This window comes from Pantherophis guttatus, chromosome 13, assembly GCF_059756535.1.
Source record: "Pantherophis guttatus breed Tessera chromosome 13, ASM5975653v1, whole genome shotgun sequence".
Lineage (NCBI taxonomy): Eukaryota > Metazoa > Chordata > Lepidosauria > Squamata > Colubridae > Pantherophis > Pantherophis guttatus.
Window position 1 is genome coordinate 6,289,665 of NC_142075.1, and position 144,179 is coordinate 6,433,843.

Sequence of the window (144,179 nt, forward strand, 5' to 3'; positions counted from 1 at the left end):
AAGGACCATTGTTAAGTTAAATGGAGTTTTGCTCCATTTTACGACCTTTCTTGCCTCAGTTGTTAAGTGAATCACTGCAGTTGATGAGTTAGTGACACGGTTGTTAAGTGAATCAGGCTTCCCCCATGGACTTTGCTTGTCAGAAAGGTCGCGAAAGGGGATCATGTGACCTTGGGACACAGCAACGGTCATAAGTATGAACCAGATTCCAAGCGTCTGAATTTTGATCCCACGTTCATGGGGACGCTGCAAAAGTTGTAACTGTGAAGAACAGTCATAAGTCACTTTTTTCTGTGCCTTTGAACGGTCACTAAACAAACTGTTGTAAGTCAAGGAGTATCTTTATTGGCTAAAAGAAGACAATTTTCCCCCCTGAAGGACCATTGCTTTGGAGAGCTGAAAGGTTTATTTGGGAATCTGAGTTAAATTGGATTGGATACCAAGTTGGGTTTCCCATAATTTTACTGTCATGACCGAGGCCCAAGTAGTGATTACCAAACACAATTTGGTCCTCCACGAACTTATTTTATTAAAACAGCTGAGAATGAATTCATTCTCAGCTTAGTCCAAAACAAAATTCTTAATAATCAGTCCCTCGGCCTTATCACCAACCTTTGATGTCTTTGGCAACCTGCCAAAGGCTTTTCTTGGCAAAACCCCCACAAAGATCAAGAGACGCTGACAAGAAGCACTGGAATCAACGTCACTTTTCTACAAAGAACCCAACAGGCTTGTTGCTGCTCTTTTAAGCCTTATGGGAGGGGCCAATCATCTTCTGGCCTTACTCCTGAGTCGTCCTTTTTGCTTCAGCTGCTCTTGCCTTCTGGCAGCTCTTCGCATGCATGCAGTAGGAACAGGCTCCTCCTGTTCCTCTGCCTCTCTACTGTCTGACTCTGGAAGCTCTGGAGTCCGTGCATCACTCCCAGATGGCCCTGCCCCATCTCTGTCTCCGATGTAGAGCCCTCATCCGTGCCTTCCCCAGCCTCCAGGACTGGCCCATGTTCCTCCCCAGCCTCCTCACTGTCCGACTCCGCTGCCAGCTCCGCAGGCTGCTGGCAGACCACAACATTCACCACCGGTTCACCGTGCACTGAAAATGTGAGCGTACATATGGTTTGCTCGCTGGTGTGGCTTGCACACATGCCTGCAACTTAGAAAACGTGGCTAAATAGGACGGCATAGTGCCAGTGCGGATGGATGAGCCCGCCCGCAGGTCACCACTGAACTAACTGAATACCACCGACTGGATATGAACATCGTGGTTGTTATAGCTGCGATGGCGCAGTGGTTAAGAGTGCATTACTGCAGGCTACTTCAGCTGATCACCGGCTGTCAGCAGTTTGGCAGATCAAATCTCACCAGGCTCAAGGTTCACTCAGCCTTCCGAGGTGGGTAAAATGAGGACCCAGATTGTCGGGGGCAAGAGGCTGACTCTGTAAACCATTTTGAGAGGGTTGTAAAAGCACTGTGAAGCGCTATATAAGTTTAAGTGCTATTGCTATTGCCCTTCCTTCCTTCCTTCCTTCCTTCCTTCCTTCCTTCCTTCCTTCCTTCCTTCCTTCCTTCCTTCCTTCCTTCCTTCCTTCCATGATACACAGTGGTTAGAATGCAGTATTGCAGGCAAACTCTGCCCACTGCCAGCAGTTCGATCCTGACTGGCTCAAGACTCACTCAGGCTACATTTGCTGATCACCGGCTGCCAGCAGTTTGGCAGATCGAATCTCAGCAGGCTCAAGGTTGACTCAGCCTTCCATCCTTCCGAGGTGGGTAAAATGAGGACCCAGATTGTCGGGGGCAAGAGGCTGACTCTGTAAACCATTTTGAGAGGGTTGTAAAAGCACTGTGAAGCGCTATATAAGTTTAAGTGCTATTGCTATTGCCCTTCCTTCCTTCCTTCCTTCCTTCCTTCCTTCCTTCCTTCCTTCCTTCCTTCCTTCCTTCCTTCCTTCCTTCCTTCCTTCCTTCCTTCCATGATACACAGTGGTTAGAATGCAGTATTGCAGGCAAACTCTGCCCACTGCCAGCAGTTCGATCCTGACTGGCTCAAGACTCACTCAGGCTACATTTGCTGATCACCGGCTGCCAGCAGTTTGGCAGATCGAATCTCAGCAGGCTCAAGGTTGACTCAGCCTTCCATCCTTCCGAGGTGGGTAAAATGAGGACCCAGATTGTCGGGGGCAAGAGGCTGACTCTGTAAACCATTTTGAGAGGGTTGTAAAAGCACTGTGAAGCGCTTTAAGTGCTATTGCTATTGCCCTTCCTTCCTTCCTTCCTTCCTTCCTTCCTTCCTTCCTTCCTTCCTTCCTTCCTTCCATGATACACAGTGGTTAGAATGCAGTATTGCAGGCAAACTCTGCCCACTGCCAGCAGTTCGATCCTGACTGGCTCAAGACTCACTCAGGCTACATTTGCTGATCACCGGCTGCCAGCAGTTTGGCAGATCGAATCTCAGCAGGCTCAAGGTTGACTCAGCCTTCCATCCTTCCGAGGTGGGTAAAATGAGGACCCAGATTGTCGGGGGCAAGAGGCTGACTCTGTAAACCATTTTGAGAGGGTTGTAAAAGCACTGTGAAGCGCTATATAAGTTTAAGTGCTATTGCTATTGCCCTTCCTTCCTTCCTTCCTTCCTTCCTTCCTTCCTTCCTTCCTTCCTTCCTTCCTTCCTTCCTTCCTTCCTTCCTTCCTTCCATGATACACAGTGGTTAGAATGCAGTATTGCAGGCAAACTCTGCCCACTGCCAGCAGTTCGATCCTGACTGGCTCAAGACTCACTCAGGCTACATTTGCTGATCACCGGCTGCCAGCAGTTTGGCAGATCGAATCTCAGCAGGCTCAAGGTTGACTCAGCCTTCCATCCTTCCGAGGTGGGTAAAATGAGGACCCAGATTGTCAGGGGCAAGAGGCTGACTCTGTAAACTGCTTTGAGAGGGCTGTAAAGCACTGTGAAGCGGTATATAAGCCTAAGGGCTATTGCTATTGCTATAGGTAAACCTTCAGGGGGAAAAAATTGTCTTCTTTTAGCCAATAAAGAAAGTCCTCGACTTACAACAGTTTGTTTAGTGACCGTCCAAAGGCACAGAAAAAAGTGACTTATGACCGTTCTTCACAGTTACGACTTTTGCAGCCTCCCCATGAACGTGGGATCAAAATTCAGATTTTTGACATCTGGTTCATACTTATGACCGTTGCTGTGTCCCAAGGTCACGTGATCCCCTTTTGCGACCTTCTGACAAGCAAAGTCCATGGGGGAAGCCTGATTCGCTTAACAACCGGGTTACTAACTTAACCACTGCAGTGCTTCACTTAACAACTGTGGCAAGAAAGGTCGTAAAATGGAGCAAAACTCACTTAACAAAGGTCTCAATGAACCACAGAAATGTTGGGCCCAATTGCAGTCGTAAGTCGAGGCCTACCTGTACGGACTTATCTGCTCTTTCACCCAAACCTTGTGCTGAAAATAGCATATAGCATACAGACTATTTCCAAATGGAAAATAACTCCCTACAGTATTGCAACCTGCTGGGAAAATCAGATTCTATCTCCGTGGGATTTTAAAACAAGAGCCTGTGCAGTCTCCCTTTTATCTCTACGCTCAGCCTCTTCTGAAAGTGTCTGTTGACATCGGGGCTTTTCGCCCTTAAGTCTATTGCCCCAAGGTTGAAGGACTCGTTATCATTAAAAAAAACACTGCCTAGGAATCCTGCCTTCCAGCTCAGGCTCCAAGAGGGTAGCAATTTCATGTCAAATTTCAACTTTTAAGTTTTACAAGCATAAGATTTTAAAAAAACCGATGAAGCAAGAGAGAGGGTGCTATCACACTGATACTTGAACGAATGAATATGCTTCTCTCTCTCTCTCCTCCCTATCTGTCTGTCTGCCTGTCTATCTAATCTCTAGTCATCCATCTATCTATCTATCTATCTATCTGTCTGTCTGTCTGTCTGTCTGTCTATCTATCATCTATCTATCTATCTATATAATCTATTTTATCTATCTATCTATCATCCATCCATCCATCCATCCATCCATCTCTATTATCTATCTTATCTATCTATCATCTATCCATCTATCCATCATCCATCCATCGCTATCATCCATCCATCCATCCATCCATCCATCCATCCATCCATCCATCCATCCATCCCTCTATCATCTATCCTATCTATCTGTCTGTCTGTCTCTGTTTCTTTTCTCTCTCTCTCATCTATCAATCTATCCATCCATCCATCCCTCTCTGTGGGGGCACCCACTATCTGGAACGAGCTCCCCCCAGAGATACGGAGGATCCCGGATCTGCACACTTTCTGCCGTGCTCTTAAGACCCTCCTATTCCAGCAAGCCGGCCTGGCCTAATTTTCTCCCCTTTCTTTTAAATTTTTAAACTGAAATTTTAATTTGTTTTAAATTATTGGAATTTTTAATTGTCTTGGGCTAAATTATTTAATTTGGTTTTAAATTGTTTCTAACTTTTGTATTTATATATTTTATTCTGTGCCTGTTCACCGCCCTGAGTCCTTCGGGAGTAGGGCAGTATATAAATTTAATAAAACATAAAACATAAAACATATCATCTATCCTATCTATCTGTCTGTCTGTCTGTCTCTGTTTCTTTTCTCTCTCTCTCTCTCTCATCTATCAATCTATCCATCCATCCATCTCTATCATCTATCCTATCTATTATCTATCTATCTATCTATCTATCTATCTATCTATCTATCTATCTATCTATCTATCTATCTATCTATCTATCTATCATCTACCTACCTACCTATCTTTGTAGCACCAGCAAGCGATAGCTTCTTCCTATAATGCTAAATATTCTTGCCACTCCTGCTGTTAGAAATAAAGGGATCTGTGCAGCCCACAGTGTTTCCAAACAGGATTACCTCTCCCCCATGGAGCTCCCGATGCAAAAAAAAAAAAATGAGCCGGATAGGAAAGAGAGCCAGTGAAAGAAAAGTAACTTTGCCGACATCAAAGTATCTGGAGACAAAAAGACAATTGATTTTCTGGGATGATGTGATTAATACACATTTTACCTGCTGCGACTGGAAGATTACAAGCTGTACCTTTTCCCTTTAATTGCTGTTTTACAACTTCCCACTAAATGTGGTTCTCTGCAAGGTGACGTGGTTTTTATAGTGCATATTTGCCAGCTGAGATAACGCCGGGGACGCTGGTTGGTAACTTCAAGGGGCAGATCAAGGGAGTCTGGGAGGAGGTAAACAAGTATATAAGTAAAGAGCTGTTTTTTTCCCCTTCAACTACTACATCATTACGGTAATGATCAGTTACTTGATCTCAGTGAGAAACGAAAGGAGTAGGAAGTAAGAGGCAAAAATAAGGTCCTGCATAAGAATAAACACAGATCTAGGTTGTTTTAAAGGAAAAGGTTGCCCTCACACATGTGTGCAAGTCGTTCCCGACTCTAGGGGGCGGTGCTCATCTCCGTTTCAAAGCCGAAGAGCCAGCGCTGTCCGAAGACGTCTCCGTGGTCATGTGGCCGGCATGACTCAACGCCAAAGGCGCACGGAACGGTGTTCCCTTCCCACCAAAGGTGGCCCCTATTTTTCTACTTGCATTTTTTACCTGCTTTCGAACTGCTAGGTTGGCAGAAACTAGGACAAGGAACAGGAGCTCACCCAATTATGCGGCACCAGGGATTCGAACCACTGAACTGCCGACCTTTCGATCGACAAGCTCAGTGTCTTAGCCAATGAGCCACCACGTCCCTTGTTTTAGGTTGTTTTAGCTTTTATCAAATGCAGATGGCTCCCCCCCCCCACCTTCTGGGTCTTCAGCTTCTATGATGAACAATACTGATTAAGATTTTAACAGCCTTCGGTCTTATCGATATACAGGTAGCCCTTGAGTTACAATCATCTGTTTAGTGACTATTCGAAGTTATAAGGGCACTGAAAAAGAGCGACTCGTGGCTGTTTCTCACACTGATAACTGTTGCAGCATCCCCATGATCATGTGATCAAAATTCAGACAATCAATCAATCAATCCATCTGATTCAATTCCAAGTCAGGAGAAAAACACTGGAAACATGGAGGCTGATTGGAAAGATGGTTTAATGATGAACAGAACCACCGAGCACGTGTGATTCTGGGTAGCTGACCACATGGAGCTGAGAGTGAGGGGTTTTTATACCTTCTCTTGGGCTTTGAACTTGAGCTTCCTGTTCCTGGGCAAGAACATGTATTTTATTGGCTGTTGTCAGACGCCCTTGCCGCCATGTAGGGGTTATGCAGGGGTCACAGCTGACTCTACGGGCAAAGTACAAATCCTGGGTGTTTGTCTGAGCTAAATTTAGTTGAAGTTTCTGAGGGTGATGCAATGAAGGCGTGTTGGGCAATTCCTATGTGGCTGAGGGCTAATCCTACCTTTGTTGGATTTTGGGTGAGGGTATTTGCTTATGAATAGAGCTATCTGTCTCTTTATCTCTTAAGTGCTTACATCTGCTGTGGGCTATTCAGGAAGGTGGGGGCTGCTTTCCAAGAGCAGGTTTCTCCCTTTAGGGAAATATAATATTCTGCCTTATTAATATTTCCTAAAACATTTCATTCTTCTAGGAGAGGGGTGGGTGCTAACTTTCTACAGCTAGAAAGGACCTTGGAGGTCTTCTAATAGTCCAACTCCCTGCTCAAGCAGGAGATCCTACACCATGTCAGATAGGTGTCTGTCCAGTCTTTTTTTGAAAGCGTCTGGTGATGGAGCATCCACAACTTCTGGTTGGACTAGAAGACCTCCGAGGTCCGTTTCAACTCTGTTATTCTGTTACTCTGCTTGGAGAATGATTATTTGCTTTATATTGTCAGGCCTGCATCTTAATATCTCCAGGGAAGGTTTAGATTACAGATTAACAGAGTTGGAAGGCACCTTGTAGATCATCTAGTCCAACCCCCCTTTGCCCAAGCAGGAGACCCTACACCATTTTTGATAGATGGCAGTCCAATCTCTTCTTGAAAGCTTTCAGTGTTGAAGCTCCCACAACTTCCAAAGGCAACTTCTGTTCCATGGGTTGATTGTCCTGTCAGGAAATTCCTCCTTATTTCTAGGTTGAATCTAGGGTGAAATGTTCCCGGTTCGGAGGGTGGTTTGGAGAACCGGTAGCAAAAATCCCTGTGCCACTCCTCCCATGTCCAGCTGAGCCTCATGATCATCAGAGGCTTTTTTTTTTTTACTTTTAAAAGCATTTTTTCTACAACCTCTTCCGACAAAAAAATGCTTTTAAAAGTAAAAAAAAAAAAAAGCCTCTGATGATCGCGCGGCTCAGCTGGGATCATCAGAAGCTTTTCAAAGCATTTTTTTCTGCAACCTCTTGGCCGAAGAGGTGGTAAAAAAAAATGCTTTGAAAAGTCTCTGACGATCTGAGCTGAGTTGCCTGATTGGCAGAGGCTTTTCAAAGCATTAGAAAAAAATGCTTTGAAAAGTTAAAAAAAAAAAAAAAGTTGGCCACGCCCACCCAGTCACATTAACCCCCCAGGCCATGCCCACAGAACCGGTAGTAACAAATTTTACATTTCACCCCTGGTTGAATCTCTCCTTGATTAGTTTCCATCCATTATTCTTTGTGTGGCCCTCAGGTGCTTTGGAAAATAGGTTGACCCCCTTCATCCTCTCTGTGGCAGCCCCTCAAATATTGGAAGGCTGCTATCCTGTCTCTCCTGGTCCTTCTCTTCACTAGACTGGCCATGCCCAGTTCCTGCAACCGTTCATCGTATGCTGCCATTGCTTGCCACAGGAAAATACTGCCTTAATTTTAGGGTTTTATAACTATGTAAAAAATGTGTTCTGTTTTTTATGTGGTTCGATATTTTGTTCTCTGAAGCGGTCATTGACTTCAATAAAGTTACACTGCCACCAGCAAATCATCATATTCCTCAAGTCCACAGAACGGGACATCACTTTCATGAGTCACAAAGCAGCAAAGAAGTCTATATAGGTAGTCCTTGACTTACAACCATTTGCTTTGTGACCGTCTGAAGTTACAGCAGCATTGATATAAAAGTGACGTAGGTACCACTCATTTTTGCACTTACAATCATGTCACCCCTGAAGCTGAGCTGACCGAAGCCATTTTGGAACTTCAGTGTTGCCACACTAGAGCTGGAGGGATAGGGAGCGGGGAATAGAAATAGCTGGAGTTTTGTAGCCAAAACATAATACTTTCTCCTGGGAACCAAGGACATTCTCACACCCGGTTGGAGAGAGAGGAGGAGTGATGTTACCAGGCAACCAGCCGGCACCTTGATTGGACCATGTGACTGATTGTTTCAGGAAAGGGAAAAACTTTTACTTTTAATTAGGTGAACACCGCGGGAACCTTCAGAGTTGGTTTTCACCAGAATTGTGCCAATATGGTATATATAAATAAAACTATTATTTGAGCAATCTACCTGCCTCGGAGTTTTGTTTGCTACGGGTGTATTACTTGGAACCCTGACATTAAACCGACTCTCTTTAAAATTTTCCGCTCCAGTCAGAGTGGCTCTCCGGTGGTCCTGAGCCCCGGCTACTACCCTTCCTACTACCCACTCTATTCCATTCTCTCTCATTCTATTGTATTCCATTCCATTCCATTCCATTCCATTCCATTCTCTTATTCTATTCTATTCTATTCTATTCTATTCTATTCCATTCTCTCTCATTCTATTCTATTCTATTCTATTCTATTCCATTCTCTCATTCTATTCTATTCTATTCTATTCTATTCTATTCTATTCTATTCTATTCTATTCTATTCCCATTTCATTCCCTTATTCTATTCTATTCTATTCTATTCTATTCTATTCTATTCTATTCCATTCTCTCATTCTATTCTATTCTATTCTATTCCATTCTCTCATTCTATTCTATTCTATTCTATTCTATTCTATTCTATTCTATTCCATTCTCTCTTTTTCTATTCTATTCTATTCTATTCTATTCTATTCTATTCTATTCCATTCTCTCATTCTATTCTATTCTATTCTATTCTATTCTATTCTATTCTATTCTATTCCATTCTCTCATTCTATTCTATTCTATTCTATTCCATTCTCTCATTCTATTCTATTCTATTCTATTCTATTCTATTCTATTCTATTCTATTCTATTCTATTCTATTCTATTCCCATTTCATTCCATTTCATTCTCTTATTCTATTCTATTCTATTCTATTCTATTCTATTCTATTCTATTCTATTCTATTCTATTCTCTTTTTCTATTCCATTCCATTCTCTCTCATTCTATTCCATTCCATTCCATTCCATTCCTTATTCCTTATTCCTAATTCTAATTCTCTGAATTCAGCCCCGCTTGGATTGCCAACGGCTGTCCACGGCTTTAAAGAAAGTTACGCAACTGTGGTTTCCAAACCATTGTTTACAGCTTCGCAAGCGGGCGGAGAACCGGTTGCAACTCGCAATCCCGGGGCTGAGTGACTGCAGCTGCTCGCTCCGCTTCCGCGTCCACCAGCGCTGGAGCTCAGCCAGAGACGGCGCGCAAACGGCGATTGGTCCCGCGGGGTGCACGGCCCTCCTTCGCACACCGGCAATTCCCGGGCCGGGTGCAGGAAAGTGGGGCGGCTCAGCCCCCGGGACGGGCCGAGGGCGGTTCCCGAGCAAGCCCGGAGGGCGGGCAGGCAGGCAGGCAGGCAGGAAGGGCGATGGCCTCTCGGTTGCGCACGGGGAGAGGCGGTGCCGGTAAGGAACCGGAACGGGCGCAAGGCGAAGAGGAGGCCTCTCTGGCCATGGGCAGAGTGCAGCCGTCCCTTCTTGCGATGCAATCCCTGCGGGGTTCAGGGAAGCGGGTGGAAATCATGCAAGGCGGCCCCGGGCTGGGATAGTCGAAAGGAAGCAGCGCAGCAAAAATAGCCATCGCTTTGCGCCTTGCCCAAACGCGCGCTCCTGGAGTCAGCTGGAGATGTCGGGGCGCAGAAGGATGGCGCGCTCTGCAACCCTGCCGAGGAGGAGGAGGAGGAGGAGGAGGAGAAGCTCAGGGGCAACCGGGGGTCTCCGCCTCTGCTTTTGGGAGGAAAGGGCCAAAGGCTGGGGGGAAATCTCGGGGCTCCTCCTGCGCGCGCGGAGATACAGCCGGTTCTTGAGCGCAAAAGCTGGAAGTGTGTTAGTACCGCTTTATCATGCCTTGGGAAGGAAGACCACACTTTTTTTTATTTATTATTATTATTAGATTTATATGCCGCCCTTCTCCGGAGACTCAGGGCGGCTTACAATGTGTTAAGCAATAGCCTTCATCCTTTTGTATATTTATACAAAGTCATTTTATTGCTCCCACAAACTGGGTCCTCAATTTACCTACCTTAGAAAGGATGGAAGGCTGAGTCAACCTTGAGCCTGGGGAGATTTGAACTTGCAGTAATTGCAGGCAGCTGAATGTTAATAACAGGCTTTTAGTCTGTTGAGCTATCCAGGCTCCTGGATAAACGCTGCATCCAGTTTTTGCTCACCATATTATAAAAAAAACAAGATGTGGAGACTCTAGGAAAAGTGCAGAGAAGAGCAGGAAAGATGATTAAGGGACTGGAGACTAAAACATATGAAGCCACCCTGAGTCTTCGGAGAGGGGCGGCATATAAATTGAATTAATTCAATTAAATTAATTAAAGAACAGTTGCTGGAACTGGGTATGTCTAGTATGAAAAGAAGGACTAGGGATGACATGATAGCAGTGTTACGATATCTCAGGGGTTGCCCCAAAGAAGAGGGAGTCAAGCTATTCTTCAAAGCACCTGAAGCAATGGAGAGAAACTAACTAAGGAGAGAAGCAACCTAGAATTAATCAATCAGAATAGAGCTGGAACGTACCTTGGAGGTCTTCTAGTCCAGCCCCCTGCTCAATCAGGAGACCCTATACCATTTAAGAAGAAACTTCTTAACATTGAGAACAATGAACCAATGGAACAACCTCCCTCCAGAAGTTGTGGATGCTCCATCACTGGAGGCATTTAAGAAGAGACTGGACAGCCACTTATCTGAAATAGTATAGGTTCTCCTGTTTGAGCAGGGGACTGGACTAGAAGACCTCCAAGGTCCCTTCCAACTTTGTTACTCTATTATTCTGAACACCTCTGCCCACCTTGCATGGCCAAAGCTATGATGAGCAACCCCCGGTTAAATCAAAATCACCGAAACTAGGTTGCATTATGAGGCGTGAATAGGCCATCACACTAAGTCACAGAATGATGGTTTGGACTTAGAGGGTTGTACATGCACTTCCCTTTTTCTGGCTTCAAGTATATATTCATGTATCTTTTATTTTATGTACACTGAGAGCCTATGCACCAAGACAAATTCCTTGTGTGTCCAATCACACTTAGCCAATAAAAATTCTATTCTATTCTATTCTATTCTATTCTATTCTATTCTATTCTATTCTATTCTATTCTATTCTATTCTATTCTATTCCATTCCATTCCATTCCATTCCATTCCATTCCATTCCACTCCACTCCACTCCACTCCATTCCATTCCATTCCATTCCATTCCATTCCATTCCATTCCACTCCACTCTATATATTGTTATACATTGCTGTTGAGCTTTCTTTAAGGGGAAGGATATACAAAGGCTTTTAAGAAGTTTATAAAATCAATGTTTATACACTAGGCTAGGGGTGTCCAACCTTGGCAACTTTTAAGACTTGTGGCTTCAACTCCCAGAATTCCACAGCCAGCTATGCTGATTTTGTCAAGTTTTTAAAATTGCCAAGGTTGGCCTAATCTCTGCACTTGGGTATAATAGGTTGCCTAGTGACTCCAGTTCCTGATTTTCTAATTTGTGAGGTAGCAGGTCAGATTTGAATCCAGGCCACTGTGGTTTGATGCATTTAAATTGGCTAAATCAAATCCTAGCCTGATTTATAATCCTGCCAAATGTGGTTTGCCATCTTGGATTAATGACTTAGTGAAATCCTCCAATGAAGGCTTATTCAGCAAAGCTTCAAACAAACCTGGTTTATGGACACAAGCAAATCTTGCCGCAAATCTTGCCGCAATCTCTGTTTATTGATGGGCCCCTTTGAAAATGTTGCTTTTGTAATTTACGAAACTAGTTGAGGGGCCAATTTTCGCAAGAGACTATTGCCAGCAAGAGATGGCAAGTAGCTATGACATTCTTTTCTTTTTTTTTTTTCCATGAAGAATTTTCATAGAATTTGCTGAAAATAAGTCCCTATTTTTTTGGTGACGAGGGTGGTAGGGAGGTTGTCGAAATAAAACCCTAAACAAGGTTGAATTCCTTGGATCCTGGTGGTTTTTTGGTAGAGATGACCTTGTCACATTTTCTGAATAAATACACATTTGGTAACAATTAAAGGCCTGTGTCCTTTTAATTAATGTTTATTATGTTGTAAGGGATGTTATTTAGCAATGTAAAGTTTTCTGAGGGACTGTGTTTTGCGGCTGATTGTTGTTTTCCCTGCCTTTGGTCCATCTGAAGTCTAAAGATAGGGCATTGTTTATGCAAACTTGAAACAATTTTTACTCTGAAAGCAAACTTTTATCTGGTTTGTTTTTATTTTCTTTAGAACAGGCTGGTAATAATTCCTTTCCCCTCTTTTGCCATTTCCTACTTAATCGTATTTTGAAGATCTGTCCGTCTTGCGCAAATCAAAGCCTTTTCCTTCCTTCATTAACAGTGAATTTATTTATTCTTGTTAGAAAAACAGGGTATTAAAGCAACCTATAATTAACTGAGGGGCATAGAAGTTACATACTGCTATTCCTCGACTTACGTCTAAAACTCAGCCCAAAATTTATGTTGCTAAACGAGATATATAAGTCAGCTTCGCCGCATTTTATGACCTTTCTTGCCACAGTTGTTAAGTGAGTCGCGGCGGTTGTTAGTAACATCGTTGTAAAATGAATCTGGCTTCCACATTGACTTTGCTTGTCAGAAGGTCGCAAAAGGTGATCCGATGAGCTTGCGACACTGCAACTGTCATAAATACGAGTCAGTTGCCAAGCATCTTGAATTTTGATCTGCGACCATGGGGAAGCTACAACAGTCGCAAGTGTGAGAAATGGTCATAAATCACTTACCAAGAGCCTTGGTAGTACAGTGATCTAAGGCACCCAGTTATTAAGCTGGTTATTAAGACCAGCTGCCTGCAATTACTGCAGGGTTCGAATCTCGCCAAGGCTCAAGGTTGACTCAGCCTTCCATCCTTTCTAAGGTAGGTAAATTGAGGACTCAGTTGTGGGGGCAATAAGCTGACTTTGTATAAATATACAAAAGGATGAAGGCTATTGCTGAGCGCATTGTAAGCCTCCCTGAGTCTCCGGAGAAGGGCGGCATATAAATCAAATTAAAAAAAAAAAAACTTTCTTCAGTGCCGTTGTAACTTCAAACGTCACTAAATGAACGGTTGTAAGTCAAGGACTACTTGTATTTTAAATTCTTAATTCTGTCTACAACTGTGTTTTTTTTTGACCTTGGCAACTTTAAGAGGCATGGATTTCAACTCCCAGAATTCCCCACTCAGCATCCTGGGAGTTGAAGTCCTCCAGTCTTTAAAGGTTGGGGGAAAAAAATTTGATCTGCAATATATAGGACTGGATGGATGGCAGTGTTTTTTTTTTTCTCCTCTGGTTCTTTTGTGTTCTAATTCTTTGCCAAAAGAATATCAAGAAATATTTTAAAGTGATTTGAACCCTGGACTTCTGATCTGGAACTTAAAACATGCTTCCTATTTCCGGTTGAATGACTTACGTTCTTTATTTTATACTTACTTTATTAAACCGTGGTTTATTGGTTCACTGCCGAAATCACAATTGGCTGGTACACAATGTATAGTGAGCCGTAAGTTATGTTTTCATACCACAGTGATTGGTTTCTGGCTTTAGCAAGCTGTAAAAAGAACTAAATGATGGGTAGTAAAATCATGAGTTCAGCCTGTGCTCCTTGTACTGATTCACTGTATGTATTTTTTATTCTTAGCCACATGCTGAAAAGTAAAAATACCAGTTGATTTTTTTTTCAAATTTCCATGACATTTTTTCTAAGATATATCTGACCATTAATAGTGTATTAAAATTGTACTTTTGATTTCCAACCCCCCCCACACACATTTTCAGTCTGATCAGATTTATAATCTGTTTTTATTACTTTTTTTTTTTAATTTGATTTATATGCCGCCCTTCTCCGGAGACTCAGGGCGGCTTACAACGTGCTCAGCAATAGCCTTCATCCTTTTGTATATTTATACAAAGTCAGCTTATTGCCCCCACAACTGGGTCCTCAATTTACCTACCTTAGAAAGGATGGAAGGCTGAGTCAACCTTGAGCCTTGGCGAGATTCGAACCCTGCAGTAATTGCAGGCAGCTGGTCTTAATAACCAGCTTAATAACAGGGTGCCTTAAACCCCTGTACTACCAAGGCTCTTTATAATTTTTTGTTTATACGGGGTGATAACAGCATTTCTTTTCCTCAACTGGTTTTATTTTAAAAAATGAATCCCAACATGTAGCCTTTGATTTCTAAAAATACAGGTAGTCCTCGACTCAACGGCCAAAATTGACCCCAAAATTTCTGTTGCTGAGTGAGAATCGCTGCCGTCGTTAAGTTAGTGATACGGTTGTTAAGTGAATCTGATTTCCCCATTGACTTTCTTATAAAATGACATTGACAGTCTTCCTCCCCCCCCTCCTTTACAGGCTGAGAAACAAGGGGGGGTCTCTTCTGACCTCCTCCTCCCATTATGTAGCTGTGGGCTCTGCTGTCTCTTCTCTGAAGAGAACTACCGGTTCTGTGGGCGTGGCTTGGAGGGGGGATAATGTGACTGGGTAGGCGTGGCCATTTTTTTTTTTTACTTTTCTGCGAAGAGAGTGTAAAAAAGTGCTTTCAAAAGGCTCTGACGATCCCAGCTGAGTTGCCTGATTGGCAGAGACTTTTTTTTCTTTTAAATGCCTCTGACGATCAGGCAAATAAGCTTGGATCGTCAGAGGCATTTAAAAGAAAAAAAGGTGTTTTTTCTTTTAAAAGCCTTTAATGATCCCAGCTGAGCCACACGATCATCAGAGGCTTTTTTTTTTTTTTTTTTACTTTTAAAAGCATTTTTTCGGCCGAAGAGGTTGTAGAAAATATGCTTTTAAAAGGGGGGGGGGAAAGCCTCTGATGATTGTGTGGCTCAGATGGGCATGGGGGGGCAGGGATTTTTGCTACCGGTTCTCCAAACCACCCTCCTCCATTGCTACTGGATCGGGTGATCCGGTCCGAACCGGGAGCATTTCACCCCTGACCTGTATACTGCACGAGTCAAAAAGAGGGCTGTGAAAATATCTACAAACCCCTCACATCCTGGACATAAACTGTTTCAACTCCTATCCTCAAAACGACGCTATAGAGCACTGCACACCAGAACAACTAGACACAAGGACAGTTTTCCCCGAATGCCATGACTCTGCTAAACAAATAATTCCCTCAACACTGTCAAACGATTCACTACGTCTGCACTACTATTAATCTTCTCATCATTCCCACCACCCATCTCATTCCACCTATGACTGTACCCTTGTTGCTGGTATCCTTATGATTTATATTGATTGTTTCCTAGTATGATTTGATTGCTTATTTGTTCCCTATGACTATCATTGAGTGTTGTACCTTATGATTCTTGACGAAGGTATCTTTTCTTTTATGTACACTGAGAGCGTATGCACCAAAGACAAATTCCTTGTGTGTCCAATCACACTTGGACAATAAAGAATTCTATTCTAAAAATAAAACTAAAAATTGGAGTTTATAATAACCTACGGTCAGTTCTTAAAAGAAATCTACCTTACAGGGGGGAGACCATAGAAAGGCCTAAGTGATAATTTACAGCCACTTTTGTTTTTCCCTGTGGGACGTCACTTCAAAGCCACTTGGCTTTGATTTGCTTGTTTTTGTGGCATTTGGGGGGGGAGAAATACATTCTTTGGGCTGTAGAATATTTCAGTCTTTCCCTTCATTCAGCCTGTGCTCTCTCTGTGACGATGAAATCCAAACCTGTGGTTTTTGACCCAGTCAACATTTCATTTCGGGACAATGAAGGACAAGCTATAGCAGTTGCTTGGTGTGGTTGCTTTTTATGTCGCCATGACTCGAATTAAATCATTTCTGGGATGATACGACCACACTGGCTGGCTTTGAACAATGTGGTTAGCTAAAACGTAGTTGGTTGGTTTGTGTGTCAAGGATATTGTATTTGATCATTTGGCCTGTCTCCATTTGACGGCTGTATCCCCAACACCAGGGCCCTGAGGATGACATCTCCCATCTTCCACAGCCATTGGGTGTTGAGTTGGGGAAGGTGATTATTGATCTTTTTCCTTGGCTTTTTCCATTGAAATGGTTGGAAATGTCAATATTAACAAGGCGACATGTCGGTGTGTGTCTCTCTCTGTGTGTGTATTTCTAGAACATTCTAGAGATTGACCGGAAGCGCCTTACAGGTAATCCTCTACTTACAACTTTTTTTTTAGTGGCCCTTCGAAGTTACAATGGCTCTGAAAAAGTGTCTTATTCCCTTTTTTTCACACTACCAATCCTTGTAGCCCCCCCCTCCCCCCCCCGGTCATGGGATCAAAATTTGGCTGTTTGGCAAGTGTGATTTATATTTGTAATGGTCCTGTCTGTGCAGAATGGGGCAGCTGGTTATGAAAAGGTAACAGAGTTTCACACAACGTAGTACATAGAACATAGAATAAATAGGGTTGGAAGGGACCTCAGAGATCTTCTAGTCCAACCCTGCCAATAGCTATCCGGTCTTTTCTTGAAAACCTCCATCGATAGAGCAGTCACTTCTCTGGGAGGCAGGCAAGCTGTTCCACTGATTAATTGTTCTCCCTGTCAGGAATTGTCTTATTTCTAGTTGGATCTCTCCTTAACAAGCTCCCAGCCAATGCTTCCTGTCCTGCTCCCAGGTGCTGTGGAGAATATAACAATAGCAATAGCACTTAAGACTTATATACCTCTTCATGGTGCTTTACAACCTTCTCTAAGCGGTTTACAGAGTCAGCCTCTTGTCCCCAACAATCTGGGTCTTCGTTTTACCTACCTTGGAAGGAGGGAAGGCTGAGTCAATCTTGAGCCGGTCAGGATCGAACTCCTGGCAGTTGGCAGAGTCAGCCTGCAATACTGCATTCTAACCACTGCGCCACCCCAGCTCATAGTATGTCAATCTCATCTTCTCTGTGACAGCCCCTCAAACATTGGAAGACTGCTATCATGCCACGGGTAATCCCTTCTCTTCATTAAGCTAGATATACCTAGTTCCCTCAATCCTTCATTGTACGTTTTTAGCCTCCAATCCCCTAATCATCTTGGTTGCTCTTCTCTGTCCACTTTCTAAGGTCTCAACATCTTTTTTTTTGTTTTGTTTTGGTATTGTAGTGACCAGAAGTGGACGCAGTATTCCAAGTGTGGTCTTACCAGGGCAGTATAAAGTTGTATTATCACTTGACGTCATTTTGAAATGATCCTTCTGTTGATGCAACCCGAGACTGGATTTTGAGAGTGGGAGGGGTGGAAAATGATTCATTTCAGATCATTTCTGCAGCCAGGGGCCAAAAATGGCTTCCTTTTCCTGTCCCTTTAAACCAGTGGTGGAATTCAGTTTTTTTTACTACCGGTTCTATGGGCGTGGTGTGGCGTGCGTGGTGTGTCTTGGTGGGCATGGCAGGGGAAGGATACTGCAAAATTCCCACCCCACTCCAGGGGAAGGATACTGCAAAATCCCCATTCCCTCCACTCCAGGGGAAGGATACTGCAAAATCTCCATTCCCACCCCACTCCAGGGGAAGGATACTACAAAATCTCCATTCCCTCCCCACTCCTGGGGGGAAGGATATTGCAAAATCCCCATTCCCTCCCCACTCCAGGGGAAGGATACTGCAAAATCCCCATTCCTTCCCCACTCCAGGGGAAGAATACTGCAAAATCTCCATTCCCACCCCACTCCAGAGGGAAGGATACTGCAAAATCCCCATTCCCTCCCCACTCTTGGGGGAAGAATACTGCAAAATCTCCATTCCCACCCCACTCCAGAGGGAACGATACTGCAAAATCCCCACTCCCTCCCCACTCCAAGGGGAAGGATATTGCAAAATCCCCATTCCCTCCCCACTCTTGGGGGAAGGATACTGCAAAATCTCTATTCCCACCCCACTCTGGGGCCATCCAGAGGTGGCATTTGCCGGTTTTCCGAACTGCTCAAAATTTTCGCTACCGGTTCTCCAGAACCTGCTGGATTTCACCCCCTGCTCTTCCTCAAGCATCAGACTCTTCTTCTGCTCCATTGAAAACCAGCGAACCCTTTGCGAGGGTCAGCCTTTTAAACTTAAAAAAACCGAGGAAGCCTTTAATCGAGGCTTCCAGGGTGGATTTGATTTAAATCGAGTTGATTTAAAACACAATTTAAATCATGATTTAAATCACTAGTAAAAAGCCTTGATTGAAATCAACTCGATTTAAATCATAATTTTTAAAGAGCAACTGTCATCTCTGCTACTCCTTTGACCCACCGTTGACTCACCGATAGTCCCAGTGTTGCAGAATATACAGCCTCATGCTACATCACTCAGCTCCATTCCATGCTGAATAAACTAAATTGTTTATGTATCTTAAATAGAAAACTATCTTACGATAGATTTTTACCCCAAAAGTTTTTTATTAAAATAAATTCGATAAAAATCAAAAAAATCCGATTTAAATAAAAAAAATCTGATTTTTTAAAAAAAATCATTGATTTTTATCCACCCTGGAAGCTTCCCATCCGCTTCGTATTTAGGAGCATTTTTGGAGACAACCCCCCTCTTCTCCCCCTCCACCCCCGGCCTGGGGATTTCTCCCTTGCCGTAAAGAAGGCAGGTCGTTTCCTTTGCATTAAACAGAATCCATCCTTCCAGCCTGAACGAAGGCCAAGGCTCCTGCTATCTGCTGGCGAAGCTCACTGTTGACATTGTGGCTGGAGCACCAGCCCATGTGATGTCCTGTCCTTGTTTACCAGGCTCGGGTTATTTCAGATGGCAGAGTCTCTTTTCAGCTCTGTGGAGAAATGCTGGGGATTTCTGGAATCTGGCAAACGCAAGGCAGGCTCCTTCTAAATTTACTCTCCGGATGGTTTTCTGGTACCTATACTCTGGGGAAAGGGGGGGGGGTGAAGGACCACTCCTCTCATTGCATGTTTTATAAACTCTAGTAGTTCCTCTCCCACCCCCTTTTTAATAACCCTTGCAGATTGTTTTTCAAACCACTCCGCGGTGGGTTTATTGCAACTTTCCAAACAGAATATCCTCTTTTTTTTTTTTTTTTTTAAATGCAATTCAAGCATGTAAATTCAGGAAGGTTTTATGCTCTCCAGCTCCTGTGTTATGTATGTATGCGGGCAGAGAAGGGGAAGCCTTTGTGGAAAGGAGAAACGAGAAAAAGTAAGGCTGGCAGTTTTTAAAGAAAGGGACTTTTATTTTGTAATGGCTGGAATTCCCTTCATCTTTTGGTCACCTCCTGGCTGGCTGGCTGGCATATTAAGTGTTTAGACCAGAGGTTTTCAAACTTGGCATAGCTGGCTGGAGAATTCTGTGAGTTGAAGTCCACAAGTCTTAAAAGCGACCAAGTTTGGGGACCCCCTGGTTTAGACAGATTAGCAGAGTTGGAAGGGACCTTGGAGGTCTTCTAGTCCAACCCCTCGCCCAAGCAGGAGACCCTACACCATTTCTGACAGATGGCAGTTCAGTCTCTTCTTGAAAGCCTCCAGTGATGAAGCTCCCACAACTTCCAAAGGCAACTTCTGTTCCACTGGTTGATGGTTCTCACTCAAAAAATTCCTCCTTATTTCTAGATTGAATCTCTCCTTGATCAGTTTCCATCCATTATTCCTTGTCTGGCCTCCAGGAAAATAGCTTGACCCCCTCCTCTCTGTGGCAGCCCCTCAAATATTGGAGCACTGCTCTCATGTCTCCCCTAGTCCTTCTCTTCACTAGACTAGCCAGGCCCAGTTCCTGCAACCGTTCATCGTATTGTATTGTTCTGCCTCAACAAAATACTGCACAGGTAGTCCTCGCCTTACAACCAAAATTGATCCCAACATTTCTGCTGCTAAGCGAGACAGTTGTTAAGTGAGATTTGCATCATTTTGCGACCATTCTTGTCACCGTTGTGAAGTGAATCCCTGCGGTTGTTAAATTAGTAACACGGTTGTTAAGTGAATCTGGCTTCCCCGTCAACTTTGCTTGTCAGAAGGTCACAAAAGGGGGGAAAATCACATGACCCCGGGATATGGCAACCGTCATAAAGAGATGCCAATTTTCAACTGTCTGAATTTTGATCATGTGACCATGGGGATGCTGCAATAGCAATAGCACTCAGACTTATATACCACTTCACAGTGCTTTATAGCCCTCTCTAAGCGGTTTACAAAGTCAGCCTCTTGTCCCCAACAATCTGGGTCTTCATTTTACTGACTTCGGAAGGATGGAAGGCTGAGTCAACCTTGAGCCGGTCAGGATCAAACTGCGGGCAGTCAGCAGAATTAGCCTGCAGTACTGCATTCTAACCACTGTGCCACTATGGCAATAGAATAGAATAGGAATAGAATAAGCACTTAAAACTTATATACTGCTTCACAGTACTTTCCAGCCCTCTCTAAGCGGTTTACAGAGTCAGCATAATTGCCCCCAACAATTTGGGTCCTCATTTTACCCACCTTGGAAAGACGGAAGGCTGAGTCAACCTTGAGCCTGGTGAGATTCGAACTGCCAAATTGCAAGCAATCGGCAGAAGTAGCCTGCGGTACTGCACTCTAACCACAGCTCTTGGTGCATTGGTCATAAGTGTGAAAAACTATCATAAGTCACTTTTTTCAGTGCCGTTGCAACTTTGAACCCTCACTAAACGAATTGTTGTACGTTGAGGACTACTTATCCATCAGTTTATAAAGAGAATGGAAATATGAAAATAGCACGGGTATTCTAGGTTTTATGTCTACTTCCAAATATTTTGAAAAGTAGCGTGATAGATAGGTAAATGTCCTTAGTACGATACATTTAAGAAAAGGGTGATAAAATTGAAGGGCTAAACGATTCTTAGGACTAGATTTACAAGTAAATAAATTTAGCATCATTCTACAGATAACAAGATTTTTTTCTCCCCCCTGACAACCAGCACGGCTGAAATGTTTGATGAATGCAATTCTTGGATTTTTTTTTTATTTTTTTTTTAAATTTGATTTATATGCCGCCCTTCTCCGGAGACTCAGGGCGGCTTACAATGCGTTAAGCAATAGCCTTCATACTTTTGTATATTTAGATTTTGGGGTGCAGCTACGTATATTGATGATATTTGCTGGCAAGAAGTAAAAAAATAAAATGGTTTCAGTTAAGATTCAGCCCTGTGTTGCTTTCTGTCTTTCGAGGTAGATAACTCACTGCCTTAGCTCAAAGGAATGGCTGTAAAGAAGGCTCGTCTGTTGGACGTCTCTGGAATTTTAAGGCGAATTTTGAGTTCTTGGAAGTGTTTTTATGAGAATGAGAAATACTCCGTCTATGATTCAAGCGTTACTGGGAAAGAAGACCGTGTACTCTGTGGAATGCCTTGTCTCTCGCTGGGGATGGAAGCAAAAAACCATGTGATTTGTCAACTTCCATCAGCACATAAGGATGTTAAAAATAAGATTGCTGTTAATCCTAGAGGGCATTCTTCCACTCAGAAATATGTCAGCGTGTTTAGTAATAACGATATCTCCTTTGTAGAGTGGGAACCCTTGACCTTATTTGGTCGCACGAAGGATGTTTGCAGGAATTGGGGATGAAAAGAAGGGTTAGGGGAAACGTGATAGAAGTCTTCCAATATTTGAGGGGCTCCTACAAAGAGGAGGGGCTCAAGCTGTTTTCCAAAGCACCAAAAGGCAAGAGACGAAGCAATACTGCAACGCTCTCTACATGGGGCTCCCCCTGGGGTGCACCCGGAGGCTCCAGCTGGTCCAGAACATGGCCGCGCGGGGGATTATGGGGGCGACGAGGCGCTCCCATGTGACACCTCTCCTGCGCGAGCTGCACTGGCTCCCGGTGGTCTTCCGGGTGCGCTTCAAGGTGTTGGTGACCACCTTTAAAGCGCTCCATGGCTTAAGGCCGGGGTACTTACGAGACCGCCTTCTGCCACCAATAGCCTCCCACCGGCCAGTACGCTCACACAGAGTGGGCCTCCTCAGGGTGCCATCCGCCAGACAATGTCGGCTGGCGACCCCCAGGGGGAGAGCCTTCTCTGTGGCGGCACCCACCCTCTGGAACAATCTCCCCCTAGAGATACGTTCAATACCAGACCTCCGGATTTTTCGTTGGGCCCTGAAAACCTATTTATTTCAACTAGCTGGGCTGGCTTGAGTTAAATTTTAAGTTGATTTTAAATTGGGTTGTTTTAATTTACGGCCAAAATATTTAATTATTTTAAACTGTTTTTAAATTTTGTATGTTCTGTTTTTTACTTTGGCTGTTCACCGCCCTGAGTCCTGTTTGGAGAAGGGCGGTATAGAAATGGAAACAAATAAATAAAATAAATAAATGGATGGAAACCAATCAAGGAGAGAAGCAACCTAGAACTACGGAAAATATTCCTAACAGTGAGAACAGTTAATCAATGGAACGGCTTCCTTCAGAAATTGTGGTTGCTCCATCACTGGAGGCTTTTAAGAGGAGACTGGACAGCTACTTGTGTGAAATGTATAGAGCCGTGATGGTGAACCTATGGCACATGGAGCCATATCTGTGGGCACGCGAGCGTTGCCCTAGCTCAGCTCCAGTGCACATGGGCATGCCAGCCAGCTGATTTTTGGGCCTTCTGGAAGTCGGGAAACGGGCCGTTTCCGGACTCCGGAGGGCCTTTGGGGAGGATGGGGAAGGCAGTTTTCACCCTCCCCAGGCTCCAAGAAAGCCTCTGGAGCCTGGGGAGGGTGAAAAATGGGCCTACCGGGCCCACCGTGTGCCAAAATTGGGGGGAGCGTGTGGGGGGGGCGTGTGTGCATGCGTGGGGTGCATTGAATTATGGGTGGACATGTGCGCACACGACTCCCCGCGCTCCTCCCACTTTTGGCATGCGACAGCAAAAAGGTTAGCCATCACTGGTATAGGGTCTCCTGCTTGAACAGGGGGCTGGACTAGATGACCTCCAAGGTCCCTTCCAACTCCGTTATTCTATGTTCTACGTTCAGATCTGATTAGTACCTATGTAGAAATGTTAGAGCGGTGGAGAAAACTGAGAGGTTAAATAAAGGAGGTACAAATAAACCTCCCAATTTAATGGAGCTCATTGTGTGGATTTTGAATGCAAATCTGAACATACACAATATCCTTTCACACGTCTGCAAAATCCCATTTGCCGTTCTATGCTCGGATAGAATAGATAAAATGTGCATGTGTAAAATCTCATTCCTGCTTTTACACATGCATGAACTGTATGCAAAATAAGCATGCATAAAATCCCATTGGAGGAATGCCTATTATAATAACATCAGTGCATGCAAAATCCCATTTGAATTTAATAGACTTTGTGCTTTTTAATGGACATCCCTTCCCCCATTGGGGCATCACCTTCCAAGTTGACAATCTTGCATTTCGAGGGGTGAAGGCTAGCAGGATTTTTGCCCTTGACTGGAAGGTTGGTGACTTTGAAAATCCATGAGAAATTTTGCAATGTGTGGGCTGCATTGGAAGGCAGTGGCTTTTAGATTTATTTAGTCACTTCAAGCACTACGCACTTTCCATGCTTTGTTTATGTGGAAGCTTAAGAAGAAATCTGAGAGACAGTTTGGTGTAGTGTCTAGACCAAACTGTTGAGTATAGAGAGGGGTAAAAATACCGCATCTCAGATTTTAAGTTTTAGCAGGTTGTGCTTTAGAATAGAACAGAACTGAAGGGGCCTTGGAGGTCTTCTAGTCCAGCCCCCATCTTAAGCAGCAGAATCTATGCCATTTCAGACAAGTGACTATCCAGTCTCCTTAAATACCTCCAGTGATGAAACACCCACAACAGCTTGCCTTCAGAAGTTGTGGGTGCTCCATCACTGGAGGCTTTCAAGAGGAGACTGGACAGCCATTTGTTCAGAATGGTATAGGGCCGTGATGGCGAACCTATGGCACGCGTGCCACAGGTGGCACCTGGAGCCATATCTGCAAGCACGCGAGCCATTGCCTTAGCTGAGCTCCAGTCAGTTGATTTTTGGCTGCCCCTCCCCTCTCAGGAATTTCCACGCAGCCCTTTTGGATGCCAGGTAAGTACAGGGCTCACACGAAGGCTCTGGGAGGGCGTTTTCGGCCTCGGGGGGGATTTTTGCCCTCCCCAGGTTCCAAGAAAGCCTCTGGAGCCTGGGGAGGGTGAAAAATGAGCCTGCCGGGTCCACCGGAAGTTGGGAAATGGGTCATTTCCAGTCTCCGGAGGGCCTCGGGGGGGGGGGGGGGCTCCAGGCTCCAGAGTTGGCAAGGCCTCCCTCTCCAGGACCCTCCTCTCTGGCAATGCCTTCGGTGTTCGCCGAAGAGCAAGAGATAGGGCTGGGGCCAAGCACGTCCACGCAGCCACAGATGGACAGTGATGAGGGTAATGAGTCTTGGCTGGATCCATGCCAGCGTCGCAGAGATAAGCGCGCGCAAGAGAAGAAAAGGCGTGCCCGAGATTAGGCTGAGTCACTGGACCACACCCCACAGGATATAAAAGGGAGCGTGGTGGCCAGTCAAACCTTGTGACGAGCAAAGCTGAAAGCTTTCACGCCATTCTGCATTGCCGGACTTTTGCTATAGACTTTGCTCGATTATCTCTGGACTTGATTGTAATTATTAAGCTGTTTCTTTTGATGTACCAGAAGTGGGGAGAAGTTATCTCTCCTCTTTGCAAATAATAAACTCTTGGCAGGCAGCCACTAGGTTGTTGCCAAGTTCCGTTATCATAAGGAAAAGGATTTTGCTGGCTGGTTTGGTCTTTAACTCCTGAACGTCTGTTGGTGTGTGTGCGTGTGGTTGGGGACAGAACAATAGGGTCTCCTGCCTTGAGGAGGAGGTTGGACTAGAAGACGTCCAAGGTCCCTACCAGACTTACGATTCTATGATCTGTACTTTTGTACTGTTTTGTAGGCATGTAGCACATATAACTCAAATTACTGAATTGCCTCCATTTTGGATTCACACAATGCATTCAGCCATAAGATGCACTAGGTTTGAACAGCGTGCTAGGTTACAAATCATGGTGAAAAAAAAATGTGGGGTTTTTGGTCATCTTGGCATTTTTTTGCTCACGTTGTAGGTCCTTTTGGGGGCCAGAATTTAAGCAACCTGTCTCAAAGGTTGACCCTTGATATTCTTCCTTCTCCCAGGTAGTCTTTTTCTGGTGGACATTAAAGATGAAAACCTGGGGAATCTGGAAACGGGGCTTTGCAACAACCAGGCGAAACTTATGGAGGAAGCCTTAGCCGCTGCTGAAGATCTCTCTGTTCCAGGCCAAAAGAACGTAAGTATACTTCATTCTTGATAGATCAAAGCTTCCGTACTGTTCCCTCTTGCGGTGTTCCTGCACCACAGGAACTGTGCGAGATAGAATGAGCTGAGACTGTCCCGAGGTCAACTGTTGACTTTTGGGCTCCTCCCACTCTACATCTTATCTCGAGCCATGCTGAGGGGAACAGATCATAGAACCGAGACGGCGAACCTGTGGCACGCGTGTCAGAGGTGGCACACAGCACCCTCTCTGATGGCATGTGAGCTGTCTCCCAGTTCAGCTGTGCTGTGCATGCGTGTATGCCTCCTGCCGGCCAGCTGGTCTTCAGGTCTCTGCCGTGCATGTCCAGAGGCGGGGCGCGTGGAGGGGGCACCTGCGGCCCTCCCGAGCTCCATTTTCGCTGGCAGAGGGTTGCAGGAGGCCATCGCAGCCAAAAACGGAGCTTGGGAGCCTGTTTTCTCTGGTAAAGCTGTTGGGCCCCCACAGGCACCTTCCCCCGTCACGAGTGATGTCGAGCTGGCCAAGCCGCACCCACCCAGGCCCCCCGAGGTCAAACGCAACCCTGCTGCGGCCCTCGATGAAATCAAATTTGACACCCCTGGTAGAGGGTGCCCTGCTCCAGCAGGGGGATGGATTAGATGACCTCCAAGGTCCCTTCCAACTCTGTTATTGTTCTATGGGGTGTTTTCCAAAGCACGTGGATTTGTCAAGTGGAAATACGTATCCATTCGTGAAAAACCTGAGCCAGAATGTTACCCAGAATGCGCACAAGCCCATCATCGATAAGATCGAAGTCCTTCTTTGGTTTGGACGGACGCTGATCTGGGAGAAGAATTTGCATTGTAAATAGAAAGTTCTTACTGCATGTTCTTTGACTGCTTGGATGCAGTTGATTTCCTTTCCGTATACCAGAGGTTTTTTTTTTTTTTTTTTTTTTTGATTCCAGCAAATTGAGTATTTTAGGACGTATCATGTTGTCATGGAAAATGTGAACCCACAGGCTCGATGGAGAAGAGATTAAAAAATGCTGGCAGTTGGTTCCTGCCCTGCAAGCTGTTCCCAGCTGGAGAGAGAGAGAGAGAGAGAGAGAGAGAGAGGTTGTGTCTATGTCCCTCTCGATTTTTCATCCTTTTGGTCTCTTTCTTTTGGAGGGGAGGGTGCATTTCTGCTTTGCCTGTTTCCCTGATGTGCCAAGCAAGCAAAGGCTTCAAAGGGCCCAGATGCTGCTGAACAGAAGCCACAGAAGAGCAGCAAGTAGAAATGGGGGCTTTGAGCAGATACAGATTAACAGAGCTGGCAGGGACCTTGGAGGTCATCTAGTCCAATCCCCCACTCAAACAGGAGACCCTACACCATTTCTGACAGACGGCAGTCCAGTCTCTTCTTGAAAGTCTCCAGTGATGAAGCTCCCACAACTTCTGAAGGCAATTTCTGTTCCATGGGTTGATTGTTCTCACTGTCAGAAAATTCCTCCTTATTTCCAGGTTGAATCTCTCCTAGTTTCCATCCATTGCTTCTTATCTGGCCTTCAGGTGCTTTGGAAAATAGCTTGACCCCCTCCTCTCTATGGCAGCCTCTCAAATATTGGAAGACTGCTATCATGTCTCCCCTGGTCCTTCTTCTTCACTAGACTAGCCATGCCCAGTTCCTGCAACCGTTCATTGTATGTTTTAGCCTCCAGTCCCCTCATCATCCTGGTTGCTCTTCTCTGCACTCTTTCTAGAGTCTCAACCAGGGGTGAAATCCAGCAGGTTCTGACCAGTTCTGGAGAACCGGTAGCAGAAATTTTGAATAGTTTGGAGAACCGGCAAATGTTACCTCTGGCTGGCCCCAGAGTGGGGTGGGAATGGAGATTTTGCAGTATCCTTCCCCTGCCATCCCCACCAAGCCACACCCACCAAGCCACACCACGCCCAAGCCACGCCCACAGAACCGGTAGTAAAAAAAATTTGGATTTCACCACTGGTCTCAACATCTGTTTTATAGTGTGGTGACCAAAACTGGATGCAACAGGAGCAACAGAACAGCAAGTAGAAATTGGGGTTTTGAGCAATTTGAGTTTCCATCAAAACCCTTCTCTAGCTACGCAAAAACCATGTTGAAGAAACCACGTTGGGTTTTTGCATAAGTGAGCGAAGAGTCAGCTTCGCATAAAATACACTTTGATTGCCCCCTGGTGCCCAAGAAGCACAGTTGCTTCCCCGGGCTAAATCAAAAACAGGAAACAAGGTTTGGAAACCAAAGAAGATGGGGGGAGAAAAGGGTAGCTCTACCTGTTGAACTTCCATGCAGAGTTGAGGAGAGCCAAGAGCTTGGCCTGCTTGAGTGTCACTGCAAACTTTACAACAGTGGAGGTAGTCCTTGGCGTACGACCACAGTTTTGGGACCATCCTTTGTGTTGTTGCGCAAAAGTGATTGTTCAACAAGTCGCGCTGGTGTTACGACCTTCTTTGTCACCGTTGCTAAGCGCAACTCTACACTTGTTAGGTGGATCTTGTAATGGTTAAGCAAATCTGACTTCCCCCGTTGACTTGCTTGCTAGGGAGCCGGCTGTTCTGACCCAGCTCTCCAAACACGACAAACTCTCTGAAGTGAACTCAAAAGATTCCTTTATTAGGAGTGCCGGCAGCCCCGGCAAAAAAGTTTATCTCACAGGCTGACAAGTCCATCCAGCCAGAAGATGAATAACTGTCTGCCACGTCTGTCTATCTATCTATCTATCTATCTATCTATCTATCTATCTATCTATCTATCTATCTATCTATCTATCTATCTATCTATCTATCTATCTATCATCTATCTATTTTATATACCGCCCTACTCCCAAAGGACTCAGGGGGGTGAACAGCCAAACAGTAAAAATACATAGATACAAAATTTAAAAACAAAGTAAAATCGAATTAAACAAATTTGGCCCAAACGTATTAAAACCCCAATCCTTTAAAAACCAATTTAAAATTTACATAATTAAAAAGAGGGAAAAGATTAGGCCAGGCACGCCTGGTGGAATAAAAAGGTTTTAAGAGCGCGACGGAAGGTGCGCAGATCCGGGATCCTCCGTATCTCCGGGGGGAGCTCGTTCCAGATCGTAGGTGCCCCCACAGAGAAGGCTCTCCCCCTAGGGGCCGCAGTCAACATTGTTTGGCCGACGGCACCCGGAGGAGCCCCTCTCTATGGGAGCGTACTGGCCGGTGGGAGGCTATTGGTGGTAGTAGGCGGTCCCGCAAATAACCAGGTCCTAAGCCATGGAGCGCTCTAAAGGTGGTAACCAAAACCTTGAAGTGCACCCGGAAGACCACCGGGAGATCATCTCTGCTCTCTGCCTTTTATCTCCAGACCTAGGGTGGGGCTTTACTAGCAGCGGTGGCTGTTCCTTCCCCAAGACTGACCCATAGATTTCCACTGCTCTCCTCTCCTCTGCCTTCTGCGCAGCCACGCGTCAGGCACTGGACCCAGCTGTTCCTCCTCTTCCTCATCGGCCATCTCCAGACCTGGGAGCTGTTGACTCTCCATCTGAGGGTGAAGGACAGCCCAGACTACGCCTCTGTCTCTCTCTCTCTGCCAGCTCCATTCCCTCTTCCCTCTCGGAGCTCTCAGGCTGCCTCGATGCTGACCCTGTTCCCATGCCGCCTCCTCCTCCTCTGATTCGGCTGTTGGAGGGGCCAGCGGCTGACAGGCGACTACGCTGTCTGGGAAGTTCACAAATGACTATCTTGTGACTTTGGTACGCTGCAGCAATCCTAAATACATGCCAGTACAAACCCTGGAGATGCAGTGATAGTCACAAGTGTGAGAGCCAGTCATAAATCAGTTTTTGCACGGTCACTAAGTGAATGGCTGTAAATCAATCTGTAGTCACAGGGTGGAATTTGGAGATAAATGGAGAAATTCTCCACAGTTTTCCAGCTTCACAGGCTGCACCTGGCTTTGGACTGATCTGGGTTAGGCACACTTACTGGAGCTACCCCGATCAGCAAACAGAAGTGTCAAAAAAATCAATTATTGGCATGAAGGATTTTTTTCCTGCCTCTTGGTCTAGGTGCTTGAAGTCTGTATGAATTTGAATTAAATTAGAATGAAAATAGAAAGGCTGGAATCTCAAAAAGGCAGAGAAAATTGGGTGCCTGGATGGTTTGAGAAATCTTGCGTTGAAAAGCCGTGTTACTTTTGTGAATTTTGTTTGTTTGCAATATGATTTCAGCAGAAGAATCTTGTTTTATCATTTTCATCCATTGTCTACAAGAAGTAAAACTCACAAATAAACATTTTCAAGATGTATCATTGTTCAGGTTCATTGTTGAGGTTGAGTAAAAGCACGATTGCTTAATCCAATTTTTTATTAACTTAATTATCCAGAGTAACTTTTGTAGGCAGCCACCCTCAGGTGACTTGGCTATATCTAATAGATAGAGAGATGGAGAGATGGAGAGAGAGAGAGAGAGAGAGAGAGAGAGAAAGAGAGAGAGAGAGAGAGAGAAATTTTAGATACATTGATGATAGAGAGATGGATAGATGGATAGAGAGATAGAGAAATAGATAGAGAGATGCTAATAGATAAAAGCTAATCCCAACACCCTCACCCGCACCAAGTGAAAGAAGTGGTTTATGGACTTTGGTTCTCCTAATCCAGCAATCTTTTCCTTTCCTTTCCTTTCCTTTCCTTTCCTTTCCTTTCCTTTCCTTTCCTTTCCTTTCCTTTCCTTTCCTTTCCTTTCCTTTCCTTCCCCTTCCCCTTCCCCTTCCCCCTTTCCTCTCCTCTCCTCTCCTCTCCTCCCCTCTCCTCCTCTCCTCTCCTCTTCTTTCCTCCCCTCCCCTCCCCTCTTCTTTCCTCTCCTCTCTCCCTCTCTCCCCCCCTTCCTCTCTCCCGACACATTGCTTCCCATAACATACAAATATTGGAAACTGTAATTTGTTTAGAAAAGGGACATGCTGCTCATTCCTTTAGCAGCTCTAGAGAGTTCCAAACCAACAAAACCGTCCTTTTCTAAAATCCTGTATCGATGTAATAGCAATACACTTTTCCCCATATTTGGAAAATTGATGCCCTTTGCAAAATCGAATTCCAAATTGAGTGGTTCATAGGGTGGCCCAAAATATTGTACAGAAGCAAAGAAAAAGAAAAGGAAAAGGAAAAGGAAGAGAAAAGAAAAGAAAAAAAAAGGCAGTATTAATGTCCACTTAAAAATGTGGTTGATAGTAAAGACCCAATTTAAATAGCATTGCTGTTAAGAATAGAATAACAGAGTTGGAAGGGACCTTGGAGGTCTTCTAGTCCAACCCCCTGCTTAGGCAGGAAACCCTACACCATTTCAGACAAATGGTTGTCCAATTTCTTCTTAAAAACTTCCAGTGTTGGAGCATTCACAACTTCTGGAGGCAAGTTGTTCCACTGATTAATTGTTCTCACTGTCAGGAAATTTCTCCTTAGTTCTAAATTGCTTCTCTCCTTGATGAGTTCCCACCCATTGCTTCTTGTCCTGCCCTCAGGTGCTTTGGAGAAGAGCTTGACTCCCTCTTTGGGGCAACCCCTGAGATATTGGAACCCTGCTATCATGTCTCCCCTGGTCTTTCTTTTCATTAAACTAGACTTTCATTAAAAGCTTCCTGTGTTTTAATTCTTGTTTTTGTTTTGGTAACTGGTACAACTTTGAGAACACGAAAATAAATATTCTCTTTGATTACAGATTAAAGTGGAGGCTTCGTCAATGAGCTTCCTTCCTCTGTACCGAGATGACAGTGAATGCTGCCTCCTGGTACTCACTGATCCCCAAGATAAGAACACAGGTTAGTAAATAGATTGTGGTTTGGTTTTTTAAAAACTCCTCTCTTTTATTTCAGCACGGCTGTGAATGATCGGATGCACGAAACATAACTTGGCACCTGGGATGTGGGCATATGGAAAACCATTTGGGAATTCTATGCAAGTACTCTGGGCACTGAGGAAGGGTGGGAGATAAATAGAACTTGGCTTCTAAATGCAAAACACTTTTCGAGGAGCGACTTCCCTGAAACCTGTCTGCTCTTCTCATCAAAATGACATTTTGAGTACTCCAGGATTTTCTGCGACCAAATAGCGAAGAGGTCTTGCCATAAAATGCTGTGGCATCAGCATTCTAAATTCAGAATTCAGAGACGAAAACAAATGAAGAACGTGTGGCAGGAACTGGGTATGGTTAGTCTAGAGTAGGGATGGCGAAACTTTTTCTTACCAAGTGCTGAACAGGAACATGCTTCAAGCCCTGCACGCACTTGCGTGCCATCTGCAGTAATGTGTGGCTCCTCCCCATGTGCTCCATGTGCAACTGCACCATATGTGTATGCACACAGCTTTTGCACGCACAATGCACGTGCACAAATGCTGTCTGCACATGCATGCACAATCTTGCACACATGCGCAAATGTGCGCATGTGCAGGAGAGCTCCGAAGACCAGCTGGGTCCCCTGAACTGCATGCATGCACACCAGAGGTGCATGCATGTGCAGTTTCAGGTGAGCTTGGCGACAGCTCGCGTGCCCGGAAAAAAGGCTCTGCGTGCCACTTCCGGCATGTGTGCCATAGGTTCGCCAACACGGGTCTAGAGAGAAGAAGAACTAGGAGCAGGGGTAGTATTTAGCTGGTTTGGACCAGTTTGGGCAAACCGGATGCTAGTTTTACATCTGGTTCGCTGAACCAGTAGTTGCAAGGACTGGCTGGCCCCGCCCACCCCACCCTTGCCAGGAGTCTCCACGGGGCCCGTTTTGGATGCCAGGTAAGTGCAGGGCCTGCATGGAGGCTCTGAGAGGGCAAAAAATGGGCCTCCCAGAATTTCCAGAAGTCTGGAAACAGGCCCGTTTCCAGCCTTCGGAGGGCCTCGAGCCTGGGGGAAGCTGTTTTAGCCCTCCCAGAGGGTCAAGGAAAGCCTCCAGAGCCTGGAGAGGGCGAAAAACGGGCCTTTCGGAAGTCCGGAAATAGGTTTGTTTCCAGCCTCCAGAGGGCCTCTGGAGCCCAGGGGAGGCTATTTTCGCCATTCCGGAGACTCGAGGAAAGCCTCTGGAGCTGGGGAGGGTGAAAACGCCCCCCCTCCACCTTGGTGCAGGAGGCCGAGTAGGCCACACCCATCATGGCCACGCCCACACAGCAACCGGGCAGAGAACCAGTTGCTAACATTTTTGAATCCCACTCCTGACTAGGGGTGACATGATAGCAGTATTCCAGTATTTGAGGGACTGCCAGAAGGAAGAGGGGGTCGACCTATTCTCCAAAGCATCTGAGGGCAGGAGAAGAAGCAACGGGTGGAAACTAATCAAAGAGAGAAGCAACCTAGAACTAAGGAGAAATTTCCTGACAGTTAGATCAGGAATTTGATCAATGGGCTTGCCTTCAGAAGTTGTGGGTGCTCCATGACTGGAGGCTTTTAAGAAGAGATTGGACAGCCATTTGTCTAAAATGGTTATAGAGTCTCCTGCTTTTGCCAGGGGGTTGGGCTAGAAGACCTCTTAAGTTCCCTTACAGCTCTCTTCTGATTGGCTCCATACATCCCCTCTAATATTAAGAATACTATTTGTGAGGATGTAGTTTCGTATCTTCCTTGCCGTCATTGCGAACAAGGCAACTTCATCAGACCACAAAAACTAAGATATTTTTTCTTCTAGGCTAGATAATAGTGCCCACATTACTGCGTTTCAAGAGAAATGGCTTTTTTTTTTTCCTGCCTGAGAATTTGTAAGTAGCGGAAGGAAGCCAAGAGAACATTACGGCTTTGGTATTTTATCTTATAGGTTTGCGTGTACTTTTGAATTTTAATGTGTAACCCAGTATATGATGTACCCTTCATCACTGAGTCTCGAACTGTTCTCAGTCATGAATTGCCAGTTTTAATTTTGGGAACAGAGGGAGCCTTTCTTCATTGATTTTATGATCTCCCTGAGTCGAAATTTTAAGATTAGCCATTTTCCTTTAGCCTAATTGTGATTGTAATATGATAATGGCTTAGGAGAGGGAAGAAAGGAACAGCTGTATCTTGAGATCAATCTGATATAAATAAGGAAAAAAAAAACCCCAAGTTTTTAATATAGTGGTTACAAAAAGTTTTTATAGTTGTTTTCTGGAACACTGTGTATTATAGTAATTTCCTCCTGAATTATGAAAAGTGTAGAATTTTGCAGCCCATGTAACTGGCAATAAAAAGTATTTTTTTCTATGCTGGTTTTCTTGATCTAATGGAGAGTAAAGGCTAGATAGATTCATCCCTTTTAAGATCGGTGAGAAAACAGATTCAGGTTACAGGAAGGGTGTGGCTTAGATGTTGCTAAGCAAGTCCTGGTTACCTACACAGACCATGGAATCATAGGCCTGGAAGGGGCCTTGGAGATCTTCTAGTCCAACCCCTGTCCAGGGCAGGAGATTTATACCATCTCAGACAAACGGTTGTCCAAGCTATTTTTGAAAACCACCAGTGGTGGAGCAACCACAATTTCGGGAGGCAAGCTATTCCATTGATGATTAAATGAATGGTGTGGCTGACTTGGATTTAAAAAGGGGAAGCTGGTGGTTTAAAAGGGGAATCCGGTGGTTTAAAAGGGGAAGCTGGTGGTTTAAAAGGGGAAGCTGGTGGTTTAAAAGGGGAATCTGGTGGTTTAAAAAGGGAATCTGGTGCTTTAAAAGGGGAATCTGGTGCTTTAAAAGGGGAATCTGGTGGTTTAAAAGGGGAAGCTGGTGGTTTAAAAGGGGAATCCGGTGGTTTAAAAGGGGAATCTGGTGGTTTAAAAAGGGAATCTGGTGCTTTAAAAGGGGAATCTGGTGGTTTAAAAGGGGAATCTGGTGGTTTAAAAGGGAAATCCGGTGGTTTAAAAGGGGAAGCTGGTGGTTTAAAAGGGAATATTGTGGTTTAAAAGGGGAATCTGGTGGTTTAAAACAACTTCTGCCAAAGACAATTTCCATGGTCATGTAGCCAGCAAAGGCACACGGAACACTGTTACCTTCCCACCAAAGTGGTACCAGAGGTGAGTTTCTGCAGGCTCTGACCAGTTCTGGAGAACCGGTAGTGGAAATTTTGAGTAGTTCGGAGAACTGGTAGTAAAAATTCTGACTGGTCCTGCCCCCATCTATTCTCTGCCTCCCAAGTTCCAGCTGATCGGGAGGAAATAGGGATTTTGCAGTAACCCTCTCCTGGATTGGGGAGGGAATGGAGATTTTACAGTATCCTTCCACTGGAGTGAGGTGGGAATGGAGATTTTACAGTATCCTTCCCCTGCCACGCCCACTGAGCCATGCGACGCCCACCAAGCCATGCCAACCCCAGCAAGCCACACCCACAGAACCGGTAGTAAATTTTTTTGAAACCCACCACTGAGTGGTACCTATTAATCTATTCGCATTTGCATGCCTTTGAACTGCTAGAGGGGCAGGGAGCTGGAGCAAGTAGCAGGAGCTCACCCCATCACACGGTGCTCGGGTCCCCGACTTGAGCTGTCGGCTTTCCAGCTGACGAGCTCAGCATCTTTTAACAGCTGAGCCACCGCACTCCCAATTCACAAATATAGAGTTCCTTTTATCCCAGTAAAACCTCGCTCCCTTTTTGTGCCTGTAACATGAATTGGCGCCGAAGTGTGGGTTTGGTTGTGTTTGCAAAAGCTGTCTGTGAGTACCACTTGTGAAGAGTACCGTTTGAAATTCTATGCATCCCACTCTCCACAATGCAAGGAACAAGGACAAGCTGTGCAAAAGTACTCTTACAACTTTGCTTCGGTGTGTTTTGCACCCACCATGTGCACAGAACACGTTTTAGCACAAATCTTTGTAATTTACTTAAAATATAGATTAATAGAGCCATGGCTATTCCCTTAGGACAGAGGTCTTCAAACTTGGCAGCTTTAAGACTTGTGGACTTCAACTCCCAGAATTCTCCAGCCAGCTGGCTGGAGAATTCTGGGAGTTGAAGTCCACAAGTCTTAAAGCTGCCAAGTTTGAAGACCTCTGCCTTAGGACCTCGTTTAAATCATAGAATCTTTTCTTTTATGTACACCGAGAGCGTATGCACCAAGACAAATTCCTTGTGTGTCCAAGGAATGTGGAAGGGACCTTAGAGGTCTTCTAGTCCAACCTCCAGCCCAAGGCAGGAGACCTTATTCTATTCTGGACAAATGGTTGTCCAATCTATTCTCTCTTTTTTTTTGAATTTTTTTTTATTTTTTAAACAAATATAAAAAAAAGAACAAATAAAAAACCATCTTCAATGACAAACACAAACAGTGTTTTATGTACAAGTCTTTTATGTGTCTTCACCTTATTCATGTATATCCATACATTTATTTTCCTAATTAACCATATGTTTAACTATGGCTATTTCTTCCCTCGTTTCATATCAGATATTCTAAAATGGAGTTAATTTATATTTATACCATTCATTTCATCCTCTTAAATCGCTCCAATAATAGTACATCTTTGTATTATATTTTATATAATTCTATATTACTTGTATTAGAAAGATCATATTTCATTTCCATATTTTTTTATCTAACCATTGGTAGAATAAGTCCCATATCTTATAATATTGTTTATCTTCTTGTTCTTTAATTTCAAATGTCAATTTACTCATTTCAGCACATTTCATTATTTTCTTCATAACTTCTTGTGTTGGGATTTTCTCATTTTTCCAATTTTTAGCAAACACAATTCTAGCCGCTGTTAATAAGTTCACGATCAAATATCTCAATTCTCTATTGTATATTTCAGGTACCATCCCCAATAAAAAGATCTCTGGTTCTATATGCTTTTGTGTCATTTTTTCCATCCATGTGTGGATTTTAGTCCAGTATCTTTTAGCTTCTACACATGTCCACCACATATGGTAATATGAGCCCTGTATCTGATGACATTTCCAACATTTTTCAGATTTATTCTTGAACATTCTGGCTATTCTCGGCCTCCAATCTATTCTTGAAAACCTCCAAGAAAGTTACATGTAGCCCTCAACTTACCACCACAATTGAGCTCCAAAATTTCTGTTGCTAAGTGAGACAGTTGTTAAGTGAATTCCGTCCCGTTTTTACGACCTTTCTTGCCACAGTTGTTAAGTGTACCACTGCAGCTGTTAAGTTAATAACACAGTTATGAATTGAATCTAGCTTTCCCATTTGGGAGCTATTGAAGAGAAGCTGATCTAGGCAGATTAGAATTATCTCTGGAAACATAAAAGTCTTTTTTTTTTTTAAAAAAAAAGGCAAAATAGTTGTTAATGGACTTTTATTAGATGAAGCGTACTCTTTTCCCCACGTGTGTACTATTGTATAATTCTGCCCCATAATAAATAAATGTAACAGCCGATCCCTTTTGTTGGTGTTCCTTGGCAGCTTTGCTCCTCCTTTGATGTATTGTGTTTGCATTTCCCTGTTCTCTTTTGAATTAGTATCAACGTCTAGTAATTTATTACGCTAAATCCAAAAAACAATCCGAGGCCTGGGAACACAAACGGTATGCCCCTTTCCAAAACTCTGCTGTGTCTTCCAGAGCATTTCAAAAACTTGGCTGGTCAATTGTGATTTGTTTTTTTGTTTTTTTAAAACACACTTTTTTTTTTAGTAGGAGCCAAAAAAGAAGTTACTGAATATAAAAAAAACAAAGACATTAATAATGACTCTTCAGTCGATTTTCGTTTAATTCAGTCAAAATATGTTTTTATTCAGAGGCAGTTCTTTTTTTATTTTTGGTTGGGTCCAGGCCTTATCCCTTCATATTAAGTATATGATCCATTCTCAAGAGATATTGTCAAGACAATATCTGGACTATCTGGTTTTTCTTTGAAGATGTTTTCCCTGCTCAAGCAGGAGGAGATCCTATACCAGTGATGGCTAACCTTTTTGCCGTCGCATGCCAAAAGCGTGGGGAGCATGGGGGGGCCGCGGGTACGGGTGCCCACATCCATAATTCAATGCGCCCCGCCCTCCCGCGTATGCGCACGTGACCTCCCCACACTTTCCCCTGCTTTTGGCACACGATGGCACGGTAGGCCTGTTTTTTCCCCTCCCCAGGCTCTAGAGGCTTTCTAGGAGCCTGGGGAGGGCAAAAACAGCCTTCCTCGTCCCCCCGGAAGCCTTCCGGAGGCCAAAAACAGCCAGTTTCCCGACTTCTGGTGGGACCGGAAGGCCTGAAAATCAGTTGGCCGGTGCGCGCATGCGCTCTGGAGCTGAGCTAGGGCAACACTCGCGTGCCCACCAATATGGCTCCGCGTGGCACCCGTGCCATAGGTTCGCCATCACAATCCTATACTATTTCAGATAAGTGACTGTCCAGTCTCTTCTTAAAAACCTCCAGTGATGGAGCGGCCAAGATTTCTGGTGGCAAGCTGTTCCACTGGTTAATTGTCCTTGCTGTTAGGAAGTTTCTCCTTAATTCCAGGTTGCTTCTCTCCTTGATTAGTTTCCAGCGATTGTTTCTTGTCCTGCCCTCGGGTGCTTTGGAGAATAATTTGACCCCCCTCTTCTTTGTGGCAGCCCCTCAAATATTAGAATACTGCTATCATGTCAGCCCTAATTCTTTTCTTTAGATTAGTCAAACCCAAATTCTGCAGCCGTTCTTCATATGTTTTAGTCTCCAGCAGTGGTGAAATGTAAAATTTGTTACTACCGGTTCTGTGGGAGTGGCTTGGTGGGGGAGGGGGGTAATATGACTGAGTGGGCGTGGCCAATTTTTTTTTTTAACTTTTAAAACCATTTTTTCTATAACCTCTTTGGCCGAAGAGGTTGTAGAAAAAATGCTTTTAAAAGCCACTGATGATCCCAGCTGAGCTGCGCGATCATCAGAGGCTTTTTTTTTTTTAATTTTTAAAAGCATTTTTTCGGATGAAGAGATTGTAGAAAAAATGCTTTTAAAAATTAAAAAAAGCCTCTGATGATTGCACGGCTCAGCTGGGCAATGGAGGGGAGGGGCAGGGATTTCTGCTACCGGTTCTCTGAACTACCCGCCTGCATTGCTACCGGATCGGGCGATCCGGTCCGAACCGGGAGCATTTCACCCCTGGTCTCCAGGCCTTTGATCATCTTAGTTGCTCTTCTCTGAACTTTTTCCAAGGTCTCCACATCTTTTTTGTAGTATGGGGACCAAAATCATTTGCAGTATTCCAAGTATGGTCTTACTAGGGTTTTATAAAGCGGCACTTATACTTCACGTGATCTTGATTCTATGCCTCTTATTTATACAGGATTGTATTAGCCGTTTTGGCTGCTGCCGCACACTTCCACCATTCTCACAAACTTAAAAGTATTGGATGTTCTAGTTTTTCTTCCAGCTGTTTTTCTGAGGAACCAAACTTAGTAGGGGGAGATATGGTTAAATAATGCAAACATCATTCAACCACCGTCCTAAGGATTAGAAGTGGGTTTAAACCAGGGGTGAAATGTAAAATTTGTTACTACTGGTTCTGTGGGTGTGGCTTGGTGGTGGCGGGGGTAATGTGACTGGGTGGGTGTGGCCAATTTTTTTTTTTAACTTTTAATACCATTTTTTCTAATGCTTTGAAAAGCCTCTGCCATCAGGCAACTCAGCTGGGATCGTCAGAGACTTTTCAAAGCGTTTTTTTTACCACCTCTTTGGCCAAGAGGTTGCAGAAAAAAATGCTTTGAAAAGCCTCTGATGATCCCAGCTGAGCCGCGCGATCATCAGAGGCTTTTTTTTTTTTACTTTTAAAAGCATTGTTTCATCGGAAGAGGTTGTAGAAAAAATGCTTTTAAAAGTAAAAAAAAAAAAAAGCCTCTGATGATCGTGCGGCTCAGCTGGGCATGGTGGGGGGGGGCAGGGATTTTTGCTACCAGTTCTCCGAACCACCCGCCGCCATCGCTACTGGATCGGGTGATCCGGTCCGAACTGGGAGCATTAAATTTTCACCCCTGGTTTAAACAGAGAGAGAGAGGGAGACTGAGACAGAGATGGGAGACAGAGAGAGATATGGAGATGCCTCTTTATCACTCTGTTGTACAGATAGTCTGACGTACGACCAGTCATTTAGTGTCTGTTCAAATTTATGATCTACACAGTAAAAAGGGGACTTTGGACCCACTTGTGAAGTTCTGAGGGTCCGGCACCTCATGTGGTCAATGTGACTGCACTTTTGATGCTTGGCGACATGACTTCAGGGACACTTTGCAGTGTCCTGCAGCCACATAACTTTTATTTTATGATGGTTTTGCCAACAACTGACATCTATTTCTATTTGGAACAAAAACTGTGCCATAGCAAACAATGGGTTTGCCTAATGACCACAGCGTTCGTTTAAGGACAGCAGCATGTGCAGTTACGACCTCCGTGTGTGTTTAACGACTGCTGCAAAAACGTCATAAAAATCGGTCACATCGCCGACCTATTTTATAGCCTTCCTGATTTAGGACTATAATACAGGTAGGTTCCCGTATGGTTGTAACTTGAGGACTACCTGTATATAGAATGAAAATGAAAAAAAAAAAATGGAAAAATAAGGAAACTCCTCTAGAAGAGGAAGTGATAATTTTGACATGTGCGGAAATGGATAGATTAACCTTGGAACTGAAAAATAAAGGCGAGTCAGAATACCACGAGAGATGGAGTAAATTTTATCAATGGTTGGAAGAGAAAAGAGGGTCGAAAAACAAGAACTGACTAGAATTCATAAAATGGAGAATTAAGGTTATGTATGTGACTACAATAGAATGACAGTGGATAAATGTATAAGTAATATGGATAGAAGAAGGATGACTTTATCTATGTAAATACTGAACAGACTAATTGTATATAAGTAATAAGGTATATATCAGTGATGGCTAACCTTTTTGCCGACATGTGCCAAAAGCGAGGGGAGCGCGAGGGGTCACATGCACGCGTGCCCACACCCATAATTCAATGCGCTCTGCCCCCCATGCATGCACGCGCGACCCCCCCTGCATGACCCCTGCTTATGGCACGGTGGGCCCAGTAGGCCCATTTTTTGTCCTCCCCAGGCTCCAGAGGATTTCTTGGAGCCTGGGGAGGGTGAAAACACCCTCCCCCCCCACCCAGAGGCCAGAAACGGCCCATTTCCAGACTTCTGGTGGGACCGGTAGGCCTGTTTTTCACCCTCCCCAGGCTCCAGAGCCTTTCTAGGAGCCTGGGGAGGGCAAAAACGGCCTCCCTCTCCCCCCGAGGCCCTCTGGAGGCTGGAAATGGCCCATTTCCCGACTTCCAGTGGGCCCGGAAGGCCCAAAAATAAGTTGGCTGGCGCGCGCATGCACACTGCAACTGAGCTAGGGCAATATTCGCGTGCCCACAGATATGGCTCCACGTGCCACCTGTGGCACGCATGCCATAGGTTTGCCATCACGGGTATATATGATACTTATCTTTCATTTTAGCATGTATGGCAAAGAGAATGCCAGGACGGTTACACCGTGTCCAATGTTTTAATATATATGTAATAAAACTTACTAAGAAAAAGAAAAAAAGAGGAAGTTTTCAAGAATCTTTCCTGATGTTCAGAATCTTTCCTGAACTACCTACAGTAGTTGTGGAAAAGCCAAAGTTTTAGATTCTTTAGTGCAGACTGCAGTAGGATTACATGTGTTAATACTTTTCTCTCACATTCTCCCAAGACGTCTTAAATTCCACCGCTGCTGAAAACTTGTGGAAGAACAATGTTTTATTGCCGACAGAAATGTGAAAATAATGCAGAGCAAGAAATACAGACAAGCTTCCAAAAATTTATGAGAACTGAAGGCACTCTGGGGAGAGTCTTATTTAAACAGAAGTTCTTTGCTTCATTCATTCTTTCCTTTATTCCCTTTCTTTTTAACAGTATTAGCAATTTATTTGAACAACTCCTGGCGGCTTCCTGAGGATGTAATCAAGACGTCTGACCCTTTGCGGGAAGGCCTGAAACAGGTGAAAACATCATTTAAGCCAGGGATCTCCAAACTTGGCAACTTTAAGACTGTTTAACCCAGTGGTGAAATCCAATTTTTTTTACTACCGGTTCTGTAGGCGTTGCTTGGTTGGCATGGTTTGGTAGGCGTGGCAGGGGAAGGATACTGCAAAATCTCCATTCCCTCCCCACTCCTGGGAGAAGGATATTGCAAAATCCCCATTCCCTCCCCACTCCAGGGGAAGGATACTGCAAAATCCCCATTCCCTCCCCACTCCTGGGGGAAGGATATTGCAAAATCTCCACTCCCACCCCACTCTGGGGCTAGCCAGAGGTGGTATTTGCCAGTTCTCTGAACTGCTCAAAATTTCCGCTACCAGTTCTACAGAACCTGTCAGAACCTGCTGGATTTCACCCCTGGTTTAACCTCACTTAAACCTCACTAAAAGGGATGTAGTGGCTAAGATGCTGAGCTTGTCAATCGAAACATCGGCAGTTCAGCGGTTTGAATCCCTGGTGCCGCATAACGGGGTGAGCTCCCGTTACTTGTCCCAGCTTCTGCTAACCTAGCAGTTTGAAAGGACGTAAAAAATGCAAATAGAAAAATAGGGACCACCTTTGGTGGGAAGGGAACAGCGTTCCGTGTGCCTTTGGCATTGAGTCATGCTGGCCACATGACCACGGAGACGTCTTTGGGTAGCGCTGGCTCTTCGGCTTTGAAACGGAGATGAGCACCGCCCCCTAGAGTCGGGAACGATTAGCACATATGTGCAAGGGGAACCTTTACCTTAATCTCACTTCAGATATTTTTTGAGCCAGACCAGTTATTCTTCTTAAAAAAATAATGCTGAATTACTGGGTGTCTTCAACTTACGATAGCAATTGAGCTCAAATTTTCTGTTGCTAAGCGAGACAGGGAATTTTGCCCCATTTTATGACCTCTCTTGCAACGGTTGTTATGTGAGTCCCTGCAGATGTTAAAGTTAGTAACACGGTTCTTAAGTGAATCTGGCTTCCCCGTTGACTTGGTTTGTCAGAAGGTCGCAAAAAGGGATCACATGACCCCTGGGCACTGCGGCCATCATAAATACGAGCCAGTGTCTGAATTTTGATCACATGACGGTGAGGACGCTGCAACAGTCGTAAGAGTGAAAAATGGTCATATGTCCGTCTTTTCAATACTGTTGTAACTTCAAATGGTCACTCTATGAACTGTTGTAAGTCAAGATACTGCTTGCATTCTTTGCGCTGTCTTATATCTCCTCATCTTACTTGTCTTTCAAGGTTCAAACCTGTCAAGAGAGAATCGTTCTCTTCGTCCTTAACTGCATCATTTTTGGCACGTTGGAGAGGAGCCTGACTGACGATACAGTCTTTGTTCCTCATCCTAAGAAGGAAGATGCCAGAATATTCTGGAAGAGTGGAGAAGCAGCGGCTTTTTATACTGTCAAAAGAAAAGGTATGTCTTTGCTGAAGGCCTCTTCCCAACTCTTAAGCGTGTTTAAAAGGTAAAGGTTCCCCTCGCACATACGTGCTAGTCGTTCCCGACTCTAGGGAGCAGTGCTCGTCTCCGTTTCAAAGCTGGAGAGCCAGCGCTGTCCGAAGACGTCTCTGTGGTCATGTGGCCGGCATGACTCAATGCCAAAGGCGCATGGAACACTGTTACCTTCCCACCAAAGGTGGTCCCTATTTTTCTACTTGCATTTTTTACGTGCTTTTGAACTGCTAGGTTGGCAGAAGTTGGGACAAGTAACGGGAGCTCACTCCGTTACGTGCCACTAGGGATTAGAACCGCTGAACTGCCGACCTTTTGATCGACAAGCTCAACGTCTTAGCCACTGAGCCATCACGTCTCTCTCTTAAGTGTGTTTATAGGGGTCAAAAAGAACCAGACTAACAGATGAAGAGAGTTGGAAGGGACCTTGTAGGTCATCTAGTCGAACTCCTTTGTATGATCCTATCTTGGCGGAGTTAAATAAATAAAAATTTAAAAACTATTTAAAAATTTAAGAAGATGAAAACCATCTGGGTGAGCTTGGGCCAGTCATTTTCCCTCAGTCCAATCCATCTCACAGGGTAGGGTGGTTGTTGTCAGGAAAATAGGAGGAGGAAGGAGTATTAGATACGTTTGCTGCCTTGTGTTGTTTATAAAAATACTAAAGGTGGGATATGAAACAAACAAACAGAAACCGAATAATTCCCCTATGCTTAACTAATACAGCAGCTCAGGGATCTCCAGCTCCACTACCAAGCCTTGAGCCTTTAGGAACTGGGCTGCAAAGGGGGCATATCCCCATTCCAGTGGTGAAATGTAAAATTTGTTACTACCGGTTCTGTAGGCGTGGGTGGGTGGGTGTAATGTGACTGGGTGAGTGTGGCCAACTTTTTAAAAAAAACTTTTTAAAGCATTTTTTTACAACTTATTTGGCTGAATAGGTTGTAAAAAATGCTTTTAAAATTTTTTTTAAAAAAGGCTCTGACGATCACAGCTGTGCCTCATGACAGCCAGAGCCTTTTTAAAAAATTTTTAAAAGCATATTTTTACAACCTATTCGGCCAAATAGGTTGTTAAAAATGATTTTAAAAGGTGAAAAAAAAGGCTCTGACGATCACAGCTGTGGCGCGCGATCGTCGGAGCCTTTTTTCCCCCACCTTTTAAAAGCAGGAAATAACGACACCCGGGCAGATGGGCGGAGCCTCGCACCGCCATCACTACCGGTTCTCCGAACCATCTGCTACAATTGCTCCCGGATCACTTGATCTGGTCCGAACTGGGAGCATTTCACCCCTCCCCCATTCACATGAACAGTGTGTGTGCGTGTGTTCATTTGCACGTGCATTCGTGCTTGCTCGCCGCTCACATGAAAACATCCCCTCTCCGCCCCTCCCCCCCCTGCAGCCAATCCGCAAAGCCAAAAAAGCTTGGGGAACTCTGCTGCAGCTGTTTAAAGATTATTTTTCTTTCCTCTAAACCAGGGGTCTCCAACCTTGGCAACTTTAAGACTTGTGGACTTCAACTCCCAGAATTCCCAGAAACAAAGCTGGCTGAGGAATTCTGGGAGTTGAAGTCCACAACTCTTAAAGTTGCCAAGGTTGGAGACCCCTGCTCTAAACTATCGACCATAGCGGTACTGCAATATCTAAAGGGCTGCCACAAAGAAGAGGGGGTCATGCTTCAAAGGCAAGACAAGAAGCAACGGATGGAAACTAATCGAGGAGAGAAGCAACCTAGAACTAAGGAGAAACTGCCTGACAGTTAGACCAATTAACCTGTGGAACAGCTTGCCTCCAGAAGTTGTGGGTGCTCCATCACTGAAGGAGAGATTGGATAGGCCAGTGGTCTGAAATGGTATAGGTTCTCCTGCTTGAGCAGAGGGCTGGACTAGAAGACCTCCAAGGTCCCTTCCCACTCTGTTATTCTTTCCTGCTTCGAATTTCCCACAAGCTTCCTGTAGCAGGAATAATTTCTGGGTTCCAATCCCATGGCAGACCCAACTTTATCTTTCTATCATTTTCTTTTGTCCAATATGTAATGTTTTTTTTAAAAATACCATTGTGCAAAATTCGGTATACAGCATAATATAATAAAAGAGCCTTCGTAGTACAGTGGTTTAATGCACCCTGTTATTAACACAGCTGCCTGCAATTTCTGCAGGTTCGAATCTTACCAGGCTCAAGGTCGACTCAGCCTTCCATCCTTTCTAAGGTAGGTGAAATGAGGACCCAGTTTGTGGGGGCAATAAGCTGACTTTGTATAAAATATACAAAAAGTATGAAGGCTATTGCTTAACGCATTGTAAGCCGCCCTGAGTCTCCGGAGAAGGGCGGCATATAAATCAAATTTAAAAAAAAAAAAAAAGGAATGCCTACAGCTGACCAAGCCATGCCTTTCTTTAGTTAATTTGAAGCCACCAGGGATGCTGCATTCTTCCAAAGTGTCAGCAGGCATACACAGAACCCCATAATCGGTTGACTTTGGGCTCCTGTCAGCAGCGTCCTGGTCTCTTGACCAAGATACTCACTCCTTGCAAAAGGTCTCTCCAGGCCAACATCTCCCAGCCAGCTTGTTAATTAGGGGCCGAGCTGGAATGTACAATTTGGTTTGGTTTGCGTCCTTTAGATGTGGGGCAGGTTGTGGTAGAACTTTCGCTGGGCTGCTGGATGTTTCAAGAGCATTCATGGCCGTCTGCCTTTCTCTGCCTTTGCAATTGCTGTTTCCCACTCTGCTGGCTTGTAGGTTAGTCATTTAGCCTAACCAAACAGATTAAAGGTCTCCCGGGGAGCAGGCTACATGAGGGCATCTTTCTTTAACTTCTCTTAAAACGTAGAATTGTAAGGTTGGAAGGGACTTTGGAGCAGGGGTGGTATATTCACTTACCTTCCCTACCGGTTCGCAAATGTTCTGCGTGTTGTGGATTGCCAGTAGTCTGCAGAGCTGGCAGCGGAGTCGGACAGTGATGAGGCTGAGGAAGAAGATGGGCCAGTCCTGGAGGCTGGGGAAGGCCCGGATGAGGGCTCTGCGTCGGAGGCAGAGATGGGTCCAGGGCCATCGGGGAGTGATGTGCAGACTCCGGAGCCTCCAGAGACTGACAGTAGAGAGGCAGAGGAACAGGAGGAGCCTGTTCCTAGTGCATGTATGAGAAGCGCTGCCTTCCCTTCCCCCCCTCACTCTTCTGTCCTTTGGAATGCTCACCCTGGTGCTGGGATAATTGTAATAGTCCCACATTTTACTTTCCATGAGTTTTTTTTTCTTCTTCTTCTTTTTGCCAGATGCATTCCCTGCCTATTTTTCGTTGCATTTCTATTTTCATTTGGTTGATGTGGCAGCCTAAGATATCCCAAAGAAAATCTCTTCTGTGCGAGTCCATTTAGTTTTGTTAGACCTTTGTGTGTATCGGTTGTTTGTGATAAATTGTCACTCTTCCAGGACCCCATATTTCAGCGTCTGTAGTGTCCTTTTCACTTACCAACCGCCTGGGAATTCGGTGGTGGTTCTTGCTTTGTTGGGGCAAGGCCATCCCTGGAGGATTTCAAAAAGAAATTGGCCAGCCACTTGTCTGCAATGGTATAGGGCAGTGATGGCTAACCTTTTTGCCATCATGTGCCAAAAGCGTGGGGAGCGTGGGGGGGTTTCACGTGCACGCGTGCCAACACCCATAATTCTATGTGCCCTACCCCCCACGCATGCGTGTGCAACCTCCCCATGCTCACCCCGCTTTTAGAATGTGATGGTACAGTGGGCCCGGTAGACCCATTTTTCAATTTCTCCAGGCTCCAGAGCCTTTCTAGGAGCCTGGGGAGGGCGAAAACGGCCTTCCTCACCCCCCCACTCCCCCCAAGGCCCTCCGGAAGCTGGAAATGGCCTGTTTGCCGACTGGTAGGCCCAGAAGGCCTGAAAATCAGTGTGCCACAGCTCGCATGCCCACAGATATGGCTCCATGTACCACTTGTGGCACGCGTGCCATAGGTTTGCCATCATAGGTTATAGGGTCTTCTGCTTGAGCATGGGGTTGGACTAGAAGACCTCCAAGGTCCCTTCCAACTCTGTTATTGTCTTAAGTCAGTGACGGCGAACCTTTTCGTCACCGAGTGCCCAAACCAGAACATGCATGCATGCATGTGTGTGCATGTGCGTGGGCCGGAGCACCGGGAACCCAAAGACCACCTGGCCAGTGTGCACATGCCTGTTTTTTGCTGTTTTGGGGTTTGTTTTCAGGCCCTTTTTCGGGCCGTTTTCAGGCCATTTGGGGGGCCATTTTTCAGGCTGTTTTTTGGCTGTTTTTGGCCCGAAAAATGGCCTGAAAATAGCCCAGAAAACGGCCCCAAAAAGGGTCTATTTTTTGGCTGTTTTTTGGCCATTTTTCTGGAGCTCCGACACCTGCAAAAACCAGTTGGCTGGCATGCATGTACGCGCCGGAAACCAGAAAAGCAGCCGGCGACGGCACGCGTGCCCAAAGAGGGGGTTCTGTGTGCCACCTCTGGCACGTGTGCCATAGATTCGCCATCACGGTCTTAAGTGAATGATTGAGATGCTAAAAGGCTGGTTATATTGACCATGACGGGGTCAATGTGGAATGGGGCTACAGAAACGACACAATCCCCTTTTAAGGCCATGGTGGACCTCATGCGCAGACACTGCCAACTTCCCCACATGCACGGTATCTCATGGCCGGAGTGTGACATTTCTCTTGGACTGCCAGACAGTCCAACTTGCGTTGGGTTTCTTGACTCATGGGAGACCTTATGCTTTTCTTAGCCCCGTCCATATGTTCCGGCCGTATGAGTAACGGGGCAGCAATGAGACCCACCCAAAGTGGTGCCTTATGCTGCAAAATTCCTGCACAGTTGAAGAACCGGGCTGCCTTGTAAACGTAATCGCAAACACATACTTTTCATGGTTGGGCAGTGAACGAGGCAGTGAGTAAGCCCGGTAATCTGTTGATGAGATCAGGGGAAGGAAATGAGAGCTTGCTTCTACTGGACCTCAGGACGCCACTAAAAGAAGAGGCCTCTTTTAGCCAGTTGTGCAGACGTTGTAATTCAAGGAGTTCAGTTAGAACAGAGATCCCCAACCTTTCTGGGTTGGTGGCCCGGAGCGGGGGGGGGGAATGATTTTGTGGGAGGAGCAAGCACATGTGCAAAGTGCCCCTAAAGTCCATGGTGATGCTGGTGGGAGAGGGGCCACGAGCACCCACAACATTGCTCTCACGAGGGGCTGTACAGTAGTGGCCAAAATTGTGGAAACCATTTAGGAAAAGTTGTATTTTCTAAACCTAGCTAATAACACCACTTTTTTGGGGAGTAGTACCATAAAGTTACATATCAACGGAAAGATCATTGAATCAAGAATGTAATGCAATAATTTTTATGAAGGATTTGCTATTAGAATAGCAGTATAAAGAAGAAAATTGAAACATGTAGAAAAAAAACGAGATATACAAAAATGATCACCATGTCAGTTAATCCTTAGTTGGGTAACCTTTAGCATGAATTAAGGCCTTAAAACATCTTCCCATGGAGTGAACCAAGTCTTTTACTTCTGCAGCTGTTATAATGTGAAACCAAGATTGAAGGATTGCTTCTATTCACTGGGTTTTATTGCTGGGTCGCTTCTGACTAAGAAGTTTCTTTAGTTGACTCTATAGATTTTCAATTGGGTGAAGGTCTGGGCTATTCCCAGGCCATTCCACCAGTGGAATAGGATTATCTTGAAACTCACCCCCCTCCCCAAAAGTGGTGCTATTAGCCATCAAACCTCAAAAATACACTTTTCCCAAAAGGTTTCCACAATTTTGGCTACTATTGTATATCTGCGTACCGGCTAACCACTCACGCGGCCCAGTGGTGATTAGCCCGCAGCCCCAGTAGTAGGCTGCGGCCCACAGGTTGGGGACCCCCATGTTGGAAAATAGAATAATAGGATTAGAAAGGACCTTGGAGGCCTTCTAGATCAACCCCCTGCTCAAGCAGAAGACGATATACCCAGTGGTGGGATTCAGCTGGTTTGCACGAGTTCAGTAGAAACAGTAGCTAACTTTTTATGCAATTCGGCAAACCGGCTGAATAGTGTGCCTTGCCACGCCTCACCACACCTCACCCATCCCCTCCCAGCCACTCCTCGCCTCACCGCCCACCTGCTCACCCAGCCACCTGGCCACTCAGCTGGCTGGGTGGGAGGGCAAGTAGCTGGGCATGACAAGGAGTGGCTGGGAGGGGAGGGGCGAGGCGGGGCCGGGCATGGCGAGGAGAGGCTGGGCAAAGTGAGGTGCCCCTCGATGTGAGTAATGTTGAGTTGGCCACGCCCACCTAGTCACATGACCACCTAGCCACGCCTACCCAGCCGGTCATTAGGGCAGAGAACCGGTTGTTAAATTATCTGAATCCCACCACTGCCTATACCATTGCAGACAAATGGCTGTCCAATCTCATCTTGAAAACCTCCAGTGATGGAGCACCCACGATTTCTGAAGGCAACCCATTCCACCGGTTAATTGTCCTCACTGTCAGGAAATTTCTGCAGCGTTTACCTTATCCGCTAATTTAGTCACTTTGCCAAAGAAGGCAATAAGCTTTGTCTGGCATGATCTATTTTTGACAAACCCATGCTGGCATCTATTCATTGTCGTGTAGGTTTCCAGATGCTCACAAATGCACCGCTTGCTTATCTTTTCCAGGATCTTCCCAGATATTGATGTCAGGGTGATTCAGGGGTGGGATTCAGCTGGTTCTGGCAAACTGGATGTTAATTTTAATCTGGTTCGCTGAACCGGTAGTTGCAAGGACTGACTGACCCCGCCCACCTCGCCCCTCCCCTCCCAGGAGTCTCCACGCGGCTCTGGGAGGGCGAAAAACGGGCCTACCGGAAGTAACGGAAGTCTGGAAACGGGCCCGTTTCCGGCTTCCGGAGGGCCTGCGGAGCCCAGGGGAGGCCGTTTTTGCCCTCTCGGAGGCTCGAGGAAAGCCTCTGGAGCCTGGGGAGGGCAAAAATGCTCCCCCCTGCGATGGTGCAGGAAGCCGACTAGGCCACACCTCCATGGCCACGCCCACCCAGCAACCAGGCAGAGCACCGGTTGCTAAAATTTTTCAATCCCACCCCTGGGCTGATTGGTCTGTAGTTTCCTGGATCCACTCCCCCTAAGTTTCTTTAGTCGGCTCCAGAGATTTTCAATTGGGTTAAGGTCTGGGCTATTTGGCTCATTGCTAAACAAGATGATACCTGATTGGCTCTCTAAACACTCATGCTCATTGGCTACAATCAGATGAAGGAAAGCTACCTGATACCAACCTAAGCAAGTTGTGCTTCCTTTTTCTGGTTATTTGGTTATGACATTTCATAGAATACAGATAGTTGAATAAACTTCATTGCATTACATTCTTGATTAAATTATCTTTCCATTGATACATACTTTTATGGTACTATTCCCCCCCCAAAAAAGTGGTGTTATTAGCCATCAAACCTCAAAAATACTGTACACTTTTCCCAATTTCCACAATTTTGGCCACTACTGTAATTTATGGCTCCTTATTTCACATTTGGAATTTCCCTCTGCCAAGCTTCTGTTCTTGTTTGGTTCTTGTTCTCCAGGGAGAGGAAATCCTTTTTAAGTTCTCCAGAACTTTTAATCCGGCAATGACCCAAAATATCTCTTGAAGAAAGTCCCCAAAGGAGGCCATGTATTTCAGCTCTGAGAAGGAGATTTGTTGAGTAAGACATTGCTCATAAGTTCCCTTTCTGTGTTGTCCTCTGCCTGCAGGAAATTTGTGTGATGGACACACCAGCCAATGTTATATGCTCCCTGTTCTGGACACCATGTTCGTACGAAAAAAGTTTAGAAGATGTGGACTTGGGATAAAGATGCTTCAGGATTTTTGTCAGTCGTTCCCCTCGGAGGATGCCTTGGGACTCAGCAGTCCTCTTTCGGCTGAAATGGAGAAAGGTAAAAATTGAGGGTTCAATAAAAGGAGAAGATTTTAAAAGATTATGAATCCACGCAAGGCAAGGATCATAGCAAACAGCCCCAGGATAAATATTTGGCATTTTGAGGAAGAGCTGGGAAAGAAATCAACAGAGATAGATAGCTTTTTGCCAGAGTAAGCCTCTGTGGGCAGTGTACAGGCCTCTTATGCCATTCCCAAATCCCGTTTGCTGTCCGTGAAGATCCATCAAAATTTAGGGGCAAAAACAGTGGTGGGTTGCTCCCGGTTCACACCGGTTCGCAAGAACCGGTAGTAAAAATTTGTAGTAGTTCGGAGAACCAGTAATAACATTGGCTGGCCATGCCCCCGAACTGGTCCCTGGCCCGGTCGCCACTTGCTTACCCCACCCACCTCATCAGAGGCTTTTTTTTTTTACTTTTAAAAGCATTTTTTCTACAACCTCTTTGGCTGAAAAAATGCTTTTAAAAGTAAAAAAAAAAAGTTGGCCACACCCATCCAGTCACATTACCCCCACCAAGCCACGCCCACAAAATAAGCCATGCCCACAGAACCGGTAGTAAAAAAATTTAGAACCCACCCCTGCTCTGTGGGCAGCGTACAGGCTTCTTATGCCATTCCCAAATCCCGTTTGCTGTCCGTGAAGATCCACCAAAATTTAGAGGCAAAATGACTGTGTTTTGGTGCAAACAAGCTAACATTGCTGGTTTGCATACACCTTAAAGAGGAGTATCCCACAATGCAATATTTAACTTCAAGTCCCACTTTCAAACTTAACTGGTTTTTTTTTTCCTGACATACTTTTACAGCATAGAGCCAGTGGTGGTATTTAGCTGGTTTTGACTGGTTCGGGTGAACTGGTAGTGGTGACCTACGGGTGGGGCCGTCTGTTGTCAGCTAGGCTCACTTAGTCATTACAAGACACAGTTTAGTCTTAAACAAACCTATTTTATTATAACAGCTGGGAATTACTTCATTCCCAGCTTAGTCCAAATTAATTCCAAAACAAGTCCCTGTCAGCTCCAGTGTGCTGTCGGCATGGAGCTGCCATTCTTGGGGGGGGAGGAACGCACAAATCTCATTTCAGCCCGGCATCTGCTTCGTCGAACCTCCCAGGAACTGATAGGATTGATGGGAGGGAATAGCTGGGGGATGACATCATCATGGCCAGCCGGAAATAACAAGTGGATTAACTGTTTAGATGCTGGTTGTAAATACTCAAGTGAATTAACTGTTTAGATGCTGGTTGTAAATACTCAAGTGAATTAACTTGAGCCTGGATAGCTCAACAGACTAAGCACTGTAGTTTAACACCAGCTGTCTGCACTTAAAGTAAGATCGAATCTCGCCAGGCTCAAGGTTGACTCAGCCTTCCATCCTTTCTAAGGTGGGTAAATTGAGGACCCAGTTTGTGGGGGCAATAAGCTGACTTTGTATAAAATATACAAAAGTATGAAGGCTATTGCTTAACGCACTGTAAGCCGCCCTGAGTCTCCGGAGAAGGGCGGCATATAAAACAAATTTAAAAAAAAAACCTGTTTAGATGCTGGTTGTAAATACTCAAGAATTAAACATAAGCCAACTTCCGGGTCACATGGGAGGGAGCAGCGCGCGTGATTGGTTGGGTGGTGATAACTATTGGATAAATGGTGGTGGGAAGCACAGGGCAGTAGCCCTAACAAGATTTTCATCTGTGATTGTCAGTAATAAGATTGCCCATTGTTCGTTGGCTATAGAGTGTTTTTGCAGAAAACCAGAAGTAAAAAACAAAAACACAGCTTTTGGCAAAAACAACGCAAATAGCAGTAGCACCTACACCTATATACCGCTTCACAGTACTTTACAGTCCTCTCTAAACCGTTTATAGAGTCAACCTATTGTCCTCAACAATCTGGGTCCTCATTTTACCAACCTCGGAAGGATGGAAGGCTGAGTCAACCTTGAGCCTGTCAGGATCGAACTGCTGCCAGTCAGCAGAATTAGCCTGCAACCCTGCATTCTAACCACCGCGCCACGATGGCATCAATGCGGGATGTTGCAAAACAGCTGTACATTTTGGCTGGTTTGCTGAGGGTCTGAAATGTGCTCACTTGACCACTGAGGGGGGGGGAAGAGGGGGGGGTCGCTGGCATCCAAAAGTTCAGAATTAGATTGTAAGGGCATCGTAACTTTAAATGGTTGCTAAGTGACTGGTTGTAAGTCGAGGTCTACATTTTGAGTTGCAGCAGATAGATAATGAAGATGGCGTTCATTCCTAAAACAGGAAATTTCCAGTGCTGTCTTCAGTTAAGCCAATGCAATCTTTCTTAACTTATTTTTGTTGGAATAATCTCTGACATTAGTCATACTGTTGGAAGCTCTTCTCCTTATAAACAGCTGTGCAGTGTCTACTCCGATAAAGGCCTTTTTCTTTTCTTTTTTTTTAAGAAAAGGGGAGGCCCAGATGCTGTGTGAAGAAAAACTGAAGGGTTGACCGGAAGCCATAAATCAAACCTTCCAGACAGGAGTTTTCACTGCTTCCAAATGTTGTTAGTAAATGTTATGCAGGAATCCTTAGAAGTCCCAGGCTGACATTCATCAGATCACATTCTTAAGGCTGCTTCACAGGCTCAGATATTAAATGAAGTGAAATAAAACATGCAAGTTGTGGTGTTAAAAGGGTCAGTTCTGCACAGAAAATGATCATTTCTCCCTGCTGTTTTCTCCTAAACCAGCGATGGCTAACCTTTTTGCCATCGCGTGCCAAAAGTGGGGGGAGCGGAGGTTGCACGTGTCCGTGCGTGCCCATACCTATAATTCTATGTGCCCCGCCCCCAACACATGCGTGTGCGACCCCCCCTGCGCTTCCCCCACTTTTGCCATGTGATGGCAAGGTAGGCCCGTTTTTCGCTCTCCCCAGGCTCCAGAACATTTCTAGGAGACTGGGGAGGGCGAAAATGGCCTTCCCCACTCTCCCAGAGGCTGGAAAAAGCCTTTTTCGTGACTTCCGGTGGGCCCAAAAGGCCCAAAAATCAGCTGGCCGGCACACGCATGCATGCCGGAGCTGAGCTCGCGTGCCCACTGATATGGCTAAACATGCCACTTGTGGCACGCGTGCCATAGGTTCGCCATCCTGGTCCTAAACGGTTGTTGGAACATACCGAGTTCACACAGCAAGAAGAATAACAGAACAACAGAGTTGGAAGGGACCCTGGAGGTCTTCTAGTCCAACCCCTGCTCAAGCTGGAAACCCCAAAGAGCACTGAAAAAAAAGTAACTTATGACCATTTCTCGCGCTTATGACTGTTTGCAGCATCCTCATGGCCACGTGAATTAAATTCGGACGCTCGGCAACAAGCTTGTTGGGGGGAGCTCATGTGACTGGGTGGACGTGGCCAACTCGACATCACACACATCGAGGGGCTCCTCACTGGCCCCTCCCCTCCCAGCCACTCCTTGTCGCGAATGGCAGGAAAATGGAGAGGGGAATATTCCTGCCTACCATCCTTCCGTCAGTCTGTGCTGAGATTGAGGAATGGATGACAGGCAGGAAAATCTTCCCCATTTTCCTGCCTTTCACAAAAACTGGACTGAGTTCACCTAGCAACTGGATTGTCAGCCAATCCTACAGCATCCTGACCTGAATTAGTCCTTCATGTACTACATGAACTACATTGTTGTGGCTCTGTTGCCTGAGCCTGGGCTATCGACAGATGCAGACTCTGAGAGTGAGGGAGAGGAGTTGGCAAGGCCTCCCTCTCCAGGACCCTCCTCTCTGGCAATGCCTCCGGAGGACACCGAAGGCCAAGAGATAGGCCCAGAGCCAAGCACGTCCCCGCAGCCACAGGTGGACAGTGACGAAGGAGATAAGTGCTGGCTGGATCCTTGGCAGCGGCGCAGGGAGAAGCGTGCGCAGCAGAGGGGAAGACGTGCCAGAGATTAGCTGAGTCACTGGACCACATCCCACAGGGTGGGGGTGGGGGTGGTGGCCGGTTCAGTTTGTGACAAGCAAAAACTAGAAATAATCCATGATCTCTGTGTTACTGGACTTCTGCCTGCCTTGTCGGACTGCATTTGGACTAATCGTTGTATTGCTGAAACTTTGCCTGCTTTATCGGAATGCTTGCAGTCTAATCTTTGTTTTGTGTGAGTAAAGTCTGAATTGGCAGCTAGCCACTGGGTTGCTGCCAGCTTTATCTTCAAAGACTTTGTCGTGTGGCTTATTAACTCCGGGCCATCTGTAGGGGTGCGTGTGTGGGACAGGGACAGAACATACATGTTGATTGGACCATGTGACTGGAGACTGGGGGGGAAGTGACAAAGTTTTACTTTTAATTGGGTGTAAAACCAGCGGGAACTTAGAGCCGGTTTTCCACCAGGAACATGCCAATTTGATATGTTCCAATAAAATGTTCTGTGAGGACTTTGCCTGCCTCAGAGTTCTCATTGAAGGGGATGTATTACTTGGAACCTTGACACAAGCTATGTTCTTCCTTGCATGTCAACTACTAGGAGAAAGACGAGTGCCAAGACAAGATTTCTGCTTCAAAATGTGTCAAATACCGAATTTGACCAGTTTTGAAGCAGTTGAATACCAAGGTATGACTGTAAATCATGACTTCTCGCGTTCTTCTGTCTTCCCTATTTAGTTTGTCAAAAGTTCTTGGAGACTTACCCAAAACAGCAGCCTCGGCTGTGGGAAGTGGAAGCACCCGGAGACTGGACTCAGCGTGTTAACATCTGGCTAAAAATCCAGCTGGAACAAAGTGAGTTGAAGAAACCATGATATTTGACACACCTGTTCATTTATATCCTTCACAATTGAATGTAAATGTCACTGCGTTTTTGTATTTACCAGATGAGCTCTTATTTTTGAACTTTCAGACTTACCGTAGCTTGCCAAGTTCTTATCTCTAAGCTAACTGCGCATGTCCACATTCTTTTCTTCTTCTCTAAAAAACTTCCTTTGTTCTCCGGCCAGGAGAGGTGGCCGGGAAAGCTTTGCCAAGATGGAATTAATTAGCTAGTAAGATGTTTTATTTTCTTTATAACAAATAAATGAGTTTTTCTTAGAAAATATATCTTCGGATTTATTTTCTTAAAGTATACTTCAAGGAAAGGTCACGATCCATTCTCTAATCAAGATGCAATTACCCAAAAGTAGAATGGGATTAATTGCCACCCTGACAGTAAAAATGGCAGAGGGCCTCTGGATGGTATTTGAGCAATAAATCACGTTTTAGGAAATTTTGGCAGATGTGTTTTGCACTACAGTAGCTGCCTATCTGTTTCTCTTAGATTCTGGTCTTTTTTGCAAGGAGAAAGAGAATCTAGGAGTCCTCGCTTAGCGACTGCCTTGTTTAGTGATTGCTCGGAGCGACAACGGTGATGAAAAAGTAACTTTAGCGACCAATCCTTGCATTTACTACCTTCCCAAGTCTGTAAAAGCATCTATGTAAGAATCAGTTTCAATGTAGTTCCTGCTGAGTGATCTCAATTGGGAATGGCCATTTGGTTATTAAGCGAAGCGGTTGCTATGTGAAACCACACCTGTGCTTTTGATCAGACTTCAGCTTTCCTTTGGTTTACAGACCCATGAAGCTCCCAAATGTGAAGATTTGGTTGCAAAGTAACTTTTTTCGTCACTGTCATAACTGTGACAACTACCCTGTTTTTCCCAAAATAAGACATCACCTGATAATAAGCCCAATCGGGCTTTTGAGCGCATGGCAATAAGGCCAAGCGCTTATTTCAGGGTTCAGAAAAATATAAGACAGGGTCTTATTTTCGGGGAAACACGGTATTTATCTATCTATCTATCATCTATCTATCTATTATTTACCCTGTTTTCTCCAAAATAAGACATGCCCTGATAATAAGCCAAATCGGGCTTTTGAGCGCATGGCAATAAGGCCAAGCACTTATTTCAGGGCTCAGAAAAATATAAGACAGGGTCTTATTTTCGGGGAAACACGGTATTTATCTATCTATCTATCATCTATCTATCTATCATTTACCCTGTTGTCTCCAAAATAAGACATGCCCTGATAATAAGCCCAATCGGGCTTTTGAGCGCATGGCAATAAGGCCAAATGCTTATTTAAGGGCTCAGAAAAATATAAGACAGGGTCTTATTTTCGGGGAAATACGGCACTTGCCCTTGCAAACTTCACAAATGCTCTTGTTACTGGATGAAAGTATTGCCCGTTTTTAGAGACAGTCTTGGCAAATATAACTCCTGCTTTTAATCACAGTATCAATCCTGCCCTCTCTGTGATTAATTTATTTATCACAGGTTGTCTTGAATCTGATATCTTTCTGAGATATTCAGATAATTCTGTTATTTTTAACCTATCACAAATAACCAGTAGATTTCCCAGAATGATTTCCTGTGGGATTTCTTTAGATCAGAGGTGAGCAGCTATGAACACCTTTTATGACCTCTGGACTTCAAATCCCAGAATTGCTGAGCCAGCATTCAACTCCCAGAATTCCTAAACATGAGTCGCTCAGGAATTCTGGGAGTTGAAGTCCACAGGTTACAAAGGGGGCCTTCGTGGCCCACCCCTGCCTTAGATCCTTCCCATTTTGGACTGCATTTATTTTATTGTAAGTCTTTTACCGTTTCCCTTTTTGCCTTCTGACAAAATCATTTGCTGTTGAAACAAGAAACCCATTAAAAAATGGGTTAAAATAATAATACAAGGGAACAGATTAAAAGACATCCACGCACAAAATCCATATCTTGCTGCCATTGCTGAAGCTTAATACTTTTTTTCAAGAGAAACCAAAAAGAGAACTGCTTTGTGTCTCGGAGGAGATCAGAGCAACCACATCTCCATGCCCAAGCCATTCTGATTGCATATTATGGGATGAAAACAATATTCCTTAATGCTGTCTCAAAACCTTCCCCTTCCCCGCCCTTAACGTAAATGCACAGTTGTATGTTGCACCACTAGTGTCATCTAGTGGCAGATGTGTACAGCTGGCCAGGAGAAATATTTGCAGCTTGCAATCCTAAACAGGGTGGATTTGATTTAAAGCAAGTCGATTTAAATCCCGATTTAAATCCCCTAGTGAAAAGGCTTGATTTAAATCAACTCGATTTTAATCATCATTTTTAAAGAGCAGCTGTCATCTCCGTCCCGCAGCAGCTCCTCCTCTGACCCGCTGGTGACTCGCCAGACAGTCCCAATATTGCAGCATATATAGCCTCCTCATGCTACATAACTAAGCTACATTTCATGCTGAATAAATTAAATTATGAACGTATCTTAAATAGAAAACTATCTTTAGATAGATTTTTTGCTCCAAAAGCATTTTATTAAAATAAATTTGATAAAAATAAAAAAAAGGTCCGATTTAAATTTTTAAAAAATCCAGTTTTTTTAAAAAAAATATTTATTTATTTATTGGTTCGATTTATATGCCGCCCTTCTCCGGAGACTCAGGGCGGCTTACAATGCGTTAAGCAATAGCCTTCATACTTTTGTATATACCTGCTTAGTAGGGCTTTCGGTCCCCCCTAAGTGGTGTTCTTTTTTATACAAAGTCAGCTTATTGCCCCCACAATCCGGGTCCTCATTTTACCTACCTCGGAAGGATGGAAGGCTGAGTCAACCTTGAGCCTGGTGAGATTTGAACTCGCAGTAATTGCAGGCAGCTGGCAGCTAAATACTACTTTAACAGCACTTTAGTCCGCTGCACCACCAAGGCTCTTAAATTTTTTTTAAAAAAAAAGTCATTGATTTTTATCCACCCTGATCCTAAATGACTTGATTTAGAATCCGGATTTCTTGTTGCAGCGAGTGTTGCAGTTTGGCAGGGATTGAAGCCTTTAGCAGTGCCCAAAGTGCGTGCATGCACGCACACCCATAATGCAATGCGTGCGCGACCCCCCCTGCCCAATGCGCATGCATGTGCAAACCCCCTCACATGCGGCCCGGCCCCGCGCATGCGCCCATGCGCCCTGCCCATGCGCCCCGCCCATGCGCCCCGCCCATGCGTGTATGGCCCCCTGTTTGCACCCCACATATGCGTGTGCATCTCCCACATGCGCCCCACACATGCGTGACAGAGACTCGAACACCGGCTGGCTGGCAGGAGGCGTGCATGCATGCGCAGCAGAGTTGAGCTGGGGTGACAGTTCACGTGCCTGCAGAGAGGGCTCTGTGTGCCACCTGTGGCACACGTGGCATTGGTTCGCCATCACGGAGGTAGGAGAACAGCAGTAATTCTGAACAGTTCTTAGCAAGTGTTCAAAGTTACGAGGCACCTTCCCAGAGCTACTGACCAGGAATGTCTCTTCCAGATGTGGACCGAAGTTCTCCCATGCCAAAGTGTCAAGATGGTGAAGCCGAGGAAGGACGGATAAATACGGTGAGCTGATAAAATTGGTGCCTGTGTAATCTGTGCTTCAGAGTATTGGATCAGAGTTGGAAGGACGATGAACAGATGCCTCCTGGGTGCTTAGATTTGTAAGCTTAATTAATCAAGATTGGGTGAAAATTTTCTATTGCAGTTAAAACGGCTCTTTTTATTAAGGCCAAGGAACATTAGATGGATTTTAGGCCTGGTTCTCTAAACTCCATCCAATGCAGGGGTGAAATCCAGCAGGTGCTGACAGGTTCCGGAGAACCGGTAGTGGAAATTTTGAGCAGTTTGGAGAACCGGCAGCAGAAATTTTGAGTAGTTCGGAGAACCAGCAAATACCACCTCTGGCTGGCCCCAGAGTGGGCTGGGAATGGAGATTTTGTAATATCCTTCCCCCAGGAGTAGGGAGGGAATGGGGATTTTGCAGTATCCTTCCCGCAGAAGTGGGGAGGGAATGGGGATTTTGCAGTATCCTTCCCGCAGGAGTGGGGTGGGAATAGGGATTTTGCAGTATCCTTCCCCTGCCACGTCCTCCAAGCCACGCCCACAGAACCGGTAGTAAAAAAAATTTGGATTTCACCCCTGACCCAATGCCATGATATATATTCGCTTTCTGCTCTTCACTAAATGCTAGACTTTGTCAATTGCAAAGTATCTTTGGTGACACTTTCATTGCAGAGTTTCTTATGCTATTTCCACTTCATAGCCTTGGTTTTTTAAAAATAGTTTTTAATGTTTTTAAATAATAATAATAATACTTATTATTATTTTTGGAATTTATTAACTTTTTTTTTTTAGCTTTGCTGTCTGCCACTTGTTTAATGAGATGAGTGGCTGTATACATTTGATATATCAATAAGTAAAGTAAAAATACTTCCATGAACTCCATGCAAGCATAAAATATCTGGTCAGCTAGAATCCTCTTCTTAACAAGACGGACAGGATCAATCTCTGTTTCCATTCACACCTATACAAACATTGGCATGGAAATGTACATTTTTTTTAAAAAAAATATTTGGATGTTTTACTGAGGTGAGGCATGCACATGAAGTTGGGAATAGAACTGAAAAATTCTTCAGAGATTGCCTTTCCTCAAACTCAACTTGAATACAGAAAAAAAAGAGTTGGAAGGGACCTTGGAGGTCTTCTAGTCCAATCTTCCGTTCGAGCAGGAGATCTTATACCATATCAGATATATAAAAGAGCTGTGGTGGCGCAGTGGTTAGAGTGCAGTACTGCAGGCTACTTCTGCTGACTGCCGGCTGCCTGCAATTTGGCAGTTCAAATCTCACCAGGCTCAAGGTTGGCTCAGTCTTCCATCCTTCTGAGATAGGTAAAATGAGGACCCAGGTTGTTGGGGGCCATAGGCTGACTCTGTAAACTGCTTAGAGAAGGCTGTCAAAGCATTATGAAGTGATATATAAGTCTAAGTGCTATTGCCCTTCCTTCCTTCCTTCCTTCCTTCCTTCCTTCCTTCCTTCCTTCCTTCCTTCCTTCCTTCCTTCCTTCCTTCCTTCCTTCTTTCCTTCCTTCCTTCCTTCCTTCCTTCCCTCCCTCCCTCCCTCCCTCCCTCCCTCCTTCCTTCCTTGTGGTTGGAATGTAGTATTGCAGGATAATTCTGCTCATTGTCAGCAGTTCGATCCTGACCGGCTCAAGGTTAGCTCAAAAAATGTTGTGGTGTGCAGAATGTGATAGATTAACATATACTCTTAAAGGTAGACAAGAATCAACTTTCAATCAAAGCTGGGATAAATGGTACAAATGGATAGAAGTAAAAATGCCATGAGGTAGATGTTAGGAAAGCATATAGCATAGATTTGTTGATACTAAGCTAAATATGTATAAGGTAATACTAGATGTAAGAAGATTAACAAGTGTAAGATGCAATGTGGAAAATTTAATCGAAGATGTAGTATGATGGTATGTAATGTTACTTAGGAACTGTATGTATATGGGGGCTGAATCAACCCTAGTTGTATGTATCTGATTTTGTTTTGTTATCGTCTTCTTTTTGTTTTGTTTTTTTGTCTTCAGTTTATAATAATTTTTTTAAAAAAAAGGTTAGCTCAGCCTTCCATCTTTCCAAGGTGGGTAAAATGAGGACCCAGATTGTTGGGGGCAAGAGGCTGACTCTGTAAACCGCTTAGAGAGGTCTGTAAAAGCACTATGAAGCGGTATATAAGTCTAAGTGCTATTGCTATCCTGGACAAAATGGCTGTCCAATCTCGTCTTGAAAAACCTCCAGTGACAGAGCAACTTTGAAGAAAAGCTGTTCCACTGGTTGATTATTCTCACTGTCAGGAAATTTCTCCATAGTTCTAGGTTGCTTCTCTCTTTCATATTCTTCCACCTGTGACTTCTTGTCCCGCTCTCAGGTGCTTTGGAGAATAGGTTGACCCTATCTTCTCTGTGATGGCCTATCTTCAAATAGCTATGATGTCACCCAGTGATGGGTTTCAAATTTTTTTACTACCTGTTCTGTGGGCGTGGCTTGGTGGGCGTGGCAGGGAAAGGTTACTGCAAAATCCCTATTTCCTCCCGATCAGCTAGGACTTGGGAGGCAGAGAATAGATGGGGGTGGGGCCAGTCAGAATTTTTACTACCAGTTCTCCGAACTACTCAAAATTTCCGCTGCCGGTTCTCCACCTATGCCTTCTCTTTGTTAGACTGACATGCCTAGTTCCTTTAACCGTCGCTCATATGATTTAGCTTCCAACCCTCTAATCTTCTTTGTTGATTTTCTCTGCACTCTTCCCAGAGTCTCAACATCTTTCTTTTGTATCGCAGTGACCAGAATTGGACACAATATTCCAAGTATGGTTGTCAGCTCTGGAAGCCATATTAGCACTGGAAGCTTCCACGCTGCCACCTTCTTGTGTGTGGGAAAATAGGAGGAGGGGATTTAGTAGAGGGAATGTAGTTAGACAAAATAGCATTCTTTTTTTTGGTCAAGGTTAGGACAGTCCTGCATAATCCTGGAGTTGGATTTTTCTGGAACACTGACAATGGTCTTACCAAGGCCTTATAAACTTGTGCTAATACTTCAGGTGATCTTGAAAATATCCTTCTGTTGCCTTGGAGAGGGGGCGGAACTGATGTCGCGACGGCTCCAGGATCACCGTTGATATCCCCGCCGCTGGACGGTTCTTTTTGGACCTCACCGTCCCGTTGAGACGGTGATAGTGGAGGGCACATTCTGTCAATCCCAGGGACATCGCAAAGTCCCTGGTTGATCAAAGAGAAGCCCTTTTTCCAGCGGTGGAGTGGCAGCCATTGTAGCTGCTGAAGTTGGGACAGCTCCGGAACGGAAGAAGATTGGAAGGAAGTGTGTCAACTTGGTGAGAGACTTTCAATTATAATTTATATGAGAGAGCACCCTGAGATTGAAAGAAAGATCAAATTGAAGACAGAAGAAAATCAAGCGGCGGAATTAAACTTGAGTCTAAGGTAGTTTTTTTTACTTTCAACTTACTTGCATTTGTGGATGTCTATACGCTTTTTGCCTTTTAACCTGGACTGGATTGGATTGGACTGCGGATTTCCGAATTGCTTATTTAATTTTTAAACTTTTAGTACCTTTTTACTATACATTCTCTTTGATTCTATTTTTTTTTCTCTCCTCTTTGGCTATTTTTATTTTATTGCGCATTGAATATAGCAGGGGAAAGGGAAGAGAATAAGTAACACTGCCATCTAGTGGATTGGAAATTTTGATTCTTTTTCTTTGGTTTAAGAAGTAACAATTGTGTTACAGTTCAAGGACTCTGAGCCTATTCATAGATAAGATAGTGGGGAGAACATCAAAAGGACATTGAAACTGTTTGCAGGTGTTTATTCAGGTGTTCTTCTGGGAACTATCAGAGGGAGGAGCCTGAGACTGAATAAGAAGAAACTTGCAGTGACTCTGAAAGAGAACTGTAAATACTATTTGGGACCTAATAAAATAATTCCTTGATCTTATACAGAAGTGATTTTTATTTGGACATTTTTTCTCTTTTTTTTTTGTATATGGTAATTTCTTCACCTTTCCCCTGTTTAAAGTATTTTTAAACAGTCCAATTAAAGTATTTTTAATTGGACTGTGAGTTGATGGAGGATCTTTAATTTTTCTTTTTTAATTCTTAATTTTTTTATACATATATAGAACTTTCTAGTGCTTCTCTTTTTTCTCTTTTCTCTTTGGCTTTTTTTTTTTTTTTTTTTTGCTTTTTTCCTCTTTTTTTTTGGAGTGGAGATTGCCAAGGTGGTTAATATTTTTTATTGAACTGAATTGGATTAAGGCATAAAAGAGCCTGAATATTGTTTATTTGCTTTTTGTTGTTGTTGTTTTTTCTCCCTCTCTTTTTTGCTTTTTTCTTACTTTATTGATATTGGAGGTAATACTTGCTCCATCCATAAACAGAATAAGGTATAGAAGAACCTGAAGAATTTTTTATCTGTTTAAACCTTTAGCAACTACTTCACAGAATGAGTAGAAAAGCAACGGCTATTGGCTCTTCCACATTGACACCTTCTTCATCACCATCTGGAGGACGGCGATCAATATAGACGATGCTACAACAGGAAAAGGAGAAGGATTGAGAAAAAGAAAAGGAGGCGACACTACAGATGATTTGGCAAGGAATCCAAAATATACAAACAAGAGTAGAAAATATTGAACAAAGAACAGAGAAAACAGATGAGAAAGTGGAGAGTATACAGCAAATGATGATGAAATATGAAGATAGACTACAAAAAATTGAGGAAAAGAAAGAGCAAAGAGATAAAAAAATCAGAAATATTGATACTAGACTGGATGAGGTCGAACGAGATAAGAGTGGATTAGTGGGATGGGAGATGGACAGATCAGAATTTTATATCAAATTTCAAAATATAGAAGAAGAAAAGGGAGAAAATCTGTCAGAAAATAATGATAGAAATTTTAGCAGAAGCATTAGAAATTACCAAAGAAAAGATGATGGATGGCATAGACAAGATATTTCGAGTCTATACAAGGTATGCAATGCGAAACAAGTTACCATGAGAAGTCCATATAAGATTCACCAAGAAATCGATTAAAACATAAATACTGCAGAATGCAAGAGAAAAAACACTGAAATACAAGGAGAAAGAAATCGTGGTGCTGAAGCAAATATCAAGAAGAATGAGGGAGATGAGGACGGAATATCAATTCCTGACTAAAATACTACTTCAAAAAGGTGTGAATTACAGATGGCTGATACCAGAAAGATTAGTGCTTACATGGCAACAGCAAAAATACAGATTAGATTCAATGGATAATGAATTAGATTCAATGGATTTTATCAGAATTTCTTAGAGAGAAAGAAATGGAAACAAGAAAGGCTGAACCACTGATTAAACTCCAAGAAGAAGACTTAGCAATGAATGAAAAAGCAGAAGGAGCAGTAGGGGGTATGGTGGAATACAAAGAACAACATGAACCGAGATCCACTAGAGTAAACCCTTCATATAAAATATGAATATGGAAGAGAAAAAATTGATTACAATAAATATAAATGGACTTAACTTAGCCATTAAAAGAAGAAAAGAAGAATTTATGGTATTCCATAAATTAGAGAAATTAAAGTTTGATATAATTTGCTTGCAAGAAGTGCATATTAAAAAGCAACATGAACAATTATCGGTACAGCCAAAATTAGGGAAAATTTTTACTTCATTGCCACAATGTAAGAAAAGGGGAGTTGTCTTATACATTAGAAACACAATTCCAGCGGAGCAAATATATGCAGATGATGAGGGAAGAACTTTGATGGTGGAAATAATAGACAATATGAAAATACTTTCAATAGCAATATACGCTCCAAATAACAATCAAGAAGACTTCTACAGAAAACTACATATGAAACTAATTGAATTGGACTATGATAATATTTGCATGATGGGAGATTTTAATGGCATAGTGGACGAGAAATTAGACTACAATACACACAAGGCAGTAAAGCACAGTAGAAAGACACTACCGAAATCCTTTTTCAAAATGATAGAGGAAACAAATTTAAAAGATGCATGGAGAGAAAGAAATGGAAAAAATAGACAATATACTTTTTATTCCGACAGACGTTTATCATGGTCTAGACTAGACATGATATGGACGACAATGGAATTGACTTCTAATATAGAAGAAATTGAAATAGAAGCAAATACCTGGGCAGATCACAACCCAGTGACAGTGAAATGAAACTATCCCTCTGTTGATGCAGCCTAGGATTGCATTAACCTTTTTTTTTTTGATAACTTCACGAAGACAACTATCTCTTGTGCCCTGCCCCATCCAGACCATGCTCTGCATGGATTAAAATGATCGTCAGTTGGACTTTTTCCTATTATTTGTGTCCATGACTTCTAATATACAGATTTCCTGTTTAAGCAGGGGGTTGGACTAGAACAGGGGTGTCAAACTCGATTTCACTGAGGGCCACACAGGGGTGAAATGCTACCGGTTCGGGCTGGTTCGCCGAACCGGTAGTAAAAAATGTAAAAAAAAAGTTCTGCCGATCAGCTGAGCAACATGTGATCATCGGAACGTTTTTTTTTTTTTTTTTTACTTTTTAAGCATTTTTTTACTACTAGTTCTCCTGAACTGGTAGTTAAAAATGCTTTAAAAAGTAAAAAAAAAAAAAGTTCTGACGATCGCATGTCACTCAGCTGATCATTGGAAGTTTTTTTTTACTTTTTAGGCATTTTTTTACTACCAGTTTGGGCAAATAGGTAGTAAAAAATGCTTTTAAAAAGAAAATAAAAGGCTCCGACGATGACAGCTATGCTGCACGATCATCTGAACCTTTTTTTTTACTTTTTTAAAGCATTTTTTGCTACCTATTTGCCAAAACCAGTAGTAAAAATGCTTTTAAAAGGTAAAAAAAAAGAGGCTCCGACGATCGCGTGGCACAGCTGTGCATGCACGGCTGGTGAACCGGTAGTAAACCGGTTCAGATTTCACCACTGGGGCCACATCAGGGTTGTTTTTGACCTCGGGGGGCCAGGGTGGGCGCGGCCAGGGTGGGCGTGGCCAGCTCGACGTCGCACATGTCAGGAGCACCTGTGATGGCCCAAGTACTCTGCCAGGGAAAACGGGCTCCCGAGCTCCGTTTTCGGCTGCGACAGCCTCCTGCAACCCTCTGGACAGCGAAAATGGAACTCAGGAGGGTTGCACGCGGCCCTCACGAGCTCTGTTTTTGGCTCCAATCACCTCCCACAACTCTGCCAGCAAAAATGGAGCTCCTTCCCGAGCTCCATTTTTGCTCGCAGAAGCAACGCAGGCCAGTCCTTTGCTGTTTCCAGGGCAGCCCCGCGGGCCAGATCTAAGCATCCTGCAGGCCATATCCAGCCCCCCAGGCCTTGAGTTTGACACCCCTAGACTAGAAGATCTCCAAGGTCACTTCCAACTATGTTATTTTGTTGGTTATTCTGTTAGTTGTTCTGCTCGTTATTCTGATAGTTGTTCTATTATTCTGTTTCTATTTTAAGAGTCTTGGCTGTATCCCACATCTCGGAGCACTGCCAGACAAGCCCATTGCCCATCTTGGTGACCCTAGAGGGGCCCCAGGGCTTCCTTCTCAGAGCAACGAACTTCAAGTTCAGTTGAAAGCTGAAGAACCAAAAAAATTGAAGAAAAGAACGAGCAGAGAAGAACCAGCTGAAGAGAGCGTTACGAAGCACTTGAGGACAATGTCCTAATTTTTGTAAACAGCAGAAGTAAGAGAAAACACACAAAATCTGAGGATCGGATAGCAAGTCAGGAAATATCTAGTGAATATTTCTTCATCAATTGACATATTTAGGTGACTCTGTCCAGTGTTTTTTCTCCACCTTGGCAATTTGAAGAGATATGGACTTCAACTCCCAGAATTCCCCAGTGATTGAGTGTCACAACAGCAAGGTGTAGAAAAATGTAGAGCAGTGATTCTCAAGAATCACTCAAGATATGTGGACTTCAACTCCCAGAATTCTCCAGCCAGTCTAGGTGAGGAATTCTGGGAGTCGAAGTCCACATATCTTGAGTGATTCTTGAAAATCAATGCTCTACATTTTTCTACGCTTTGCTGTTTTGTTTTGTTTTTTGTTGTTGTTTTTTAATTTGATTTATATGCCACCCTTCTCTGGAGACTCAGGGCGGTTTACAATGTGCTTAGCAATAGCCTTCATTCTTTTGTATATTTTATACAAAGTCAGCTTATTGCCCCCACAAACTGGGTCCTCATTTCACCTACCTTAGAAAGGATGGAAGGCTGAGTCAACCTTGAGCCTTGGCGAGATTCGAACCTGCAGTAATTGCAGGCAGCTGATCTTAATAACCAGCTTAATAACAGGGTGCCTTAGACCACTATACTACCAAGGCTGTTGTGACACAGGTTCCATTAAAATGACCTGTTTAACAGAACCATTATAAAGTATGAATGAGACAATGTTCATATTTGGAAATATTGCACATGCATTGCATTTTTCTTATGATGACCATAAGATCATGTATGTCCTAGTCACCTCCCGTCTTGACTATTGCAACACGCTCGACATGGGGTTGCCCTTGAAAAGCATCCAGAAGCTCCACTTGGTTCAAAATCCATCAGCCTGCTTCCAGGTGCAATTCAAGGTGCTGGTTGTCACTTTTTGTCATGACCCTGTCAGAGCCTGAAGGATGAGCCGGAGCTGGAGCCGTTGGAGATAAAGGAGGCAACTTCGTTGGCTTTGGAGGAATGTGGGGAGGAGCAGGCTGAGGCAGGCCCAGGACCCCTCAGAATTGGGGTGGCTTGTTAGCAGGGAGGGTCAGGGCCAGGACAACCAACAGAGGACAGGCAGTGGAAACAAGGAGCAATGGAGCTCAGGCAATGAGCAAGGACCGCCCCTTCCTGATCCCCAAGCACAGAGAGTGGAGAGAAGGCGGAAACAGCACAGACTGACTCAATGACTGGGGAGGAGAGTGCCCCACCCCTCTTCACAAGGCACACCTGGGGACTGAGATTTAAGGAGATGCTGTGGGGAGGGGGAATTTGTTGGGAACAAATACTGAATTTGTAGAGTTTTGTGTGCTGTTGAAGATATTTGGAATTTGCAGGACTGCTTGCTTCTTCCTTGCTTCGTGGACTCAGAGCGTTGTTACTTACTTTGTGGACTCATTGCTTCTTCCTTGCCTCGTGGACTCATTGTTTGCTCCAGGGGTGGGATCCTACCGGTTTAACAACTGGTTTGCTAAGCGCGCGCTTAGCAAGAAAGAAACTGGAAACATGGAGGCTGATTGGAAAGATGTTTTAACGGAGCAGAACCATCAAGCACATGGTCCTGGTGCAGTTGACCACATGGAGTGGAGAGTGAGGGTTATTTATACCTTCTCTTGGGCCTTGCCCTTGAGCTTCCTGTTCCTGTGCAAGAAATGTATCCTATTGGCTGTAGTCAGACACCCATGCTAGGAGTTTGTCTGAGATAAGTTTGTTTGAAGCCTGGAGGGTGACACAATGTCCCCAGGTGATTTTGCAACGCAGTGAGCCCTGCTGCTAGATAATCCTATTATGTCCTGGAGGGTCCTATCTTAATCCCCTCATCCTGGAGCTGAAGGTCTTCTGTTTTGTAGATAGGATGGCTCAGTCTTTCTCGATGGGAACCAAATATCTCCTGGGGGCAGGGAGCTGAAGCTCTGAGTTTCTGTCTCCCTTAAGATTTCTATTTCTCTTTTAGGGGAAATATAATATTTTGCCTTTTAAATATTTCCTAAAATATTTCATTCTTCTAGGAGAGGGGTGGGTGCTAACTTTCTACAGTACTTTGTAGGAAGAATTAATACTTCTGATCTGGGGAACAGAGGATAGTAGATTAGTGAGCTTTTGTGAATCTCAACAAAAGGAAAAAAATAATACAAATGTATCTAGAATTCAACGTAGTGAAACCTTCGTAATTCATGGTCTTCTAAACTGAGCTAGCATGGTTTGTAAAGTTCATTAGGTCTCCTAATCAGCCAAACAACACAAGTACAAACATTGTCAGTGCCATTCAGTCTATTAATTTAAAGTAAAATAAGCCACTAGATGGATAATTAATCTAAAGCGTATTAGGTAAAGGTAAAGGTTCCCCTCGAATATGCGTGCTAGTTGTTCCCGACTCTAGGGGGCGGTGCTCATCTCCGTTTCAAAACGGAAGAACCAGCGCTGCCTGAAGACGTCTCCGTGGTCATGTGGCCGGCATGACTAAACGCCAAAGGCGCACAGAACGCTGTTCCCTTCCCACCAAATGTGGTCCCTATTTTTCTATTTGCATTTTTTTATGTGCTTTCAAATTGCTAGGTTGGCAGAAGCTGGGACAAGTAACGGGAGCTCACCCCATTACGCGGCACTAGGGATTCGAACCGCTGAACTGCCGACCTTTTGATCGACAAGCTCAGTGTCTTAGCCACTGAGCCACTGTGTCATAGGAGGGAACTATAAAAAATGGCAGGGTTTGCTCAGCATAGATTAGGAGGAGAACCATCTCGCTCTGAAGTTATTTTGAAAATCCAAACTAAAAGATTTTGGGAACCTCAATCCTTGGTGGCAAATCATTAATTGCATTCTGGAGAAAAGCTTTGGAGATGCTATTAATTTCAGGTGATCTAAATCAGGCAAAACTCCCCATTCATTAGCTTGAAAAGATTCCTTGTTCTGAAAACATTCCTTAGCTCCTGCTTTTTAAAGGAGGAAAAGGATGAACTTTTTAATCTTGGTCACAGGGTGGTGCTATTGCACTTTATTTGAATTTATTTAATTTCCTCCCTGCCCCCCCCCCCCAAATAGAGGCTGTGAACTTTTTCTCTCTTTGCTCTGGAGAATGTTTTCTTTTTTCATCCTCGCGAAGTATATTAAACACGTCTTAAGCATATTAAATAAAGCAATGTTTTGCCCTCTGCACTGTCTTTATTTTTGTAGCTTCTGCGTAGCACCTGGCGATCAAAGGCAGACATGGCACCAAAGTATGGTTGGTGAGGCCTCAGCACTTGAAAACAATCTTGAAGGTTTATAACAGTAATTAAATTCAAGGTGCGGAAGATACTTGTGGTCTTTCTTGAATAAGGGAGTTCATTGCAGCCAGATATCTAGGTTACCTCGGCTAATCTCAGAAAACGAAGCAATTCGGGAGTTAATAGAATGTAGAATAAATAACATTGGAAGGGACCTTGCTCTTGCTCAAGCAAGAGACCTATAACAGTGATGGCTAACCTTTTTGCCGTTGCGTGCCAAAAGTGGGGGTCATGCGGGGAGTCGCACCCTCGTGTGCCCACACCCATAATTCAATGCCCCACCCTGCCCCACCCCTGTGCACCCCCCACTTTTGGCACGTGATGGCACGATGGGCCCGGTAGGCCCGTTTTTTACCATCCCCAGGCTCCAGAGCCTTTCTAGGAGCCTGGGGAGGGCAAAAACGGCTTTTTCCTGATTTCTGGTGGGCCTGGAAGGAGCCTGAGTGGCATAGGAGGCTAACGCCTCCTACTAAGGCAGCATTTAACATCCAGCTGCCTGCAATTACTGCGAGTTCAATTCTCACCAGGCTCTAGGTCGACTCAGCCTTCCATCCTTTCTAAGGTGGGTAAAATGAGGACCCGGTTTGTGGGGGCAATAAGCTGACTTTGTATAAAATATACAAAAGTATGAAGGCTGTTGGTTAACGCATTGTAAGCTGCTCTGAGTCTCCGGAGAAGGGCGGCATATAAAAATAAATAAAAATTAAAAAAAAAAATCAGTTGGCTGGCGCGCACATGCGCACTGGAGCTGAGCTAGGGCAATGCTCGTGTGCCCACAGATATGACTCCACGTGCCACATGGGACACACGTGCCATAGGTTCACCATTACGGCCCTATAACATTCTGGACAAATAGCTGAGGCTAAAACAGATGCAGGAACTAGGCAGGTCTAATTTAATGAAAAGAAGGACTAGGGAACACATGATAGCAGTGTTCTGATATCTCAGGGGTTTCCACAAAGAAGAGGGAGTCAAGCTATTCTCCAAAGCACCTGAAGGAAGAACCGACCTAGAACTAAAGATAAATTTTCTGACAGTGATAACAATCAGTGGAATGATTTGCCTCCAGAAGCTCCATCACGAGGCTTTTAAAAAGAAACTGGACAGCCATTTGTCTGAAATGGAATAGGATTTCCTGTTTGAGCAGGGGGGGTGGACTAGACGATCTCCAAGGTCCCTCCAACTCTGTTACTTTGTTCTTAAAAATCTCCAGTGATGAAGCACCCACAACTTCTGGAGGCAAATCATTCCACTAATTAATTGTTCTCACTGTCAGGACATTTAGTTCTAGGTTGGATCTGTCTTTAATGATCTTCCACCCATTGCTTCTTGTCTTGCACCATTGCTTCTGGTGCTTTGGAGAATAAGTTGATTTCTTGTCTGTGACAGCCTCACAAGTCCTGGAAGGACATGTGTTTGCTAATCCTTCTCTTCGATAGGCTAGGCATGCCTCGTTCCCTCAATCTTTCATCACACAGTTTAGCCTCTCCAGGCCCCTAATATCTTCGTTGCTCTTCTCTGCACTCTTTCCAGAGTCTCAACATCTTTTTTTGTATTGCAGTGTCCAGAATTGGATATAATATTCCAACTATGATCTTAACCAAGGCATTATAAAGTGGTACTACCACGTCCCGTGATCTTGATCCTATCCTCTTGTTGATGCAACTCAGAACTGAATTGGCTTTTTTGGATTTATTTGCACTGATGCTATAGAGCAGGGATGTCAAACTCAAGGCCCGGGGGCTGGATCCGGCCCACAGGGTCCTTAAATCCAGCCCGTGGGGCTGGCCTGGGAATATCAAAGGACCGGCCTGCGGTGCCTCTGCTGGCTAAAACGGGCTACATGCGCAGCCCCCATGGCCCATTTTTGGCCTCCACGGCTTCCTGCAGCACTTTGCTGGCTGAAAAGGGGCCCCGTGTGGCCCATTTTCGGCCAGCAGAGTGCTGCAGGAGGCTGTGGAGGCCAAAAACGGGCCACAGGGATGGGGGGCTCTGCACCCTGTTTTGGCCGGTAAAGTGCTGCAGGAGGTCCTACAGGCGAAAAATGGGGTAGAGGGGGCTGTGTGTGCCCCGATGTGCCCCGTTTTGGCCAGCAGAGTGCTGCAGGAGGCTGTGGAGGCCAAAAACGGGCCACTGGGGGGCTCTGCGACCTGTTTTGGCCTGTAAAAGTGCTGCAGGAGGCCGTACAGGCTGAAAACGGCGTAGAGGGGGCTGTGTGTGCCCCCCCTGTGCCCTGTTTTGGCCAGCAGGGTGTTGCAGGAGGTGTCTGTCCCGTCATTCCCCCTCCCCCACCGGGGCCCATGGGGGAGAACTACAATGCTGATCCGGCCCTCAAAGAAATCCAGTTTGACACCGCTGCTATAGAGATTGAAAGATGCTTTCAATTTTAAAAGACTCTCTCTTTATAGATGTGTGTTGGGAACCACATGTGTTACATAGCATTTTGTTTGTGCGAAATACTTTGGTCTAAACTTGCTTCAGAGCTGAACAGATGGTGAGGCTTAGAGCAAGGAAAGTACAGTCTTACCTTGGTACTCAACTGCTTTGAAACGCATCAAATTTGGTCCTCAATGCATTTTGATGCAAACCTTTTTTGTCCCGGTACTCATTGTTTGTTTGGTACTCGACACACAAGCGAGAACTTGTCAGTGTCAGCTGCCTTGTGACTCACTACATTACAGGTCGTCCTTGACTTACAACAGTTTATTTAGTGACGGCACTAAAAAAAAGTGATTTATGACGATTTTTCACACCTAAGGACCATTGCAGCGTCCTCATGCTGATGTGATCTATATTCAGTTGCTTGACAACTGACTCACATTTATGACGGTTGCAGAGTCCCAGGGTCACGTGATCCCTTTTTGCGACCTTCTGACAAGCCAAGTCAATGGGAAAGGCAGATTCGCTTAATGACAGTGTTTCTAACTTAACCACTGCAGGGATTGACTTAACAACTATGGCCAGAAAGGTTGTAAAATGGGGCGAAACTCTCTTAACAAATTTCTCACTCAGCAACATAAATTTTGGATTCCACTGTGGTCATAAGTCGAGGACTACCAGTATTCATTATGGGGAAAAAATTATTTGGCATCTCCCAGGGCCAATTAACAAGGAGTATCAAGGTACCACTGTATAAAATTAATCCCTGGATTTTGTGGGGGAATGAAATGCATCTTGAGAGCCACTCTGTGTGAGAAAATTCAGCTTTCTCTGTTGCCTTATATATTCTCGGGACTCCCTGGCTTTTTCTCTGGTTGCATCTTTGCAAAATGCCAGGCAAAGGGCAAAGAGCCTTGGTAGTACAGGGGTTTAAGACACCCTGTTATTAAGCTGGTTATTAAGACCAGCTGCCTGCAATTACTGCAGGGTTCGAATCTCGCCAAGGCTCAAGGTTGACTCAGCCTTCCATCCTTTCTAAGGTAGGTGAAATGAGGACCCAGATTGTGGGGGCAATAAGCTGACTTTGTATAAATATACAAAAGGATGAAGGCTATTGCTTAGCGCACTGTAAGCCGCCCTGAGTCTTCAGAGAAGGGCGGCATATAAATCAAATAAAAAAAAAAAAAGAGAGATAGATTTAGAACTGGCAGAAGCACATCCAGATTCTGAGATGGCAATAACCTGGCTTTGCCCCAAAAATTATTCTTTTGTCTGTGTTGAGGAAACGGGGAAAATAGTGTCATATAATATATGTGGGTATGTGGCTACGTGCATATTTATTTATGAAATAAGAACCACGGTGGCACAGTGGTTAAAGTGCGGTACTGCAGGCTACTTCTGCTGACTGCTGGCTGTCTGCAACTTGGCAGTTCGAATCTCACCAGGCTCAAGGTTGACTCGGCCTTCCGTCCTTCCGAGGTGGGTAAAAAGAGGACCCAGATTGTTGGGGGCAATTATGCTGACTCTGTTGACTGCTTAGAGAGGGTTGTAAAGCACTGTGAAGCGGTATATAAGTGCCATTGCTATTAATTAATTAATTAATTTTATGTAGGGTATATTGGAGGCAGTGACCCTTTGAGAGCTGGATGCAGCGAAATTTCATTTTAATGTATGCCGATTAGTATACATTCAAAGTGTACAATAAAGTTCTAAGTCTAAGTTCTTCTAAGTCAGGGGTCAGCAACCTGCGGCTCTGGAGCCGCATGTGGCTCTTTCATCCCTCTGCTGTGGCTCCCTGTCGCCAGTCAGCTCCACAATTGATAGGGCTTTCAGTTGGGATAGGGAGAGGAAAATGGCTGCTGCACTAGGAGGAGACTCTATGGTGGGGGAACCGGACTTCCGGTTGGCTCCAGAATTGAATGGGGGGCTTCCGGTTAGGGCCTTTGTGGCTCTATGAGTGTTTAAGGTTGCCGACCCCTGTTCTAAGTCTACAGTGAGAAAGAGGTGAGAAGGCAATGAATGAGGAAGAATGTACAGGTAATCCTCAATTTATAAGCCCAGAATTTCCATTGCTAAATTTGGCGGTTTTTAAATGAGTTCCAGATTTTATGATTGTTTTGCCACGGTTGTTAAGTGAATCATGGCAGTCACTAAGTGAATCTGACTTCCCCATTTACTTTGCTTGTTGGAAGCCTGCTGGGAAGACTGCAAATGGCGATCGCATGACCCTGGGACAGTGCAACTGTCATAGCAACAGCAAGAGACTTATATACCAGCAGCAGCACCAGCAGTTTTATTCGACACCCAGGACTGTAGGCTAGATTGGGAAGAGAAAGAAAGAAAGAAAGAAAGAAAGAAAGAAAGAAAGAAAGAAAGGAAGAGAAGAGAAGAGAAGAGAAGAGAAGAGAAGAGAAGAGAAGAGAAGAGAAATGAGAAAAAAGGAAAGGAAAGGGAGGGAGGGAGAGGAAAACAAAAGGAAGGGAAGGGAGAGAAAAGAAAAAGAAAGAAAAAAAGAGAGAAAGAAAAAGGAGAGAAGAAAGAAAGAAAGAAAAGAAGAGAAATGAGAAAAGAGAAAAGGAAAGGAAAGAGGGAGGGAGAGGAAAACAAAAGGAAGGGAAGGGAGAGAAAAGAAAAAGAAAAAAAGGAAAGAAAGAAAAAGAAAAAAGAAAGAAAAAGAAATATCCTAATAAGGCAATCTGCTCCCATTTTGGGTGTCTCTGGAGATTCTCAGTCCTCCAGAGCCTGGTTGTCCCAAAGGTGCGTTTTTCAAGAGGCAACTGGACTTCCTTGTTTTTCTTTGAAGACGTTTCGCTTCTCATCCAAGCAGCTTCTTCAGTTCTGACTAGATGGTGGGGAATGGAAGGATTGATACTCCTTGCAGACAGCTGGTCATTTGCATCCTTTTAGAGAGCCCTTGAGGCCACTTGGAGGTTTGTCTGTTGTCCTCAGGGTCACCTGAGTGGTGTAAATGGGTGTGGAGCCTTCTTGGAATTGCTGAAAGGACTATGTTGGGGAGCTGGGCTTTCTGCAGGATGTTCTCTGTCCCTTCCCTGTTGAAGACAGGTGCAGGCTGTTGAAGATGAGTCTGTGTTGTCTCCATTTCAAACTGAAGCACAAATGGCTCCTGTAGTCTGCAATTTTTTTTGAAAATCCATTCATATTCCCACACCATTCGAAGGTTATTTGTCCCAAAGTGCACAGCTAAACCTCTGTGGAGCTCCAGGTCATGGTTGTTCCAAAGGTGCATTTTTAAGAGGCAACTGGACTTCTTTTGTCTTTACTTTACTTTACTTTACTTTACTTTACTTTACTTTACTTTACTTTACTTTACTTTACTTTACTTTACTTTACTTTACTTTACTTTACTTTACTTTACTTTTATTTGATTTAATAGCGTCCTACTCCCAAAGGACTCAGGGCGGTGAACAGCCAACAATAAAATCCATACATACAAAATTTAAAAAGCAGAATTAAAATCAAATTAAATAGTTTTGGCCCAGACAAATTAAAACCCCAATCAATTTAAAACCAATTTTAAAATTTGAATATATAAAATACTAAAAAATATTAAAAATTAAAAAATTCTTTTATAAAAGAGGGAGAAAATTAGGCCAGGCCCGCCTGGTGGAATAAAAAGATCTTTAAGGCGCGGCGGAAGGTGCGCAGATCCGGGATCCTCCATATCTCCGGGGGGAGCTCGTTCCAGATAGTAGGTGCCCCCACAGAGAAGGCTCTCCCCCTGGGGGCCGCCAGTCGACATTGTTTGGCTGATGGCACCCGGAGGAGCCCCTCTCTATGAGAGCGTACCGGCCGGTGGGAGGCTATTGGTGGTAGTAGGCGGTCCCGCAAGAACCCACTTCCTGAGCCATGGAGCGCTTTAAAGGTGGTAACCAAAACCTTGAAGCGCACGCGGAAGACCACTGGGAGCCAGTGCAGCTCGCGCAGGAGGAGTGTTACATGGGAGCGCCATGTCGCTCCCATTACCACCCGCGCGGCCGCACTCTGCGCCAGTTGGAGCCTCCGGGTGCTCCTCAAGGGGAACCCCATGTAGAGAGCGTTACAATAGTCCAGTGTTTTTCTTCTCCACCATCCAGTCAGAGCTGAAGAAGCTTCTTGGATGAGAAGCGAAACGTCTTAAAACAACAACAAAACAAGAAAGTCCAGTTGCCTCTTAAAAAAAAAAAAACACCTTTGGGACTTCATTCCATATTGGGTCAAAAAAATCCATGGAACCATAATGTAAACATGATGTATGAACTAGATATTCCTCGCATCCAGATTCAAGCGGTTATAATAGAGATACAGTATATTATTTGGTTTTGTTATTGATACCGTCTTCATTTTTGATTGGCGACTGCCAAGAATGCGATACAATAGCTACGTTAAGTGTTTTAAATAAATAAATAAATTTTCTGTGGATTGAATAAGGAGGTTTGCCAATAATCTTTCCCACGATTTATAATAAAGCTCAGACATCGATTCAAAATAACGCTTTAAGAAATGCATTATCTTTGGGAGGTTTGTCTGGAAAAATAGAGCCCGTAGGCAAAATTGCACAAAAATGCAGAGATTGGAACGTATACCGCTGTTTAAATATAATGCACACAGTTGAATGGCAGCAACGTTAAACTTAAAATACTTACCAAATGGAGACATGGAGAGAAATCGAAATTGACAGGGTTTTTTTTTTCTTTCCATCTGTCATTCCTGCTTTAGTGGGCATGCAATGTTCTGTGTTGTAAGACTAATTCCTACATAAATTGCCTAGGATGTTACAAAGTGTTTTCAGCGGCAGCCATTCGTATCCAATAATATACAGTAGATCGAGATGCCTTTATGGAAAATAGAAGAGTTAACAACTTTAAGCGGGAGTTAATGGATTAAGATATGACATAGGGGTTTGGTAGGGAACAAAGCGTGTGACGGCTGCTTTCAAAAGCAACATGCGTAGTAAAATAGATTTAGCCGCCTTTGCAAAAATAACCCCCTGCTCAAATTGGAGACCCTATACCAGTGATGGCTAACGTTTTCGGGACCGAGTGCCCAAAGCACACACATGTGCACTCAAATGCATGTACATGCGCCCGACCCCCAAAATGCAATGCACAAGCAGCCCCCATGCATGCACCCCCACCCCCACAAATGCACGAACCCCCTGCATGTGCCCCACCCCCCACACGTACATCCGTGGCCCCTCACACATGCCCCCTGCATGCGCAGCAGATACCCGAAGACCAGCTGGCCAGTGGGAGGCACGTGTGCATATACCGCAGAGCTGAACTGGGGCGACGGCTCGTGTGCCATGGGTTCGCCATCACAGCCCTATAACATTTCAGACAGCTGCCTGTGCAGTCTCTCCTTAAAAGTGTCCAGTGATGGAGCACCCACAACTTCTGGAGGCAAACTGTTTCACTGGTTAATTGTTCTCTCTGTTAGGAAGTTTCTCCTTAGTTCTAGGTTGCTTCTCTCCTTGATGAGTTTCCATCCATTGTTTCTGGTCCTGCTGTCAGGTGCTTTGGAGAATAGGTTGACCCTCTCCAAAGCACCTGAAGGTAAGACAAGATCTCAGGGGCTGCCCCAAAGAAGAGGGAGTCAAGCTATTCTCCAAAGCTCCTGAGGGTAGGACAAGAAGCAATGGGTAGAGAAGCAACCTAGAAGTAAGAAGGAATTTCCTGATAGTTAGAACAATCAGTGGAACAACTTGCCTCCAGAAGTTGTGAATGCTCCAACACTGGAAGTTTTCAAGAAGAGATTGGATAACCATTTGTCTGAAATGGTAGGGTTTCCTGCCTAAGCAGGGGGTTGGACTAGAAGACCCCCAAGTCCCTTCCAGCTTCTATTCTATTCTATTCTATTCTATTCTATTCTATTCTATTCTATTCTATTCTATTCTATTCTATTCTATTCTATTCTATTCTATTCTACTCTACTCTACTCTACTCTACTCTACTCTACTCTACTCTACTCTACCCTACCCTACCCTACCCTACCCTACCCTACCCTACCCTACCCTATCCTACCCTATTCTATTCTATATTGCTATTGCTGTTCTGTTCTATTCTATTCTATTCTATTCTATTCTATTCTATTCTATTCTATTCTATTCTATTCTATTCTATTCTATTCTATTCTATTCTATTCTATTCTATTCTTTCTGGCAGCCTTTCCCCTCAAATATTGGAACACTGCTATCCTGTCAGCCCGAGTCCTTCTTTTCTTTAAACTAGACATACCCAATTCCTGTAACTTTTTCCCAGGTTGAGTTGCCTGCAGTGTTACAAGGGAGTTGCGGCAGAGGTCGAAATGCATGTTTCCCGCCTGTACATAATCTGATAGCTCCAACTCCCCTTTTATACAAGATTTAGCACGTTTACCTGGGGTGAGTAGAGAAGGATCTTTGCAGCTTATCCGTGAGCTTGTATATCAACAATTGTAACGGCATCGGGAGGGTGAATGTCTAACCTTCTCACAAATTCAGACGAGGGAAGGAGGAAAAAAAATATCTCGGAAAATAGCTCAAATGTAAGGTTAATTGGAGCCAGAAATGTCAAACTAATGTAGCAATTTACCCCGGGAGATCGGCCTGGCCTTTGAATGCAGCAATAGTATACACTACTGAATAGAATCACAAAGAAATATAATAGGGTTTTATGTAGTCTCCTGTCATATTAACCATTCTTGGCAATTAATTTCTTGTTGCAAGGGTGTTTTGGTTGCCCTAGAAATAGGCTTGTTCATTCTTTACAGATACCTATGAAGGCCACCGAAGGAATTCAGCTGAGAGGAAATTCAACGTGCGCACAACGTGAGCACTTGATGTTGTGTTGAGAGGGGGGTCATTACATGAAGGAGTACCAGGGGTACTTCAACTTGTGGGAAACGATGGATCTGCAACGCACCAAATTCTTGTTGAATCAAAGAGAGTCTGTGTAGCTCAGGGTTGAATTGTGGAGTCCTTCATGTGCTCTCTGAGCTTGGTTGTTTTCTTGCAGATGTTTCATTATGGTTAGGTAATATTTTCAGGGCATGAAGAAGTTACTTAGCTGGGTAACAAAAAGTTGCAAGAAAACAGCCAAGCTCAGAGAGAACATCTTTGTTGATTTTTGAATCACAATAGTTGATTCCAAGACCGAATGGGCTTCCAACAACATTCTAGGAAGTCGTGTACTCTGGAAGCTAGTGTGTATGTGTGTATGTTAGATGCATGCATATGTATCTCGGGTAATTAGCACCAGTTGGAAGAGGCTGTAGGCAGGATTGGAGAGTTGATCTCTCTCTCTTTCTCTACGACCTCAGTTCCAGCCACGTTGACTGGACATCATTTGCCATCCATGGACACATTTGGAACCTCACCCAAGCTCTATGAAACCAGGATCTGGGGTTTCTGTTCAACCAATCTGTCAGAAAATAATAATAATAATAATAATAATAATAATAATAATAATAATAATAATAATAATAATAATAATAATAGTGATGATGATGATGATGATGATGATGATGATGACGACGACGACTCAGGGCGGTGTACAGCCTGATTAAAAGCACAAAGACAAACAAAATTTAAAAATAATTAAAATTATTAAATAATTGGCTCGATTATAAAACCCCCAAATTTAAAATCCCACATTTAAAACCAATTAAAATCTTTATATTGATAGCCCAGCCTGGCGGAACAACAAGGTTTTGAGGGCACAGCGAAATACACGGAGGTCAGAGATCTTACGCATTTCTGGGGGCAGTTCATTCCAAAGGGCAGGGGTTCCCACAGAGAAGGCCCTCCCCCTGGGTGTCGCCAGCCGACATAATTTGGCCGACGGCACCCTGAGGAGACCCTCTCTGTGGGAGCGGACTGGCCGGTGGGAGGCTACTGGTGGTAGAAGACGGTCTCGAAGGTACCCAGGTCCAATGCCATGGAGCGCTTTAAAGGTGGTAACCAACACCTTGAATCGCACCCGGAAGACCACTGGGAGCCAGTGCAGCTCGCGCAGGAGGGGTGTCACGTGGGCACAACGAGTTGTGTCCATAACTACCCGCGCGGCCGCATTCTGGACCAATTGGAGCCTTTGGGTGCTTTTCAAGGGGAGCCCCATGTACAGAGCATTACAGTAGTCCAGTCGGGAGGTGACAAGGGCGTGAGTGACCGTGCGCAAAGCGTTGCAATCCAGAAAGGGCTGCAACTGGCGAATCAGGCGAACCTGATAGAAAGCCCCCCTGGCCACCGCCGTCATATGTCAGATGGGGAAAAGGTTAGGGTTAGGGAAAGTGTTCATTCCATTGTCCTACAAGTGCTTTTTCAAGAAGCAACTTGACTTTCTGGTTTTTCTTTGAAGATGTTTAGCTTCTCATCCAAGAAGCTAAGAAGGAGAAGGAGAAGGAGCAGCTTCTAAGAAGAAGAAGCTTCTTTGGATGAGAAACAAAATGTCTTCAAAGAAAAACCAGAAAGTCCAGTTGCCTCTTAAAAAAGCACCTTTGAGACCACCATGACTTGGATGACGGAGAATCTCCATAGACATGCACAGGTAGTCCTTGACTTATGACAGAGCTGAAGAAGCTTCTTGGATGAGAAGCGAAACGTCTTCAAAGAAAAAACCAAGAAGTCCAGTTGCCTCTTGAAAAAGCACCTTTGGGACAACCATGACCTGGATGACCGAAAATCTCCATAGATGTTCATCCCGTTGTTAACCGTTGGCCAAACGGCAAGTACGTTGGCTCAGTCTAGTGCGATGATAAGTTACTTTAGTCCTCCGAATCACCTTTCCAAATGAACCTCCTCTTTCAAGTCAAGGATATTACCACGGCTTGAAATTAATTTGTGACAAAATGTCATATTATTATAGTGCAGCATCCCCGGGGATAAATATGGCCTTTTGTTGAGCTTTCATGGCGACACTGTAGATGGGACTGCAGAGAATTTGCCAAGGAGGTTTTGTCTTTAGCAAATGTCATGTTCCCGGAAGAACGGGAGGGCTTAAGTGGCGATCGTAGAACGAGGCCCCACCATGACGAGCGAGGGGTTGTGACATTTTCCTCCCCCTCCCCAACCTCCATTTCTCATCTCTAATTGCAACCGGTGCCTTTGGGGTGACATCTGATTAAGAAAGCAACAGGAGAACTGATGATACCTATAAATCTGATTCATTGACTAACAGAAGACTGCGTGGATTTCCACGAATAAAGCTTGCTTTCTTTTGAAACAATGGCTATCTTTTAAGTTCACACAGGCAAGTAACAGTAACAGAGTTGGAAGGGACTTTGGAACAGGGGTGAAATGCTCCTGGTTCGGACTGGATCGCCCGATCTGGTAGCGATGGTGGCGGGTGGTTCGGAGAACTGGTAGCAAAAATCCTTGTCCCCCCACCAATACCCAGCTGAGCCGCACGATCATCAGAGGCTTTTTTTTTTTTTACTTTTAAAAGCATTTTTTCTACAACCTCTTCCGCCGAAAAAATGCTTTCAAAACTAAAAAAAAAAGCCTCTGATGATCACGCGGCTCAGCTGGGATCGTCAGAGGCTTTTCAAAGCATTTTTTTGCAACCTCTTCGGCCGAAGAGATTGTAGGAAAAATGCTTCGAAAAGTTAAAAAAGATGAGCCTTGGTAGTACAGTGGTCTAAAACACCCTGTTATTAAGACCAGCTGCCTGCAATTACTGCAGGTTCGAATCTCGCCAGGCTCAAGGTTGACTCAGCCTTCCATCCTTTCTAAGGTAGGTAAATTGAGGACCCATTTTGTGGGGGCAATAAGCTGACTTTGTATAAATATACAAAAATATGAAGGCTATTGCTTAGCGCATTGTAAGCCGCCCTGAGTCTCCAGAGAAGGGCGGCATATAAATCAAATAAAAAAAAAAAAGTTGGCCACGCCCACCCAGTCACATTACACCCCCCACACCAAGCCACGCCCACAGAACCGGTAGTAACAAATTTTACATTTCACCCCTGCCTTGGAGGTCATCTAGCCCAACCCCCAGCTCACGCAGGAGACCTGTACTAGGGATTCGAACCGCCGAACTGCTGACCTTTCTGATCGACAAGCTCAGTCTTAGCCACTGAGCCACCTAGTCAGGCCTTGAGCCACCTAGTCAGGCGTATGACCACCATTGGGCCCGAAATTTCCATTGCTGAGCGAGACAGTTGTTAAGGGAGCTTTGCCCCGTTTCATGATCTTGCTTGCCAACAGTTGTTAAAGTTGCGAACCACAGCGGTTCTTAAGAGAGTAACACGGTTGTTAAGTGAATTTTGCTTCCCCGTTGACTTTGCTCGTGAGAAGGTTGCAAAAGGGGAATCACGTGACCTCAGGACGTTGGTCATAAATATGAGTCGGTTACCCAAGCGTCTGAATTTTGATCCTGTGTCCATGAGGAAGCTGCAACAGTCATGAGTGTGAAAAACAGCCGTAAGGCACTTTTTTTCAGTGCTGTTGTAACTTTGAGCGGTCACTAAATGAATGGTTGTAAGTTGAGGATTGCCTATAGATGCTTATTGGATAGTCATCACTACCCATGAACCCAACCTGTCCTCTGGAAACTGTTTTGCACTTGGCCCCCAATGATATGTACTTCGTTGGTATCTGGGCTTGCAGTAAATAAAGTTTCTCCCCCACTCGCTTCCACTTTGAACAAATAAGGTTAGGATTCCAGTTATGGGAATCTAATTTATAGAATCACAGAGCTGGAGGGGATTTGGAGGTGCTAGTCCAGGGATCTGCAACCTTAAACACTCAAAGAGTCATTTGGACCAGTTTCCCACAGAAAAGAAAACACCGGGAGCCACAAAACCCTTCCCGTGCCTGACTATTTCTTGAGCGGCCACAAAACTGGCATACGTAGTTGAATTAAAAATTCTGTTTTCTTCTGAAACTTTTATTTTCTTGGATTTATCCATGGTTGGCCTACCGGGGGTTGAAAAGCTCAATAAATCGTGTGCTGGAGGGTGTCGCACATTGGCGGTTGTGATGCGTATTTTGAGTGACGGAGCCACAGCAGAGGGGTGAAAGAGCCACATGCGGCTCCAGAGCCACAGGTTGCTGACCCCTATGCTAGTCCAACCCCCAAGACAGGAGATGTTATAATATCTCGGACAAATGCTTGTCCAGTTTCTTCTTGAAAGTCTCCAGTGATGAAGCTCCCACAATTTCTGAAGGCAACTTCTGTTCCATTGGTTGATTGTTCTCACGGTCAGAAAATTCCTCCTTATTTCTAGGTTGAATCTCTCCTTGGTCAGTTTCCATCCATTATTCCTTGTCTGGCCTTCAGGTGATTTGGAAAACAGCTTGACCCCCTCCTCTCTGGGGCAGCCCCTCAAATATTGGAAGACTGCTATCCTGTCTCCCCTGGTCCTTCTCTTCACTAGACTAGCCGTGCCCACTCTTTCTAGGGTCTCAACATCTTTTTATAGTGTGGTGACTAAAACTGAATGCAGTACTCTAAGTGTGGTCTTACTAAGGCTTTTTAGAGTGGTATTACCTCCCTTGATCTTGATTGTATCCCTCTGTTAATTAAATTTAGGATTGCATTGGCTTTTTTGGCTGTTGCCGCACACTGCTGGCTCATATTTAATTGGTTGTCCACTAAGATTCCAATATCCCTCTCAGAGTTACTGCTATTAAGCCTGGTTTCATCCATTCTGTATATGTACTTTCTGAAGGCAACTTCTGTTCCATTGGTTTGTGGTTCTCACTGTCAGAAAATTTCACCTTATTTCTAGGTTGAATCTCTCCTTGATCAGTTTCCATCCATTGTTTGTCACAGGAAAGCACATTGTTTCTGAATTCAGCTTCTGAGTTTTTAACTGCCTTGGTTATTTATTTATTTATTTATTTATTCAATTTATATACCGCCCTTCTCCTGGTGGACTCAGGGCGGTGCACAGCCAAAACTAAAATACATAACAATACAAAATTTAAAATTAATTAAAAGAATTATATACTTTGGCCCGAATTAAAACAGTGCGAATTAAAACCCATTAACAAATTAAAACTAAACAATTAATACCCATTAAAAACTAAAAAAGGGGGGCGGGGTTCACGCCAGCCCTGCTTGCTGGAAAAGAAGAGTTTTCAGGGCTCGGTGAAAGACCCGAAGATCCGATATCCTGCTTATCTCCGGGGGCAAATCGTTCCAGAGGGCGGGGGCTGCCACAGAGAAGGCCCTCCCCCTGGGGGTCGCCAGCCGACATTGCCTGGCCGACGGCACCCTGAGGAGTCCCTCTCTGTGGGAGCGTACTGGACGGTGGGAGGCTATCGGCGGCAGAAGGCGGTCCCGCAAGTACCCAGGTCCTATGCCATGGAGCGCTTTAAAGGTGGTAACCAACACCTTGAAGCGCACCCGGAAGACCACTGGAAGCCAATGCAGCTCACGCAGGAGAGGTGTCACATGGGAGCGACCCCTCGCTCCCATAATCCCCCGCGCGGCCGCATTCTGCACCAGTTGGAGCTTCCGGGTACTCCTCAAGGGGAGCCCCATGTAGAGAGCATTACAGTAGTCCAGGCGAGAAGTGACGAGTGCCTGAGTGACTGTGCGTAAGGAATCCCGATCCAGAAAGGGGCGCAACTGGCGAATCAGGCGGACCTGATAAAAAGCCCCCCTGGCCACGGCTGTCATATGCTCTTCTAAAGACAGCCGTGCATCCAGGAGGACGCCCAAGTTGCGAGCCCCATCCGTGGGGGCCAATAACTCGCCCCCAATAGCCAGCGATGGTACCAGCTGGCTATATCGGGACGCCGGAAGCCACAGCCACTCGGTCTTGGAAGGGTTGAGTCGGAGCCTGTTACTCCCCATCCAGATCCGCATGGCCTCCAGGCACTGGGACATCACTTCAAGGGCATCGTTGGGATGGCCCGGGGTGGAGATGTACAGCTGAGTATTATCAGCGTACTGATGGAACTCCACCCCAAGGCCACGGATGATCTCACCCAGCGGCTTCACATAAATGTTGAACAGAAGGGGCGAGAGGACCGACCCCTGAGGCACCCCACAAACAAGGCGCCTCGGGGTCGACCTCTGCCCCCCTGCCAACACCGACTGCGACCGGTCAGAGAGATAGGAGGAGAACCACTGCAAAACAGTGCCCCCCACTCCCAACCCCTCCAACTGGCGCAGCAGGATACCATGGTCGATGGTATCAAAAGCCGCTGAGAGATCTAACAGGACCAGGACAGAGGAACAACCCCTATCCCGAGCCCTCCAGAGATCATCCACCAACACGACCAATGCCGTTTCCGTGCTGTGCCCAGGCCTGAAGCCGGACTGGAGCGGATCCAGATAGACAGCTTCATCCAGGTACCCAGGAAGCTGTTGCGCCACCACACTCTCAACAACCTTCGCCAAGAAGGGAAGGTTGGAGACCGGACGATAGTTAGCCAAAACAGCCGGATCCAGAGCAGGCTTCTTGAGGAGGGGCCTCACCACCGCCTCTTTCAAGGCGGACGGCAAGACACCCTCGCTCAAGGAAGCGTTGATAATACCCTGGAGCCAGCCTCGCGTAACCTCCCGGGAGGCCAGCACCAACCAGGAGGGACACGGGTCCAATAAACATGTGGTCGCGTTCAGCCGCCCCAGTATCCTGTCCATGTCCTCGGGAGCAACAGGGTCGAACTCCTCCCAGATGGCAGTCTCAAGACCGACACCCATCATCCCGTCTGTACCTACCCAGTCAGAGACCAAACCTTCCCGAATCTGAGTGATTTTATCGTGCAGATACTGAACAAAATCCTCGGCACGACCCTGCAAGGGATCCTCCCGCGCTCCCAGATGAAGGAGGGAACGGGTCACCCTAAACAGGGCGGCCGGGCGATTATCTGCCGATGCGATAAGAGCGGAAAAATAGTTACATTTTGCCGCTTTTATCGCCACTAGGTAAGTCTTAATATGAGATCTTACCAGTGTTCGGTCGGATTCGGAGCGGCTCGATCTCCAACTGCTCTCTAGGCGTCTTTTCTGGTGCTTCATCCCCCTCAGCTCCTCGGAGAACCAAGGAGCCAGGTAGACTCGGCGACAGGTCAGAGGCCGCACAGGCACGACTCGGTCCAAAGCATCAGCGGCCGCCCTATCCCAGGCGGCCACCAGATCCTCAGCCGAGCCATGAGTCAGAGTCTCAGGAAATGGCCCAAGCTCCGTCTGGAACCTATCAGGATCCATCAGGCGCCTGGGGCGGAACCATCTGGTCTGTTCCGCCTCCCTGCGGCGGGGTGTGGCGGTTAGAAAGTCAAGCCTAAGAAGGGAATGATCCGACCATGACAAGGGCTTAATCACTATCTCCCCTATCTCGAGATCATTCTTCCACTGCCCAGAGACAAAAATCAGATCCAGAGTGTGTCCTCCTATGTGCGTGGGTCCACAAATTAATTGGGTCAGGTCCATGGCCGTCATGGAAGCCATGAACTCCCGAGCCGCCTCAGACGCTTCACCGACAGACGGCAGATTAAAGTCCCCCATGACCATAAGCCTGGCGGTCTCCACCGCCACCTTGGCAATCACGTTGAGGAGCTCGGGCAGGGCCGCCGACACGTGGCAGGGAGCCAGGTACGTAATCAGCAAGCCCATCTGCCTCCCTTGTCCCCACTTCACAAAGAGGGACTCACATCCGGCTATCTGAGGTACAGTGGCCTCCCTTGGGGCGAGACCTTCCTTTACTAGAACCGCCACCCCCCCACCCCTCCCCTGGGACCTCGGCTGATGGAATGCATAGAAACCTGGAGGGCACATCTCAACGAGGGGGACCCCCCCCTCCTGGCCCAACCAGGTCTCCGTAATCCCTACCAGGTCCGCACCCCCCTCCTGAACCAGATCACAAATGAGGGGGGCTTTATTTACCACAGACCTGGCATTGCACAACATCAACCGAAGGCCCAGGGCCTGAGGCTCTGAACAACCCGGGATGCGAGACGAGCATTGAGGCCGGAGCACGCAAACGCTCGCAGATAGCGAGTGCGTCCTCCCCTAACACGATATGGCCCCCTGCTCCCGCCATATCTGCCCCTCCCACCCACGATGTCGATGGCAACGCCCTCCCCAATATTGGAACTAACTCCCCCCGCTCCCCCCAACCCCTGTGGGTTACCCCCCGAACCCACCCTAATCACCCACCCGGGTCCCCTTAAAATTTTCGCTAAAAATTTTGTTAAAAAACCTCTCAACATCTCGAGTGAACTGATCACAAATTATTCTATTTTCCCCTCCCCCTCGGTTTTTTTTTTTTTTTGAATCTTTTTTCCTAATAGTTGGGGAGGGAGGTGATTTTATAATTGTCTTGTAAAGCATTTTGAGATGCATTTATATGGAAACATAAAAGCATCTAACAAAGCTTCATTCAGTCCCATTTTGGATATAGACATAATTTACTTGCCCGCTCTGTAAGTCAAGGAGACTTTCCTTAAACCTCCTTTAACCCTTTTTATTTCCCAAATCCATAAATCCAAAATTATTAGCATATATATGAGCCATGTGGCGCTGTGGTTAGAGTGCAGTACTGCAGGCTACTTCTGCTGACTGCCGGCTGCCTAGCAATTTGGCAGTTCAAATCTCACCAGGCTCCAGGTTGACTCAGCCCTCCCATCCTTCCGAGGTGGGTAAAATGAGGACCCAGATTGTTGGGGGAAAGATGCTGACTCTGTAAACCACTTAGAGAGGGGTGGAAAGCACTGTATAAGTCTAAGTGCTATTGCCCTTCCTTCCTTCCTTCCTTCCTTCCTTCCTTCCTTCCTTCCTTCCTTCCTTCCTTCCTTCCTTCCTTCCTTCCTTCCTTCCTTCCTTCCTTCCTCCCTCCCTCCCTCCCTCCCTCCCTCCCTCCAGGTTGACTCAGCCTTCCATCCTTCCGAGAGCGGTAAAATGAAGACCCAGATTGTTGGGAACAATATGCCGATTCTGTAAACTGCTTAGAGAGGGCTATAAAGCACTGTAAAGCGGTATATAAGTCTAAGTGCTATTGCTATTTCCTTTTTTGCACAGGTCCACCATGCATATCAAATGCTTATGGGCAGTTTTGCCAGATTTGCTAAGAGAAAGTTGTTGGGTATGCATGTCCTGGATTCATTTAATGACCATTTGATGTTACAACGGCATTGAAAGAAGTGAGTTAATGATCAGTTCTCACACTTACCACCAATGTAGCATCCTCACAATGCTTGGCAACCAGCATCTATAAAGCCTTAGTAAGACCACACCTAGAGTACTGCATCCAGTTTTGGTCACCACACTATAAAAAAGATGTCGAGAATCTAGGTTCACCTTGGTTGTTCTTCTCTGCATTCTTTCTAGAGTCTCAACATTTTTTTTTATAGTGTGGTGACCAAAACTGGATGCAGGATTCTAGGTGTGGCATTACTAAGGCTTTATAGAGTGGTATTAGTATCTCCCTTGATCTTGATTGTATCCCTCTGTTAATGCAATTTAGGATTGTGTTGGCTTATTTGGAGATCTGTTGGGAACCAAGCTGTAGAAATTAGCCCCTTCCTCCGAGACAAATTATTTATGCTTAGAAATCTGTTCCATGCCGAAAGACACAATGTGAGGCAATGATTAATAATATTGCAAGGTTCAGAAAGAAGTTCTCTGATGCTCTGCTCACTTTCTGAGCATGAAATTGGATTAATGCAGAGACAGCATTTGAAATCAATAGAGGAAATCAGCAGTGATGTCGAAACTCACCGGCATTAAGCTGTTTACGGAGTGAAATTAATGCTTGTGAGCCATAAGCAGTTTCCCTTTCTGTAAGAAATCCCAATTTAGTAAAATGCCTTCAACTTTTCTGTCAAATGTACGAGGGGATTCTTTAATTAGTCTGTTTTATTTGCATGGCAATATTTCTTGAAGCACCAGAGAAATTACCAGCTATAATTCCAGGCAAGAGGTGAGGAAAGGGAGAGGGTGAGGAGAGGAAGAGAAGAGGGAGAGGGAGGGGAAAGGAGAGGAGGGGAGAGGGAAAGGAAAGGGAGAGGAGAGGAAAGGGAGAGGGAGAGGAGAAGAAAGGGAGAGGGAGAGAAAAAGGGGAGGGAGAGGAGAGGGAGGGGAAAGGGAGAGGAGAGGGAGAGGACAGGAAAGGGAGAGGGAGAGGAGAGGGAGGGGAGAGGGAGAGGAGGGGAGAGGAGAGGAGGGGAGAGGAGAGGAAAGGGAGAGGGAGAGAAAAGGGAGAGGGAGAGAAAAGAGGGAGAGAGAGGAGAGAGAGGGGAAAGGGAGAGGAGAGGGAGAGGAGAGGAGTTGATCCCGTTGTGAACCGATAGTAAAGGTAAGTAGAACCCACCCCTGGTAGAAGGAGAAGTTGCGGCACGTTTAGCTTCAGTCATGCTCCTTCCACACTTTTGTAGGCTTGTTTCCACAACAAACTAAGTCATTCTAAGAACGGAAGAAGCTTCTCGGATGAGAAGCAAAACCTCTTCAAAGAAAACACCAAGACAGTCCTGTTGCCTTTTGGAAAAAAACCACCACCTGGAGGATTAAGCGTCTCTCTAGTCATCCTATAAGTAAGTTTGGCCCAACTTGTTCTTCAACAACACGCTCATTTTTTCCCCTTCTGCTTCCCGTCACAGAAGTTTTGTGGCGCGGAGATGTTTGGCAGAAAGCCTTAATGAGACTCTCTTCCCCCCCCCCCCAACTCCAGTGCCAGGCCTAGGAGGGAGGGAGAATACAGTAGGACGGCTGCCACTGAAAATCTGCTCTTAATTCTGCCAGTTGACTGGCACACAGTATTTCATCCAAACTCATTTTGGCTCCGGGTAAATTCTTTGGCTCAGCGGTGCAGCAATTCAAGCAGTGGTGTAGCGTTGGATTTGTGCCAAGTTCTTTGCCTTTCTAACTCAAGCCATCAGTAGGAGAAATTGCTTTTTTAATTCGAGAGACACAGAACTACCTTATTTCAGTCAATAAGCAGCACTACCAGCAAGGTATGCAATAAAAATAAAGCAAAAGGGATACAGAATAACAGAGTTGGAAGGGACCTTGGAGGTCTTCTAGTCCAGCCCCCTGCTCAAGCAGGAGACCCTACACCATTCCAGACAAGGGGCTGTCTCTTCTTAAAAACCTCCAGTGATGGAGAACTCATAACTTCTGAAGGCAATCCGTTCCACTGGTTTACGGTTCTCACTCACTCAATTTCTCCTTACTTCTAGGTTGCATTTCTCTTTGATAAGCTTTGATAAGCTTCCATCCATGCTTCAGAAAATAGGTTGACCCCCTCCTTTTTGGGGCAGCCCATCAAATACTGGAACACTGCTATTGTGTCAACCCTAGTCCTTTTCACTAGAGTAGACAAACCCAATTCCTGCAACGGTTCTTCCTATGTTCTGGCTTCATGTTTCATATGAGACTAGTTACTAGAACATATCACAGTTCTTCATATAATACATAGCATAACTCATAACTCATAACTCATAACTCATAACTCATACCTATACCTATATCTATCTATCTATCTATCTATCTATCTATCTATCTATCTATCTATCTATCTATCTATCTATCTATCTATCTATCTATCTATCTATCTATCTATCTATCTACCTACCTACCTACCTACCTACCTACCTACCTACCTACCTACCTATCTTATCTATCTATCCAGTATATGATATATATCAGGGGTCTGCAACCTTGGCAACTTTAAGCCTGGCGGACTTCAACTCCCAGAATTCCCCAGCCAGCTTTGCTATTCTGTTCTTCTGTTGTCCAACTTGGGGGCTCACCCAGATCTTTGGACTGGGAGATTTTAGCCATGGTCAAGCAGGTTGTAGGAATGGAAGTTCCAATATCTGGAGAGGACCCTGTTTGAGAAAGGCTGTCCATCATAGGAAGTGTCTTCATTCATTCATTCATTCATTCATTCATTCATTCATTCATTCATTCATTCATTCATTCAATTTCTAACCATCTCAGCCAATCGACTCAGGTCAGCTTACAATTCTAAAACGATAAAACAGTTAAATCAATTATAAACTATAGAACAATGAAAACATCTGAAGAATAAACCCACGAAGAAACTGAGATAGTTAACCAACTAGCAAAAATGCCAAGAAGCGGGGCCCTTAACACATTCGGAATACGCAGCCAAGTTTTTCAATCCTTTCCCCCCCCGCCCCCCCCAAAAAACCCCAGCAAGGTTGGGGGCCATTCTAATCTCCGAGGGCTCCTGTGCCCTTGCCCCATTGCAAATTAAATTTCAAAAAGAGGGGGAGGAGGAACAGAGGGGGCAAGGCTGGACATCGGAGAAACCCTGCCACGGAGAGTGATATTCAACGCAAAGCAAGTTCCGATTCTCGGTGTCTCGGTACCCAGAAGAAGGCGGTTTAAGTTTAAAGAAATTGAGCTAAGCATACAGGAAAAAGGATCTGCCACCAGGTCAAACTGGGTGCCATGCGTATATATAGATTTTTTCATTAAAGGAGTGCAGATTTAGAGGCCCCAGTTATTACTTCCAGTGACTTGAGGCCCTGAGGGGCAGCGGGAGAATGGAAAAGAGCACAGCCGCCTGCTCTCGGAGCTGATGCTCAGTGAATCCGAAAGGTCATATCATGTTTTCTGGCAATTGACTCAATGGGTTTGGATTCGACAACGTAAGGTCGGGCTGTTTCCACTCAGCACATGTTTACTGGGAAATGTGCCTTCCAGTTGTTTTCACATTGACCTTATTACCCTGCTCCACTGATGAGGTTGGCACGGAGTCTACTTTTGGCAAGCCGTCGCGGTCGTGAGTGTGGAGGGAGGGAGGGGCGTGGTGTGTGTGTGTGTGGCGTGCTTAAGACTCATTCGCCCAGGGTGAGCCAGGAGGCCGTGCACAAGCTGGAGCCTTGGCTGGGTCTCCTTCCATCTTCAGGAGCCAAGTCGTTCTTCATCTTGCCCGCTGAAGTCTTTTGGGATGAAGCTTTGCTGCTGGAGACGATCCAATTCCCTGCTTGGGGTGCTTCTGGTCTCCTTCTTCTCATGGTTAATTGATTTCACAGATAATTGCTTGGATGACCAAACAGCCAACGGGAACTTTCAAGGTGGGCTTGGTCAGGAAACAGACACCGTAAGAATTATGGTACTAGTATCCACAATTAAAGTACACAATTAAGTTATTAAGTGACACAGCTACTTAAACTGACTGTAAAGTACAGTAACTTCAAAGCCTCCAGTGATGAAGCATCCACAACTTCTGGAGGCAAGCAATTCCACTGGTTGATTATTCTCACTTAGTTATACAGCAGTGGTGGGTTCCTCCCGGTTCGGCCCAGTTCTCCCGAGCCGGTAGCGGTGACGATATGACGTCACCGAACCGGTTCTGCCCCCCGCCTCCCATCCCCGCGTTATTCTTACCTTTTATTTGGCCCCACCCCCAATCTATTGCTGCCTCCTGAGTCCCAGCTGATGGCTAGAGAGAAAAAAACTGTTTAAACTCTTGCCCAGGGGCTTCAAAGGGCCGCCTTACAGCTGATCAGTGTTAAAAGAAAATAAATGGGTAATATGAGTAGATCAGTGCCTGCAAAAAGAAATGGGCAGACCGGTACAGCTCTGCAAGCAGTTAAAAGCCTGGTAGACCAGTACCTCTGCTGAATCCTAAATAATTGTCACATGACCATCAAGCCACACCCACAAAATAAGCCACACCCACAGAACTGGTAGTAAAAAAATTTAGAACCCACCCCCGTTACACAGTATCAGTGGTGGGTTGCCCCCGGTTCGCACTGGTTCTATAGAACCGGTAGTAAAACCGGTGGGAGGCTCCGCCCACTGACCCCGACGTCATCAAAACACTTCTGTGCATGCGCAGAAGAGTGCGTGCGTGCGCGAGTGAAGCAAGTGCATGCACATGGCCCCATTGTGAACCGGTAGTAAAGGTAAGTAGAACCCACCCCTGCACAGTATCTATTACTGTAGGATACGATAAAAGAAAAATCTGGTAAGGTTATCAGTATGGTCCTTTGTCTCCTCTTACAATAAACAGGATCAAGGCCAGGTTGTTTAGAGTGGTGATTTAATTTAATTTAATTATTATTATTATTAATTTATTGTTTGATTTGATTTTTTTACTTGCCTTTATAAGATTTGTAAATAATTCAAGGCGGTGAACATACAAGAGTACAGAGAAAGCAACAAAGACGATTAGGGGGCTGGAGGCTAAAACTTATGAAGAATGGCTGCAGGAATTGGGTATGTCTCCTTGAAGAGCACCCGGAAGCTCCAACTGGTCCAGAATGCGGCCGTGTGAGTGATTATGGGGGCGATATGGCGCTCCCATGTGACGCCTCTCCTGCGCGAGCTGCACTGGCTCCCGGTGGTCTTCCGGGTGCGATTCAAGGTGTTGGTTACCACCTTTAAAGTGCACCATGGCTTAGGACCGGGGTATATACGAGATCGCCTTCTGCCACCAATAGCCTCCCACTGGCCAATATGCTCCCACGGGGGGGGGGTGTTCCTCAGGGTGCCGTCGGCCAGACAATATCGACTGGCAACACCCAGGGTGAGAGCCTTCTTTGTGGGGGCACCAGCCCTCTGGAATGATCTGCCCCTAGAGGTCCGTATGATTCCCGACCTGCGTACCTTTCGCCGTGCCCTGAAGACTCTTTTATTCCAACAAGCCGGGCTGACCTAATAGAGATTTTTAAATTGGGGTGTTTGTTAGTTTTTAAATTTCGTGGGCCAAATTTTATATATTTGTTTTTAAATTGTTCTTAAATGTTGTGGTTTATATGTGTTTTAATATGGCCGTACACCGCCCTGAGTCCTTTGGGAGAAGGGCGGTATAGAAGTTCAATAAATGAAAATGAAATGAAATGAAATGTCTGGTCTACTGAAAATAGCAGTGACGTGATAGTAGTGTTCCAGTATTTGAAGGCCGGCCACAAAGAAGTCGGGGGTCGACCTATTCTCCAAAGCACCTGAAGACAGGACAAGAAGCAAGGGATGGAAACTAATCAAGGAAACCAACCTAGAAAATTTCTTGACAGTGAGAACAATTAACCAGGGGGAATAGCTTGTCTCCTGAAGTTGTGGTATTCCAACACTGGAGAAGAGAGAGATTGGACAACCATTTGTCTGAAATGGTACAAGGTCTCTTGCTTTTTTTTTTTAATTTGATTTATATGCCGCCCTTCTCCGAAGACTCAGGGTGGCTTACAATGTGCTCAGCAATAGCCTTCATCCTTTTGTATATTTATGCAAAGTCAGCTTATTGCCCCCACAAACTGGGTCCTCAATTTACCTACCTTAGAAAGGATGGAAGGCTGAGTCAACCTTGAGCCTGGTGGGATTCGAACCCTGCAGTAATTGCAGGCAGCTGGTCTTAATAACCCATTTGCTTGAGCAAATGATTGGACCAGAAGACCTCCAAAGTCCCTTCCAATTCTGTTATTCGGTGATTCATTCCCAACAGTCTTTCTCCTCCTATTTTCCCCACAACAACCCTGTGAGGTGGGTTGGACTGAGAATGAACTGTCCAAAATCACCCAATCGGCTTTCAGGTCTAAGGTGGCGCTAGAACTCATGGCCTACTGATTCTTAAGCCGGTACCTTAATCACTAGGCTAAATCAGTTTAAGTATCGCCTTCTTTACACAACTTCCACACTCCCATTCAAAGTAATATGGTGAAGAGAGAATCAAAATTGATTTCATGTTGGGGAAAGGTAACGGGTATTGTGTGAATCGATTTCGAATAGATTTCTGAATCTCTTCCCCTGGTTAATTGTCCCCCTAACAGTGAGGACAAAATTAACCAGTGGAACAGCTCACCTTCAGAGGTTATGGGTGTTCCATCACTGGAGATGTTTAAGAAGCGATTGGACAGCCACTTATCTGGAATGCTATAAAGCAGGAGTGTCAAACTGGATTTCTTTGAGGGCTGGATCAGCATTGTAGTTCTCCTCCATGGGCCGGGGGGAGGGAGGGGAGACGGGACAGATGCCTCCTGCAGCACTTTACTGGCCAAAATGGGCTGCACCTCATTTTTGCCCTCCCCGGGTTCCAGCAGCACTCTGCCGGCCAAAAACAGGCTGTGCGGAGGCCCCCCGAGTTCGCGACCCATTTTGCCCGGCAGAGGCACCGCGTGCTGATCCTTTGATATTTCCAGGCCAGCCCCGCAGGCCAGATTTAAGCACCCCACAGGCCTTGAGTTTGACACCCCTGCTATAAAGTCTCCTCTTCCTTGAGGGTTGGACTAGAAGATCTCTGAGGTCCCTTCCAGCTGTATTCTGATTGAATTGCCCATCACCCTCCCCGCTCTGGGCATGGTGAAGCATCCGAGGCTTTCCACAGTACAATGAAATGACCCATGCCATCTGGAGTTCTTTAGCCAAATTGTGTGCCCGCAGCATCTGCGTGCTCCACATGACTGAAGGCTACGTTTGTACTTCCACTTGGCATGACATGGCGTCTGGGGATGAAGACAATTGGATAATGAATAAGCCGGGCTGAGGCCTTAGTCGGAGAATAACATTTGCTCTGATTACACTGACTCTGGGGTGACCTTTCCAGCTGGGCCCTATTTTGAAGTGCAAGAAGGAATTTCCAGTTCAGAAAATCCTGAGTAGCATCAGTCACGGAGGCCGGCCAAGTTGGTTCTCCTTCCCCCTGGAGAAGATGATTGGAACAGGCCTCAGAAAAGGACCTTCAAGACAACCATGATCTTTCTAACTGAGGCAGGAGGCAGATCAGAGCCTCAGTGGTGCCCAAGGCCAATACCAGAGGTGAAAGGCTGAGCCCTCAACTCAACAGAGGGATACAATCAAGATCAAGGGAGGTACTAATACCACTCTATAAAGCCTCAGTAAGGCCACACCTGGAGACTGTATCCAGTTTTGGTCACCACACTATAAAAAAGATGTTGAGACTGTAGAAAGAGTGCAGAGAAGAGCAACCAGGATGATGAGGGGACTGGAGGCTCAAACATACAATGAACGGTTGCAGGAACTGGGCCTGGCTGGTCTAGTGAAGAGAAGGACCAGGGGAGACATGAGAGCAGTCTTCTAATATTTGAGGGGCTGCCACAGAGAGGAGGAAGGGGGTCAAGCTATTTTCCAAGGGACCAGAAGGCCAGACAAGGAAGAATGGGTGGAAACTGATCAAGGAGAGATTCAACCTGGAAATAAGGAGAAAATTTCTGACGGGGAGAGCAATCAACCCATGGAACAGAAGTTGCCTTCGGAAGTTGCGGGAGCTTCATCACTGGAGGCTTTCAAGAAGAGACTCGACTGCCATCTGTAAGAAATGGTGTAGGGTCTCCTGCTTGGGTGGGGGGGTTGGACTGGATGACCTACAGGATTCCTTCCAACTCTGTTAATCTGTAAAATGCTTCACAAGGACCTTCAAGGCACAATGATCTTTCAAACCGAGACAGGAAGCAGATCTGAGCCACTCCTAAAGCCTTGGGCATGCCAGTACCAGAGGTGATAAGCTGAGTGTCAAGGTTCCAAGTAACACCCCCAACGAAAGAAGACACTCGGAGGCTTGAAGTTCCTCATTTTATTAGAGATGTCATTTTGGCACATCTAGGAAAACCTGAATCTGAAAGCTTCCGGGTTTTCCCCGCCCAAAAGAAAGTCCAAGTCCCTGCCCAGCACCCACATGTCCATCACATGGTCCAATCCAAGCACTGTCCCAACTGGAGATGCCTCCCAGTCACACCACTCCAGGTGCAGGGCAGGATGTCCTTGACTCTCTGAGAAAGGAATGTTATTTTGACTATATATCACTCATACTCTATACAATCCTCCCCTCCCAGTTTCCCACAGCACTAAATGTGGCAGCCAGGAAGATCCAAAGTAAAAGATGGCTTCCAGGGCTGCCACTGAGCCCTCAACTTCAAATCTCAGTTAAGAAATGTTCAAGTTTATATTATATTGGAAAACAAAACCAGAATGTAAAATTTAGGTGGTATTGATCTGGTAGATGACCCTCATTTTGTTAAGGACCTGAGGTACAGGTAGTCCTTGAGTTACGACCGCAATTAAGCCCAAAGTGTATGTTGCTAACTGAAACATTGAGTTTTGCCCCATTTTACGACTTTTCCTGGCATAGTTGTTAAGTGAATCGTTGCAGTTCTTAAGTTAGTAACGTGGTTGTTAAGTGACTTTGCTTGTCAGAAGGCCGCAAAAGGGGATCACATGACACGGGGACCCTGCAACCATCATAAATACGAGTCAGTTGCCAAGGATCTGAATTTTGATCACGTGATCATGGGGGATGCTGCAATGGTCCTAAGTGTGAACAATGAAAAATTTCAGTGTGGTTGTAACTTTGAACAGTCAATAAATGAACTGTTGTAAATCGAGGACTATCTGTACTTTACAAGAAAGGTCTTAGTCTTCTGGCCATCATAGCAGGGATGAAATGCTCCTGGTTGGGACCAGTAAAGGTGATCTGGTAGTGATTGTGGGCGGTGATTCGGAGAACCGATAACGATGGCGGAGCGAAGCCATTGTTACTTCTGGGTTTTAACCAGGAAGTAATGTGTTTTTTACCCTCTGCGCATGGGCAGAAGGTTTTGCACATGCGCAGAAGATCTGTGTGCGCATGGGATGCGCATGCACACTTCTGAACCGGTAAGGAAGGTAAGTAGATTTCACCCCTGCATCATAGAATGCTTTATGCCTGTGATGGCGAACCTATGGCACACATGCCCGAGGTGGCACGCAGAGCCATCTTTCCGGGCACACGAGCTGTCGCCCAACTCACCTGCAGCTGCACATGCGTGCGTGCCCCAGCTGATGTTCTGGCTTCTGGTGCGCATGCATGCAATTCTGGTCTTCGGAGCTCTCCTGTGCATGCGCGCGTTTGCATTTGTGCATGTGCATACCTGCACACAGCATGTGCATGCACAAATGGCATTCACGAGCATGCATTGCGCACACAAAAGCCGTGCAAATGTGCAGATGGTGCAGTTGTGCGTGCAGCGCACAGGGGGAGCTGCACAAAAGATGGTACAATTGCATGCGCAGCGCATGGGGGGTAGCTGTGTATATGTGCAGACGGAGTGGCTCAGTGATGGGTTTCAAATTTTTTTACTACTGGTTCTGTGGGCGTGGCTTTGTGGGCATGGCTTTGTGGGTGTGGCAGGGGAAGGATACTGTAAAATGTTCATTCCCACCCCACCCCAGGGGAAGGGTGTCAGCGTTCCAGAAAAACCCCAATTCCAAGTAAAGATGCGGAAGCAAGCATTTTCCAAAGTTCTCTTTACTAGAATAGGCAAACTGGCACATCTGGGAAAACCCGAATCTGAAAAGCCCGGGTTTTCCCTCAGTAAATCAAAACCCCCAAAACCATCCCCTTTCTCCCCCGTCAATCACATGCTCCAATCAACGTCCGTTCCATCTCGACCAAGCCCCCTGACCACTCCTTCTCCAGATCCTGACCTTGACCGACAGGAAGAATGCTATTGTGTCTACTAACAACCCCTCTCCTTAATCCCCCCTCCTACTTTCCCACACATGAGAAGGTGGCAGCATTGAAACTTCTGGCTTCCAAAGCTGACAAAGGGTACTGCAAAATCTCCATTCCCACCCCACTCCAGGGGAAAGATATTGTAAAATCCCCATTTCCTCCTGATCAGCTGGGACTTGGGAGACAAAGAATAGATGGGGGCGGGACCAGTCAGAATTTTTACTACCGGTTCTCTGAACTACTCAAAATTTTCACTCTCCAGAACTGATCATAACCTGCTGAAACCCACTTCTGGAGTGGCTGTGCCTGCAGCACACGGAGTGGAACCGCATGTAAGCGAAGCATGTACCTGTTTGGCACTCGGTGAGTAAACCGAGCATAAATCTGGTTTATTGAAAATCTTGGTTTGAGTAGTTCAGAACTGCAATGTTGTTTTTTTTAAAAAAAGAACTGTGATTAACAAAATTGTCAAATTACTCTGGAGATTCTCAGTCATCCAAATCATGGTTGTCCCAAAGATGCTTTTTTAAAAAAATAACAGGACTTTTTTGGGTTTTCCTTGAAGACGTTTTGCTTCTCATCCAAGAAGCTTCTTCGGTTCTTCTTCAGTTCAGTTCTTCAGAACCGAAAAAGCTTCTTGGATGAGAAGCGAAACGTCTTCAAGAAAAACCAAGGAAAGTCCAGTTGCCTTTCGAAAAAAGCGCCTTTGGGATTTCCAAATAGCAAAATAACACAAATCCATGATGCCTGAAGAGAAATGATATAGAAAATGCAAAACCTCTTATTAAAAAAAAAAAGTTAATTTACCATGTATCTGAAATATGACAAATAGTGAGCTTGCTGCTGTTGAGATAAATGATAAAATCTATCAAAATTGGATAGAATTGTGGGACCTTCTTTGTGCGTTTAATTATTTTAACTTTGGGATTATATTTTCCTAAAGTAGAAATGGAAGAGGCCTTATGAATCCACATCTCAATTGTCACACCATGAAGAGTTTTCCAGTGTTGGCCAATTGTTAATTTAGCTGCAGAAATTAAATAGATAATACATTCCTTATTTTTAAGCTTGAAATCCTGTAAATAATGCAGTAAGCCTACGTCTGGGGAGCATTCAATTCTTTGTTTAGTAATGGTACTTATCACTCCAAAAATGTTAGGCAAAAATAGCATAGTTTTATTTCATAACCACCGCAAATTAAAGACGCCCTCTTTTTCTTATAACCTCTCAAACATTTAGAAGGATAATTTTGATATAGCCCTGCCATTCTAATTGGAGTCAATGTATAATTTTCCGGTCATGTATAATTTTTCCACTGCAATTCTTGCATGGAAGTTGAGATGATATGATGTGATTCTAAAAGACAATAAAAGCATTTGGGGGTTTTTTCTACCATAACAAGATGAATAAACCCCAAACTCATAGTCCTTGTGTTCACCGTTTGGTCTTCAGTTTGATTTTTCTTCTTCTTCTAAGGTGCAGGGGTGGGTTCTACTTACCTTTACCTCTGGTTCGCAATGGGATCGTGCTTCACTCGTTTGTGCACCTTGCTTCTGCACATGCGCAGATCGCTGATGATGACATCCGGGGCGGTGGGCGGGGCCTCCCACTGGTTTTACTACCGGTTCTTGTGAACCGGTTCAAACCGGGGGCAACTCACCACTGCAAATTCAAGGCCCGTGGGTTGGATCTGGAATTGGCTTAGAAATATCAAAAGACTGGCCCTCGGTGCCTCTGCCAGCCAAAATTGGTCATGCAGAGGCCCCCGCACGGCCCATTTTCGGCCTCCACAGCCTCCTGCAGCACTTTGGTGGCCAAAAATGGGCTGCACAGAACACCACGAGGCCTCTGCATGGCCCGTTTTGGCCGGCAAAGTGCTGCAGGAAGCATCTCTCCCCCCCCAATCCCTGCCCACCTTGGCCCATGAAGGAGAACTACAATACTGATCCGGCCCTCAAAGAAATCCAGTTTGACACCCCTGTTCTAAGAGGTGAGTAGAGTGTAAATATTTGAAATATTAGAAAATCTGTGAGCTGATGGGGATTTGTGGGAAATATGGCATGGGGCAGGCAATACGGTGACCTATTAAGATGGATTTGGGGACCTGCCAAACTACCTACCTCATGGGCATTTGCCTTTTTCATAACTGGTTTAATTAAAAAAAAACAGATTCTGTGCTCCTGGAATGTTTTGCAAGTTTCATGTCAATATCTTCTAACCCCGCCTTAGCACTTTTCTATAACTAATATATCTTTGCCTCTGTTCAACTAAACTAGCAAGATTCTTATGCAGCTTCAATGTCCTTCTGTTTCGAGATCAGCATACTTTCTTGGTGTTGAAGGGATAGCTCAGCAAATTTTGGATAACCTAAGGTGATTTTTCCCCTGGAGATTTACAGGACAGCATCTATTTTAATTTTAAGTAAAATATTCACTCTACTGTGAACATAGACAGAATATATGCCCTTTGGGATGTGTGCAGAACGCTAGGCAACTCTTATGAGAAAATGCCAATAATGTGGGAGATTTCCTTATCTGTAAAGTAAATTAGGGCAAGAGATCCATTTCTTTGGCTAAAACAGGATATAATGGAAACAGAGTGCAATACTTATCCCCGTCCAGTAAATTGTCACTTTAAATAACTTCACTATTAGCAAGGAAAAAACCTTGTCTGGATATTTAGAACCCAAGAGCCAAGCGCAACATGGTTCGTTCTCCTTCAGGATCTGTCCATGGTGCTGAAAACCTTTTGCCCTGTTAGCTGCTTCGACAACAACAGGTAGTCCTTGGCTTATAACCACAATTGAAGCAGGGGTGAAATGCTCTCGGTTTGGACCGGATCGCCCCATCCGGTAGCAATGGAAACGGGTGTTTTGGAGAACCGGTAGCAAAAATCTCTGTGACCCTCTGCCTCCCGCCCATGCCCAGCTGAGCTGCGCGATTATCAGAGGCTTTTTAAAAAACTTTTAAAAGCATTTTTTCTACAACCTCTTCGGCTGAAGAAGTTGTAGGAAAAAAATGCCTTTAAAAGCCTCTGACAATCCCTGCTGAGTTGCCTGATCGTCAGAGGCTTTTAAAAGCATTTTTTTTACAACCTCTTCGGCCGAAAATTTGTAGTAACAAATTTTACATTTCACTGCTGAATTGAGGTCAAAAATCTCTTATTGCGAAGCAAGACTGTGGTTAAGTGAGCTTTGCCCCATTTTACAAGCTTTCTTGCCAGAGTTGGTACCTGAATCACTGCAGTGGTTAAGTTAGTAACACGATTGTTAAGTGAATTGTTAAGTGATTGTTAAGTCACCCAGGTATCTTTCATGCCTGAGGCAGGACTAGAACTCACAGTCCCCTGGTGATTAGCTCCAAGTCCCCCAGGTAGCTTTCATGCCTCAGGCAGGACTAGAACTCACAGTCCCCTGGTGATTGGCTCCAAGTCCCCCAGGTAGCTTTCATGCCTCAGACAGGACTAGAACTCACAGTCCCCTGGGATTGGCTCCAAGTCCCCCAGGTAGCTTTCATGCCTCAAGCAGGACTAGAACTCACAGTCCCCTGGTGATTGGCTCCAAGTCCCCCAGGTAGCTTTCATGCCTCAGGCAGGACTAGAACTCACAGTCCCCTGGTGATTGGCTCAAAGTCCCCCAGGTATCTTTTATGCCTAAAATGGGACTAGAACTCACAGTCTCCTGGTGATTGGTTCAAAATCGCCCAGCCAGTTTTCATGCCTAAGGCAGGATTAGAATTCACCTTCTCCTAGTTTCTAGCCTGATGCTTTAACCACTAGACCAAAATGATCAACCTGATGCTAACTTTTGAAATGTTTGGACATGCACACCTACACAGAAACACCATCTTTTCTTTCTTTTATCAATGTCCTAGTTCGAAAGATGCCATCTCTATTCCTTAAAAAAAAACCTGGCTAGAATCAAGTTAGTATATTTAAATTGATTTGGCTCATTCTAAGAAAGCTTCAACCCTCCACATTTCTGAAATTCTTTGGGATTTTTCCTTCCTTCAATGTTTTTTTTTTTTTAATCCATTTTTTTTTAAAGCATTAAAGGGATTCGGGAGCTAATAGGCTTATGACTCCAGCTGTTTTTCTTGGCTTTTGAGAACCAAGTTCCCTCCGTCATTTCTGTCGTGACAGGTGCTGCTACCGCCATCGATGTTTGACGATGCGGCAGAGTTTATGAGCAGCCTGGAGCTGCAGAGGTGACTCATTCGGAGCTCCGGAACCATCAACCTCTGCACTGCAAGAGGCTCTGTAGGTCGCTGAGGAAGCTCTTTGACACCTTCAGTTGACGCGTTACTTTCTGTGCTTTTTTTCCAGGAGTTCTTGAAATATCCAGGAGTAAAATAGCAGCAACGGGTGGAGTGAATCCTAAGGCTTGCAGCCGAAAGATAGTCCAAGGAAGCTGACCTTCATGAGCGTGGCTGTGTATCCTACCAGGTGTTGTGGCCTGTGAACGGCTGGCCCCTCCAGCAGCCGAATCAGAGGAGGAGGAGGGTGGGAGTCAGGGTCAGCATCAAGGCAACCTGAGAGCTCCGAGGGGGAAGAGGGAATGGAGCTGGCAGAGAGGGAGAAAGAGGCGGAGCCTGGGCCATTCATCAGCCCTCAGGTGGACAGTCAACATCCTCCAGGTCTGGAGGTGGCTGATGAGGAAGAGGAGGAACAGCTGGGTCCAGTGCCTGACGCGTGGATGTGCAGAAGGCAGAGGAGAGGAGGGCAGTGGAAATCCATGGGCCAGTCCTTGGAACGGAAGAGCCACTGCTGCTAGCAAAGCCCCACCCTAGCTCTGGGGATAAAAGGCAGGGGCAGAAATGAATAGGTGTGGCAAACAACACCTATTCCAGTTGGGCAAACTTGTTAGCCTGCGAGAGAAACTTTTTGCCGGGACTGCCGGCATTCCTAATAAAGGAATGTTTGTTTATGTTTATGTTTATGTTTATGTTTTATGTTTTATGTTTTATTAAATTTGTATACTGCCCTACTCCCAAAGGACTCAGGGCGGTGAACAGGCACAGAATAAAATACAGAAATACAAAAGTTAGAAACAATTTAAAACCAAATTAAATAATTTAGCCCAAGACAATTAAAAATCCCAATAATTTAAAATAAATTAAAATTTCAGTTTAAAAATTTAAAAGAAAGGGGAGAAAAAAATAGGCCAGGCCGGCTTGCTGGAATAGGAGGGTCTTAAGAGCACGGCGGAAAGTGCGCAGATCCGGGATCCTCCGTATCTCTGGGGGGAGCTCGTTCCAGATAGTGGGTGCCCCTACAGAGAAGACCCTCCCCCTGGGGGCCGCCAGTCGATACTGCTTGGCTGACGGCACCCAGAGGAGCCCCTCTCTATGGGAGCATACCGGCCGGTGGGAGGCTGTTTGTGGTAGTAGGCGGTCCCGTAAATAACCAGGTCCTAAACCATGGAGCGCTCTAAAGGTGGTAACCAAAACCTTGAAGCGCACCCGGAAGACCACCGGGAGCCAGTGCAGCTCGCGCAGGAGAGGTGTCACACGGGAGCGCCATGTTGCGCTTTTTTAACGTGAACTCAATCTTTTGAGTTCACGTTAGGGGGTTTGTCGTGTTTGGGGAGCTGGGTCAGAACACCAGGGTAGAAAGCTTAGTTCTCTAAAGAACCTAAATATTTGCACACAAGTCAGCTAGCCTTTTTTCCTCTTTACCAGCTTTGAGTAGAGCTGTTCACTTGTGTGGCGATGAAACGAGCTCCCGTTGCTACGGAGATGGTCGGAGGCCTTTACTCTTCTGATCTGGCTCATCACCTCCGTGAATAAGCACCAAAAGTTGTGTGTGAATGTTTGAGCGTGACTAAAGCAAGGTCTTCGGTGGCAAAACTGAACAGAGAACAAGCAAGGCGTTTTCTTTGCTAACTAAACATGGGAGAGTTGTGTTAGTTTTCTTCAGGGGCAACTCTGCATGTTCTAATCCAAGGATTAGGGTTGAGAAAGAAGGACCCGCCCAACATCTTCCCAAGAAGCTTCTGTGGCTGAGGTGGGACTTGAACATGGATCTGCATGATGCTTGTTTAACACATTCTCCACTGGATCACATTAATAGTAATATAGTAGTAGTCATCATCATCATCGGTATTGGTTTAACACCGTCTCCACTGGATCACACTACTAGCAATCTAGTAGTAGTAATCATCATTGACATTTATCTTGGTGTTAATTCAACACCTTCCCCACTGTATCACACCAGTAGTAATCCTGTAGTAATAATCATTATCAACAGAATCCTTCTTGGTGTTGGTTCAACACCTTTCACACTAGTAGTAATCTAGTAGTAGTAATCATCATTGTAAATCTCCTTGGTTTTTGTTCAACACTTTTCCCACTGGATCACCCTAGTACTAACTTAGTAGTAGTAGTAATCAGTGTCATTTTCCTCCTCCTCTTGTATGGTCAAGCACACCCCTCAGTGTAACCCATCATAATGCTTATTTTGGAAATATCATCCTTCTGCTGTTCTGAGGCATTTGGGAGATATAATGAGAAGGAGAATGTTCTACTGGGGTCATATTTTTTCCTAAATACCATTTCAGAAAAAAACAGCACCATTGCATGCTGTTGCTGCTGCTGCGGATAGTAACTAAAGCAATGTTAACCAAAGTAAATATAAAGCAACATCTGGACCTGAATCAAAGCAACTGGAATTACAACTTCTATTTAGTCATGCAGTAATTGTTCCCTTTTACTATTATTTGGCCCAGCCCACCTCACAGGGTTGTTTTGTGAGGTTTTGGGAAGAAGAATGTGGTAATATAGATATCCACATAATGTTTGACTTTCCAGTGATCAGGCTACCCACAGATAATCATAGTTTGTCTTATTACAGGTTAGTCCATCATGAAATTAATCCCATATTGCAGATAAAGAATATGATGTTGAGAGAGTTCTGTAATTTTCCACAAAACTTGTCCAGCCTTTTCATTTTTATTTGAGAGCATAGCACACAGTAAATTAATTTAATCTGGGAAACAAATATTGTAGTTAAAGATTTAGATGCGATAGTAAATGATATTCCTAAAATGTAGAATTTGTCATTTTAGGAAGAATTTTGGCTCACTTGAGAGAAGGGTTCAGCAAAAAAGATAATTTTATATCATTGGAAAGAAACTTATCCTCTTAATATTAAGAGATATCATCAGTTTTGGAGAAGTCTTTATATTCTAAAAATGAGAAAATGAAGCAATATGCTTTTACATGTCCAGATTTAATGATACGTGCAAGGACAGAATTAAATCCCATTGGGATGCAAATGGATATTATTTGGCCCTCTTTTTTTGTATATTAGCTTTTGCAGGTTATTTCATTATATAATCATTTTTTTGTTGGCATTATGGTTGTCTGTATTTCACCATATAATAAAATAGTAAAGAACGTGAAAATGTAAATGCCGGTTCAGGCTAAAGAGAGATTTCCCCACCAAAGACGTCAAATTCAGAATTCATTAAAACAAAAATAGAAGCAGCAGAAAAGAAATGAAAAATGTTGCTTGGATATTCTTAGAATAGCAAGATAGTTATTGGTCATATAAATAAAATAAATGCCTGGCATCCTGATAGAAAGTGACTAAAAATAGCACAAGACTGATAGTTTAAAAAATCTTTTCTTGAACGACCTTTCAATTTTTGGTCAGTTAACAATAAGTATACTTGAGCTGGTTTTCCCAGATGCAATGGATGGCTGTGAAAGTTGGACCATAAGGAAGGCTGAGCGCCAAAGAATTGAGGCCTTTGAACTCTGGTGCCGGAGAAGACTCCTGCGAGTCCCTTGGACTGCAAGGCGATCCAACCGGTCAGTCCTAGAGGAGATCAACCCTGACTGTTCTTTAGAAGGCCAGATCCTAAAGAGGAAACTCAAATACTTTGGCCACCTAATGAGAAGGAAGGTCTCCGTGGAGAAGAGCCTAATGCTGGCAACAATTGAGGGCAAAAGAAGAATGGGACAACAGAGAACAAGGTAACTGGATGGAGTCACTGAAGCAGTTGGTGTAAAATTAAATGGACTATGGGGGATGGTAGAGGACAGGAAGGCCTGGAGGAACATTGCCCATGGGATCGAGATAGGTAGGACACGACTTCGCGACTAACAACAAAACAACAACATATTTGAGACATTTTGGAGAAAGTGGGTTTTTTCTTTTTCTTTTTACAACCCCATAATCCCTTTTATCGAGGTAGAATCTGGACGATTAAATGGAGCTTAGCATTTACTGGCTGGATGCCCTTCCTGACACCTATGTGGAGTTCACAGCAAATATTTTCTCTTTGCGTTCTGATAAAGAAACAGCTATCACTGCCTAGGATTGACCTCTCAGCCTCCTGAGTGTGAGGAGAGCGTCTTGACCTCTAGGCCCACCGGGTGGCTTTGGAAAAAGGGGCTTAACACTGCTTTAAAATAACCAGTTTTTTTTTAAAAAAATGAGATGTGTTTGGATTATTTTGGAAGATGCAACTCTGTAAAATTATCCATGAGTAACTTCTGAGTTTTTCCGATTTCATGGTGAATTAGAAAACCTGATAGGACCCCGGAGCATGCTCTAATCTTATTTCTGAGAAATTCAATATCAAATGATTACATGTTTTGGTCCAGTTGCTACTAAGGGCTATTTTACTTAATTTTCTGTTGCCTAGAGGGATGGGATATTGCAAAATAATAAATATATGCTGAGATTATTCCCTTAACTTCTTAAAAGCTCAATGATAGCTTTTCATAACTGCCTTAAACTGTCCTGGAGAACACAGTTTTTGTCCTCATGATTTTTCTTCTCCAGTGTAAAAAGTACCATTTTTTTTTTGAGAAATGATTCCTCTGCAAGATTGGTAGTGAAGGGCCAGGTCTGAAAAAGGACATAATGCAGCTGGGAAAAGTTCAGCAAAGGACAACTACAATGAACAGGAGGTGCAAATATGTTCCTTATTGGAAACAAGCCAGAAAGTTTGAGACAGCGTGGACAAATGGGTTGAATGGCCAAGGAATGTGAGACAGGATGCGAATAAGGCATGACATGGGGACGAATATGAGCCAGCTGTGTGCTACAGCTGCCAAAAAAGACAACACAGTTCTAGGCTGCATTAACGGATAGAATCAAGCTCACGTGAAGTGTTAATACCACTTTATAATGCCTTGGTAAAGCCACACTTGGAACATTGCATCCAGTTTTGGTCGCCACGATGAAAAAAAGATGTGGAGACTCTGGAAAGAGTGCAGAGAAGAGCAACAAAGATGATTAGGGGACTGGAGGCTAAAACATGAAGAACGGTTGCTGGAACTGGGCATATCTAGTCTGATGAAAAGAAGGGCTAGGAGTGACTTGATAGCAATCTTTCAGTATTTGAGGGGCTGCCACAAAGAAGAGGGAGCCAAGCTATTCTCCAAAGCACCTGAGGGCAGGACAAGAAGCAATGGGTGGAAACTAACCAAGGAGAGAAGCAACCTAGAACCAAGGAGAAATTTCCTGACAGAACAATTAATCAGTGGAACAACTTGCCTCCAGAAGTTATAAATGCTCCAACACTGGAAGTTTTAAAGAAGAGATTGGATAACCATCTGTCTGAAGTGGCCTAATAGCAGTAGCAATAGCACTTAAGACTTATATACCGCTGCACAGTGCTTTATAGCCCTCTCTAAGCGGTTTACAGAGTCAGCCTCTTGCCCCCAACAATCTGGGTCCTCATTTTACTCACCTCGGAAGGATGGAAGGCTGAGCCAACCTTGAGCCTGGTGAGATTTGAACTGCCAAATTGCAGGCAGCCGATGGTCAGCAGAAGTAGCCTGCAGTACCGCACTCTAACCACTGTGCCACCATGGCTCATGGTAGACTAAGCAGGGGGTTGGACTGGAAGACCTCCAAGGTCCTTTCCATATCCTACTCCTACTCCTACTCCTATTCCTACTTCTACTCTTATTCCTATTCCTATTCCTACTCCTATTCCTACTTCTATTCCTACTCCTACTCCTACTCCTGCTTCTACTCCTGTTCCTACTCCTATGCCTACTTCTCCTATTCCTACTCCTACTCCTATTCCTAATCCTAATCCTATTCCTAACTCCTATTCTTATTCCTATTCCTACTCCTACTCCTACTCCTACTTCTACTCCTACTTCTATTCCTATTCCTACTCCTACTTCTACTCCTACTTCTATTCCTATTCCTGTTCCTACTTCTACTTCTATTCCTACTTCTATTCCTATTCCTACTTCTACTCCTACTCCTACTCCTATTCCTACTTCTACTCCTATTCTTATTCCTACTCCTACTCCTACTCCTACTTCTATTCCTATTCCTGTTCCTACTTCTACTCATTCCTACTTCTATTCCTATTCCTACTCCTACTCCTACTCCTATTCCTACTCCTACTCCTACTCCTACTCCTATTCCTACTTCTACTCCTATTCCTACTCCTACTCCTATTCCTACTTCTACTCCTATTCCTAATCCTATTCCTAACTCCTATTCTTATTCCTATTCCTACTCCTACTCCTACTTCTATTCCTATTCCTGTTCCTACTTCTACTTCTATTCCTACTCCTATTCCTATTCCATTCCATTCCATTGTAAAGGAGATGCTTTTTTCCATGGCTGGCTGGGGAATTCTGGGAGTTGAAGTCCACAAGTCTTAAAGCTGCCATGTTTGAACAGCCCAACACTAGGAATATGTCCATTCTACCAAGCTAAAGGTTAATCACGGCTGGATTTGTGTCAGACATGAAGGATGAAGGCCACACATTAAGTTCCCATTACAGGTAGTCCTCAACTTCCAACAGTTCGTTTAATGACCGTTCAAAGTTACAACAGCACACAAAAAAGGGGACTTATGACACTTACAACATTGCAGCCTCCCCCTGGTCACATGAGCAAAATTCAGATGCTTGACAACTGGTTCATATTTATAACCGTTGCTGTGTCCTGGGGTCATGTGATCACCTTTTTGTGATTTTCTGACAAAGTCAATGGGGAAGCTAAATTCACTTAACAACCATGTTACTAACTTAACAACTGCACTGATCCGCTTAACAACTGTGGCAAGAAAGGTTGTAAAACTCATTTAACAATGGTCTTGCTCAGCAAAATAATTTTTGGGCTCAATCCTGTTTGTAAATTGAGGATACCCACTCTGTAATGAAGTTTAAAACAAAATTGGTTTTTTTTTTTATGCTGGAGCTTTTTCTGATAGGCGCTTGGTTATTGTACCGATTCCAAATATTGCAATGATGCTTAACTCCTTACTAAGCAATATTTTTCTTTTTTCAATTATTTTGCAGAATCGTGTTCTATGTCTTTCCCTCCAGAGTCATAGAAAACATTTGTACTCTTCAGGAACATAAATATAGACAATATTATTATATGAAACAAAATTGATTCAACTCCTATTCTCAAAACGATGCTATAGAGCACTGCACACCAAGACAACTAGACACAAGAACAGTTTTTTCCTGAACACCATCACTCTGCTAAACAAATAATTCCCTCAACGCTGTCAAACTATTCACTAAGGCTGCATTACTATTACTATTAGTCTTCTCTTTGTTCCCACCATCCATCTCCTTCCACTTATGAGTGCATGACTGTAACTTTGTTGCTTGTATCCTTTCGATTATATTGATATTGTTTCCTGATTGCTTATTTGTATCCCATGACTATCATTAAGTGTTGTACCTTATGATTCTTGATGAATGTATCTTTTCTTTCATGTACACTGAGAGCGTATGCACCAAAGACAAATTCCTTGTATGTCCAATCACACTTGGCCACCAAAAAGTTCTATTCTATTCTATTCTATTCTATTCTATTCTATTCTATTCTATTCTATTCTATTCTATTCTATTCTATTCTATTCTATTCTACTCTACTCTACTCTACTCTACTCTACTCTACTCTACTCTACTCTACTCTATTCTGTTAAGGATCAAGGGTTAAGGATCAAATCCAAGAATCACCAGTACCTTTCTTCTAGGTAGAAGATTTATAGAATACAGAATAAAAGTTGGAAAGGATTTTGGGGATCTTCTAATCCATCTCACTGTTCAAGCAGAAGACTCTATACCATTCTGGACAAATGGCTGACCAATCTCTTCTTAAAAGTGATGGAGCACCCACAACTTTTGAAGGCAAGCTGTTCCACTGGTTGATTGTTCTAATTGTCAGGAAATTTCTCCTTAGTCCTGAGTTGGCTCCCTCTTTGATAATCTTCCACCCATTGCTTCTTGTCCTTCCCTCAGATGCTTCAGAGAACAGGTTGACCCCCTCTTCCTTAGTGCAGCCCTTCAAATATTGGAAAATGGCCATCATCTCAATTTGCCCAGCCAGATGCTTCCGAGAGCCCATAAATTGAACACTTATTCTTCCTATCTATTGAACTTAACTTCTTGTATCACAACCTTCCTCCTTTAATTTAATTGAGCTCTCGATGCTTTTACTTCTAGTTTCCTTTCCTTTCCCCCAAGCTAGATTGAATGTTGTTTGAAGAGTGGAAGACTTTGTCTTTTTTACGTGTTATTGAGGTACTTCATTAAATGATGGCAGGGTTTAAGATTCGGCTTATTATGTCTTTGAAATAGTCCAGCAAGTGATGGGTTCTTCTAAGGCACCTGCCACTCATCTATCCCAAATAGCCCAGGATTTAATTCTGTGTCTCAGATTTGACAAGTGACAAGTAAAAGCACATTTACTGCATCCAGCAGAACAGCAGTTAATTGTCATCTTTGGCTCTAGGAAAATATAGAATAGAATAGAATTCTTTATTGGCCAAGTGTGATTGGACGCATAAGGAATTTGTCTTGGTGCATATGCTCTTACTGTACATAAAAGAAAAGATACATTCGTCAAGAATCATAAGGTACAACACTTAATGATAGTCATAGGGTACAAATAGGCAGTCAAATCATATTAGGAAACAGTCAATATAAATCTTAAGGATACCAGCAAGAAGGTTACAGTCATACAGTTGTAAGTGGGAGGAGATGCGTGATAGGAATGATGAGAAGATTAATAGTAATGCAGACTTGGTGAATAGTTTGACAGTGTTGAGGGAATTATTTGCTTAGCAGAGTGATGGCGTTGGGGGGAAAAACTGTCCTTGTGTCTAATTTGTGTCTGTTCTTTGTGTCTTGTGTCTAGATATCCTTCTTTATCTCCCTTTTCTCTTGAACACTGCAGACCCAAGAATTTCTAGGTCCATTTTTATTATTCAGATGTTTGCTTTCTGCTGTGGAAATAACCTTTTGGCCTACGTTTGATTCTGATTTTGAGAGAGCCCCCCTCAAATGCTGACTCTTTTCTACATCAATTACATTCATTCATTCATACTACTTACAAAACCTCTTATTTAATTCAGCTATTGAAGTCCCCTATTTGCTGCTTTCACACAACACAATGAGCCATAAATTAACCAAACTCTTGGTGGTGGTTTGTTCTCCGAGTTTGTTGTTTACTTTCTCAATGTTTCATCACTAGGCTGGGTAACCTTTTTACAATTTTAGAATAGAATAGAGCTGGAAGGGACTTTGGTGGTCTTCTAATCCAGCCCGCTGTTCAAGCAGGAAAACCTATACCATTTCAGATAAGTGACTGTTTAGTCTCTTCTTAAAAACTTCCAGTGATGGAGCGCCCATGATTTCTGCAGGCAAGCTGTTGCACTGTCCTCATTGTTAGGAAGTTTCTCCTTAATTCCAAGTTGCTTCTCTCCTTGATTAGTTTCCATCCATTGTTTCTTGTCTTGCCTTTTGCTGCTTTGGAGAATAATTTGATCCCATCTTCTTTGTGGCAGCCCCTCAAATACTGGAATACTGCTATCATGTCAGCCCTAATTCTTCTTTAGACTAGCCAAACCCAAATCCTGCAGTCGTTCTTCCTGTGGTTTAGTCTCCAGGCCTTTGATCCAGGGGTGAAATACTCCCGGTTCGGACTGGCTCGGGCGAGTAGGTAGCGATGGCGGCGGGCAGTTCGGAGAACCGGTAGCAAAAATCTCTGCCCCCGCCCCCTATGCCCAGCTGAGCTGCGTGATCATCAGAGGCTTTTTTTTCTTTTAAATGGCTCTGACGAGCCAAGCTCTGACAATCCCAGTTGAGTTGCCTGCTAACCGGTAGCAAAAATCCCTCCTCCCCCCCCCCCCGCCTCCAGCTTGCTTACCTTAGCTGCTGGTTGCAACGCCTGCCTTGCTTCGCTTACTGTAATACCTGCAATCCATTGCATCAGCAAGGAACTGAATCTCCCTGCCTGCAATCAAGCTCATCGGTGAGCAGCTCTATCTGCCTTCCTGCCTGCCTTGCAGGGGTCTCCAACCTTGGCAACTTTAAGACTTGTGGACTTCAACTCCCAGCAAAGCTGGCTGAGGAATTCTGGGAGTTGAAGTCCACAAGTCTTAAAGTTGCCAAGGTTGGAGACCCCTGTTCTATTGGGTAAGTTTTTTTCCCCTTTGGGAGCTTTAAAAAAAATAGTTAATTGGGGTTTTTTTTAGTTGTTCTTTTTTTAGGCCTAGCCATTTAAAGTTTAGGAAGTTTTAATTTTAGCTGCTTTTATATAAATAAAAATAAATTAAAATAAAATAATATTTGTGCAGCTTTCTGAGATTTAGTGTGTTTCTGTAGTGTTTCACTCTAACTACACAAACACACAAAATCTCACAAAGCTGTATGTGGAATTTTGTGTGTGTAAAGTGTGAAAGTTGTTTTTTTGGGCTTTTTGTGGCTGTGTGAGGTTCCTGCTTGTTGCAGGGGCCATTTTGGGTCTAGCACAGCTGCTTTTACATCGTGGGTGAGCCAGCTGTGTTGTGTTGTGTTGTGTTGTGTGTGTGTGTAAAGTGTGAAAGTTGTTTTTTGGGCCTTTTTGTGGCTGTGTGAGGTTCCTGCTTGTTGCAGGGGCCATTTTGGGTCTAGCACAGCTGCTTTTACATTGTGGGTGAGCCAGTTGTGTTGTGTTGTGTTTTGTAGGTTAAAAAAGGGCAAAGAACTGACATTGACTTGGCCATGCCCACCCAGTCACCTTACCACCAAGCCCTGCCCACTAATTAAGCCACGCCCACAGAACGGGTAGCAAAATTTTTTAGATTTCACCCCTGCTTTGATCATCTTAGTTGCTCTTCTCTGAACTTTTTCCAAACATCTCAACATCAAGTATGGTGACCAAAATTGGTTGCTGTATTCCAAGTGTGGTCTTACTAGGATTTTATAAAGCGGTACTAATACTTTACCTGATCTTGATTCTATGCCTCTGTTCATACAACCCAGGATTGTATTAGCTTTTATGGCTCCATTATCAGTGGAACTATGGTTGAAGTGTCTTATTTCAGTTCTTTCCTGCTTTTATAGGTCTTATGTGACCAATGTCAGAGTCACCTGACCAGCCAGGGTCTCCTCAACACCAGATGACCCTCACATGCTGTGACCAACTGACCACATAAGTCCTATAAAAGCAAAAAGAACAGAAATAAGACACTTCAATCGAAGTTCCACTAATGACACTACCTAGCCTGGTGATGAAACATTCAGAAACTAAACAACAAGCTCATAGAGCCAACCACCACCACTGTCTACCACCCGAGCTACTAATATTTTCCACCATTTCTAATTAACCAAACTGGCTGGAAGTACCCAGCACCTTTAACACAACTGGCTGGAAGTACTCACCTCCAAAATCCTAAGATCATAATTAACCAAGCTTCACATGGCTAAGTCTTTAACCAACCTACTTAAGTAGATGGTAGATGGTGAGAAAACAGCTCCTTTTCGTTCACATTTCAACTTCTGTGCTGCAAACATACCCTCACATAATAGAGACATAACTTTCTCAGCTATCCACAAGATGGCATCACAACTATACTATGCTGGGTTGGTTTAGAGATTGTCAATGTCATCTCTGCATGAATGACTGAAATGCAATATAAATTTATATATAATTTCCTTTAAGAGTTGCATTAAGTTGAATGAATTAACTTCTTAAAACAGCATTATTGTTTAATGATAGTAAAATATATATATATATAAGCCAGGCTGGTTTAATGAAGTCCTGTTGGAAGAAATATCCTTCTGGGTTCAGTTCCAAGTGGGGAAAAAGACATTGGATTCAGGGAAGTTGCTTGGAAAGAAGGTTTATTGATGAACAGGATCACATGGCTTGGAGATCCTGGGCAAAAAGGGCAGAGATGCTGAGAGTGACTTGGTTTTATGCCCTCTGTTGGGCTTTGAATTTGAGCTTGTATACTGATTGGTTGTCAGACTCCCATGGGGCCATGCAGGGGCAACTCTGTAGGCTATGTTTTTGAGTCCCAAGCTTGGTTGAGCCTTGCTGGGTGATGCAATCTCCCCAGGTGCCATGTGGTGAGTTCTGTTGCTAGATGGGTAGAGGGCTAATCCTATCTTTGTTGGATCTTGGGTGAGGGCATTTGCCTATGAATAGACCAGTGGTGGGTTGTTACCAGTTCGCCCTGGATGAGAGAACTGGTATCGGTGTCAGATCCCTAAAAGTGATACTGCCATTCAATTGGGAGAAGGAGGGGCCTTGGATTCGATTTATTAGCATTGCCTGTGTCAACAGATATTTTACAACGTATATCCTGGTGCCAAAGCGCCCTGAGATCTCCTTAACTTTGGGGAATGTTTATGACGGCCATGTGGGCTGTTTCACTTTAAATGATAATGGAGGATGATGGATGGGAATACATGCTTATCCGGTTCTCAGGGCAGCTGGTAAAGAAAACATCTTCACACTTGTGTATTGGCTAAAATCTGCATTCTGGCTAAAGGGAGGGGTCTCTACTGCTTTAATCCTACTTGTCTTGCCTAAGAGTATTCAGACATTGCTTTGAATCCATTGCTGTCACTTCTGCTTAATAAAAGGTTCCTTTTGAAATACTACGTTTCAAGAGTTTTTACTTTCTTAAGTTGGAAGGAGAGGAAATCCTTACAATCGGCCAAAATTAAAACCCACTACTGGAATAGACCTAACTATCTCTTTATCTCTTAAGTGTGGACATCTTCTGTGGGCTACTGAGGATGGTGGGGGATATTATGAGTGAGTCTGCTTCCTGCCTAAAAAAACATGTTTCTCCATTTCTCATCCAGGGAAATATAATATTCTGCCTTTTAAATATTTCCTAGACTATTCCATTTTTCTAGGAGAGGGATGGGTGCTAACTTCCTAAAGTCCCAAGAGGGGATACGTTTGTGCCTGAGCTATCAAGTGTAACTGAGCCACTTTCAAACACATACAGCTCTAGTGCATGTGTAAGTGTGCACACACAGAGAGAAACTCACTTATAGCTCTCTATCAAGGATAGATATCAGTAGTACTGCATCCAGTTTTGGTCGCCACATTATAAAAAAGAAGTTGAGACTCTAGAAAGAGTGCAGAGAAGAGCAACCAGGATGATGAGGGGACTGGAGAGTAAAACATACGATGAACTGTTACAGGAGCTGGGCATGGCTAGTCTAGTGAAGAGAAGGAGCAGGAGAGACATGAGAGCAGACTTCCAATATTTGAGGGGCCACCGCAGAGAAGAAAGGATCAAGCCAGGGGTGAAATGCTCCCGGTTTGGACCGGATCGCCCGATCCAGTATCGATGGCGGCGGGTGGTTCAGAGAACCGGTAGCAAAAATCCCTGTGCCCCCCCACTCACGCCCAGCTGAGCCGCACGATCATCAGAAGCTTTTTAAAAAATTATTTTTATAAGCATTTTTTCTACAACCTCTTCGGCCAAAAAAATGCTTTTAAAAGTAAAAAAAAAAAATCTCTGATGATCGTGCAGCTCAGCTGGGCATGGGGGGGGGGCCCGCAGGGATTTTTGCTACCGGTTCTCCGAACCACCCGCCGCTATCGCTACCGGATCGGGCGATCCGGTCCAAACCGGGAGCATTTCACCCCTAGCTTGACCCTTTCTTCTCTGCGGCGGCCCCTCAAATATTGGAAGACTCGTCAGCTAAAGAGGTTGTGGAAAAAAATGCTTTTAAAAGCCTCTGACGATCCCAGCTGAGTTGCCTGATCGTCAGAGGCTTTTAAAAGCATTTTTTTAACAACAGAGGTTGTAGAAAAAAATGCTTTTAAAAGTTAAAAAAAAAAGTTGGCCACGCCCACCCAGTCACATTACACCCCCCCTACCAAGCCACGCCCACAGAACCGGTAGTAACAAATTTTACATTTCATACTGGGTCAAGCTATTTCCAAAGCACCCGAAGGAATAATGGATGGAAACTGATCATGGAGAGATTCAACCTAGAAATGAGGAGGAACTTTCTGACAGTGAGAACAATCAACCAATGGATCAGAAGTTGCCTTCAGAAGTTGTGGGAGTTTCATCACTTGAGACTTTCAAGAAAAGATTGGACTGCCATTTCTCAGAAATGGTGTAGGGTCTCCTGCTTGAGGGAGGGTTGGACTAGATGACCTATAAGGTACCTTCAAACTCTGTTAATCTGTGGAGTCCCTAGCTACTGAATACCAGTTCTTCACTTAAATGTGCATTGATCTAAGGCAGATCCATCTAATTGCACTGCAGAATTTAACTCATGTGCAACCTGTAATTTAAATGACCGTCAGCTCGTTGTTGATTGCCTCAGCTCAGCTGGCCATGATGTCTCCTGCTTGGAGAAATGAGTCAGCTGTTGCTAAATAAGGATTGAAAGCTTTTCACCTGGGAAAACCAGGTCTAGACCTGGGCTGAGCTAAGCTTACATTTGGCTTGTCAACCTCATGAGGGGACTGTCTTCTTCTGAGGCATGGATTGCATCTCTCTGGACCTAGATTGAGGTGAGAAGCTCATAAGTATCTACATTGGGTCAAAGGGCAGAAGAAAGTTGGGTTTTAGAAGATATGAGTCAATATGGTCCAGTGGTGAAGGCCACTGCAGATGTATATCCTGGTCTGCTGTCAATCATGGAAGCTCCCTGGGATACTACTGACCAGGTAATCCTTTTCAGGCCAACCTCCCTTGCAGAATCTCTTTTTTTTTTGGGGGGGGGGGGAATGTTAGAAACTGGATCTAGCCCAATAACTCAAAGACATAGCCCAATTCTTTTCAGTAGTTTTATTGTTGATCAGTTGGTACTGGAGGTCACTGACCTTGTACCTTTCTCTTTCAGGTATACATCTGGAATGACCTGTGGACCATGCGGTTGGACCTTTTGTACCCAGGAGGAGGGGTTAAGAGGTAAGGAGTGGTTATAAGGATTATGGGATATGTGGTTAGTTAACCCTTGAGGGTCCGGGGGATCAGGGAGACATGGCAGTTAGGCATTTTATCATGACAAAACCCCCTCTAAATGCCTAACTGGGTACCTGAGGCGGTGTTAGCATACATACAGAGAATACACTGGTACAGGCATGAATTATAAGCAAACACGCATTTTTGACATGAGGTAAGCATGTTGTTTATGTGGTAAGGGTTTAGTGAGAATATCTGCTGTTTGCTCCTCTGTGTCACAGTGCACTGCCCTAATGAAGCCTATCTCTGAAAACTGCCTGACGTGTTTGTATTTAATGTCAATGTGCCTAGAACGCTGACCTATGGCATCGGCCCTAGAGATTTCTATCGCTGCCTTGTTGTCTTCGTGGATATTGGATATGAGGGTTCAGCCCAGATGTCGCAGAGCAGGTCATCGAACCATACTAAATTGTTTGCGGCCTTTGATAGGCAAACAAATTCTGCTTCCGTAGTTGATGTGGCCACCAGTTTTTGCTTTCCAGTGTACCAGTGGATGGGGCAATTGTTGAGTAGTAGCACGTAGCCTGAGGTGCTTTTTCTGCATTCTATGTCCCCGGCCCAGTCAGCGTCAGCATAGCAGGTTAGCTTTGGTTCCTTGGATGTTTCTGGTTCTAGGCAGAGTAGGGCATCCGCACTAAATTTTAAGTATCTAAGTAGTCTTTTGATGGCGTTCCAGTGTGTTACCGTAGGTTTGCTTACATGTCTGGACAGCAGGTTGACGGCCAAGGCGATGTCGGGCCTGGTCCAGTTGGATATGTACAGCAGTGACCCTATCGTTGATCTATATAGTTTGTTGTCTGTGAAAGGTTCAGATTCCTCATACATGGTCTTCAGGAACTCGGGTTGCATGGGGGTCTCGCTGGGTTTTGCTTCGGACATGTTGCATTTGGACAGCAGCTCGATGATCTTTTCTCTCTGGGAGAGTCGGAAGCCCTTGTTGGTTTTTATCACTTGGACCCCTAGGTATCTGTCAATCTTTCCAAGTGACTTTAAGGAGAAGTGGCTACCCAGGTCAGTGGCGAACTTGTCACACCTGTTCTTGTGCTTGCTGATGTACAAGATGTCGTCCACGTAAACGAGCACACCTTCGAATGAGTCGTTTTCTCTCCTCGTAAAGAAGCATTTGTCAGCTGAGGTGGCCTCGAAGCCCATGGATCTGAGGGCCTTGGCTAAGCAGTCATACCACCTTTTGCCCGACTGCTTGAGCCCGTACAGGCTTTTATTCAGCAGCCAGGTTTGGTTCTTGTCTTTGTTGTACCCAGGCGGGGCTTTGACGTATATTTCTTTATCCAGCTCGGCGTGCAAGTATGCTGTTTGTACGTCGAATTGGAAGACCTCCAAGCCCAGGATGGTGGCCACCACCAGGGCGCTCTTGACGCTCTCTGCCCTGACGGTTGGCGAGTAGGTGTCCGTATAGTCTTCGGGGTACCTTTGGGCGAAACCCTGCGCGACTAGTCTTGCCTTGTATAGGACCTTGTTGTCCTCTAATGTTTTAACCCTGAACACCCATTTGGTTCCTATTGGTTTTTTGTCCTCTGGAACTTGGGCAGGTGAGTATACCTGAAGGTCCTTTAGGCTTTCCATCTCCTTCTCCATGGCAAGCATCCATTTTTCTTTCTCCTCCCGGGGGAGCCCGAGGATGTCTTCATATGAGCTGGGCGTGAAATGGGTGTTGTGGATGGTCATAACGTAGTCCTCTAACTTCTTTGGTAGCTTGTTTCTGGTTTCTCTGATTGGCCTGCTGGGGGTTGGCTCGGTCTCCTGCATGATGTCTGCCTCTTTGTCCGTCAGGTCATCTATCTTCAGTGAAGGGTGCCCTTCTTTCCAACCTTTGACGCTTGTCTTGCGATGGTTGGTCTTGTGCCCTGTGACCTCTCTGACCTCCCTTTCCTCTTGGCCATGCTCGAACGTGACCCTATTGGCTGGGATGTCGTTGGAGTGTACCCTCGACCAGTTTGCGTTTTCGTGGAAACTGGCTGATCTGGAAACCACAAAACGGTTATTGTTGTCGACAAATCTGTAGCCCTTTGTGCCCGGTTCGTAACCCACGAACCTTAACCTTTTTGATAATTTTTCCCCTTTTCTTCTTAGCTGTCTGGGAATGTGGACATCAGCTGGGGCGCCGAATATGTGCAAATGTGCAATGTTGGGCTTTCTGTTGTATAGCATCTCGTATGGTGTCTTATTGATAGAGCTTGACCACAGTCTATTCAGGGTGTAATTAGCGTAGTGTATTGCCTCTGACCAGAAATGCTGCCCCATCCCAGCATCCTCCAGGGCGCATCTCATCATGGTTTGCAACACTCCGTTCTTTCTCTCTGAGACTCCATTTTGAAAGGGAGAGAAAGGTGAAGAGGTGTAATGCGCTATGCCCTGCTCCCTCAGCCACCTTGTGAATTCTTTGGCCATGAATTCTGACCCCCTATCAGTCATTATCTGCCTTATTCTCATGTTATGTTGCATATCTACTCTTCTGTGGAATTCCTTAAACCTTTGGAACACTTCGTTTTTGTGTCTGAGGGAGTAGACATACCCGTATCTGGTGTAGTCATCTACAATCGTGAGGAAGAATCGCTTCCTATGTCCTACAGAGGGTTTCATTGGCCCTACCAAGTCCATATGCACCAATTGGAAGGGGTATTCCGTGGTTCGTTTGGATCCCCTGGGGATGGCCTTAACCTTGATCTTGGAACGCTTACAAACTGAACACTCTAAGTAGTTTTCGCAGTTCTTTACTTTGAGACCTTCGGTACATTCCGTCATTTTCTTTACAATGGGGAAGCTTATGTGTCCCAGTCTCCTGTGTAGGAGGTGGGCGCAGTTATCATGCAATGGTTTGCCGATAGATACAGATTTGTTTGTCTTCTCATGGCTGCATCCTGCCTCCTGCTGCACCCCCTCTGTTTCTGGATACTTATCTACCTCGTGGTTCGTGCTGGCATCAATGCCTTCTTCCTCCCTTGCGTTGGGTGTGAAGTAGGGAAGCCCCTCGTGTATGGTTACCTTTCCTATCTCTTTCCCTTGCTTGATCAAGTGTGCCTTTCCATCTTTAAATTTTATTTCTATATTTGTGTCTCGTGTCAGCTTTGTGATGGCTAGCACGTTGTGGGGGATTTCTGGTACGTACAGTACTCCTTTTAGGTCCCCTACCTGTGTGATGTGTACGTTTCCCTTTCCCACTACTTTGACCTTGCTTTGGTTTGCTACCTTTACTTCTGAGTCTATTTCTGTGAGTGAGTCTAGCAGCTCTGGGTTACAAGTAGTGTGACTTGTGGCCCCTGAATCCAGGAGCCATGTGTTTCTCTCTGCCTTATGTTTGTCATTTGGGTCATCGTGCCTGATCCCATACATGGAGCCAGAGTTACTGTCCCTGGAGTGGTCTCTGCGCTCGTGGTGTTTCCTGGGGTTGGGTGACCACCCTCGCCCTCTTTCCTTTGGGTGCCTGCGTTCGGGTGACCTTCCCCCTCTACTGTCGTGCTGTCCCCTATCCCTATGGTTCCTGGGGCAATCCTTCTTTAAGTGGTTCCTTGATCCACAAGAATAACATTCTGAGGTATCCCTGGCCCTATCCTGGAAATCCACCCTTTTTGTGGGTCTAGGGTCCCCTTTGGCTAGTTGGCGTTCCCTCCTCAGAGTGTCCTCTGCAACGAGCTGACTGGTCAGTGCGCTTAGTGTGAGGTATTGCAAGTTGAGGCTATTTAGTTGGGTCATGAAGATGTCCCAGCTGCTATCAAGAGAGTTTATGATTATGCTTATCATGCTCTCTTCAGTGATGATTTCCCCCCTCTGCATGAGTTCTGCCCTTGCAGCATTCATCTTTAAGATGTGCTCACTCATGGGGACCCCTGCCTTATGCTTGGTGGAGTGGAACTCCCTAGATAGTCTAGTGGTGGTGGCTCTGCTTTGGCTATAAAACAGGTTACATAGTTTTTGCATAATATCATAAACAGTTAGATTGTCCTCAATAGATGGATACATAGCAGATGGAATGGAGGTTAACATGATACAAAATGCCCTGTGATGAATGCAGTCAATTTCCAATGACCAGGGCTTTTGGGGAGGTTTGTTAGCTAGGAACAGTGCATTCTCTCTCATGAGAGCAACTCTTAATTGTTGGCTCCATTCTATAATATTACCCCCATCTAACTGCAGTTTTGGCAAATTGGCATAATTTGCCCCAGAAATGTTAGTAAGGTTACTTACTGGGGGGAGCTGTCCATGGTCCAAGTTGTGATTAAACTCACAATAAGGCTTTGGGATGTCTGTGGCCATTCTGTACTTGCTTGGCTCTATGCAATTTGCTTCTCTTATTACAGGCAGGTACTGGGCATGCGCGAAGCTCATTCCGCGCTGGAGTCCATCGGGTGAGGTTCCTGTTGCTGGAGCTCCCAGGCCTAGGCCTAGGCCTGTCGGTGGGAGGCTGGACCCGCCCCCGGTGGGTCCGAAGATCCCCCCTGAGGCCGGACACCACTGCTGGACGGCCGGATCCCCGGCGAAGAAGGGGAGAAGGTGAGGGGGCGACGCGGTCGCAAGTCGAGGACTTTCGCGGGTCGGCGGCGCGGCAGCAGCGGAGGTCGTAGGTTGAGGATTCCCTGCACCCAGCGGCTCGGCGGCGATGGCGGCGGCGGCGGCTGATCCTCCCTCGTGGTCGCTGGTCCCTGGTCGTGTGGACTGGCCTGATGGGTGTCGTGGCGTTGGTGAGTAGCCGGTTCTTCTTCTCTGCCTCGGGCCTCGCGTTGCCGGTGTAGCGGGTGGTGAGTTCGAATTCTGCGGTTGATTTTTCCTGCAGGTGGGCGGTCTTTTGTGCCGGTTGTTGGTGCGCGCGGAGTTTTTTGTGTGCTGTGACTCGGTTGCCTGGTCTCTGTTGGTTGTCCTGGCCTTCTTGTGCCCTCCAGGATTTCTCTTTGATTTTTTGAGTGCCGCAGGGGGCTCGAAAGCGGAGCCTAGGGCAGCGGTGATGGTCTCGATTGCCTTTTGCAATTCGAGATCGGTAGGCGTTTTTCTTTTTGTTATTGCGATCTCTTCGTGGTCGCTCTCAGAGCTGGGTTCTTCGTAGTCGCTTTCTGAGCTCCCCTTGTCTGTTTCGGGGTTCGGGCATTTTCGCGCCAAGGGATTCAAATCCTGGCTTCCCATTGGCTGGTGCTCGTCCCAAGATGGCCGCCGGGAAGTGGGCACTGAAATGGATTCTGCCGGCTCAGGATCATCAGGTTGGGGTGGCTTACCCTTTTTTGCTGGCTTTTCTTTCTCGGTTGTCTTTGGGGCCTCGATCGCTGCTTCTTGTTGTTCGAAGAGGCTTTGAAGGTCCGCGATGAGGTTTTCTTTGTCGCTGTTTCCCTCCATCAGTTTCAGGATGGAGAGTTTGAATTTGTTCATTTTTTGTGCTGTTTCTTCTTCCGGGGCGGTGATCTCCTTGGATGGCCCCTCTTCATCTGATTGTGAGTCCAGGCTGGAGTCCTGCTCGCTTCCAGCTTCTGTCTCCTCCATGGCTGTGGCTTTGGTGGGAAGCTTCTCAGCCATCTTCTTGGTAAGAGCTCTGGTCTGTGCTCTGTTTGCTTCTTCTGGGTAGGTGTTGGGTTCAGTCATTGTCTGGAGTTATGGGCAACCGACCTCTGCTACCAATTTGTTAGAAACTGGATCTAGCCCAATAACTCAAAGACATAGCCCAATTCTTTTCAGTAGTTTTATTGTTGATCAGTTGGTACTGGAGGTCACTGACCTTGTACCTTTCTCTTTCAGGTATACATCTGGAATGACCTGTGGACCATGCGGTTGGACCTTTTGTACCCAGGAGGAGGGGTTAAGAGGTAAGGAGTGGTTATAAGGATTATGGGATATGTGGTTAGTTAACCCTTGAGGGTCCGGGGGATCAGGGAGACATGGCAGTTAGGCATTTTATCATGACAGGAAATAGGAGGAAAGAGTTCTATGTATGCCATCTTGAGCTTCTGCATGAAAGGCAAATCATCTAATTAATTGGGAGCTTCATCACTGGAGGCTTTCAAGAAGAGACTGCACTGCCATTTGTCAGAAATGGTGTAGGGGTTCTCGCTTGGGCAGGGGGTTGGACTAGATGACCTACAAGGTCCCTTCCAACTGTTAATCTGTTAAAATAAACAAATATATATTTAAGCAGATTTGCATTCAACTGGCAAGAACATCAAACTTTGTTACTTTCTTCCTTCGGTGACAGGACTGAAAAAAACAAAGCTAATCGAGAATTGATCGTTGTGATAAAATACTGTAATTTCAGTTCTGGTTCTGAATACCAATTTGTATTGGTATGATAAACTTACTATCAGCTGAACCACTATTTGCTTTCTCTATCGTTGCTATGGGGCAAAGTAGGAAGGATTGCCACCAACTGTGCATTGGCACCTGCCTTTTCAGTTCTCAAAATGTTTCTTCCTCTTTAAAGAGGCTTCAGTCTCTTTCTTCCTTCACCTCAGGAAGCTTGAGAATTTCTTTCCAATTTCTCTTGGTGGTGGCTCTTGAGTTTTATTAGAGGAGGGGGTGGAGGGGCTCCTTCAGTTGTTGTTGTCCCTTAATTGACTGGCTACATTTCCTATTCTGAAGAAGAGTAGAAGTAATGTCCTTTCTTGGCACCGAATTGATTGAAAGGAAGTATGGGGAGAGATTAAAATTCCCTGTGAAGGCCACATCCTGCATTGACTGCTTGGTCCTTCTGCCATTAAGTAACAGAATAGGAGTTGGAAGGGATCTTGGAGGCCTTCTAGTCCAACCCTCTGCTCAAGCAGGAGATCCTGTATCATTTCAGTCAAGTGGCTGCCCAGTTTCTCTTCTTAAAACCTCCAATGATGGAGCAGAAGGAAGTTTGGTCATACATGGCAAATAATAAAGACAATATGTCTTAATAGCAAAGTGGGATACATTAAGATCCTAATCATAATAATAACAATAGCACTTACTAGACTCAAATACTGCTCCATCATGCTTTATAGCACTCTCTGGGAGGTTTACAGAGTCAACCTATTGCCCCCCAATAATCTGGGTCCTCATTTTACCAACCTTGGAAGGATGGAAGGCTGAGTCAATCTTGGGCCGGTGAGGATCGAACTCCTTGCAATCGGCAGAGTTTGCCTGCAATACTGTATTTTAACCGCTGTGCCACCATGGGAATGGAATGGAATGGAGCACTTAGACTTATATATTGCTATACAGTATTTTACAGACCTCTCTAAGCAGTTTACAGAGTCAGCATCTTGCCCCAAACTATCTGGGTCCTCATTTTAGTGACCTTAGAAGGATGGAAGGCTGAGTCAATCTTGAGCTGATCAGGATTGAACACCTGGCAGTGTGCAGAGTTAGCCAATACTATATTTTCACCATTGCACCACCAGGGCTCCTGGTTTTACAAACTTTAACCTTAGTGAAGTGGCCAGTCTGGACATTGATCGTATGGACAATTAATGGGGGTCATTGCTGAATTTACTGGTCATCCCTATATATTGCCTAACCTAAATTATTTGATGATATCAAATGGTGCCAGCCTTGAAACTCTGCATGGGGTTGAGCCATCCTATCCCGTCCTATATCTGCATACCTGAAGAGTTATTTTGTACCTGGCTTCAGAGGGTGGATTTCAAGGTTGCAATAAATAGCAAAATAGATCCCACGAATCTGAAGCTTGTCTGGCTGTGCAAACTTAGGTTGAAGAAGTTTGTGTTGGGTCCGTGTGTGTGTGTGTGTGAGAGAGAGAGACAGACAGACCGAGAGAAAGGAGGTCTGCATTTGTACGCACACAAACATGGCATATGATAAGAGATGGCATTTAGGAAAAGCTCTGTTTAGAAAGCAGGTTTTTGTTTAATAAAAAAGGGATCAATCAAATCGATTAGCATTGCAGCAGGCTGAGGTCCTGCCTCATAAATTGTCATTTGGATGTGCATGAAAATATTAAGCAGCTGTTTGCAGAATCCCTTTCATTCCAGGAGGAACAGAGAAGAGAGGGGAAAAAAGATAATTATTAACGTCTCCCTGTCCAATTCGTGATGTCAATCTTGCAGAAACGGGGAGGGGGTGTGGGAAGACGGTCTTGGTTATGACGGTCAGTTCAGTGATGCTAAATTCTCCTGCGGTGTTTAGAAGCACGCCATTAAAATTTGGGGGCATTTCTGGCAAGATATGGCAAAAAGTTTTTCAGTTTCTCATATATTTTCTTCCAGGGGGGATTGCTTTCCATGCAATCTCTTGGGGGTACTTTGTGGCTGGTGTTTTTGGAAGAAGTGAAGGTGCCTAAATCTGGAACTGTGATGTTCTGCCACACTTCACTTGATCTTTAGATGATCCATGTGTACAGGATGTAGAATAACAGAGTTGGAAGGGACCTTGGAGGTCTTCTAGTCCAACCCCTGCTCGAGCAGGAGACCATATAGTACCATCGCAGTCAAACGGTTGTTTAGTCTATTCTTGAAAATCTCTGTATCGAAGCACAGTTCTCTAATAAGAGGCATGTTTGTTTGCAATTTTCTCTAATACTTTTATTTTTGAAAACCATGTTTCCTGCTGCTGTCTCCCTTCCTCCGTTTAACTTAACCTGAAATCATTTTCTTTCTCTGTTCCTCGAGTATGAAGAGGCTCTTCATTCTTTAAGGCATTTATTTTTCTGTTCTTCTTCCTCCTTCTCTCTTTATCATCCAAGAGCTTTACCCTTGTCTCACATGGCTATAACGCCCTCTTCTTTAATTTTTACCTGCCCTGGTGGAAATGCTCTGGGCCTAATTATTTCTTCCAGTTTTCATCCTTCCCTTCCCTGGAGGTACCCCAATTAGCATCCTTTCTTTCTTTTCTTTTTTTGTTTCTTTGCTGGCTGTCATTTCTGGAAACTCAAGGTGGGTCTAAGTCTAACTGAAGCCGCAGAGAAAAATAAACAAGGCACCGATTCTTGACTCTTCAGAAGATGGCGTCCCTTTACAAACCAGCATAATTTTGAGATGATAAATCAACTGAAAGAATGGCTTTATTAGTGTCTCAACCTTTGAGCTGGTTGGCGGGAGGGCGCACACAGCGTTCCTTCATTATTCAGAGATTAAGAGCAGAGACCAGTTATCCTAAATGTTTGCATGCAGAGAACGTAAATGATGCCTGATTAACATTACTCTGGACAAAGGCTAAAATTAACTCAGAAGACTGGGGCAAAATAGCAATAGCAATAGTGTCAACCCTGAAGCGAACCTGGCTGAAGCCAATCTTGGAGGGTTCAGGGTTGCCACACCGACAGTGGGAGGGGGGGGAATAGTTAGATGGGGTTTTGTAGGCAAAACAATAAAGTTGTCCTGTGGGAACCAAGGTCATTCTCACAGGTGGCTGGCCAGAGGAGGAGCAAAGTAACCAAGCAACCGGCCAGCACCTGGATTGGACAGCGTGACCTGTGACTCGGGAGGAAAGGAGAAACTTTTACTTTTAATCAGGCGAAAGCCACGGGAAATTTCAGAGTCGGCTTTCACCAGTTGTGCCAATACGAAGCATCCATAAATTGTTCTTTGAGGAACCTGCCTGCCTTTGAGTTCTGTTTTCTAGGGGTGCATTATTTGGAACGCTGACAAGTAGCACTTATATACTGCTTCACAGTGCTTTACAGTCCTCTCTAAGCAGTTTAAAAAGTCAGCCTCTTGCCCCCAACCATCTAGGTCCTCATTTTACCCACCTTGGAAGGATGGAAGGCTGAGCCAACCTTGAGCCACTTGAGTCAGCAGAAGTAGCCTGCAGTACTGCATTCTAACCACTGCGCCACCGAGGCTCTTTCTCAAAAACTGTTTTTCTCATAACTGGAGCAAAATTTGGTCTTTCTCCTAATTATGACTTAATTACCACAACTGAGCCCAACATTTCTGTGCTTAAGCAAGACCTTTGTTCTGTGAGCTTTGCATGCAATGGCCCGGTAGGCCCGTTTTTCTTTCTCACCTGGCTCCAGATCCCCTCTATGCATCTGGGGAGGGTGAAAACAGCCTTCCCCACCCCCTCAGAGGCCTATCTTGGAGTCTCTGGAGGCTGGGGACAGCAAAAAACATCACTTCTTGTCCAACCAGGAGTTGGGAAATGGGCCATTTCAGGCCTCCGGAAGGCTGTTTTCACTCTCCCCAGATGTATAGAAAGGATCTGGAGCCAGGTGAGAAAGAAAAATGGGCCTACCCCCCCCAGGCCCTCTGGGGGCAGGAAACAGCCTGTGTCCCTACTTCTGGTGAGCCCAGAAGGCCCGAAAATCAGCTGGCCGGCGCGCGCATGTGCACCAGAGTTGAGCTGGCGTCCCCACTGATATGGCTACATGTGCCATCTGTGGAACGTGTGCCATAGGTTCACCATCACAGGACTAGAAGATCTCTAAGTCCCTTCCAATCTTATTATTCTATACAGGTAGTCTTCAACATATGGCCACAACTGAGCCCAAAATTTATGTTGCTAAGTGAGACATTTGTTAAGTGACTTTTGCCCCATTTTATGACTTTTCTCACCACATTTGTTAAGTGAATCACTGCAGTTGTTAAATTACTAAGATGGTTGTTAAGTGAATCTGGTTTCCCCCATTGACTTTGCTTGTCAGGAGGTCACACAAATTGATCACATGACCCCGGGAGACTGCAACCATCATAAATGTGAGTCAGTGGTCAAGCATCCAAATGTAAATCACGTGGCCCTGGGGACGCTGCAATGGTCGTAAGAGTGAAAAATGGTCCTAAGTCACTTTTTTCAGTGCCGTTGTAACTTCAAACGGTCACTAAGTGGACTGTTCAGTGGTGGGTTGCTACCAGTTCGCCCTAGATTGGGTGAATTGGTAGCACCAGTGGCAGGAGGCTCTGCCCACGCGCCCAACACGCACACACGAGCGAACTGGTAGTGACGGGTTTTGAAACCCACTACTGGAACTGTTGTAAGTCGAGGACTACCTGCATTCTGTGTTCTACACGGGATGGATTCTACCATATGGGACGCTTAAATATCTGCTGGCTGTTGTCTCCTTCAGAGAAAAGCAGGTGCGAAAACTCCAGTGGGGGGTTGCCCACGGTTCGTACAGGTTCGCAAGAACTGGTAATAAAACCGGCGGGAGGCTCCGCCCACTGACTCGGATGTCATAATAAGTGATCTGCGCATGCGCAGAAGAGCGCGTGCATGCACGCGATGCAAACCGGTAGTAAGGTAAGTAGAACCCACCCCTGGAGAACTCTAAACGCACCTGAGTTTTCCAGCATTAGCTATTGGTTTGGCTCTTGCCCCACCTTACTCCAGGTCTAAAAATGAAGGTTACTCCTGCCAAGCAGTTAAGCTACCGTATTACCGGGGCCCGTATAGGTAGATGTCTCGCAATATTAGCTGTTTATTTCATTGACATTCCGCAGAAGAGTCTTTAGGGACCCCTTCTAGGAGGCAAGACCTCAATGTAATAATATACAAGGTCCAATTCTGATATTTCCCTTGATAACCACGCTGTACCTTATTGGGGTCAGGTGTCAGGTGGGGGTTGGGTAGCTGCTCTAATGTTCTCTGTCACCAGCAATAAGTGCAAAGGGCTTGCTCAGAAAGCTGGCTCACACAACTCTGAGGTAATTTGGATTGCCTGGGTGAACTTCTAACGCTGTGTGGGGAAGGGAGGCGCGCCGTTGCTGTGTTCGCGGATGCTTTATTATCTCTGAAGGGTTAAGTAGCGTTGGTTAATTCCGGAAATGGGCAGCCTTTGGTGTTAAGCAAGACTCAGGCGTTGGCTTGGTAGAAATAAGGAGACGTGTCTTGATAAGGTAGAAATAAGGAGACTGATGTATCTTGATAAGCCAAAGACCTCTCCCCCTCCCTAACTCTCCCTCTCTCCCTCTCTCTCCCCCTGCCTAACTCTCCTCTCCCTCTCTCCTTCTCCCTGTCCCTCTCACTCCTTCCCCCGCCTAACTCTCCCCCTCCCTCTCTCCCTCTCTCCTCCTCCCCCTCTCTCCCTCTCGCTTCCTCTCTCCCCCTCTCCCTCTCTCTTCCTCTCTCTCCCCCTGCCTAACTCTCCTCCCTCTCTCCTTCTCCCTGTCCCTCTCACTCCCTCCCCCTTCCTAACTCTCCCTCCCCCTGCCTAACTCCCTCCCTCTCTCCCTCTCGCTTCCTCTCTCCCCCTCTCCCTCTTGCTTCCTCTCTCCTCCCGCCTAACTCTCCTCTCTCCCTCTCTCCCCCTCTCCTCCTCTCCCTGTCCCTCTCTCCCTCTCTCTTCCTCTCTCTCCCCCTGCCTAACTCTCCTCTCCCTCTCTCCTTCTCCGTCCCTCTCACTCACTCCCCCTGTCTAACTCTCCCCCTCCCTCTCTCCCTCTCTCCCTCTCTCCTCCTCTCCCCCCTCTCTCCCTCTCGCTTTCTCTCTCCCCCTCTCCCTCCCACTTCCTCTGTCCTCCCACCTAACTCTCCCCCTCCCTCTCTCCCTCTCTCCTCCTCCCCCTCTCTCCCTCTCGCTTCCTCTCTCCCCCTCTCCCTCCCGCTTCCTCTGTCCTCCCACCTAACTCTCCCCCTCCCTCTCTCCCTCTCTCCTCCTCCCCCTCTCTCCCTCTCGCTTCCTCTCTCTCCCCCTGCCTAACTCTCCTCCCTCTCTCCTTCTCCCTGTCCCTCTCACTCCCTCCCCCTGCCTAACTCTCCCTCCCCTGCCCAACTCTCCCTCTCTCCCTCTCGCTTCCTCTCTCCCCCTCTCCCTCTTGCTTCCTCTCTCCTCCCGCCTAACTCTCCTCTCTCCCTCTCTCCCCCTCTCCTCCTCTCCCTGTCCCTCTCTCCCTCTCTCTTCCTCTCTCTCCCCCTGCCTAACTCTCCTCTCCCTCTCTCCTTCTCCGTCCCTCTCACTCACTCCCCCTGTCTAACTCTCCCCCTCCCTCTCTCCCTCTCTCCCTCTCTCCTCCTCTCCCCCCTCTCTCCCTCTCGCTTTCTCTCTCCCCCTCTCCCTCCCACTTCCTCTGTCCTCCCACCTAACTCTCCCCCTCCCTCTCTCCCTCTCTCCTCCTCCCCCTCTCTCCCTCTCGCTTCCTCTCTCCCCCTCTCCCTCCCGCTTCCTCTGTCCTCCCACCTAACTCTCCCCCTCCCTCTCTCCCTCTCTCCTCCTCCCCCTCTCTCCCTCTCGCTTCCTCTCTCTCCCCCTGCCTAACTCTCCTCCCTCTCTCCTTCTCCCTGTCCCTCTCACTCCCTCCCCCTGCCTAACTCTCCCTCCCCCTGCCCAACTCTCCCTCTCTCCCTCTCGCTTCCTCTCTCCCCCTCTCCCTCTTGCTTCCTCTCTCCTCCCGCCTAACTCTCCTCTCTCCCTCTCTCCCCCTCTCCTCCTCTCCCTGTCCCTCTCTCCCTCTCTCTTCCTCTCTCTCCCCCTGCCTAACTCTCCTCTCCCTCTCTCCTTCTCCCTGTCCCTCTCACTCACTCCCCCTGTCTAACTCTCCCCCTCCCTCTCTCCCTCTCTCCTCCTCTCCCCCCTCTCTCCCTCTCGCTTTCTCTCTCCCCCTCTCCCTCTTGCTTCCTTTCTCTCCCCCTGCCTAACTCTCCTCTCCCTCTCTCCTTCTCCCTGTCCCTCTCACTCACTCCCCCTGCCTAACTCTCCCCTCCCCCTGCCTAACTCCCTCCCTCTCTCCCCCTCTCTCCCTCTCACTTCCTCTCTCCTCCCTCTCCCTCTCGCTTCCTCTCTCCTTCCGCCTAACTTTCCTCTCTCCCTCTCTCCCTGTCCCTCCCCCTCTCCTCCTGCCTAACTCTCCTCTCTCTCTCTTCCTGTCCCTTCCCCTCCCTAACTCTCCTCTCCCTCTCTCCCTCTCTCCCATTCCCTAACTCTCCCTCTCCTTCTCCCCCTCCCTTTCTCTCTCCCTCCCCCTCCCTGTCTCTGTCCCTCTCTCCCTACACACACACACACATTTTCATTTCTACTTAGTTATATGTGGAAGCTAGCACACGGCAGATAAAGTCATAGGGTTAACTCACATGCTTGTCGTTTCTTATGGGACTTTCCATACCCACTAAGGCCTGAATTTTAGTTCTGCCATCTCAACATATGTCCCTTTTTTTTACCAATTATCAAACCAACCATCAAACATATCAGATTCCTGATCAACATTGGGACTTCTGGATCTGTTTATGGGCGTACGTATAAATCAGTGGTGGGTTTCAAATTTTTTTACTACCGGTTCTGTGGGTGTGGCTTGGTGGGTGTGGCAGGGGAAGAATACTGTAAAATCTCCATTCCCACCCCACTCCAGGGGAAGGTTACTGGAAGATCCCCATTTCCCCCCTATCAGCTGGGACTTGGGAGGCAGAGAATAGATGGGGGCGGGGCCAGTCAGAATTTTTACTACCAGTTCTCCAAACTACTCAAAATTTCCACTACCGGTTCTCCAGAAATGGTCAGAACCTGCTGAAACCCACCTCTGGTACAAACATATACACACTTAAGAGATATAGGTAGATCTCTCTGACTCTCTCTTTCTCTCTCTCTCTCTCTCTCTCTCTCTCAATACACACACGCATGCACACACGCACCTCATTAAATACATGCTAGAGAAGTTTTTTTAGCACTTTGGTGATAAGGTTAGAAGATGATTAAGGTGGGGTGCAAGGAAAGAAACAGGTTCAGAAAATCTTCACCTACCTCTTCCCAGCTAATCTGATTTCAAATGACATTAAGTCACTGAAAAGGAAATTGAGCCTAAAGACAAAATAGCAATGAGAGGAACATCATCGCTCAGGGTTGATTGCAAGCTTAACCTTCCTTTCATTCGTGGGTGGATATTGGTGGTTCTTTTGGGTCAGTGGCCATTAAGAGCAAAGTTTTAGAAGACGACCATCAGTTCTGCATTGTTGTGATGCTCACCTTGTTTTCGGAGGTACTTTGCCAAAGATTCAGGTTCCACACCTCGGAGAGATGTCCTGATTATCTTAAATAACCTGCTTGCAAGGATGAAGACCAAAACATTTATGTTAAACCCTACAATTCCACGAGGTCTCCAGAAACTTTACACGGGGTCCCAGAAGGGTGCCACCAAAGGTTGTTGCCAAATTGCAATGTTTAATGTAAAAGCAGGATATTATTAAATAGGTGAAGCGTAATTCTGTTTAGGTGAACGTTTGCATGAGTTCAGTTTGATTCTCAATAATTTCCTGGACATTTTGAACTACAGGGTTGCCCGCAGGGGTCGGCTGCTGGGGGTTCGCAGGGGTTCGGGAGAACCTCTAGCTAAGATTCTGTGTAAGATTCTTGGAACTGTGCAGTTCCGAGAACCCCCAAATCCCACTCCTGGCTCCCACTCCTCAAGTCCCAGCAAACCGTCTTTCATGAGATTTCACAGTTACAGACCTTTATCAGGCTTGGAGAGTTGCCAGGCCGATATCTTCCAAAAGCCACGCTTTTAGCAGCAATTCCTTGGCAAGAAGTCAGAAACAGATCTTCACCCTAATGAATTGGGAGGGGCCATTCACCATCCACCTATGACTTTACTCCTTGTTCTGTCCCCGTCTCACACACGCACACAAACAGTCAGCCAGGGATTAAATAAAACTTGCAGACAATAAATTCCTTCGATAACAGGATTGGCAGCAACCCAGTAGCTGTTTGCCAAGAACTTTACTCACAGAGGGAGGTGTTCCTCCTCCGTCAGATAAACCAAATCAAATACACAAAGTCAAAGAATTGTCAAGTCCAGTCCGTATTAAATCCAAGGCAGGCAGATAACGTAGTTTCAGAGATACAATGCGACTCGCTAGTTGTTTAGTTTTGCCAATCACAGAGCCACCACACCCCCTTTTATCCCCTGTTGGGTGTGGTCCAGTGACTCAGTTTAATCTCTGGCATGCCTCCTTTTCTGCTGCGTGCGCTTATCTCTCTGATGCTGGCGTGGATCCAGCCAAGACTTATCTCCATCACTGTCTGACTGCGACTGTTCGGAGATACCTGGCTCCTGGTCAATCTCTTCTCCCTCGGGAGATACCTGAGGCATTGCCAGAGAGGAGGGTCCTGGAGAGGGAGGCCTGGCCAACTCCTCTCCTTCACCTCCGATAAGACGGGCTCGGGGGTTGGAGTCACAACACTCCTGAATCTACCCTTGTTCCTTAGCTGTTCCCTTCTCCTGGCAGCTCTGCGCATGCGCGCATCGGGAACAGGCTCCAGCTGTTCTTCTGCCACACTGATATCCGACTCCGAAGGCACCTGATAACTGTCAGATGGACCTGGCCCCATCTTTGCCGCCGATGCAGAGCACTCATCAGAGCCTTCCCCAGACTCCAGGACTGGCCCATGTTCCTCCCCAACCTCCTCCCTTTCTGAGTCTGCCACCAGCTTCGCTGGCGGGCCACAACACAAAGGGTTGTTCCCTTCCCACCCCCTGCACTCTTTCTGAACCATCTCCTAAATAAAATAAGCATTCTGGCTTGTCATTAATAATATTTTGCACATAGAATAAGGAGAATTTTTTTTGACAGTGACAGCAATCAACCAATGGAACAGAAGTTGCCTTCGGAAGTTGTGGGAGCTTCATCACTGGAAGCTTTCAAGAAGAGACTGGACTGCTGTCTGTCAGAAATGGTGTAGGGTCTCCTGCTTAGATCAGGGGTGAAATCCAGAAGGTTCTGACAGGTTCTGGAGAACCGGTAGTGGAAATTTTGAGTAGTTCGGAGCACCAGCAAATACCACCTCTGGCTGGCCCCAGGAGTGGGGTGGGAATGGGGATTTTGCAGTATCCCTTCCGTGCCATGCCCACCAAACCACGCCCACCAAGCCACACAGAACCGATAGTAAAAAAAATTGGATTTCACCACTGGGTTGGACTAAATGACCCACAAGGTCCCTTCCAACTCTGTTAATCTGTTATCTTTAGTTCCAGATTTTCAGATTGGGAAATGGGAGTGAAGGATGAACCATAACCAATAAAACCTCCAGAGCTTTTCAGCCCCTCCTCTAACTGACATCCCCAAACTGTAAAGGCTTCAAACAAATTTGCTGACTTTAGCCTCCTTTGCAGACTTCTGCGCATACTGTTTGGTTCCTACATTTCCGATTTCAATACATCAAATATTTCGCATGCTAAACTATGGCTACAACAAACCCGCTTCTTTCCCAGATGCTGCTAGGCTTATGTGTCAAAGCAGTGGCATTTATTGCCTCTCAATTAAGTGATTATAATAGGTCTGAGCAGGGTGTTTTATGAAGTTGGAAATCCTTTTAATCACAGTTAATAGCACCCTGTTCTCTGCAGCTCCTTTATTGGTTCAGGTATAAAAAAACAACCTATGGAATACTGATTTAATAGTTTAAAGGACAACATGGCAGATTTCCCTACCTATAGAGCACAGAGGTTTAATGTGGAAGAAAAATCCTCTGGATACTAATTTATAATTTTGATCCCAAGGAATGTCTTGTTTTGAATGCAGATGCCTGCTGCTACTCTTATGAAGAGTGATAAGCAAATGATAATGAACTTATTAACAACCGGTGGAATTGCTTGCTTTCGGAAGTTGTAGGTGCTCCATCACTGGAGGTTTTCAAGAAAAGACTGGATGGCCATTTGTCTGAAATGGCAGAGGTTTTCCTGCTTGAGCAGAGGGTTGGACTACGTGACCTCTAAGGTCCCTTCCAATTCAGATAACAGAGTTGGAAAGGACCTTGTAGGTGATCTAGTCCAATCCCCCACCCAAGCAGGAGACCCTACACCATTTCTGACAGATGGCAGTCCAATCTCTTCTTGAAAGCTTCCAGTGATGAAGCTCCCACAACTTCCAAAGGCAACTTCTGTTCCATTGGTTGATTGTTCTCACTCCCAGAACATTTCTCCTTATTTCCAGGTTGAATCTCTCCTTGATCAGTTTCCATCCATTGTTCCTTGTCTGGACTTCAGGTGCCTTGGAAAATAGCTTGTCCCCCTCCTCTCTGTGGCAAATATTGGAAGACTGCTCTCATGTCTCCCCTGGTCCTTCTCTTAACTAGACTAGCCATGCCCAGTTCCTGCAACTGTTCATTGTATGTTTTAGCCTCCAGTCCCTTAATCATTCCAGTTTCTCTACTCTGCCCTTTTTCTAGAGTCTCAACATCTTTTTTATAGTGTGGTGACCAAAACTGGATCCAGTACTCTAGGTGTGGTCTTACCAGGGCTTTATAGAGTGGTATTAGTACCTCCCTTGATCTTGATTGTATCCCTCTGTTAATGCAATTTAGGATTGCATTGGCTTTTTTGGCTGTTGCCGCACGCTGCTGGCTCATATTTAATTGGTTGTCCACTAAGACTCCAAGATCCCTCTCACAGTGACTGCTAATTCTGTTATTCTATGTTGTTCTAAATCGGATTTATTTATTTATTTTGCATCAACTGTGCAAACTTGGATATTCTACTTATCACATTCAATGCTGTATAGGAGTTGTTGGTTTTGGATAGTATAAAAGGAATATGCCAGAATATTTAAGACCTGGTTTGAAATGGAACATTGGGTGGGTAATAACATAAGTCTGGTCTGTCTGGAAATTATGTGCGTGCAAAATTATTTCTCAAAACTGGAATGCCATCCCAGCAGAGATACTAGGAATAAACACAGTCTGGTGTGCAAAGATTGGTGCATGCTTTTCTTTTCATCACTATAATGATTTCTGGCATTAGCAAGATTGAAGATATCCTCAAGTGGAAACTCACCATTTCTTTACAGATCATCCTGGATTTACAATCGGGTGGGATTGAAAAATTTAACAACCAGTTTGCTGCCTGGTTGCTGGGTTGGTGTGGCCATGGGGACGTGGCTTACTCAGCCTTCTGCACCATGGTGTGTGTGTGAGGGGGGCATTTCCAGAGGCTTTCCTTGAGCCTCCAGGAGGTTGAAAACGGCCTCCCCGGGCACCGAAGTCCCTCCAGAGGCCGGAAACGGGGCTGTTTCCAGAGTTCCAATAGGCCCATTTTTCATCCTCCCACAGCCTCTGTGCAGTCCCTGCACTTGCCTCGCATCCAAAACAGGCCACGTGGAGACTCCTGGGAGGGGCGGGGTGAGGTGGGTGGGGTCAGCCAGTCCTTGTAGCTACCAGTTCGGCGAACCAGATTAAAATGAACATCCGGTACATAATCGAACAGACAGTGTTACTTTTCCCACACAAAGCAGGTTAGATTAATTATTCCTATACATCAGGGGTGAAATGCTTCCGGTTCGGACTGGCTCGGGCGAGTAGGTAGGTAGCGGGCAGTTTGGAGAACCGGTAGCAAAAATCCCTCCCCCCCCCCAGCCTCCAGCTTGCTTACCTTCGCTCTTCGGGCTGAATCCTGAGCTGCTGGTTGCAACGCCTGCCTTGCTTCGCTTGCTGTAATCCCTGCAATCCATTGCATCAGCAAGCAACTGAATCTCCCTGCCTGCAATCAAGCTCATCAGTGAGCAGCTCTATCTGCCTGCCTGCCTGCCTTGTCCCTTCAATTGGGTACGTATTTTCCCCTTTGGGAGCTTTAAAAAAATAGTTAATTGGGGTTTTTTGTAGTTGTTCTTTTTTTAGACAGCCATTTAAAGTTTAGGAAGTGTTTAACTACACAAACGCACAAAATCTCACAAAGCTGTATGTCGAATTTTGTGTGTGTAAAGTGTGAAAGTTGGTTTTTTGGACTTTTTGTGCCTCTATTAGGTTCCTGCTTGTTGCAGGGGCCATTTTGGGTCTAGCACATCTGCTTTTACATTGTGGGTGAGCCAGTTGTGTTGTGTTGTGTGTGTGTAAAGGGTGAAAGTTGATTTTTTGGACTTTTTGTGCCTGTGTGAGGTTCCTGCTTGTTGCAGGGGCTATTTTGGGTCTAGCACAGCTGCTTTTACATTGTGGGTGAGCCAGTTGTGTTGTGTTGTGTTTTGTAGGTTAAAAATGGGCAAAGAAATGATGTCGACTTGGCACGCCCCCCGGACCCGCAAGCCACGCCCACCCAGTCACCTGACCCCCAAGCCACGCCCACTAATTAAGCCACGTCCACAGAACCTGTAGCGAAAATTTTTAGATTTCACCCCTGCTATACAGTCTATAACTCCTAAATATATATATGTATCTTAAATTTTATACTAGTCTTTATCCGTTTTTAAATCGGTTATCAATCCACTTGTACCAATTATCCCACACCATGTAGTATTCTGAATTCTCTTTTTCATTTAGTTCTAATGTTAATTTATTCATTTCGGCACAATCAAATATTTTTTTGAATAATGGATTCCTCTGGTGGTATATTGTTTCCTTTCCAATGTTGTGCATATGTTATTCTCGCTGCTGTGAGTATGTGTAAAATTAAATATCCTGTTTTTTTGTCATATTTAGTCTTTAGTACTCCCAGGAGAAAAGTTTCTGGAATCAATTCAATTTTACTATTAATTAATTCTTGTAACCAATTTTGTATTTTACTCCAATACCTCTTCGCTTCGGGACATGACCACCACATATGGAAGGAGGTACCTTGGTGATGCCCACACTTCCAACATTTAGGATTTACATTCGGATAGATTTTGGCCAGTCTTGCAGGTCCTAAGTGCCATCGATATAACATTTTATATTGGTTTTCTTTGTATGTTGCCGCTTTTATTAATTTGTAGTTTTTATTCCAAATCATTTCCCATTCATCTAGATTTATATTATGTCCAATATTTTTGGCCCACACTATCATTGGTTTTTTTACCATCTCTTCCGCTCTGTCATATTCTAATAAATAATAGTATAATCTGGATGATACTATTTTGGAAAAGGAAAAAAAAAACACAATAAAAAATTTAAAACTAAAATTAACATCTGGTTCTCCTGAACCAATCTGAACCAGCTGGATCCCACCACTGCTTACAATCATTCATTTATTGCCTGTTCAGAGTTACAATGGAACTAGAAAAAAAGTGACTTACGACCGGCTTTCAGACTTACGAACATTTCAGCGTCCCCGTGGTCACGTGGTCAATATTCAGACACTAGGCAAACTGACTCATATTTATGACGGTTGCAGTGTCCTGGGGTCACTGATCCTCTTTTGCGACCTTCTGACAAGCAAAGTCAATGGAGAAGCTACTTAACAACCATGTTACTGACTTAACGACTGCACATAACAACCGTGGCAAGAAAGGTCATAAAATGGGGCAGTCTTGACTGTCTTGCTCGGTAATGGGAATTTTGGGCTCAATTGTGGTCATAAGTGGAGGCCTATCAAAATTTGGTAAAAAGTTGATGAAAAAATCCTCTGTTAATCCACTGCATTTAATTCTTGTCTTTTCTAGAAGGTAAAAGTTGGTGTAAGAAAGAATGACTGACTTAAGATTTGAATCTGGGTGTTCCCAGTCCTATATCCCAACTACTACCTTACTTTGGGGTTGCACATTAGATCTATCTATCACTTATAATCTCTATCACTTATAATCTTCTACAATGTATCTGTTTGACTACTACATCCCAAAGAATTTGTGACTAGGCAGATATTGGACAATGGCGTTACTAATTTAACAACTGCAATGATTCACTTAACAAATGTGGCATGGGAAGTCATAAAATTGAGCAAAACTCACTTAACAAAGTTCTCCCATAGCAACATAAATTTTGGGCTCAATTGTGGTCGTAAATCGAGGACTATTGTACTACCTGTATTCCATTGATTAATTGTTCTCATTGTGAGGAAATTTCTTCTTACAGTAGATCCAGGTTGGATGTCACTTTAACAAATTTTTATTCATTACTTCTTGTCCTGCCCTCAGATTCTTCGGATAATAGGTTGATCTTCTCTTCTCTTCTCTTCTCTTCTCTTCTCTTCTCTTCTCTTCTCTTCTCTTCTCTTCTCTTCTCTTCTCTTCTCTTCTCTTCTCTTCTCTTCTCTTCTCTTCTCTTCCCTCTCCTCTCCTCTCCTCTCTTCTTTTTTCTTCTATGTATTTTCTCTTCCCTTCCCTACTGTTTCCTCTCATTTTCTTTTTTTTCTGTGTATTTTACCTTCCCTTCTCCTCTCCTCTCCTCTCCTCTCCTCTCCTCTCCTCTCCTCTCCTCTCCTCTCCTCTTCTCCCCCTCCCCTCCCCTCCCCTCCTCTCCTCTCTCCTCCTTTTTTCTTCTATGTATTTTTTCTTCCCTTCCCTATTGTTTCCTCTCCTCATTTTCTTTTTTTCCTGTGTATTTTCTCTTCCCTTCCCTTCTGTTTTCTCTTCTCTTCTCTTCTCTTCTCTTCTCTTCTCTTCTCTTCTCTTCTCTTCTCTTCTCTTCTCTTCTCTTCTCTTCTCTTCTCTTCTCTTCTCTTCTCTTCTCTCCTCTCCTCTCCTCTCCTCTCCTCTCCTCTCCTCTCCTCTCCTCTCCTCTCCTCTCCATGACAGCCCCTCAAGTTCTGGAAAACAGCTATCATGTCTCCCACTAATCCTTCTCTTTGCTCATTTATCATGTAGATGATCCTAGCCAATCAGGAATCCTGTAAAATATTTGTTCATCACAAAGATGGTGGACCCGCCAATCTATTGAAGGGAGAAATACCGCTTCAAAAACCCATCATTATGTTTGAAGTTCCACGATTCTTCCGTAAACTCGTCTTCTCTGTGCTCTCCGATTCGTCTTGCGGGCTTCCCACAGGAATTGGGCTGTGTCATCATGTCTTTCAGCCTCCCAATATATCATACTAAGCTCTAAGCCAATTAGGAATGACTACTTACCATGCTGAATCACAGAGGAAGGGGGGGAAAAAAGGATAATGTGTCCTTCACATAATGAATCCCCCCAGCCCACTTCAGTTTATTTCTGCAAGATAGATAGATGGAGGAAATTTTGGCTTCCCTCTTTTATTTTCCCTGCCTCCAATTAGAGTCTAGCTGGCTTCAAGATGCATCCATTTTTTTCCTCCCTCCTTTACAGACGACTCTTGGAGAGAGATACTGAAATGCCTGACCTGATATTAATATACTTGGTGCTTATTTAGCAGCTCTGGTCTTTTGACGTTCGGTGCCTTTGTGAAGGTGGATGATGTCCTCGCACTTTGATGGGGTTGAGAAAATGAGGCACGAGGGAAGAAAAGGCTCAACGGGAGGCTAGAAAGTAGGGCTCTTATCCAAAAGGACAGCACACGCTGCATGCATCGCAGGTAGTCCTCGACTTATGACCATGTAGTCATAAGCGTACCAGTGTGCCTAGCGACCCTGTTGCAATATTTTCAGGATCAGACTCAATAAGATCAACAAGAGTTAAAGATTTAACTATATATTCTTTATTTACATTAGGCATTCTATATTCACTGAATATTCACAGATAGAAGCGAGGGAAATGGTGTAGGTAGCTCCTTATATATACAATGGGTGGAGCTATATGTGGGAGTGGTGAATTATGAATACATTAAGAAGTGAAGAATAAGTTAACCCCTGATACCCTGTCTGTACACTATTTACACATTGGAGAATAAGGCATTTACATCTGACAAATCCCCCTCTAAATGCCGATTCGTTATACAACACCAGTTACATTCAGATTCAGGACAATACAAAACATACAACTTAGAGGTTAAGTATTTATGCTGTTTAGAAGGTAAAGGCTTCGTTAATATATCAGCTAATTGTTCTGAAGTGTCGCAATGCACTGCTTTAATAAATCCATCCTGAGATAATTGTCTCACATGTTTAAATTTTATATCTATATGTCTGGACCTTTGTCCAATGGCATCAGATCTAGATATTTCAATGGCTGCTTTATTGTCTTCATGCATAACAAAAGGCAGAGCAGGTTTTTTCCAGACATCTGAAATTAAATCATTAAACCATACAAGATTATTTGCGGCCTTGGATAAACAAACATATTCCGCTTCTGTTGTTGAAGTAGCCACTAGTTCTTGTTTACCAGTGTACCAGTAAACTGGACAGTCATTTAAGAGAAATACATAACCAGATGTGCTTTTTCTGCATGAGGTGTCTCCAGCCCAATCTGCATCTGCATAACACGTAAGCTTTGGTTCTTTAATATCATTAGGTTCTAACATTAAACAAAAGTCTAGTGTACCTTTTAAATATCTTAAAATTCTTTTAACAGCTTCCCAGTGGTACATTGTTGGTTTGCTGACATGCCTAGATAATAAATTGAGTGGTAAAGCGATGTCCGGTCTAGTCCAATTAGATATGTAAAGGAGTGAACCTATGATTGATCTATAGAATGTATTGTCCTTGAACTCGGGAGAAGATTCATCAGAATTCCTTAGAAAGTCAGTTTGCATAGGGGTATCACAAGGTTTGGCATTGTTTAAGTTGCATTTATTTAAAAGATCTATGATCTTATCTCTCTGGGTAAGTTTGAATCCCCTTTTTGTCTTATTAATTTGGACACCAAGGTATTTGTTTACCTTGCCTAAAGATTTCAATGAGAAATGTTCATTTAGTTTAGTTACAAAAGTTTCTCTTCTTTCTTTATGTTTTCCTATGTATAAAATGTCATCCACATAAATCAATACAAATTCAATGTAATCATCACCCCTCTTGACAAAGAAACAATTATCAGCAGTGGTAGCGTTGAAGTCCATGGTCTTAAGTACTTTTACTAAACAATCATACCACCGTTTACCAGATTGTTTTAGCCCGTATAAACTCTTGTTTAACAACCAAGTCTCATTTTTGTTTGTGTATGGACTATGAGGTGCTCTCACGTATATTTCTTTATCTAATTTTGCGTGTAGGTACGCAGTCTGTATGTCATATTGGAATACATCTAGATTGAGTGCTGAAGCTACCACTAGAGCTGTTTTGACACTCTCTGTTCTTACAGTGGGGGAATACGTGTCAGTATAGTCCTCTGGATATTTCTGTGCATAACCCTGTGCAACCAATCTAGCTTTGTATAGAGTATTTCCTCCCTCTAAATTCTTAATTTTATATATCCATCTGGTACCAATAATTGTCTTATCTTTAGGTGCAGATGCAGGTGTAAATACATTTAGTCCTTGTAAACTTTCCATCTCTTTCTTCATTGCTAATTCCCATTTTTCTTTTTCTTCGTGAGGAAGTTTTAACACTTCCTTGTATGTATTGGGTGTTGTTGGTTCACCATTCATGTGCATTACATAATCCTTGTATTTATTTGGCATTTGATTTCTGGTGTTTCTAATGATTTTCTCGGGTTTACTATCGTTATCATGCAAATATCTTGCTTCCTTTTTTGTTAGTGTGTCTGTCTTTATTTTGAGTTGGCTATTTGTCCAAGTTTTTGTTTTGTTTCTATATTTGTTGATATTTTGTTTTTCTATAGTCCCTTTCTCATGAGATTTTGTATCTTCATGTTTATTTGGGAATATCTCATTAAGATGTAATTTAGACCAGTTAGCTTGTTCATGGAACACAGCTGTTCTGGAGACTATAAATTTGTTGTTACTATCAATGAATCTGTATCCTTTAGTGCCAGTCTCATATCCCATAAATCTGAGTCTCCTGGACACATTTTCTCCCTTTCTTCTTAATTGTTTAGGTATATGTACGTCTGCTGTGACTCCAAATATATGCATGTGTGCTAATTTTGGTTTTCTATTATACATCACTTCATATGGTGTCTTATTTATAATGCTGGACCATGTTCTATTTTGTGTGTAATTTGAATAATGTAAGGCTTCTGACCAGAATTGTTTGCTTAAGCCAGCATCTTCCAATGTGCACCTAATCATGGTTTGTAACGTGGAATTTTTTCTCTCTGCAATCCCGTTTTGGAACGGAGAAAATGGACTAGATGTGTAATGTAACATTCCTTTGTCTTTTAACCATTGTGAGAATTCTTTAGACATGAATTCGCATCCTCTGTCTGTCATAATTTGTTTTATTTTGATGTTGTGTTGTGTTTCTATGCGTTTGTAAAATTCTTTAAATTTTTGAAATGTTTCATCTTTGTGTTTTAATGTGTAAACAAATCCATAGCGGCTATAATCGTCCACTATTGTCAGGAAGTAACGTTTCCTATAAGTGATTGATGGGGTTAATGGACCAACTAAGTCCATGTGTACTAAATCAAAAATTTTGTTAGTTGATCTGATAGATTTTTTTGGCCTGGGACTAGTTTTTAGTTTTGTAGATTTACATACTGAGCATTCCAGATAATTTTCACAATTTTTTATTTTGACACCTTCTGCGTGTTCAGTCATTTTTTGCACTACAGGAAAACTGGCATGTCCTAACTTCCTATGCAATATGTGAGCACACTCATCATGAATTGGTTTGCCTATCTTTGGCTTCTTATCGTTGTGTGCATCTGTGTGATCATGAGATAT

General features: G+C 44.8%; 1 protein-coding gene across 3 annotated transcripts; it reads left to right on the top strand.

Annotated features, from left to right (window-relative positions):
• Nucleotides 1-9,493: 9,493 nt before the first annotated feature.
• FAM169B (Protein) lies at nucleotides 9,494-103,746 on the top strand. 3 transcript variants are annotated; one of them, XR_015729729.1, is made up of 10 exons: nucleotides 9,606-9,694; nucleotides 25,342-25,475; nucleotides 31,148-31,247; nucleotides 41,240-41,325; nucleotides 42,590-42,764; nucleotides 50,560-50,742; nucleotides 55,369-55,485; nucleotides 59,031-59,098; nucleotides 99,079-99,179; nucleotides 103,140-103,746. XR_015729729.1 is itself a non-coding variant. In XM_034435435.3 (9 exons), the coding sequence occupies exons 1-9, from the start codon at nucleotides 9,658-9,660 to the stop codon at nucleotides 66,788-66,790; spliced, it is 1,110 nt and encodes a 369-aa protein (XP_034291326.2). In that variant the 5' UTR covers nucleotides 9,494-9,657; the 3' UTR covers nucleotides 66,791-69,980. The 3 variants fall into 3 exon arrangements, 2 of the variants coding, with proteins under 2 accessions (XP_034291326.2, XP_087733883.1); XM_034435435.3 differs by lacking the exons at nucleotides 99,079-99,179; nucleotides 103,140-103,746 and adding an exon at nucleotides 66,581-69,980 and having other exon boundaries at nucleotides 9,494-9,694; XM_087877757.1 differs by lacking the exons at nucleotides 99,079-99,179; nucleotides 103,140-103,746 and adding an exon at nucleotides 62,140-62,239.
• The last annotated feature ends 40,433 nt before the right edge of the window (nucleotides 103,747-144,179 follow it).

What these genes read in the sequence shown, in the direction of transcription:
- FAM169B (XM_034435435.3), top strand. Translation starts at nt 9,658, where the DNA reads ATGGCCTCTCGGTTGCGCACGGGGAGAGGCGGTGCCG. An exon ending in CACGGGGAGAGGCGGTGCCG is followed by an intron (nt 9,695 to 25,341) that starts GTAAGGAACCGG and finishes TCCTTCTCCCAG; the next exon opens with GTAGTCTTTTTCTGGTGGAC. An exon ending in TGCGGGAAGGCCTGAAACAG is followed by an intron (nt 41,326 to 42,589) that starts GTGAAAACATCA and finishes TTGTCTTTCAAG; the next exon opens with GTTCAAACCTGTCAAGAGAG.